The 144,179-nt window shown below is 43.0% G+C and overlaps 2 protein-coding genes and 2 long non-coding RNA genes across 6 annotated transcripts; 2 read left to right on the top strand and 2 right to left on the bottom strand.

The window, feature by feature from the left end:
- The first annotated feature begins 15,435 nt into the window (after positions 1-15,435).
- On the top strand, positions 15,436-27,005 carry LOC139083349 (uncharacterized). The gene is made up of 3 exons (XR_011539990.1): positions 15,436-15,765; positions 20,142-20,189; positions 26,671-27,005. It is a non-coding gene; the product is annotated as an uncharacterized lncRNA (long non-coding RNA).
- A 14,882-nt stretch (positions 27,006-41,887) lies between these two features.
- LOC103552744 (uncharacterized) lies at positions 41,888-72,564 on the bottom strand. The gene is made up of 6 exons (XR_545309.2): positions 70,667-72,564; positions 67,771-68,002; positions 67,135-67,232; positions 66,567-66,691; positions 63,153-63,751; positions 41,888-45,917 (listed from the first exon to the last, which is right to left on the bottom strand). It is a non-coding gene; the product is annotated as an uncharacterized lncRNA (long non-coding RNA).
- GSG1 (germ cell associated 1) lies at positions 69,940-86,729 on the top strand. Of its 2 annotated transcripts, none has more exons than XM_008522944.2 (6): positions 69,940-70,453; positions 80,701-81,019; positions 82,277-82,447; positions 83,122-83,274; positions 83,954-84,065; positions 86,240-86,729. In XM_008522944.2, the coding sequence occupies exons 1-6, from the start codon at positions 70,406-70,408 to the stop codon at positions 86,583-86,585; spliced, it is 1,149 nt and encodes a 382-aa protein (XP_008521166.1). In that variant the 5' UTR covers positions 69,940-70,405; the 3' UTR covers positions 86,586-86,729. The 2 variants fall into 2 exon arrangements, with proteins under 2 accessions (XP_008521166.1, XP_008521168.1); XM_008522946.2 differs by having other exon boundaries at positions 70,103-70,453; positions 82,277-82,324.
- A 666-nt stretch (positions 86,730-87,395) lies between these two features.
- On the bottom strand, positions 87,396-120,145 carry FAM234B (family with sequence similarity 234 member B). 2 transcript variants are annotated; one of them, XM_008522940.2, is made up of 13 exons: positions 119,776-120,145; positions 110,581-110,979; positions 107,863-107,961; positions 104,568-104,756; positions 103,390-103,520; positions 99,413-99,560; positions 98,918-99,059; positions 97,747-97,890; positions 97,489-97,570; positions 94,831-94,986; positions 92,281-92,395; positions 90,503-90,723; positions 87,396-89,925 (listed from the first exon to the last, which is right to left on the bottom strand). In XM_008522940.2, the coding sequence occupies exons 1-13, from the start codon at positions 119,810-119,812 to the stop codon at positions 89,920-89,922; spliced, it is 1,869 nt and encodes a 622-aa protein (XP_008521162.2). In that variant the 5' UTR covers positions 119,813-120,145; the 3' UTR covers positions 87,396-89,919. The 2 variants fall into 2 exon arrangements, with proteins under 2 accessions (XP_008521162.2, XP_070475240.1); XM_070619139.1 differs by lacking the exon at positions 119,776-120,145 and adding an exon at positions 119,271-119,599.
- Between the last annotated feature and the right edge of the window lie 24,034 nt (positions 120,146-144,179).

Below are 144,179 nucleotides of genomic sequence, written 5' to 3'. Positions count from 1 at the left end.
ACCAGGCAAGGCTTGAACCCATGTCCCTCTGGCTCTTCTGCCTATGTCACCTTCCCAGCAAACGCTGCCAGAACAAGGGACACCCCACACTCATGCTGCCTCCCCATCCCAGACGCAGTGATGGGGACCTGGGACATCCCTGGTAAATTTCTGGATGCTGATGTAGCTACCCCAAGGGTATAATTAGAGAACCTAATTGTTTTTCTTCAAAGTGTGTAACATATGAGACACAGATAAAACATTTATTGCAGCGCACAGAATTTCAGTATAATGATATCATTCCTCCTTTTGACTAGATAAAACTTTTCCAACTTTCAAAGGTTTAGATTTAGCCTCCCCTCTTACATGAATTCCCCTGGCTGCTCACTGATCCACCATCTAATAAAGTACTCATCCAGCCTGCACCGTGCAGTTTCAGAACTTGCATCTTTCACGTTTTTAATCAAATGTCATCTTCTCAGTAAGAACTTTTCTGGTCACCTCTTCTGAGATTGCTGCCTCTCCCCAACACTTCCTATCCCCCTTTGCTGCTTTATTTTTCTCCTAAGCACTTACACTATATATCATACTTATTTCTCCAAGTTATCACCTGCCTCCCCCATTCAAGCATATGCCCCCTGAGGGCAGGCATTTTTTTAAAATTTTCTCACGGCTGCATTCCCCACAGCAGTGCCTGGGAGGGGCTCAGTACTTACTCGTCGAATGCTGGACATGTTTGGTTTCCAGTTTACTTCAGCTGAGTTTGTTCTTCCTCTTTAAATAGCTCTAAAACTCTCCAAGATAGCACATAAACATCTTATGCAGCTTCTGTATGCCCACAGCACGCCTTAGGAGGTGCCAGTCACATAGAAGTTATTTTAAAACCCACTAGCCTGATTAATTCAGTAGCAAATTAAGCAAAAGTGAGGGCCTTAAGCCCTGTCTTGAGGGACGTGGATCTTTTCGTCGTTGTGAATTTACCTCTGGAGGATTTTAATCTGTGGCAGCAGGTGGAGGCGGGGTGCTTCACGGTAAAAATTGATTTCTCCTTACTCCTCAAGATTAACTGTTAGTGAGCCTTTGTACCTTCTCAAACTAGTTATCTCTTCTCCTAGCTTTAGAAGCCCATTGGGTCTCTTCTGTATCTGTCACTCTGACTGCTCCCTATTGCTAAGAGTGGAATCAGCATGTTGTACAAATTCTCATGCCTTCCAAGTTGGGGTGAGGACGCACACTCCCCAGACCATAGCAGGAGTGAGTGGCTCAGACGGCAGAGAGATTTTGTCCTGGCCTTACTGTCACAAGCCAGGACGGGCATGTGCTGCCTGCACTGCACACAGGCTGTGCCCAGGGGACATGGTGGATTTGCATGACTGTCTCACCCTCAGTGTGTCTGTGTGTGCACGTGAGCACACACATGTGTGCCCAAGCCTGTGGATGGCCAGCCAGCTCTGCCTGATTCGCTGCTCTCCCGAGATGAGCTGGCTTCTCAGGGAGCACCCGGGTGTTGAAATCCAGTCTTGACCCTAAAAGAATTCTGAAGATGCCAAGTCAGGGGATTAGCTCCAAATGCCACCACCCAAATCAGGCCACAAGTTACAGTGGTCAGACAATGAAATCATCTTTTCTTCTGGTTTTGGTGGCTACTATTTTTAACCGTGTTGAATGGCCAGGAAGAACCTGAGGGGAAGGTAGCCAAAGCAGCATAGACCAATTTCCTGGCTCAGGAGCCCACAGCCCTGGGATGGTTTCCTGTTTGTGAGAGGAGAGCTGTGGTTGTGTGTTGGGAGAAGGCTGTTATTGTCTGACAGTTTTAAGGGTTTGCAGCACTCTACAAAAGAGACAAGAAACCTTCAGCTCTGCCCAGGCTCAGCCCTCATGGCAATTATTTTTTTCTATTGGAGGGTAGGGGTTGATGAGCAGGAGGGAGCAAAAGAAGGAGAGAGAGCAGAATGGAAAAAAGTAAACCTCAGGAGAACAGGATGTACTTAAAATTCTCCCTGTCTCTTATCCATCCCAAAACTGGCCTATCCAGGGGTGGAGGAGGCCACTGTGACTTCATACATATTTATAGAATTTGGCAGATTTGCAGAACACACCTCTAACAATGTATTTTAAATGAAGCTAAATGAAATGCATTCCTAGTCCATGGGAAAAGTTCTTAATTTTTTTTTTTTGGCTATAATATGGTGTGGAGAGATGGTGCTGGCCGCAGCGTCACGGAGAATCACACAAGGTGGATAATATGGTGTGAAGCTGATGTGAGTCTGGGTGGGAGCCGGGTGACCCAAACCAGCATGTGGCACCTTGGGAAAGATCCAGTCACTCGAACTAGCCTGACTGTCCCCACATCTTGAAGCCCCCTCAAGCAGGGTGTAGCCCCAGGATCCCACAGTCCTCTGCCTGTCGTGTTTCCCAATGGCGTTGTGATGACCTGCTTCTCTCCAACCCTGTTAGTCCCAATTCAAAGTAACTCTCTGTCCACCAAAGGCCACCGAGGATCAGGGCTTATTAGAGGTCAAGATTTCTGGAATCAGAAATCATGAGCCCAAACCCAATATTCTGTTTCCTCTGATCTCCAAGTTAGATTGCAAACCCTAAAATATATTCATGTTATTTTCTAAATAAAAGAGGAACCTAATTGAATTTCACTGGCCCACATGTATGTCTATATGCACATCTTTCTTTACTGACCTGGCTTGGCCTTGCGCTCATTTGTAAAATAAGGATATTGCGCTAAGGGCTTTTCCAGCTCAAAAATTCCAAGATTCAACCAAAATACATTCAGTATCACTCCTCCAATCCCATGGTCTTTCTTTTTTTTGCTGAGTCCTGCTAATTGTTCCTCTGCCTTACTTCCTATTTTGAGGTCTTTCTCTCCATTCCAAAAGCATCGACATAGTTGATCTTTTAAGCTCCTCAGTGCTAGACTATTAGAGCTGTCTTCTTAGGGATTTCTTTGGTTTCAATTATGTTTTATGCTAAGTGATACCACATGTCGCTGCTCAGAATAACTAGTTTCAAAGACAATTTCACATCTGATTCAGGAGCTGTATATGGTCGGCCCTTTCCCACCCCACTGCCTCCTTCAACCGCATCCTCACCTGCTACAGCACAACATGACCTATGGCTCCAGTCACACTCATTTCTTATCCAGCCTTCCATTCACCTTGAAGATTCCCACCCGTTTGCCCTAACAGTAACATTTCTATGTGACTGCCCCTCCTCTCTGAACCAGTCTTTGTCCATCCTTCCTTTACACTTTTGCCTGGCTACACTGCCAGGAGACTGACATTCATTCCCTCTCGTGCTCCCTTCATACTCTCATCTTTTCTTTAGAGGCTTCATGCTTACTTATTGACTCCCTCTCTAAGGAAAAGTACAAGATTGTGCCTGCCCTTTCTTCCCTTAACTGTTGAAATGCCACAGCCTCTGCTTCCTCTTGTTGGTGTCCAATGCAGTGCGGGGCATATAGCTGCTCAATATTGTTGTTGGATGATCGGTAATAATTAAGGAAACTAACAGAGCTCAAGTCTGCAACTAGTTCAACAGCAACTGGACTTACTCCATCCCACTAACTCCATGTGCCCATTGCAGGGAGGGTACCTATCAAGGGCCAGGAGTGCAGACGAGGCTCAGCTGCTGAGCCCATGGCTTGGCTCAAGGTTGAAGAAGGTTGAGCTGTCAGCATGTTCTGCTGATGGCTTGTTCTTCAACTAGTGACCTCTCTTGATTTTTACTCTCATCTCTGCAAATTAGGGGTGGGATGACTAGACCAAGAAATCCTATGATGAAAGACTCTTCACAGAGGTATCATTTTATTTTTTTTTAATATGAGAGTCTCTGTAGAGTCAACCAGTAAGGTAGCTGATACATAATGATAAGGATTCCAAGATGTTTGCTCATATTTCTGGAGCAAACATCACATATAACCTAAGGAACAAGGGGCATTGGTCTCCCTCCCCTCATACCACCTCCATCATTGACAAAACTGTTCAGGAGGGAGAACCTGGGGAGGGGATGACCTTCTCTCCTTTATTTGAAGTTAACAAAGGATGAAAAGGCACTTTCCTGAAAGTTTGTTTTGAGGGCTCAGAATTAAATGCTTTTCTCTGCAGTCTTTTTGGATTCAAGTCTTCTTGATGCCGTAAGAAAAGTTCTGTGTGCATCCTCCAGAAATATCATTTCTCGTAATAAGACTACAGAGTTATACTGTGACTTTCAGCTTTAGGGCTTCTGTCAGAGGACTTCTTTGATCCCCTCAGGATTGTCTGTAGAGCTCCAAGAGCACAGCAAAGATATTGATTGTCCACTGGAAAAAATGGCAATGCTAGTGTCTCACATTACTGTTCGTGCTGTCTCAAGTGCTCGATGGAAGGAGGCAGAATGAGGGTATAAATCTATACTCGATCATGCTGCTACTCCATACTTCCTAGGCTTGTCCTCTGGTGGCTAAGAGAGGTTGTTCTCGAAGGTGTCAAGGCGTATGAGAGGAAATGGTTTATATTTCCTTTTAATAGAAACACTATCTTGTTACAAGTTCTAGAATGAATATCTGTCCCTTCAATTGTCTGATAAAAGGAGCATCAAGTCCTTGATCTGGTCTATCTCACTCTGATACCTCCAGCTCTTCATTCCATCACTCGGGGCCTACAGGCTAAAGATTCTGCATTTCCAAGAGCAGGGTCATGACCCAGGAAGGAATCTCTTCAATCAGGTTCAGCTACCCAGTTAAATCAATCCACCAAGTGACAAGGGTTGTGGCAGGTTCACACACCTATGACAAAGTCCTTCTGAGGGAAACACCTAATTGGTAACCCGCAATCTTCCTCTCAGTGCAGAGGGAGTGAGTTCCAATCTTTCCAGCTACAACACTCTTTTCTCCTGCCTCTCACTTCATTACATCGCCTATGAGACATAGAGGCATTATTATTTTTATTAATAAAATGGATTAAAATCGTTTGATTTGGACATCTGAGAAGTTCTTGAAATCATAGAGGGCCTCCTGGGATAACCTGACCCAGCACTGGAAGTCCTTGGAGAAGAGGCCCGTGGGTCAGATGGACCAGTTCTAATCTGATTCTGGCTGCAGGGCCTTGGGCACGGCATTCAGCCTCTCTGAGACTCAGTTTCCTCATCTGTAAAATGGGATAACACCATCTAGCTGATTAAGTTGTTAGTAACAATAAATGTGATGAATATCAGTAAATTGCTTGGCCCATAGGCATACAATAAATGGTAGATTTAATCTAAGATACTAATATTAAAGGAATAGATGCTATAGTATGCTAGATAAAAACTCATAGATGGAGAACAGCTCATTCTCGAGGCATTTTTTCTAGTTTAGGTCACCAAAGGATTAGATTTAACATGTGCAAGAGGGTAGAGCTGAGCAAAACAGACAGGCGAAAAGAAAGATAGAGAACTAGTCAGTGGAAGGAAACATTTCAGATGAAATTACACCCTTGGAATCCAGAGACAAGGGCTAGGTTTTTGAGTTTTAGTCACTGCTGAGGAGTAATGAGATGGCGAGTGAATGGTTGGGATCATCTCTCGGGCAGGAATTTCGTGCAGAATTTGTGACAGGAGAAAGGCCGTGTCCCTCCTCTCTGGATGGGTCTGCTTGTACCAGGGAAGCAAGTGAACCAAAATGCCCTCTCTCCTGGAACAGATGTGTGACTCTGGGCTGGGAGGTGTGGGAAAAGCCTAGAAATAAAAGGCAGAGGAGAACCTTTATAATCCTGATGCTTGAGCAAAATGCAGTGATTACAGTGCAGCATCTGGGGGCAAGGTAGGCTGAATGCAACACCAGGCTCTCTGGAATCTTCTAAAAACAACCATGAATACAAACAACTTACAAGAACAAAAGAGACCTTTGCACCACAAATGCCAAACAGAAACCTATGCAATTCGGAGGCATGAAATACGCTGTTTATAGTTAAAAGCAAGAATGAAGTGTATACATTTTCCAAACCACATACTGGACTAAACCTAACTTATTTATTTTCCTAAGCCTTAAACCAATTCTGAGTTTAAGTATAAAAATTTAAAGATGTAGGGGCCGGTCCAGTGGTGCAGCGGTTAAGTTCTCATGTTCTGCTTTGGTGGCCCAGGGTTCACCAATTTGGATCCCAGGTGCAGACATGGCACCACCTGGCAAGCCATGCCATGACAGGCGTCCCATATATAAAGTAGAGGAAGATGGGCATGGATGTTAGCTGAGAGCCAGTCTTCCTCAGCAAAAAGAGGAGGATTGGCAGCAGATGTTAGCTCAGGGCTAATCTTCCTCAACAACAACAACAACAAAAATTAAAGACATATATCCTAGTGAGCCAGGGCAGAATCAATTTTATAAAACTGAATTAGGTACTAATTGGAATATTAAAATATGCTTAGACTCAAACTTAAAACAAAGAGTAGCTTGAGAATTCAACTCCAATTAGATTGAAACAAAAGGAAATGAACTCACAATTAGCCAATAGTGATGATGATGATATGATGATACTGTACTCCCTGGTATTTGATTCTCAGAGTGATGGCACATATCTGTGTACCCAGGGTGCATTGATTGTGGGTTCCCCTCTGCAATGACCTCAGTATCTTCCAACTGGATACTCTTCCTTCTTGACTGGTGTGGCCTTTGAGAAATGTGTTGGGCTGCAGAACACAGGGGAAGGTTAGGTCCCTCATAGGAAAACAGAAGATGGCTAATTAACGTCTTCAGCTTAGTAGTTATTAATTGTACTATTAGCATCTTGGTCAGAGATTATGCCAGTGTGTGTGTGTGCTTGCATGTGATCAATATTTAGGCCTTTTCACATGTGCATATCTTAATAATATAAACAATTAGCCACTTAAATTTACTCGTTTTGTAGGAATGCGTTCTTTACATTCTGAGGACCCTTAGAGGGAAATAAAAATGTGGACTCCTACCAGCAAGACCAGCACAGAGTGAGTTATTCGTGTTGCTGAGGTCAGAAGGAATCAACGTCAGAATTCCAGAGCGACATGGAAACTGGGGCTCAGGGAGAGCCTGTCCATGGAAGAAGAGGAAGCTTTGGGAATGTGGGTGGTGGGAAGAGGTACACCTGAAGCAGTAATTTGGCAGATCTTCCTGGCGAAGGCGAAGATGCTGGCCGAGGGAAATAAAGGGGTTTGATTCCATGCAGCCAGGAGCTTGACAATGGCTCAAATTTTCAGAAATGTGGCAAACCATGATGACTTGGCCAGAAGGCCTCAGTTTTCTGTGGCTTCGGATTTACTCATCTGGGAACATGGGCCCTCCTAGCCATCATAAAGGAAGGAGCCAGGCCGTCCCCCCGAGAATGAGCTGCTGATCCAGAAGCTGAAGAAAGAAAGGACTGTGCCATTCTTGGCTCCTTCTCCTTCCGCATTCTGGCCTCAGTGCTCTTCTCCCCGGAGGAAGACGCAAAGCCTGCCCTGCCTGCTCTGCAACCTCGGAGGGGAAACTCATCCAAGGGGCTGAATCAGATCCGCTCAGGTCTAAGGAGAGTGAGCTCCTGCAGGCACAACACCTTTCGAGTTTTCTCCAGAGGACAGTTGGAGGCGCAGCCTCTATGCCTACGGCGTATCTAAATGTCAGCCCCCGTGGGAATGATTCCTTCGAGTTTGTCTGGCCCCACATCGAAGAGTTTAACTTGGATTCCTTTCTCTCATTTCATTTGTCTTCCCCTGTCCTACTTTCCCCTGTGGCTGAGAGTGGTTTTTCCATTTCATTTTGCAGACATGTGAGGCATCTCGCTCCCCGTGTTCCCCACCCCATGCTTCCACACATCTGGAAGAGCAATGTTCACATCTGGAGGCCATTCTCATCTGGAAGATGTCTTTCGACATTCTTTTCTTTGAAACTCAATCCATTCTCTTGTTGAAAAGGGCCTCCGAACTACTAGAATCATTTGCAGAGGCTCAGAAAAAAGTCCTCAGTTTCATCCCGACATGGTGGAATTTATGACTCAAACCAAACCGAACATTATGTTTCTGATTGCTTTTTTTTTGGTAATAAATTATTTTCTGAGCTTCATGTTGAAATGGACTGGAAGTTCTAGCCTAGGTCACATACAAAAGGAAGATGGAAAGTGAGATGGTCAATAATCACAAGGTAAGTCCAGTTCCTAGCTCCGTGACCTTGAACATGACAGTCATTTCCTCATCAATAAAATTGGGGTTCATTGTTTAAAATTAGATCAATAACCCTGCTTTGTTATCCCGTAGGATTGTTTAGGACACAGTGAGATAACCTATCTGAACATATCTGGTCTCACATTTAGATAAGATAAGGATTGATGAAAAAAGAGGGGGAGGTGGGCCACGCGCAGGTGGTCCAGTGTTTCGTTGGTTCGAATCCTGGGCGCGGACATGGCACTGCTCATCAAACCACGCTGAGGCAGCGTCCCACATGCCACAACTAGAAGGACCCACAACGAAGAATATACAACTATGTACCAGGGGGCTTTGGGGAGAAAAAGGAATAAAATTAAAAAATCTAAAAAAAAAAAAAAGAGGGAGAGGCTCCTGTCAGGTTGACAGTCTCTGCATTTGCACATCCCTCTCCATGAATCCATAGAAGACCCCAAGGCTATGGCTCTATGATACCCCACTGGGTAGGGGAAAGGCAGAAGTCTCCGGAACAGAGTCCCACTGTCAGCCACATGCTCTCATTCTAATCAGGTTGACAGTAGAGCATCTGATCAGTGGTTCCCAAATTTAATGTGCGCACACATTACCTGGCCATTCTGACAAAATGCAGATTCTTGTTCAGCAGGTCTGAGGTGAGATTGAGGTTTGCATTTCTAACAAGCTCCCAGGCGATACCTATGCTGCTAGTCCCAGGACCCTATTTTGAATAACATGGTACTGGGGAAGTAGATCCCCAACCCAAAAATGCAACCTCAGCTAACAAGCAAGTTCGTCATTTTTGCGGTGTCAAATCTAAATCTCAAGTGCAGTCCGTGGAAGGAGAGGCACGGAGAGAAATGGAATTCACCTTCTGGAAATGCATCAAGACCTGTTCAGCTCAACTTTGACCCTCTCCTGCACCTGTCCTCTTGGATGTGAAGGGAAAACTAACTTCCTTACTTCACCCCATGCCCTGCCTTCAAGTATTTCCCCTCCTGAGTCACGTTGGCGCCTAGAGGAGGGACTGCCCCAGCTATAGACTGCCACACCTTTGACCTTCAGCACGTTGCCCAACTCCCAGCCAGGCTGCTACAAGAGAGAGAAACATCAGTGCTATTTAGCTGGGCTGGGCACTTCCCTCAGCTTCTCTTGCCCCTGAGCCATGTTGCCTGGCAACCAGAGGGCAGGGGAAGGGGAGGGATGGAAGCAGGTGAGAAGGCAGGGAGGAAATAATGGAACAGGAGAGACAGGGCTGAAGCTCCTGGTCACACAGACACACACACTTAGTAGGAGAGAATGTTAATAAGCCTCAGAGGGAGGATGCCACTGGGTGTGAACCTAGAAAGCAGGGGGCCAGAAGTTTACCAGCATTCATTTTTTCCATTTGATTATTTTAAAGATGCTAATAATAAAAGGAAGAGGAAAAGAATTCTACTTCTTAGATGATTTGGCAAGGCAGGAGGAAAAAACTAAAAAACTCTTATAAAAACCGAGGGAATCATTAAACGGTGTGGACGGGGGTGAGGCGAAGTTGGTAAAAATCCTGTGCTAAAAACTAAAACGTGTCTTGAGAAGTGGCCAAAAAGTTTATGGTAAGGTCTGAAAAGCTGAAATGAGAAGCCGCCCAGGCATGGGCTCCTAGTGGCTGCTGAATGAGGAGAGGTGGGGCGATTCCACGTGGCCCACCCACAGCCCCCACCTGCTGCCCTTTCAGTGTGTCCCTGTGCAGGGGTCACCCAGGCAACAGGAGGATGCTGGACAGCAGACTGCAGTCCAGGGAGGCAGCTAAAGAAAGTGGCAGGAACATTTTGCATTCCAGTCACAGTTATGGAGCTTCAGTTTTCTCACAGGTCGAAAGCCTTCATTCCGGCCTGTAAGAGTCTCTTCAGATGCTTGTGACAGCCCCTGCTCTGGCCCTCCGGCTTCCTGCCATTCCCACACTCCAAGCCGTACTCCATATTGCCGTACGATGAGCCTTCTAAAACAGATGGAATCATGCTGCTCAAAACTTCGCCTAGTTCCCCAGTGCCAACAAAGGAAATTCCAAACTTCTTAGCATGGCATTCGATGCTTTCCACAGCCTTGCCCCAGTCTGCTTTTCCAGAGTCATCTCCAGCTTCTCCTACCAACCCCCAACCACCCTACAGTCCAGCCATCATAAACCATACCATTCTCCACCAAGCCATCAACTCCTACTCTTCTGTGCCTTTGCATATTGCTATAATTCCTCATTTGGCTTATCTTCCAAACAACCCCTATTTACTCTTTTTAAAACACACAGAAACAAAATTGAAAATTTTCCAAAGTAATATGTGCACACGATTTACATATTTAAATGGTGCAGAAGACTTAAAATCAAAGAAACAACCTATTGTCTTCCTCTTCCTCCTCCCTATCGCCTCTCCCTCAATTAAATCCCCCTTCGCTCTTTTTTAAATTTTCTCCCCTGGTGGTTACCTTCATTTCTCTAGGAACTATTTCTTGATTTCTATAAAATTATTTCTTAATTTGGCAATTTTACATAGGCTTTTTTTTTTTTGCATTCTGACTCTAATAAATGAGTGTTTAGCACACATGGAACATACTACAATTTTCATTTTCCCAGTGGAAACTTTAATCACTTTAAGTTCAAGAAGAAACAACATAAGACAAGTAAGAATTCAGACGCCGAAGTCAGTCTGGCTGGGTCCAGATTGCTAACTTACTACTTACCACATATGTGATCTTGGTCAGTCGACTTAATTTTCTGTCCTTATGCTATCTTCATAAATGGTGGAGGATACAACATAGTGTTTCCTTCATCTGTAAAATCTGTACAGATCTCTCTAGAACTATAGCAAAACTGCCATCTGCATTTCTCTTCACTATTTTCCAAGGTTGGAGATACTGTTTCCAGAATCCTGTGTCTCTCCCTGGCTTGCTTTACGCCCTCATTTTGCTGGAGTGTGTCCTCAAATGACTTCCCTTAAAAGGCGCATGGAATTAAGCCTTTGCAACACCTCATCTGTCTGAAAATCTCATTTCTTCCGCCTTCAAAATTCACAACTATTTTTGCTGGATATAGAATTCTAGTTGAAAATCATTTTCCTTCATAAGTTGAAGCATTTCTTTATTGTCTTCTAGCATCTAGTATTGCTCTTACAAGTCTTTGATGCCCATTTATTTACAAGTTGTCATTTTTCTTCATTTTTCTCTCTCTGGAACTATTTAAGGTCTCTCTTGTATTGTTAATGTTATGAATTTTTAAATGTTGCATTTGCTGTCTTTTATTCATTAGAGTGGATACCAGGTAAATAACTCTGTCTTAACTTTTGTATCTTTCAACTCTGAGAAATTCTCTTGTAATGTTTCTTTGTGATTTCTTCTCTCATATTTTTCTTTTTGGATCTCCTATCAGTTAGCTGTTGATTCTAACTGTCATTCTGGGTTATTTTAAATATTATTTTGTTGTTGCTCTTTTTATACTCTCTGTCTTTTTCTTTTACTTTTCCTCCATTTTATCCTCCAACTTTTTATTAGCATTTTCATAGCATCATCATCTTGTTTAATTGATGCAGTGTCTTCATAAATGTCTCTGAGGATACAAAGTAGTTTCTTTCAAGGTCCTTATTTACCCTAAATTATCTCTTGTTTCCAACGGTGTCATTTCTGTATTTCACAATGTTTCTTTTTCATGGATTACACTTCCCTCAAATACCAGTCATTGGCAGTTCTAGCAAAGGTGACTCTGAGCTTGCTGTGACCAGCAGGCCTTGTTGACTGCTGGGCTCCATTTCAGGGTGAGTGGAAACGGAGCCCAGGTGTGGCATTGGCTCCCACACTAAGAATAGTTTGTTCAGTTTCTTTAGAGAGGAACGGTCATTCCTCTCGACCTAAGGGTGGAGAAGTAGGGGTTCTCTCAGCTCATATCTCCCTCTTGCTGTCCATATTCTCTTCGTTGTTGGAAGTTTACACCCATTTTTACTCCTTTGCTGTCATGTCATGAGAGCTCAGAAGATAAAGCAAATAAAGTTGTGTTTCAGGAATCCAAAAACAAAATGACAATTCTAAAAGTTTCCAGAGAAAAGGTGTAGATACCCTGAAAAGGAACAGGAATCCTTAATATCAATATTGGATGCTAGGCAACAGAATAATTTTTTCAGTGTTGAAAGACAAGAATCTCCAATGTAGAATTTTAACTCCAATGAAACTATCTTTAAAATTGGGGGCAAATTAATGATATCTCAGGCATATGTAAAAGCTCTTTAAATATTCTCTTGGAAGAAGTACTCCTTTAAGAAGAGAAATAAATACAAGAGAACACTGTGAAGCTTATGTTACTTAAGAAAAAATAGACAACACATAAATTTTAATTTTTTTCAAAAAAAACCAAATGAATATTAAGATATGGAGTAGAGAAGCAGAATCAAAAAGACTTATGGAGCATTATATAACATAGATAAGGGGTAATCCATACCTAGACATTATAGTGAATTTATAAAGTGCCAAAATTGGTGAAGAGTAAATTAAAAGCTTGCATAAATAAATAACCATTATAGAAATTAAAATAGTAAATACATTATAAGGCTAATAAATATAACCTTGATTCCAAAACTAATTAAGAACAACATAAGAAAAGATTATGGTATCAACATACATAGATATTTATATGTCTAACATATACGAGAAACTTGCAAATCAACATGAAAAAGATCAGAAACTCAAAAGAAAAATTAGCAAAACGTGTAATACACAATTTAGAGAGTGGATGCCAAGTATGAGATGAGATATGTATTTCTAGGAAGGCCTAGAAATCAGAGAAATACAAATTTTAAAACAGTGGTACACTACTTTATACACATCCAATATACAAAGATTAGAAAGCTAGGTAATACCAAGTGCTGGAGAAGATTCAGGGAAATAGACTTATCCATGTATTTCTGGAGCAGCATTAAACCGGCACAGCCATTCTGGAAAACCACCAGGCAGTACTTAGTGAAATCAAGCATTCATATACCTATGCCCAGCAACCCCCCATGCTGGGTGTGTGTCCAGAGAAGTTTTCACAGAGGTCCCTAGGAGCCCATGCACAAGGGTACCCATCCTGTCATTAGAGACTGTCACGTTTGAGTCAGCGGTTGGCATTTGGGGGGAGTGGCAAATGAGGGAGGGGGGGCAGAAAGGGAATGAGAGTGAAGACTGGGGATGAAAGGGAAAAACAAATAACCAAAATAAAACCAGAATGCGACCTTGCACCGCCTGTTAATGAACTGCGGAATGTGTTTCACTGGGCTCTCTGCGCCTGAGATCGCGCAAAACAGAAAGCGCCACGCACGCGCATCTCCTCACCACCTGGTACCAGACCGTGGGTCGAGGCGCTAAGCACAGAAAAACAAAGGAGCACCTGCTGCCAGATGGCTTCCCTTGCTTTGAGCCAAGAGGTGAGTTTTCCTTGACCTTCGGACAGCATCTCTCCCCTCCCACCCCCCCCCCCCCCACATTCATCTGTCCTAGAGAGAAAAAAGGGCCGGCCTCACCCTCTAGAAACAAACCTCTCCCTGGCCTTCAGTAATCTCCAGGATTAGTGTTTCCTCCCCAAATCTCATTTCCTTCGACAGAACCCCCCGGATTGCTCAAGCCCTCACATTAGAGCAGCGGGGACATTCGTGCCCTGTACTCCCCAGCGCATGGCTGCGGCCCTCTCATGGCCTCAGACCTGGGGCGGAAGAAGGGCTAAGGAGCCAGAGGGAGGCAAGATCCTGTGTTTTCTGGAGAACATAAATTATTTCCGCCTCAGTTACTTCTGCGCCTTCCTAGGTAATCAAACTGTACACCTGGATAGAGAAGCCCCGCCTCCCGCAGATAAGAATCAGAATGGATTTATTGAAGTGACACAGTCATAGAGAGAATGCAGCACAAAGGTGAATTCCAAGAGCGGGTCAATTTACACAGATTTTTTAAATGAGAATGTTACTAGCCCCTTTTTTCTCCCACACAGGCCTGCACCAGACTTCTCTTCTAGGACTAAAGCCTCAGTTTTTGTATCCCCCTTCGGTTCCTCTTCCACAGATCTTGCCCTGCCTCGTTGCCCAGCTCAGACAAACACCCTGCCTCATCTTCCCCATCTCCTCCCCACTGGGAGTTGGGGGCCCTCAATCTTGGACTTCTCCAGACTTCACCAGACCGCAGAATGGCCTTAAATCCTTTCCAGTTTGCTTGTCCTCAGCCACCAGATAGTCAGTCAGCAGTACTCATTAAGCTTGTTCTGCGGGCAAAGCAGTGTACTGAGGCCTTATCAAGAAAAACTGCAGGAACAGAAGTGGTAGACGTGCCCTTTCAGGATGTGAATTAGTGTCTGTGGGTCCCCTGGTAAGTGTACACCGTTATCCTCATCATTGTACATCCATTCCTTTATTTATCTTCACAATGACCCCAGAAGTTAAAGCCCCATTTTCCCTGTTTTCCAGGTGAGTAACCCGAACCTCTCAGAGACTGAGGAAGCTGCCTCAAGTAACAGCTGGTAAGTGACAGTGCAGGACTTCTGACTCCAAGCCCAGGCATCTGTCACACACCATGGTTGCCATAAAGAGAGCCTGTCCTCCTTGGAAATACAGAGCACCGTGCCCTGAAATAGACTCGAAGTATTTTCAGAATAGCACGTCAAGAAGAGCACACGCACGATAAACCCTGAGCTTGTGTGTCCTGGTCTGTTTCGTGGAAAAGAATGGTTCAAGAAGGAAAGGTTCCTAAAGGGGGTAACCATTAAAACCTAGTTTGAAAGAACAGAGAGCTATAGATTGGCAGGCAAGAGAGAATAAATTTGGAATAAGCATCTTCTCTTGAGGTTACTTAGACATTCCTACTGTCGTGGAAAGAATTTTCCACCGTGTCTCCCAGAGTGAGAGGAATCCGGCTGAAACGTGGCAGGGTGGATTCAGGTTAAATAGCACAAAAAATATTTCTGGTGATGAGGTGGTTAAATACCAAACTATTTCCCTAAAGGAAGTGGTGAAATGTAGATTTTCTTTTCCCTCGGATGACTTTAGCTTACTCCTGTTGGAAACGGGAGATGGAATACATGAGCTCCGGAAACCTCGTCTGAAAATGGCAATTCTGTGGCTATAAGATAACTTTATTATGCTCACGTAAAAAGAGCTCAGGGCAACCCATATAACAACAGACTATTACTCAACCCCGGACCCTCCCAGAGAGCCACAGCGAAGGGTTTTCTCACCTTTCCTCCCTGTTCCCATATCCAACAAGCATGAACCAGAAAGGGCCTGAGTCACCAGGTCATGTGACTGAAAGTGCACACGGGGCCTCTCCACACTTGGCACGGCCAGATGAAACCCAAATCGCCGTGCCCTGCAAGCTAAGAGCACCAAGCAGTTGCAGGTTTGTCTCAGGAAACATCCCGGGGCTGCCGTCCAGCCATTCAAGCTTTTGAGAAACTTCTTACTTAGAAATGATTCATTCCGAGGCACAATGGCCTGGCCATAAGACGGGTTCAGTTGGCCACGTTGTTCACATTGGGGGTCTGCTGGACACTGCAGCTCCAGGATTGCTGAGGGGAGGCCTCAGCGCCACTCCCTGCTGTAGACGCCAATCACTGTTCTCCACAGAAGAGGATGTTTGCAATGGCTCCTCCCCTGCTCTCTGGCTGCTGTTCAGGTATGTGTTAGTCAGTCAGTCAGTCAGTCAGTCAGTTGATTAGTTGGATGTTAGTTGGTTAATTGATTAGTTTGGATAGTTAGTTTTGCAAATAGCACAAGGGCACAACCCACCTCCAAGAACATGATGTTGTTTCACGGGCTCGTTAAAGATTTCATAGCCCCTGTGGGAAATCAGAAAAGGCCCTGAACAGGAAGCCCACATGAAGAAACTTTTCTCCTCCTGCTCTAATGATTTCCATTTTCCTAAGAATCCTGGACTCAAAGACTATTCAAGTTAGTCAGACCTTAGGAATCATCATCTAGCGCGACTTCATCGTTTTCCAGGAAAGGAAGCCCAAGCCCAGAGAGATGGAGCGATTCGCCCAGGGTCACACATCTGGTCCGTGCCCTTCACCTAGGAGTGGACCAGCACACATCCAAGGTGAAGGAGGAGGAAATAGGCCGTTTCCCTCTTGTATTTCCAGTGATGGGGTTTGCCTAAGATTGACAAGTATAGATTCAGACGTTTCTCCCTCCTATCAATGTCCCAAGCACCTCCATCATCACCAAACTCACATGTAAATTGCCTGTTCTGCTGCTTCTAGGAACTCACTAAGCCTTTTATTTCCATGAGACGACTTTAAATTTATAGGCACCATCAGTTCCCTCTAGCAGAAATGAGAATGGCTTCCCGACCCACAGAAGGAAAGGGGTGCCCGCAGCAAGCTCAGGCTGGGTGGCAAACACCCACCCAGGTCTATCATCCACCTTTTCTTGTTCTTTCCGTTCTTGCCTCCCAATTCCCAGAACCCACCTCCTCACCTGGAAAGTAGATCAGTCAGGTGTAGACAATGTGGGTGTTTGAAAGAGCCAGGTTTTTCAAATCAAAAGGCCTAGCTGCATATTAGCTGCATGGCCTTACTCAAGACATTTAACGATTGGCATCTTTAAATTGAGTATGATAATGCCAAGGTCCCATGAGAATGCAATGAGATCATATTTTGGGAAAGCCCTTTTGAAACTATGGAGAGGAAATCTAAGGGATTTTCATTACTGCCTCCAAGGCGCCCTATGCCTGACCATGCGTTAGAGTTCACAGCCCAGAGGAAGGGTGTTGGCAGCTGGGCTGGGCCAGAGGCAGGGCTGGAGATGGGAAACGTGTTCTCCTCCACCTGTGTACACAGGAAAGCGCCCTTCCCACAGTCCTCAGAGGGAGCACGGCAGGGGCACGTGTGGTGCGGCTGGGGCCAGCTGTGAGCACCATCCCAGAATGCACTGTGGCTGCTACTCCCTGTCAGCCCTTGAAGCTGCTTTTTTTTTTTTTCTGTTTTTAGTTCTCATGGCTTCTGGGGCATTTTAAAGAGGCTGTGTCACTACTGGTCTGGCAAACAGGCAGCTTGCTCTAGGGCAAGAACACTTTTTTTCTCAGCCTGAGTTTGTGCAAGTGGAGAATATTGGGGATGTGGATGCCTAGTCCCAATTGCTCCACATCCTTCAAGCACTCAGCTTTCCCCTCCCACTCCAGTATCTTCAGCAGTCTTTTTTTTTTTTTTTGAGGAAGATTAGCCCTAAGCTAACAACTGCCACCAATCCTCCTCTTTTTCGCTGAGGAAGACTGACCCTGAGCTAACATCCGTGCCCATCTTCCTCTACTTTATATGTGGGACGCCTGCCACAGCATGGCTTGACAAGCAGTGCGTAGGTCCACACTTGGGATCCAAACCAGCGAATCCCAGGCCACTGAAGCAGAACATTCGAACTTAACCACTGTGCCACCTGGCAGGCCCCTCAGCGGTCTTTTTTTTTAATTAATTTTTTGTTGAGGTAACACTGGTTTATAACACTATAAATTTCAAGTATACATCGTTATATTTCAACTTCTGTGTAGACTACATCATGTTCACCACCAAAAGTCTAGTTGCCGTCTGTCGCTGTACACATGTGCCCCTTTGCTCCCTTCGACCTCCCCTCCTCCCTACTTCCCCTCTGGTAACCACCGATCTATTCTCTGTGTCTATGTGTTTGTTTGTTGTTGTTTTTGTTTTATCTTCCACAAATGAGTGAAATCATAGGGTATTTGGCTTACTCCGTCTGACTTGTTTCCCTTAGCATAATACCCTCAAGGTCCATCCATGTTGTCACAAATGGCAAGATTTCATCTTTTCAATGGCTAAGTAGTATTCCATCTATACATACACCACATCTTCTTTATCTGTTCATCTGCTGAGGGGCACTTAGGTTGCTTCCAGCTCTTGGCTATTGGGAATAATGCTACAATGAACATAGAGATGCATGTATCTTTTTGCACTAGTGTTTTTGTGTTTTTTGGATAAATGCTCAGAAGCTGGATCATATGGTATTTCTATTTTTAATATTTTGAGGAACATCCATATTGTTTTCCATAGTGGCTGCACCAGTTTATATTCCCACCAGCAGCGTATGAGTGTTTCCTTTTCTCCACATCCTCTCTAACACTCATTATTTCCTGTCTTTTCAATAATAGTCATTCTGATGGGCTTGAGGTGATATCTCATTGTGGTCTTGATTGGCATTGCCCTAATAATTAGTGATGTTGAACATCTTTTTATGTGCCCGTTGGCCATCTGTATATATTCTTTAGAAAAATGTCTGTTCATATCCTTTGAACATTTTTTAATTGGATTTTTTGTTGTTGTTGAATTGTACAAGCTCTTTACATATTTTGGATGTTAATCCCTTATTGAATATATGATTTGCAATTATCTTCTACTTGCACAAATTGGTAGATTGTCTTTTCATTTTATGAGGTTTCCTTTGCTGTGCAGAAGCTTTTTAGTTTGATGTAGTCCCATTTGTTTATTTTTCCTTTTGTTTCTCTTGCCTGAGGAGAGATGATATTCAAAAAGATATTGCTAAGACCGATGTCAAAGAGCTTACGGCCTGTGTTTTCTTCTAGGAGTTTAATGGTTTCACCTCTTACATTCAAGTCTTTAATCGATTTTGAGTTAATTTTTGTGAATGGTGTAAGATAATAGTCTACTTTCATTCTTTTGCATGTGGCTGTCCAGTTTCCCAACATCGTTTACTGAAGAGACTTTCCTTTCTCCATTGTACGTTCTTGGATCCTTTATCAAAATTAGCTGTCCATAGATATGTGGGTTTATTTCTGGGTGCTCAATTCTGTTCCCTTGATCTGCGTGTCTCTTTTTCTGCCAGTATCATGCTGTTTTGATTACTGTAGCTGTTTAGCATATTTTGAATAAGGGAATGTGAGACCTCCAGTTTTGTGCTTTTTTCTCAAGATTTCTTTGGTTATATAGGATCTTTTGTTGTTGTCTTCAGCAGTCTTGACAGGAAATGATAATCTCCTATCTGACCAAGATTGATGCCTTGTCCTCTTTCTCCACCTCAAAGACTTTGTTCCTTCCAGAAGGAGCATCCTCTTTTACTCAAGTTAGCTACACCACCTGCTTCATCACTTCTTCCTGAACTGTCTTCCCTCCATAAGCATGGCTGACCCCATCCCACAGCCCCTTCAGTTTCTCCTCTCCCCAGACTTTTTCTCCTCTGTCTGTGGGCACATTGAGATTTCTAGTAAGGTGAGGCATGTTCCTTGATGTTTCTTCCACTATTTACAATCCTATTTGCATTTTCTTTCCATTGCCACACTTTTTAAATCAGTGATCTGGACAAGTAGTCTCTTTCTGAAATCAGTATTTTTGCCTCACCTCATGCTCTGTAGAAGCTTTACTCCCAAAGGTCACCAAGGAATTGTCAAAAGGTCAATGACTAATTTTTGGTCCTCATTCTTCCTGTGTAATATTGATGTTCCACTCAATGGGATTCTGTCCTCCTGTGGCTCCTGTGGCAGCACACAACCCTCATGTTTCTGCTCTCTGCCTGCTCCCATGTCCCCTTTGTCAACGCCTCTTCCTTTTACTGCCTCCTTACCATGGACGTTTGTCAAGATTCAGTTCCCTGGGGCTCTGCTATTCTGTGTATTCTCTTTCCCTTGTTAATTTCACCCACTCTCTGGGATGGATGTTTGCTTCATTCTGAAAATGTGTCCAACATCTGTATCTACATATAAGACTATTTTTACCCAAAAATGCCTATTCAATGTTGTCTTCCTTGGGGCTTTCATAGTGATTTGATATCTAAAATTAAATTCATCATCTTTCTGGCTTCTGCATTTTTGTTAATATTATAACTTCTCTCTTAATTAATCACTTAGGGGCTAAACTTGAAAACCATTCCTAATTCCTCCACCTCTCTCATTCCTCTATTTAATCACCAAGTCAAGTCAGTTCTTCTTAAAAACTTTTGCAACCTCCTTTCCTTCTTGCCCATTGTATTCTTACTGACTTCATCCTTCCTAATTCAAGTAATTCATTCTTTTATTCATTCATTTAACAGATATGTCTGGAATGCCTATTCTGCACCAGGCTTTGTGCTAGGAACTAGGTAAGTAAAAATAGACACAGACTGCTCCCTAGTCCAGCAATGATATTTATAAGCTGGTGGAAGAAGCTAATGTTCCTCAAGAAAATATTAATGAATATATAGTACCTACAAATTGAAATGAATATTCTGAAAGACAAGGACACAATTAAGGCTTGAGACATGATGTGTGAGTAGAAGTTGACTAGAAAAGTGGACATGGCTTGTGGCGAGAAGGAAGAAAGTTACTTACTGATGGAATAATTTATTCAAAGACCATTTGGTCAGAAAGAACACAGTAACTTCAAGAAACTGAGAGAGGTCAGTGAGGCTGGAGCTGAGACAGCCAGGGACAAAAATGAGGCTAGAGAAAAGGGAGGGGAAAGACCATGTCAGGCGTGGTCAACCAGGGTAAGTTCTTTGGTTGGACTCCATCCTAAGATTGATGTAGAGTCTTTATTATTACTCACTTTAACTACAGCAATGGCGTCCTGCCTGAGATTCTGACTTTTCCTACTTCAATCTGTGCTGCATGTCATGATAAGAGTGTTCATTAGATAATCCTCCAACCTATCTAGATTTATTTCTCAAGACCAGCTTACACAACTAGTACATTACAACCAACTGGTCTACCCTTTGATCTCCAGGCTATTTAGTGCTTTCCTGACTCTGTGCCTTTGCTCACCTCCTCCACCCCTGCTTCAATTATCATCTACTGCTCCTCTCTACCTCATGCCTACGCACCATTGAGGGGATCATTTAAATCCATTATTTTCTGGAAACCATTAATATCCTGGCCACCTTAACTTAAAATGCTCTTGACAACCATGACATATGCCACTTACATATCACAAAAGCCTGGACTTTAGAGCTAGAAAGTCTTGGTTTGAATCCTGGTTTTGAGCTAATCACTTAATTCTAGAAGCCTCAGACATCTAATCTATAAAATGGATAAAAATTATTGTACTTATTAAATCAGAATACACTTCTAAAGTATCTAAAAGTGTACTTAGCACATAGACAATGCTGAATACTTGTTATTCATGTTCCCGCCTTCAGCTTCTCGTACTTTTCTAAGGAAATGTTAGGCTTTTTGAAGAAAGGGACTATCTGTTTTACAAAACTACCCCTATTGGCAGAGGATAGGATTATCTATAGAAAATCTACATAGAAAATTAATATCAATAAAATTAATAAAAGCATCAGCAGTTATTAGAAACAAAATCAATATATAGAAATCAATAGAATATGTATATACAATGAAGTACTATTCAACCTTAGAAGGTAATCAAGTACGGATACATGCCGCAACAGAGATAAACCTTAAAACATGTGCTAAGTGAAAGAAGACAGTCACAAAGACCACATATTATGTTATTCCACTCATATGAAAGTCCAGAATGGGGAAATCTATAGCGACAGAAAGCAGATTAGTGGTTGCTTGGGGCTGGAGGAGGGGGGGGGATGGGAGAGCAGGAGGTTAGCTGAAAGACAGCGAGTTTCTTCTTGAGATAATGAAAATATTCTAAAAGGGACTGTGGTGATGGTTGCGTATATCTTTGAATACATTAAAAAGCATTAAATTGTATACTTTAAATGGATAAATTGTGTGATATGTGAATTACATCTCAATAAAGCTGTTAAAAAGTCAACAGATGTCTCTAAATAAGTACTAATCAATTAGAAAACTTTATGGAAAAATCTCATTCACAAAATCAACAAAATCTGTAAGACACCTATAAAACTAATAAATATTGTATAAAATCTTTGTTAAGAAAAGTACTGTATTGAAGTACATAAAAAAAGACCTGAATGAACGGAGAAATAAAACATGTCCGTGAATGGAAGACTCAATATGGAAAAGACATCAATTCTCCCTAAACAAATCTATAAAAGAACTATGATTCCATTCAAATATTTATTTAATACTAAAATTCACATGTAAGGGAAAAGGGCTAAAATATCCAAGACATCCCTGAAGTAGATAAATAAAGTGAGAGGCAAGGCTTGCCCTCCCAGGGATCAAGACTCATTATAAAGAAGATTTGTTGAGAGAGGCCAGCCCAGTGGCACAGCGGTTAAGTGCGCACTTTCCACTTCAGCAGCCCAGGCTTCGCTGGTTTGGATCCTGGGTCAGGACATGGCACCACTTGGAAAGCTGTGCTGTGGTATGCATTCCATTTATAAAGTAGAGGAAGATGGGTGCAATGTAGCTCAGGACCAGTCTCCCTCAGCAAAAAGAGGAGGATTGGCAGCAGATGTTAGCTCAGGGCTAATCTTCCTCAAAAAAAAAAAAAAGAAGATTTATTGACAGAGTGTGTTAGCAAAGGATGGACAAATAAGCCAACAGAACAGAATAGAGAGTTCAGAAACAGACTCTCATACAAATTCAAACTTGGTATATGAGTGAAATGACCTTAAAAAGTCAATGGAGGGGTCAGCCCTGTGGCATAGTGGTTAAGTTCGGCACACTCCGCTTCGGCAGCCTGGGTTCGTGGGTTCAGATCCCAGGTGAGGACCTACACTACTTGTCAGCCATGCTGTGGTGGCAGCCCACAGATAAAGTGGAGGAAGATTGGCACAGATGTTAGCTCAGAGCTAATCTTTCTCAGCAAATAAAGAAATAAATACATAAATGGAGATTTTTTTTAAGAAAAGATGGGATATTTAATAAATGATCCTGATACAACTGATTCCCCACAAAATTGTATCTCCCCCTCCCACCAACCAGAAATAAATTCCAAATGGATTAAAGCATAAATCTGAAAAGAAAGCCTCATATCTTTTAGAGGAAAAACGGGAGAATATCTCCATGGTCTCACAGTAGAGATTCTCCTTTTTTTTTTTGAGGAAGATTGGCCCTGAGCTAACATCTGTTGCCAGACTTCCTCCTTTTTTTTCTCCCCAAAGCCCCAGTACATAGGTATATATCCTAGTTGTAAGTCATTCTAGTCCTTCTATGTGGGATGCCTCCACAGCATGGCTTGATGAGTGGTGTGTAGGTCCATGCCTAGGATCAGAACTGGTGAACCCCAGGCTGCCAAAGCAGAGTGCATGAACTTAATCACTCAGCCACAGGGCCGGCCCTGAGATTTTCTTAAACAAGACAAAAAAGTAGTAACTTTATATGAGAAAAATGAATTAATTTGATTAAATTGGATTTTCTAAAATTCTTTACTATAAAAGTGAAGCATAAAGACAGGTCACAGACTGAGAGATGAAATTTACATTGCATATAATCAAAAAAGGATTAATGTCCAGAGAACAGGAAATGCTTACACAATTCAACATGACAGAACAAACAACCCAACAGAAAAATGGTCAAAGGATACAAATAGGAAATATACAGAAAGAGAAATCCAAATGGCCAACATCTTTATGAAAAGATGTTCAACCTCACTAGAATCAAGAAAATGGAAGTTTGAAAAAAAATTAAAGCTTGTCAATACCAAATTGTTTCATGGATGCAGAGAAATAGGAATTCTTACAACTGCTGGTGAGAATGTAAATCGGTACAGCCCACTATGGATGAAAATATGGCACAATGTAGTAAAATTAAGGACATGCATCTCTAGGACCAGGGAATTCTCCTTAGAGGAACCTTCAAAAAACTATAGCACAAATGCATGCAGAGGCTTGTTTTATTTATTCGTTTATTTATTTTTTTGAGGAAGATCAGCCCTGAGCTAACATCTGGTACCAAGCATCCTCTTTTTTTTTTTTTTTTTTTTTTGCTGAGGAAGACTGGCCCTGAGCTAACATCCATGCCCATCTTCCTCTACTTTATACGTGGGACACCTGCCACAGCATGGCTTGCCAAGTGGTGCCATGTCCACACCCGGGATCTGAACCAGCGAACCCCAGGACCACGAACGAGAATGTGCGCACTTAACCACTGTGCCACCGGGCCAGCCCCAGGAGGCTTGTTTTAAATTTCTTTTGCATTATCTGTAATAGTAAAAAAAAAAAAGTCTAAACAGAAGAATGAATAGTTACGATTAAATATCTATAGAAGTTAGTGTATTAACATGGATAAATCCCAAAAAATTCATTTGAGCAAGAAAAAAAGAAACCACCTCTTGAATGACACATCACACCGTTTATACACATTTTTAGAACTTGAAAAACAAAACTCTGTATAATTTATGGACACAAAAATGTGTAGTAAATATAAGAACATGCACAGAAATGACAATGAGAAGCATAAAGAAAAGGCTCCTGGAACAGGTGGAGGGTGACAACTTGGGTGGAGTCCCACGGGGGATTCAATTGTTTCTGTAAGGCTTTGCCAAATATGGCAAAATTTAAGATTTTAAAACTAGTGGTGACCATAAAGAATTCTTATAAATATTCTCTGTTCATTGCTATATGTTTGAAATCTTCAATAATAATAAAAAGTAAAAACCTAGGTTTTTACAAATGTACTAGACAAAAGGTTAATATCTTTAATATATCAAACTTCTTGGAAATAGGTAAAGTACAAAAACATCCACCCTAGATAAATGAAAAAAATAACATGAACAGAGAACTTCCGAATAATAAAATATAAATAGTTAAGAAACATCTTAAACCCACTATCAAAGAAATTCAAATAAAAAGTAAATAGGTATCATTTTCACATATTAGATTAACAAAAATATTTTTCTTGGTATTACTCATTGTTGGCAAAGCTATGATTCCGTGAACACTCAAAAGTATAAATTACAACTAACATTTGGAAAAACTATTCCAGAGTTTGGATAAAAATGTCTATAATTTTCTACCTTGTGGTTACATTTCTAGGTATCTATCAGAAAAAAAAAAACAGGAATGTAATAAAAATTTAGGTTCAGAGAAGTTATTTTTTTCATTGTTTATAATAGCAAAATAATTAACCAACATAAACAATCCAAATTAAGGAAATGATTCAATAAATTACAGATTATGGTTTACCCGTAAGATGGACCATTATGTAGTCATTCACTTACGATGGTGTTTGTTAAGAACTCTTAAAGCTATTGGGAAACAACTGTGCTGTAGTGTCAAGTGGATATAGGGTATAGACCCGTATGACAGTGTTCCCCCAGCTATGTAAATATACACGGGGTCCTCATTATCCGCATATTCATTATCTGAGTCTCCGTAGTTGCAAGATTTAATGAAATGAGGATAAGGCGTTTAGAGAGCCCGCCCAAATCACATGCAAAGCCACTAACAAATAAGGATCTGGAAAGTTAGATCAATAAAAAATTGAAGAGAAAGTGAAGAAGAATGGTAACAAGACATTCCATGCAAAAGAGAGTAATTTGACTGTTAAAGTACTATGAGAGGCCATTGAGGAAATTGATGAACTCTTCAAACATTTTTGCAATATTGGCTTCTTTATGATTGTGTTACAAAATAATCAAATGTGAAGTGAAAAATGTAGCATTAAGCTAGCTTTCATTTTCTCTGGAAAAATTATCCCACGATCCCCTCCCCCACCATTTTATTTATTAATATTTTCTTCTAAGAATTGATGTATAATTCCAAGTATAACCTAAATTTTATTTTAAGGGTTTATAATAAAGCTATTTGTACAATTTTTACTACATTTTCAAGGTAAAAATCATAATTAATCTTTTTAAGTACTTTTTATAAAATTTTGATTTCTATTTTAATTGATTAACTTCAGATGATTCTAGGTTAACAAAGAATTCCTGATTATCTTGTGTAGAAAATAAAGAGTAGAACAGCACTGTCCAGTAGAAATATAATGTGACCCATTTGTGTAATTTAGGTGAAATTAATTTTAATAATATATTGTATTTAACACTATTGTTCAAAATATAATAATTTCAACATGTAATCAATATAAAAATAATTAACGTAATTTTTTTTACTAAATCTTCAAAATCCAGTGTGTATTTGACACAGCACATCTCAATTTGAGCTTGCCACATTTCAAGTATTCTATAGCTCAGGTCTAGAAGAAAATGTACCAAAATGTTTTTCAAAATGCACACAAAATGGTTGTGCATGAATGGAGGGATTAGACGTGAAATATCACTTCCATAATTTAAAACTTTTTAAACTTTCCATATTTTTAGCTTTCTTTTTTCATTTATGAAGAGTAACATTTTTCTCTCTCTCTCTCACTTATGGCTTAAGTATTTAAATAATACATTTTTTCCCTATTTCTCTTTGTGTCCTTTGCTAGTTGCATTTCATTTCCTGCTTTGGCTTTTCTGGTTTTCTCAGCAAATTGTTTCCATTTTTTTTCCATCCTTTTCACTGGTAGCCTGGCGAACTTCCACCTCTGAGATCATTTTCAAGCAACCCTTGGCCCTGCCAAGTTAATTGCTTTCTCCCCTTCCCTGCTTTCTCATGGATCAAGATTGTTTTTCCTTATGTTATTAAAACCGTATTGTTTTCTTATGAAACAAGCAGTTCTCTTGGACTTCTTTGTCTTTTAAAAACCCTTCCCAGGGGACACTTTCTGTTCTTGGAATCCAGTTAATTGATTTTCATTCCTCTTCTCCTACAGGTTTTCTCCCATCCGTCTTTCAGAATCATACGTTTTATAATGTAGAAATGTATGGTCACTTTCAATCAGGTTGCTAAATTTAAATTTTCGAATACGTATTCCCTGAAAGTGATTATCACATCAAGGGCTGTGTTTTTCAATCTGGTGATTTGATTTCTCCACCACCTGCCAGAAAGGGCCGTTTCTCCTAAGGGAGCTTCAGAACTTCCTCCGCATCGCTTCCACGCTGTCTCCTTCAAAGAAGATAAACACAGAAAATGTTGGGCTGCACTGCAGCATTCTGTATTGAAAAACTTCGGTTAAGTTGTTCAAAGAAAACTGTGGAGCTTGGTCAAGAGATCGTGTATCATTTTCTTGAGGCTAATTGCTAAATATCACTTTTCTGATGTCCTTGAAGTCCCTGAATCAGCTGAGAAAAGAATTGTCAGTATTCGTATGACCTAAATAATTTTGAAATCTGCCCTGGATATTAGGCCACTGGTACTTATTACTGTAAGAAACTACACACTCAGAAAGTGGAAGAGTTCATTTAAATAATGGAGTTGAAAATAAAGTGAAAAAAGTAATAGAGGTGGGGAGGGAGGTACTCAGGTAGCAGTTTAGTGAATACTAACGGCTGACCAAAGGGACTCACGCCCAAATTTACAGATGCTGAAATCTAACTCCTTGAACATCTGCTCAGGAACCCACACAGGCCACCCACAGAAAACAAGAGGATTTTTTTTTCTCTCTCCAGGGGTGGGAGTGGAGGACAAAGGATAATAGCTTCTTAATGCAGGAAGCAGAAAAATAAAATAGAACAAACACCCGGATTTGAGGTAGAATCAGTTAATGGCAAATTATATTTGATGTGCATTCTGAGTAAAAATGATGAACAGATCAAATGAGATTATTTTGGGAGGCTCCTTATTTGTTTGTATTCTGCCCTTCTCTGTGTAGGGCTTGAGGAGACTGCAAGACACTGAAAATGTTAACATCCTATATAAATGAATGTATGGGAGGCAAGAAAAAAAAGAAAGAAAGGGGGAGAATGGAAGGAGAGAGAGAAATTTCAGTTAAGTGTATTTCATTTGTACAATAGGTTTCCTGGAGGGGGAAAAAAACAAGACAAAATATTGCTTATCATTTGGTTAAATTCAAAAAACGTTTGAGTACGTGCTCTGTGCTAACTTGTGCTTGCTAGATGCTAAGGAGTGTCACAAGATGACCAGGGTGATCAGATCTCTGCGTAAGGCAAAACTGTGTGCTCCCTCCCGCCACCACACACCCAAGGAGGTCAGTGCAGTTTTTGCCCCATCCCAAGCAGGAATCCACACTAGGATGGAGCCCAAACCAGTGCCATGCCTCCTCTGAGCACGTCCAATCTGGAGGAGCCTCAGAAGATAGGAATGATTCCAGAATTTATCTGGGGTTTGCAGAGCTGACCTTAACCTTGAGTTATTGTCAACTCGTCTATACGTGGTCTCTGGCCACTCCCAGGATCGCTCAGTCTTCTCATTAACTTCTAAACTAGCTGGATGGGAGCTCCTGGGTAATGCCCCGACCCTGAACAGAGTGTGTAGGGAGAATGGCTTCCACAGCCTGTATAAAGCGTTATTTATGTGTAATGGGTTACTTCAGTAGGTCACTCTCTTCCCCCAAGAAAGAGCAGAGGTGCTGTAAGTTAAGAGATCCCCTCCTATCTGGGATGCGGTCAGCAGAAGGCCTGGAGAGCTGCGTTTGGGAGTCAGTTACTAGCTGTGCCCTACTAAACCAATTGCTCGATCTTTCATGTTTCCTTTCTCTCAGCCTTCGAATGAAAGTAATATTACCTATGTCACAGGGTCACACTGATGATTAAATGAAATAAGATACCTGAACATTCTGGAAATGTCTAACACAGATGTTAATATTTATAAAATTATGACAGAGTTTTCTGGATAGGTGAGAAAACAGATTTCTTTGACAGTCGAGGGAGTAAACATGAGAGACTAGACTCCTAAGAGAGCCGCTGAAGATACAGGACTGGACTCAGAACGTTGAAAGGAAACATCCAGGTCATGATAGTAACTACCCAAATCATCAGATTCTGCTCTGGTGAACGTGGGGTTAGATTTTATCATCGTATGGAGCCTAAAGTCCATGTGTTGTCTGTGATAGAATCATAACCCAAGAACAGCAGAAGGCAGCCTGAAATCCACCACCGTCAAGGGCTTTAGAGGCCAGGGAGCGCTGTGTTCCAGAAGCCGTAAACACGGGAGGAGGCAGGGAGGGAACGGGCCACTTACAGCCATCTGGCTACGGTCCTACCACACCCTCATCTCCATCCTGTCTGAACCCGCCCTCCTGGGGCCGGCCTGAAGCTGGACCAGATTCCAGATAAGCACCGTTCCCTGGCCAATCACCCGAGGACACTCAGTGTTTCTTCTTGGGTCCCAGTCCTAGGTTCTTTTCCCCTTCTCGTTGCAAATTTTGCAATTTTCTCTGTTGCATCTTTTCAGCCCACGTAATAAAGCTGTGAGGAGACAAATGCTGAGTTGACAAGCAGGGCAACAGAATTGAGCTAAAATGGTCCTTTGGCTCTCACTCCTGGTAATCCTAGAACTGCCAGCTTCTCCCTTTTATCTGTTTCCTCCTGGCAACTAAATGCCAACGAGGAACATAGTCTCAAAAACGTGCCTCTATTTTACAGACAGTTGTAGAATCCAAGACACTGTAAGAATTTTGAGCAATTAAAGCAGGAACCATGAATAAGTAAACTTTAATTAGCTTTGGACAACAAATCCAAGTCAATGATAAAATAATACCCAATATTTATACATTTGATGATGAGAGCTACACTGTGAGGCAGATATTTGTGGTAGGCAGCCTCCAAGATGATACCAAATAATTCTCACCTCTGGTATTCATGCCCCTCTGTGGCCACCCCCACACCAAATAGTGCTGACCTGGACAGCCAATAGAATATTACCAAAAAGATGGATGTGACCTCCAAGTCAGGTCATAAAGACATTGCAGCTTCGTCTTATTCCCTCTTGGGTCACTCTCTCTGGGAGAAGTCAGCTGCCATCACATGAGAGCACTCAGCAGCTGTGATGGTAAATTTTGTATTGTCAACTTGACTTGGCTAAGGAATGCCCAGATAACTGGTAAAACATTATTTCTGGGTGTGTCTGTAAGAGTGTCTCTGGAAGAGATTAGCACTCGAATAATTAGGCTGAGTAAAGAGATCACCCTCCCCAGTGCAGTTAGGCATCATCCAATCCATTGAGGGCCCCAATAGAACAAAGAAGATAGAGGAAAGGCGAATTTGCTCTCTCTGCTTGAGCTGAGCCATCCATCTTCTCCTATCCTTGGACACTGGCACTCCTGCTTTTCAGGCTTTCAGGCTCAGACTGAGATTTACACCCAAGGTGCCCCCGATTCTCAGGCCTTTGGACTCTGACTAAATTACACCACCAACTTTCCTGGGTCTCCAGCTTGCAGACAGCAGATCATGGGACTTCTCAACCGCCATAACTGCATAAGCCAATTCTTATAATAGATAGGTAGATCGATAGATATCCTATTGGTTCTGTTTCTCTGAAGAACATTGACTAATACAGCAGCCCAGTGGAGAAGTTCACATTTTGAGGAAGAAAGGCCTCCTGACAACAGCCAGGAGCAACTTGAAAGTGAATCCTCCAGTCCCCATGAAGAATTCAGATCATTATAGCTCCTCCCAAAATCTGTTTTTCAATTAACGGCTTTATTGAAATATAATTCATACACTCTACAGTTCTCCGGCTAAAAGTGTACATTTCAGTGGTTTTTCGCATGTTACATATATGTGTAGCCATCACCACAGTCAATTTTAAAACATTTTAATCATCTCAAGAAGAAATCCCACACCTTTTAGCTGTCAGCCTCCCTATACTCCCCAGCCTTAAGCAAATACTAATCTACTTTCCTTTTTCTATAGACTTGCCTCTTCTGGACATTTTATATAAATGGAACCATACAGTATGTGGTCTGTTGTGACTGGCTTGCTGTACTTAGCATGCTTTCAAGGTTCATCTATGTTGTAGCGTGGATCAGGACTGTATTCATTTTTATGGAAAAATAATATTCCATTGTATGGATACACCACATTTTGTTATCCATTCATCAGTTCATGGACATCGGGTTGTTTTCAACTTTTTTCTATTACAAATAATGCTGCTATAAATATTCAAACGCAACTTCTTTTGTGGACATATGTTTTCACTTCTTTTGGGTATTTACCTAACAGTGAAATTGTTGGGTCATGTGTTAACTCTTTATTTAACCATTTGAGGAGCTGCCAGACTATTTTCCAAAGTGGCCGTACCATTTTATATCCCCATCAACAGAATATGTGAGTTCTGATTTCTCCACATATCACCAAAACTTGTTATTTCTGACTTTTTGATTCTATATCCTAGCAGGTATGAAGTAGCATTTCATTGTGGATTTGATTTGCATTTCCCTGATGACTAATAATGTTGAGCATCTTTTCATGTGTTTAGTGCCCATTTGTATATCTTCTTTGGAAAAACATCTTTTAGATACTTTGCGATTTTTTTAGTTGGGTTATTTGTCTTTTTATTATTGAGTTGTAAGAGGTCTTTGTATATTGTAGATGCAAGTCTCTTAACAGATACATCATTTGCAAATATTTTCTGCTATTCTGCAGGTTGTCCTTACATTTTCTGGATAGTGTCCTTTGAAGCGCAAAATATTTTAATTTTGATGAAGTCTAGTTTACCTAATTTTTCTTTTATGGCTCATGCTTTTGGTGTCATATCTAAAAATTCATTGCCAAATTCAAGATCATGAAGATTTACCCCTATGCTTTCTTCTAAGAGTTTTACCTCTTACAATTAAATCTTGGATCTATTTTGAGATAATTTTTGCATATGGTGTGAGATAAGGGCCCAACTTCACTCTTTTGTGGGTGGATATCCAGTCATCCCAGCACCGTTTGTTGGAAAGACTATTTTTTCCCCCACTGAAGGGTCTTGGCACCCTTGTCAAAAATCAGTTGACTACAGACACATGGATTTATTTCTGGACTCTCAGTTCTATTGCACTGATCTATATGTCTATCATGTCACGGAGCTTAGAAGATAATGGGACTCCTTAAACCTGCCCTTTTCGCTCTCACACTCACACACGTGCATACACACGCATACGCAGCTATCTGGGTAGGAGAGAAACTACACATTTAGCTCTCATTTCAACCCATACAGTGGAAGGCTCAATTGACTAGAGCAGATCTTGGTCACGAAAAACAAACACTAGCTGAGAAAGCTGATACGATGCTTCCAAAAAATCTGCCTATCTTCTCAAGTGAACAAGGTGAGCAGACACACAGATGCCTCTAAGCAGCCATTCATGGGTCCTGGGGAGGATGCTCAGACTTCACACACACACCCCTCACTCTCCCCGCACCCCCGATCCGAAGGTAAGGAGAGTTGCATGGCTGGGGGAAGGAGCAGAGAGGAGAAACAACCCTCAGAAAAACTTGGCTTTAGAATCAGGAATGCTAGCTTGTTACTGCCACAATATGACCAGGAAATCTCAGAAGGTGGCAGAGTTTGGGTTCATTTTCAGAACAACATGTAGAAAGAATAGACTGGCCACCCAAAACCTTATCTAAACCTAAAATGTCTACAAAATTGGGCAACAAAGTTCAAAGAAATAGCCTTTTACTTGCAGGTTTTTAGTGCCAAGACTCCTTCTGGTCAAGTTGTAACTGAGTAAATATAGAAGCCAAGGAAATTAAATGGAATTTCTGGAACTCAACCCTGGGTGTGCTGCAAGCTGAGGACAGAAATATGTGGGTTGATGAAAGCGGGGTGTAGGCTTGTTTGCTTTAGGGTCCTTCCCATCCTCCAGAACTTGGCCGATCTTAGAGAGTCAGGCTGGCTTCCAGGCTCCTTGCAAAGACCAAAGTTCAAGGTGATCTGTCCAAAAACTTGTCCGTTTTCAATGTATTATAGGAGCGTATTAGCTGACAACCCCCTTTTAAAAGAGAATAGGTTCCAAAACTCCATATACCAGACAAACTGGTTAGGAAAACGGAATTTGACAGCATGTTAAAGAAACAGATGCACAAGTCCTGACAAGACAGTGATGTGGGCAGTCTCAAGGGCCCTGCAGAGGGCAAAGCAAAGGCCAGTGTGCAGGGGTCCAGGTCCTGCATCTCCCTTCAACGCGAGCAGCACAGCTTTCCCTCTTCAGAAACGGGGGCTCTGGGAAAGACTTAATTTGAGAGAAAAAGATTCAAATAGATGAGATAGAGAGAGAGAAAAGATATAAAACATGAAAAACCCTAGTGGTGTAGAAAGAACACTACATTGAGTATTAAGAGACCCTCTCTTCTAGTCTAGGCTGCCCCAGATCATAACTTTAAGCATTTTTTTTCAACTGATAATTGCCCAGTGTAGGCTAAAAGTTCTCTAAGCACCGTTAGCTCCAACATAAGTTGATTCTCTGATTGTAAGGAAATGCTGAAAGAAGCTTACAGCTGCCTTTAATGACTAGATCTTGAACCTCACCCTTGTCTCCTCTTGAGAAGATGAGTTTTACATGGAGATAAACCTGAGAACTAAGTCATCCCTGTGCTTAGAAGAGCACTGTCACTGAGCGCAGAATGCAATTTAGAGATAAAATCAGCACACTGCACTCTACAGTGGACCATGCTGTGCCCTGGGCCATAACAACAACCACAACAATGATACTAATAAACAAATACTGTTACCGAGAACTCACAGTGGGTCAGACAGAGGGTCCAGCATTTTATACATATTGACTCCTTTAATCCCAATAACAGTCCTACAAAATTGGAACTATTACCATTCCCATTTTACACAAGAGGTAACAGGCTCAAAGAGGTTAAGTGACTTCTCCAAGATCACATTGCTGCTAATAGAAGAAGCAGACTCCAACGCCCCGACAGTCTGATGTCAACGCTCTTCACCACTGTGCTGCTCAAAGTAGAGACCAAGACGGAGACCCTATTGACATTTGATGCTCATGAGGGAAGGGAGAAGTTGTAAAAGTGATGAAATACATTGTCAGCAAACAGGTAGCTACTCAATTAAAATTGGAATCTGGGGGGACGCCTCAGAGATACTTCCGAATAGGTTGGCCAGACATACTGAGCTATTAAGGAGCGGTGGCTCCAAGGGACAGAGGAGAGACAGACTGGAAAGTAGTTCTCCAAAGAAATGATGCAATCAGGTCACTGATCATTGGCAGAAGGAGGGAAAGATAAACAGGCAGGTCCCTACAGACAGGGTGAGGGAGGCATATTGGCAGAGGGAACTGCCAGAAATTTGTCGCAAGTGTCCACAAGCCTGTCTGCATTGCTTAAGGGTTCTAGGACTAGTGCACCTTGTACACTACTGAATCCCTGGTTTAGACCTAAAAAGGGTCAGTTCTGTGTCAAGAGAGCTAAGAGAGGGCTCTGCCTGCCCTGCTGAGGTGGCTTTTCCGCCATATTTGTGCTGATGGCTTGTAGAAGGAGTGAAAGAAAAGGGACAGGAGCTATCATTTTACTCCATTTCCCCTATAGCATTGAACTAAATCTCTCAGAGATGCCTCTTCCCTGTCACCTCACAGCCTTTACCTTCTAGTCCGGAATTTCCAGAATCTCGATCTTTCCTTCCACTCCTCTGTCCACACTTTAGATTACATATTCCACATGGCTTACTCCTTTTGAACAGCCTTCGCATGTCCCCTCTTTCCACCCTAGACAACAATGGTTGCCTGCCAAGAAACGAGGAAGTTTCGCTGTCCCTCAAAAAGGATCTGGAAAGGCTAGTCTGCAGGGCAGAGAGAAAGGGACAATGGTGAGGAAGAGCCACCCCAGGACTGAAACCAAGCAGAAGCAGGTGGCAGGCACAATGCCTGCCACGTGCAAAGGACTCCAGTAATATTTGCTGGAAGGAAAGGAAGGAGGGAGGGAGAGAGGGAGAAAGAAGGAAGGAAGGAAGGAAGGGAGGAAGGAAGGGAGGGAGGGAGGGAAGGAGGGAGGAAGGGAGGAAGGGAGGAAGGGAGGAAGGGAGGGAGGAAGGGAAGAAGAGTTACTCTGATTGATAGTTATAGCTGATCCGAGAATTTGGAGACGTCTAGCCCATACTCAGGGCCTGCCAACAGCCACTGAAATTTTTTTATAAAAAGACTCAGATGATATATTCTATTAAGGACCTTGATGGCTTCTCTGTATTGTTTTGTTTTGTCAGCCCTAAGTCTTGAAATTCTCCGCCAAGTGGTCCTAATAAGTACCCAACTTTGTCTCCCTCAGCCCCTAAGGGGGAGCCTCTCCCTCAGCAAAGTCCCCCAGTCCAGTCTTCTCCTTGTCTTATCTCACTGCCCTTTATTAGAATTCTGGGCATGCTAGTCTGTCTCCTGCACTCAAGAATACGCTTCTTAAGGCTAATGTGCTATTTGCCCCTCCAGGTCTGCTTTCCACCTTAGTCCTGCCCTGGTGAGGCTGAACTCTTAAGACTACTACCTAGGCTCCCTTGCATCTTTGGCTTCCAGGGGGTTTGGGCGACAGGAGGCACACATGAAAGCCTGGAGGGTGGGAAGAGAGAAAGGTCTGGGGTTTATTCTCTCCTGTCAGGCCACGTTTGGGCAGTGGCCATGTTCTACCAAATGCCACAACTCCTGTCAAACTCCGAAAGCCATGGCTCTCTCCAGGGCTGATAGCCGCTCTTTCCCCTGAGCCTTCGGGCTGAGATGTAGTATGGCTTTTCTACCACGTTCATCCTGCATGTTGCACCATCCCTTCCTGGTTCTCTCCACCTGACCCCACAGCTTTGTAAATTATCCATTCATTAAACCTTCATTCACACTTTTATTCATTATGAATCAGTCACTTAGTATGGAGTTGACATTGTGCTGGGCACACAGCAGTTTGGTGCTGAAAGTGAGCCCTATTTCACCTCTCCCTCCTTCTTGCTAGGGCCCTGGAACCCCAGCCCTAGCCCAACAGGCACACCTCCTACCTAGTTCTTTTCCCTTTGCCAGGAGTCTACTGCAGGTGATTAATATATCTTTGGGTTTAGGCTTAGAAATTGCTCTTACAATGTAAATATGGCTTTTGGGAGGAACGCGTTCTTATCTTGATCATTGTGGAATTGAATAAGCTTATCACACTTATTGAGGAGAGTGGATAAACAGAACATGTTTTGAGATCCCATGATTTATTAGCCATTGTTTAAGGGTTATCGCTTATGGGAATCCCTAAAGACACAGTATTGTAGAGGTTGCTTTTGACTGGGACAACCAGGAGGAAAGATTGGCCATGGTGGTGCTAAGGAGGACCCTGACATGGGTGACAGAGGGGTGTGAGGACACGGAGAACAAGTGAAGGGGATTGTGTTCAAAGATAGGAAAGGATCCTGAAAAGAAACTAGATTTATTCACCTATTTAGATAGGGCAGGCTGGCCCCACCCATTTCCTTCCTCCTTCTCTCCACCCACCATTAATTCCCTCCTTAAACTACTTCTTCCTCTTCCTCCTCTTCACCTCCTGTGCCCTTGGTCACCACTCTTATAGGTATTGTCCAGGGAACAGAGGAAATTCATGTTCATGATTGCTAAAAAGATGCCAGGTACCTCTTGTGGAGCATTCAAATCGCTGAGGGTCTGGGGAAAAGGTAGGGAATCTGAGAAAGTGGTTCCATGAGGGCCCTGGCACGTAAGACTGCCCGGAATGAGTGGACATTATGTGGAGGAAATGTCAACAGGCAGGATTTGTCTATGTTGTTGTTCTCAAGAAATCTGGGGGCTAGTGTGGTAGCAGATGGTGTCAGCCCTCGCTTCCTCAGCATTTCAATAAGACCAGTGCTGATCCTGTCACACAGATCAGACTTTATGAGTATGAAGTGTGGGGGTTAATGACCCTCTGGAGGGGCCCCTACCACTGTTATCTGAATCTCTGAGGCGCAGGCCTCTTTGTTACCAAGGATAGGCGAGAGTGCGTCAAATCTCTGATCACATGTACAGTGCTGGGCTCTTGCTCATGGGATTTGTGGCAGAGACTGCTAGCTGCCTACTACAGTATCTATTCTCATCTTATCAACTGGAGAAATGACACACTTCCCAGCCTCCACTAAGTTCTGGCCAATGTGTTATACGCAGAAGTGATGTGTGGCAGCTTCCAGGAAATCTCTTTATAGGACAGGTGTCAAGTGCCATACCCCACTCCCATCATTCCCCCTTCCTTCCTTCCGCTGCTTCCAGTGTGAATGTGATGGCTGGAGCTTGAGCAGCCACCTAGGACCATGAGGTGGAAGCCACATGCACAGGATAACAGAGTATTAAGACAGAAGTTTGAGTCGCTGGTGCTGTCCATGATCATAGACAGTACTTACCTCTAGGTTTCTTACATTTAGAAGAAAAATAAATTTCTATTTTGTTTACAACATTGTTATTTTGGTTTCTGTGTTATACGTGACCTGATCTGATTCTAATTGATAAAAATCCCTCCAGGCTTTCACTATAATACCTAAGTTATCTTGAGCAAATTCTAGTTTGGAAATTCCATACTCATTTCTTTAATTTCTTGAAAGGTATCTAACTATGGAACTCACTCTCCCTTTCTTTCCAGGGAAGTGAAGAAGGCAATACTTCCGTGGTTCCTGAAGATTTCCATCTCATGGTCTGAAAGACAAAGCAGAAAGCAGAATATCACCTAAGTTCCCATCCAGGCCAAACTCTGGTTCATGGGTTCCCTGAGAGCAGCTGTGCCACAGTCTAACTATTAAGTAAACACATGAAACCACCTAACGTTAGGACCATCACAGAGATCAGTAGTGATTCAACGTCTCCAGATGACTTGGTGATCCTGAGATAAAAAGAGGCTTAGGAAGTAGAAATGCACCCTTGTCTTCAGCCAAAAAACGATACTCTGTGAGTCAGAGCCAGCACACCAGGACAGAGGCAGAAAATAGCGCATTTGGTCATTTCCGGAAGTACTGAGCAGTGGAGGGAAGTGGCAAGCGAAGAAGAGGGAGGGCAGAGCATGGCGGGCTGCCAGGGGCTGGACACAGTGTTCCCACTCACTCTTTCCTCCAGCTGTGCTAGCCATGTGGTGTGTTCTGGTTCCTTCAGGGTCGTGCCCTGACGAGCTTCTCTTCTCTCACCACTCCCCACCTTCTCCACTACCATCATCCCTGCCCCAAACATAAACGCTAGAGCATTCCCTGAAGAAACCATGTTCTTCCATAGCTATGGGCTTCTGTTCACACTATTCCCTGTGTTTTGAAAGCTCTTAAGCCTCCATTAGTTCAAATGGCACCTCCTCAGTAAAGCCTTCCTAGATTTCCACAGGCAAAGTTAGAACACTTTCCTCTGTGCTTTCAGAGCACTTTTGTATTCACGCAAACTTCTATTTTCAGGATAACCAAAGGGATGCAGCACAGGTACACTTAACTTGCATGGGCTTAACCATACATGCTCAGCAAACTGAAAGAAGGAGAAAAGAAAGAGAAAGACATCTTTTTATTCCCCACCCCCTATAAAATACACCTTAGCCTCCTTTAGAAAAAAAAAGGGAAGCTTTAGCTGAAATGCAAAGAAAGATGAAGGAAGTTTCTTAGAGTTGATTTCAGGGATTTTTGAGGGAGTGGTTTTCTGGACTATTTGTCATTTCACTTTAGATGCTGACAGTGGACTGAATCTCTGAATACCATGTGACTTCTGCACAGCACCCTGTGGTGACTTCTCTGACTGTCCCCAGAAGGACTGTTCCTGGCTGTGAGCTTCTGAAGGGCAGCAACTTGTGTTATTTGTTTCGGGGTCTTCTCGGCCTGGGACAGGGTCTAGTAGAAACCGGTGCTCAGTCAACGTTTGTTAAAAGAAAAGTTGAACGATGCCAGTGTTTCCCACTGCCTACGCCACAGTCAGGGGCGGAGGGAAACTCTCAGCCCGCTCCCTTCTTCAACATCCTTTTCAAACTGCTATCCGATCCCTTCTTAGAAGACACCTAAACGTGAGCTATTATTCACTTTCCAACGCAGCACACATCACGGCTTCATTAGAAGATATCTGACAAAGTGCAATCGTTAGAAAATGAGAACTGTCGGGGCTGGCCCCGTGGCCGAGTGGTTAAGTTCGCGCGCTCCGCTGCAAGCGGTCCAGTGTTTCGTTGGTTCGAATCCTGGGCGCGGACATGACACTGCTCATCAAACCACGCTGAGGCAGCGTCCCACATACCACAACTAGAAGGACCCACAACGAAGAATATACAACTATGTACTGGAGGGGCTTCGGGGAGAAAAAGGAAAAAATAAAGTCTTTAAAAAATAAAAAAAAATTTAAAATAAATAAAAAATCCTTTAAAAAAAAAAAAAGAAAGAAAATGAGAACTGTCCACAGTGCTTATCATGACAACATGAGCAATAAGGAGCTTAATTAAATGAATTCTGCTGCTGGCACCACTGCCAATAAAATTTACTACAGGAATCAGAAGCTTTATGCTGTTGGATTAATAGGACTGGCTTCCTGTTATCAGGGCTTGAGAATTGAGGATCCATTCTATTCTTGACAAGGATCCTGAGAACTGCCTAGAACACTTCAGTTATCCAGAGATCAGCCTTCTGGAATCCTCAGAAAGGCTGAGAACCTGGAAATAACAGTGGAGTACAAGAGGAAAAACTTTTTAGTAGATAAATCAACTCTTGATCACCCATAATAATAGATCAAAGAGAGATGAGGACCTGAAGGTGACAGCTGATGACTGCTTGGCTGAGCCAAGAAGAAAAGGAGTTCCCATTGCTGGTGGCACAGAGGACACATGCGTATCTTTGGTAAGGAGACGAATAAGGTCATCTTAAAGGTTTTGTTTTTTCAATTTCTTTCTCCTCTTATCTCTTCCTTCCACTTCATTTTATGGGAGATGAAAAATCCTCAGTTTTTGTTCATCCATTAATTCAAGAAACGTTTTCTGAACATCTCTCTCTGTGTCATGCACTATGCTGATCATTTGGGTTCAATGAAGGAAAAGCTCACAGCCTCACAAGAAGATACATAAAGAAAGATTATACAATTCAGTGAGGGAGGTTGACTCCTGGAAAAAACTATGGTTCATTATATTGACTGTGAGAGTACAAATCAAAGACTCAATGCCAAAGAACCTGAATGAAACAAGAAAAATAGAGACAAGAAGGATCAATTGGGTAACTTTTCATACAGAGAAAACATTGATGCTTCTTGACGGCAACCCAGAAGAGGTCAAGAGGTCAGGGAAGCAATTTAGGAAATGGTAGAGGTGAGCTCAGGTGGAAACTCGATCGAAAGGGAGAGAAACATTCAGCAACAAGAAGCACAGCATGGAAAGTTACTCCTGGAGGTTAGGGTCTTTTTGGTGGCAAACGCAGGGAAGTCTTTAAGAAATGGAGCCCAGAGATGTAAGAGGCAGAAGACCTAAATAGTGCAGACCTCCGGAGGCAGGATCTGGACACCTAAATAGGAAGAAAGACAGCAACAACAACAAAACCCTGGCCCTGACCATTTTGTGACTACAAATGAGAAAGGAGCATCTGCCTCAGGAGACATCAGTGGAAGAAGCACTATTCGTGGTAGCAAGTGGAAGCTGGGGTGACCTGCCAAAAACCAGATTAACCAGAGCAGAGAACTAGAAGTGAGAGAGAGGCAAGAAGGTAAGTAGCAGTATAGAAGAAGATTGGGAAGGAGATAGGGCAAAAGGAGGGTGGGCATTTACTAAATGAAATTATAAGGTTGGCAATGGTGGCAAAGACATTGGTGAGTTTGCAAGGAAAGGCAATGTGACCAAGGGGTGGATCTTTACTCTTATAAAATCATTATCTGTGAAAAGAAACTATAACCATCCCTGTAACATTGGTGTTGGTGGTCTCACCAGTAGCAGACAGACGGGCCTTAGGATCCTGCCTGACATGGCCCTTCATAGGTTGTCTAGTCCAGTGGTACTCAAGATAGGGAACTTTCACCAGATGTAATCATGAACATCACCCTTCATCCAGAACAGAAGATGGCAAACTATAGTCCCTCCCCCACCCCCCAAGCCACATCTAACCAAGTAGGCATTTTGCCTGTGCCACTTTTGGGGGAAAAAAGTTGTGTTGGAACTCAGCCACACGCATTCATGTATGCATTGTCTGTGGCTGCTTTACACTGCTCAATGGCAGCGTTGAGTAGTTGTGACAGAAATGTCTTACAAAGTCTAAAATATTTACTATCTGGCCCTTTCTAGAAAAAGCTCACCAACCTCTGATCTAGAAGGTCTTATTCTAAAAAGTCAATAGAACCTAACAGTGTGCTTAGTGACACAGTGGGTTTACAATTGGGCGCGAGCTCCTTCACTGGTGGTGGACTGGTAACAATTTGTATAGTGGCTTCTGGGGTCACTGAGTAGTGCTATCCATAGAGCAGTGGGGAAGGACAGCTATTGCTTACCTGTGGGTTCAAAGGTTAGGCTTCAGGGAGACAGAGCCACCAATCTACCTCCATAAATTCAGATACCTGGAATGCACTGACATCCTGGACGCCATATTTAAAAGTTACAGGTCGGGGGCTGGCCCGGTGGCACAGCGGTTAAGTTCACATTTAGCTTCTTGGCAGCCCAGGGTTTGCCGGTTCGGATCCCAGGTGCAGACATGGCACCACTTGGCAAAAACCCATGCTGCGGTATGTGTCCCACATATAAAGTAGAGGAAGGTGGGCATGGATGTTAGCTCAGGGCCAGTTTTCCTCAGCAAAAAGAGGCAGATTGGCAGTAGTTAGCTCAGGGCTAATCTTCCTCAAAAAAAAAAAAGTTATGAGTGTTCAGAAGCCACAGAACAGAGGCCCAGCCTGGAGGTTATCTTGATGAGAGAAGCACTTGTGTGTATTTATGCTTGTTTGTCTTTATTATAATTAGACTGCTCGCTCCTCAGGTTAAAGCTTGTCTAACCAAACACTTCTGAGTGCACATTCCATCTCTAAGAGTAAATAAAGTAATAACAGGAAACCACCAAACTCTTTACTAGGAAAAAATAAATATTTATTTCTACTCTATGGAAACTTTTGTGAAGTAGTAGGCAATAATAATGTGTCGGGGTTATTTGCCCAATTTCTCCCAATTTTAGCATCTGATTAATTTCCTTGGATCTGACTCCCTGGATTTCCTAGGGGACTGTTTGGTTTCTTGGGGGTGTGTGTGTGTGTGTGTGTGTGTGTGTTTTAAATCAGCGATGGCAAGTAGTTTCAGGAATACAGTTTATTATATGGTAAGAGGCTGGCAGAGAAGTTCCCTAAGTCCATTCATTCATTCAACGTTACTGAACACTTACTTCATGCTAAGAGCTGTGCTAGGTACTAAGGGTACAATGACGAGAAAAACACCCAGAGAAGACTGCAGCTGAAGTAAGCTGAGTGAGGAGAGGTCTCATCCATGGATTGATGCTGGCTCTGGTTCTGATTCTGGCTCCAGACTCGCTGCTCAATTCAATCCTCTTTGGCTTGCTGGGCCCACAGTGTTCCTTGACACAGAGATGACCTTCACGGAATGTAGTCACATTCTGACCAGATCCCTCTGCTGGGTCAGACTCATCTCACTGCCCTGACACCGCTGGTAGACCTGACTCACTCCCCCAACCAGGCTGCAGGCGGGTGTAGATGCCCAGAGGAGTTCTCCCACAGCCACACCTCCTCCAGGCTTTCCAGAAAGTCCCCTCAAGGATTCCTGCATTCCAGCAACCAGCCCTTCCAGTTGGGCAGAAATTTCTTGCCTTGGCAATCAAGAGGCATTTTGTTTCGCTTTGTTTTAAAAGCACAGTACATCCCCAGGCAGCCCCACCCTCTGTTCTAATTCCATTAAGTCTCTTTCTTTTAGATCTTTATTTTCGTGCATTAGAAAGGGGGACTGGGAGAGAAGTAAAGAGCAAGGTTGATAAAATGAGAGTCCTCCATAAACAGATGAAAATTAAGGGTCCCTTTTATCCCTGGCTGTCCCTTTACTTTCTCCTTCCTCAAATCTGTCACCTCCGAACATCAAACACTCGAGCTTGGGCCCAGTCTCCTCACCCAAGGAGTGGGAGACCGCCTTCATTGAGCTGAAATAGACAATGTCACAGGAGTCAGCAATAATTACAGGATAACGCAGACACCTGTGTCTTCAGAAAATAACACATATGCACACTGTTCTTGATTTAAAACTAACAATGTCATGCTAATATAATTAATGCCTCATTCATTAGGTCTAGTGGGGAATGAGCTGTTTTACATAATTGATTCTCCAAGATTGCTTGAGCTTAAAATTTGGAGAATCAAATCACTTAAACATTTTTCGTTGTTATGAAAACCTTTCTAAATATCTTGTATTATTCTCTATTTTTATAAATAAAGCTCACCCACCATCATTTATTACCCTCAATAAGGACAGAACCACGTCTGTCATCACATATTCAGTAGCCGGTGGAGTACTCAGGCTCCCAATACATGTTTGTAGAACAAATAATAAATAATTATAACCTCCAATATTGAACTTTGATGTGGAAAAATAACGAACTCTTGGGCTTTGGAATTATGAAACGCTGTCTGCCCTTACTCAGATGATGTTTTTTGCATTCTTATTGTGCTTTTATATTCTGCTGTCTCTTCCCTCACCATGAAGCTGCCAGCTTCTTGCTTCTGTTTCTAGAAGTTTCTCCCTGCCCCATTAATGCACTGATGCTAATCTGCTGTAGAACAGAATTAAGTTTATTAGGTCATGCCTGAAATAAAAGTAAATAGTCTCTAAGAGAGGAGGAGCAGCTCTGTGAATTTTTGATGCCCATGATGGCCACCCCAAGGCCTTTTCTGCTTCCTTCTGGCTTCTCAGCTGTGTTTCAGATGGCTGCGCATGCTGTGTGAGCAACTCCCAGATAAGTCAAGCGTTACCATAAGAGCCACAACAGAAACTTGCAATAAATGAGTCTCACATTGGTTAGAACATCGTGCCGTATGTCATCCAGGAAAAGATTGCTTCTGATCATAGGATCTGACATCTAAATTAACTGGTTCTTCCACATTTGTGAGCCAAACCCAAGAAGGGTCACACTCCAGACAAGGGGGAACCTCTGATAGACTACAATATTCCTCAAAATTCAGGAGTAAACCTCTCCCAGGATATGCCCAATGTTCCACTTGCTGATACTTTGTGTCTAAGAGTCTTTCCCTCCATGGGTCCAGGAGACTCCAAATGCATTGCATAATCAACCCAACAGGATTGAGAGTTTCCCAGAGTTTCCATGGAGTTGAAAGAATCTCTGCTTTGTGCTAAATGGCTCTCTGAAAACAGATGAAAAGCAAAAGGGTGAAAATCCTGATTTTGAATGTACTGAGAAATCATTTCGACTTCAATAACATATTCTGTCACTCACAAAGAGTTCAATGAACATAGCAATGAACTGGTCCAAAACAGTGAGGGAGGAAGTGAGGAGATGAGATTAGCCTCGGACCCCTTGAATCGCACCCTTGGTGAGGTCTCTAATGCCATCTCATTCCAAAGCAGTGGTTAAGCCAAGAGATTTCTTCCCCCTACACAGTCTTGGGTAGGGCCAGAGAATTCTTTGTTGGTTGGAGTAAGGGAAGGGCCAGGAGGCAGAACTCAAGCCTCACCCCTGAGTCAGCACCTCGCCAGGTGACCTCGGACAGGCTGTCTTTCAGATTCCTTCTCGGTCTGAAACCTAAGTGATGACTGTACCCTCTGCTCCCAGCGCGGTGTGAGACTCTGTTAATTGGTGTTTGGAAAAGCTTGCATCTTCAAATGAAATCCTTTACAACTTTTGAGCTCTGTTCTTAGCTGAGTCCTAGTACAGTTGGATTTTCTTGACTACGGCCATGGGGCTTCTATAATTTCCCTTTGGAGAACTAATTCTATAACCCTAAGAGTGTTGTGGTGAAACAATGCCTTTATAAACCTCTTATGTTTCCCTCTGACTCATTTTCCATTTCAACATGGACTCCTTCAACTCTAAGAAAAATTCTTTTAAAAATTTGAATTCTAAAAATATGTGGTATAACTGGATTTTTCTAAATCAAATTGTGGATTGAATGCAGTGGTAAATCTTGCTTGCTTAAAAAATTTAACTTTGGATTTTTCGGAAAACATTATGTTTTTCAAAGTGAATAGCTATCTTTTGATATTATCTTTTTGAACAGCTATATTGAGGTATAATTGACATACAATAAAATACGCTGTTTAGACTGTACAATTTGAAAAGTTTTGACGTACATATGCATTCATAAAACCATTGCCACAATCAAGATAATGAACATGCCCAAACTTTCCTTATGCCCTTTTGTAATCTCTGTCTTTCTTTCCCCTAAAGCTTGCTAGAAATTTATATAAAGAGAATCAAAAAGCAAGTGCTCTCTTTTGTCCAAATTTTTTCAGTCAGTATAATCATTTTGAGATTTATTCCATGTTGTTGGGTGTATCATGCTTCACTTCTTTTTCATGGCTGAATAGTATTCCATTGTATGGATATAGCTCATTTGTTTACTTCTTCACTTGTTGATGGATGTTTGGGTTGTTTCCAGTTGGGGGCTATTACAAACAAAGCTGCTATGGACATTTGTGTACAAGTCTTTGCATGAATATATCCCTTCATTTCTCTTGGTGTGGAATGGCTAAGTCCTATGGTACAATACTATTTTCTGAGGCAATCTTGAATAACTGGATATTGTGTTTGGAGAAAAACATGATACATGTGAACTCCTACATATAATTCTCTTGACACCTGCAAGTGTTTATCATAGAGGCAAAAAAAAAACCATATACTTTCTTCTTCTTTCCTTATATCATGATAATAACAGAATTTGCCTTTATGATGCACAGTGCATTTTATAAAATGCTTTTGAATATATTATCTTAACATATCCTTACACGGAATTTCTTCTTTTCTCTGGTGCAGTCCAACTGATTGTCTTCTGACACAGCAGTAACATCTCCAAGACTAAGGAAGTATTGTAGATGTGTTCTCAAAAGAACTACTATCCACATTTCTTTTGCTCCCTCATTTCTCAAAGGGCAACGCTTACCATAGATCATACTCCCTTCCCAAAGGCTGCATTGTCTCTACCTCAAAGTAATCAGCAGAGTGTAGATCAGATCCTCCATTTGTCTGCTCTGGGCCGCTGTCTTTCTCTCTCTCATTTCACATGTCTACGGACTCACCAGTCAGTAACGCTGCAGTTTATATCTTACGAGCTTCATAGCTTGACTCCGACTTCTTCACAGATAAGTTCCACTGAAAAGACACAGAAACTTTGTTATATAATTCTCAAACTCTGAATCATCTCACCATGTTAAGTGAGAAAATAATACTATTTGGTAGACACTGTTGAAAACTAAACTTGCATTTTCACTCTTTTATGCCAGGAATAACTTTATTCAATGGTTGAAGACAAATTTTAAGGAGACCTCTAGAATCTTTACTCTAAAAATCTCATCCTGTCTCCGTCCCTGCTTCCCTGCCTTCTCCTCTCTTCACTCTTCCAATTTCTTCTCAGTTTTAGAGAGAGCTGCCAGTCAAAGACTGCAGGAGATAATTCTAAAAAGAGCATTTGGCTTTGGGACAATTGGTTTCCCATTGCAAAAATTAGGTTATATCCCACCCTATGCAAAAGTATAATTTAACATGGATTTTAAAAATTAAAATAGAACTACAAAAGCAATGAGAAAAAGATGGAATTTTAAAAAATAATATTAGGATGGGAAAAGTCTTCCTAAGTAAGATACAAAACCTAGAATGCATAAAGAAAATGGATTGATAAATTGATTATGCAAATTTTCCATTTCTAAATGTGAAAGATATTATAACAAAGTTAAAAAGTCAGAGGCAGATTTGGAGAAAATACTTGCCATATATATAAAATGGGAAAGATTACTACTCTCAATATATAAAAAGCTTTCTACATTGAATTTTACCCTCTAGATTTTTGTATTTTGCTGTATGTAAATTTTACCTAAAAAAATAAAAAGGACCGTAAACAAATATTAAATTCTGTTATAACCATCAGAAGGATTTAGTGTACTGATATCTGTAACTTACTTTGAAATGTACAAACGGTAGATTGATAAACAAATAAAGGGATAGATAGATGGAAACATATCTGATAAAGTAAATATAGCAAAACATTAATTATCAGTTCTAGAAGGTAGGTATATAGATGTTTACTATACAATTTCTTCAACTTTTCTGTATGCTTGAAAATTTTCATAATAAAATGTTGAGGAAAGGCCCCCTAAAATGAATAATACATATAACTCTTAAGAACAGTAAACAAAGCAAATTAACAGACAATTTGAAGTAAAGGAAAACAAACTGCCAAAAATAAAAGAGAATGTTCAATCTCACTTGGAATCAGCAAAAATTTGTAAAGCTTGACAACATCCAACAGAAATACACACACAGGGAAAAACATGTGTAAGGATATTTTCTGCTTTTTTCGTTTAACGTAGAAAAAGAAAGGAAAGGAAAAAAAGAAAAGAAACAACCCAAACATCCCTCTCTGGGGAAGTGGTTAGATATCAGCATACCCATGATACAGAACCCTATACAGATCAAAATAGAGTGAAGTCGTTCTGTATGTATGACATGAACGATTTCCAGGGTTTACTGGTTCATTGAGGAAATGAGCAGCACAGAATGAGTAGTATGAAATGACCATGGTGGGGGGTCAGAATTGGCCACCCCAAAATGTATCTCTTTGCCTGGATTATTTTCAAGAACGGAAGACTCTGACAGAAACTTTGACCTCCCCACAACTGCCTAAGAGAAATTTAAGATAACCACAGACAACTCTGGGTATTGGTAGACTTCAAGGGTCCTTGCTAAGCCCATTCTTATCAAAGTTCACTTTACCAAACATTTGCTTGTCCACGTCCATGTGAATTGCCCTCCTCCTCTTTAAAGTCCCAAACTATTACCCCCAAAACCCTGCCCTGTCTTTAGCTGAAGATGATATTTAAGCTGGCACCTCTGCCGTTCTGGTGAGTTACCCAGTTTTCCTGGGTTTCTGCCATGTATACATGTTATAAAGCTTTGTTGGATTTTCTCCTCTTATTCTGTTCCATGTCAATTTAATTCATAAGCCAGCCAGAAGGACCTAGAGTGGGTAGAGGAATTGTCTTCCTTCTCTACACCATTTACATAAAAAATAATAATGGAACTATGAGTGTACGCCAACACACAGACAAAAGGTCCCAAAGCATACATATTTGATCTGTGAATTCATTTTAGCAAACAGTAAAATTAGAGGGAGAGTAAAAGGGCATTTAAGATTCTAACCTGTAGACTTCAATATTATTTGAATTTTTTACAACAGGCATGTAATACTTCAGCAACGTTTTAAATTACCTAAATTGATCCAAGATGCGAATAATGCCTATTATCTAAATAGCCCTAAAACACCCTGTGAAAATTGCGAAATTCAGTCAAGAATCCACATGTTTTTCCTGCCTAACTTCAAAGGCCTGAAGTCTTGTAGACAAAACATCTGGGGATCTTTTACAGGATTTTTCCTGACTTTTCATCTGAATGTCTCAGCATTCACATCTATTAAGCCAAGTAGTCACAAGCCTGTAAATCATGTGAAAGTTCTTTCTTCTCCCAACTGCATCCCCCTAGGGCTTAACCCAACTCTGGATGTAGAGTCTGGTCCCAATAGAAGCCCTATTGAGGGAAAAGTGTCCTGAAACAGAATGGAATGTATTCGGAGCTAAATGCTAAAAATTAGATGGGTCAGGGAGGGAGGATTTTACAAAAACACTGCTAGCCAAAGGGAAGAGAGGCAAAGATAGGAAGAAAAAGCAGAAGGAAAGCTGAGGCACAGGGAGAAGAGTAAGGAAAGGGTTTTGATTTAAAGTTTGCAACACTCTGACCCATGAAAGAATGCAGAAGGAATTTCGCCACCTAGGCACGCACATATTCTTGCGAGTACAGCTCAGTTCAGGAAACCAGAAGAGGCAGACAGAAGAGTAAAATATGCCTTCAAAGTGAAGGTTCTAGATACGCAGACACGGAGAAAGGAACAGGAAGAGCTGAGTTGGGGTACAGTCTCTGAAAGATTGCCTGCCAGCAATGAACAGGTTCCCTGTCCATGGAGAGCCTAGGGACATTTTACAGATTTTTTTTTTTTTGGTTTAAGTATGCTTTCTTTTATTTGGTGAGGAAGATTGGCCCTGACTAACATCTGTTGCCAATCTTCGTCTTTTCTTTTTTTTCTCCCCAAAGCCCCAGCACATAGTTGTATATCCTAGTTGTAGGTCATTCTAGTTCTTCTATGTGGAATGTCGCCACAGCACGGTTCGATGAGCTGTGCATAGGTCCGCACCCAGGATCCAAAATCATTGAGCCCCAGGCCGCAGAAGGAGATTGTGCGAACTTAACCACTGGGCCACCAGCAAGCCCCTTACAGACATCCTTGTCATGAGTAGGGGAGCATTCAGCTTCTTGTGGCTTCTCTGGTGGGGATTGGATGGCTTGCATCCACAATCTGGCAAAAATACCTGTGTCGAGGTGAAGAGGTAATGTGGCCAAGACCAGAATGCCATTCGCAGGGCATGTTTCTCACTACCTCTGCTGAAGAAAAACTCACTCTGTGCTTAGGACGGAGTCATGGGAATCCTGTTCACATGTCCTCATTTTACACCTCAGTTCATTCAACACACATGCATTGGGTACCTAATTGGTACCAGACACTGTGCTTTTTTCTGGAAATGCAAAAACGAGTGGCATGACCCTCTTCCCAAGAATCTCACAGTCTGGTGGGTAAATATTTACAATACGATGGATGTTTGTGAAAGGTACAGCGACAGCACAAAGTCAACAGAGCTCAACTGCTGGGGAGAGGAAGAGACAGGCCCAGTGTCACAGAAGGTGAGCTCTGAGCTGTGCTTTAAAGATGAGTAGGAGCTCAAGAGAATGAGACGATAAGCCAAAGACTGGGAGAAAATATTTGCAAAAGACACATCTGATAAAGGATTGTCATCCAAAATATACAAAGAATGCTTAAAATTCAACAATAAGAAACAACCAGATTAAAAAGTGGCCAAAAGATCTGATCAGACACCTCACCAAAGAAAATACGCAGATGGAAACGAAGCATGTGAAAAGATGCTCAACATCATTTATCATTAAGGAATTGCACATTAAAATAACAATGAGATACAACTACACACCAATTAGAATGGCCAAATCCAGAACACTGACAACACCAAATGCTAGTGAGGACGTGAAATAACAGGAACTCTCATTCATTTACTGATGGGAATGCAAAATGGTACGGCCACTTTGAATGACATTTTGGCAGTTCATTACAAAACTAAATATACTGTTACCAAATGACCCAGCAATCATGTTCCTTGGTATTTACACAAAGCAGTTGGAAAGTGTGTCCACACAGAAACCTGCACACGGATGTTTATGGCTGCTTTATTTGTAACTGCCAGAACTTGGAAGCAACCAAGATGTCCTTCAGGAAGTGAGCAGACAAACAAACTGTGGTGCATCCAGACAATGGAATATTATTCAGTGCAGAAAGAAATGAGCTATCAGGCCGTGAAGAGACATGAAGGAAACTTAAGACATATTACGAAATGAAAGAAGCCAGTCTGAAAATGCTACATACTGTATGATTCAACTATATGACGTTCTGGCCAAAATTATGGTGACAGTCAAAAGATCAGTGGTTGCCAGGGGTTGACGGGTGGGAAGGATGAATAGGTGGAACACAGAGGATTTTTAGGGCAGTGAAACTGTACTGCATAATCCTACAATGGTGGATAAGTGTTATCATATCTTTGTCAAAACTCATAGAACGTGCAACACCAAGAATGAACCCTAAGGTGAACTATGGACTTTGGGTGGTGATGACATATCAATGTTGGTTCATCATCAATTGTAATAAATGGACCACTCGGGGGATACTGGGTGAGGCTGCGAGGGGGAGGTAGAAAGTATGAGGGAACTCTTTGGGCTTTCCATTCAATTTTGCTGTGAACCTAAAACTTCTCTATAAATTCAAGACTATTTAAAAGAGGGGGAAATAAAGAGTAGGAGGTGCAGCTCCAGCTACCATACACGTCAACACAGGCTCCCCCTGTAGGTAAGAGACAGGCAAAGTCACGCCCTCTGGACTACAAGTGAAGCACTCATGTGAATAAATACAGAGATATATTTTAAAATATCATAATCATATTTGATGAGTTCACCGGGGGACCGAGGTTGGGGAAAGTCAGATTATGAATGTGAACACTAAGCACCAAAAACGGTATGCTGTAAACTCCCAATACATGGAGGCTGTTATCCTTATTATCATCCTCCTCCACTTCATCATCACCATTATTAACAGCATTCCAGGAAGGGAGAGCAACATGTCTAAAGCACAGAGACAATAAAGCTGTTGAGAGTTCATAGAGCGTGTCGTGTCTCTGGAACACAGGAATTGAGGTAGGAGCAGTGAGGGGGCAGGCCAGGTCTTGCAGAACCATAATGACTCCCAAAGAACTTTGGTCTTTATCTGCAGGCAAACAGAGATAATCGTAAGCAAGAGAATACATGCAATCAGAATTGCATTTCTGAAAGATTGGGGATGGGAGCCAGCCTGGAAGCCGCTGCTGTTGTCCAAGAGAGGAATTACACTGTTCTGGACCAAGTAGCAGGGGCAATAGCGGTGAAATGGAGATGGAGCTGGTAGAATTGATAGACTTTAGTGACCGCTTAGATATTGGAGTTGAGGGAGAAGAAGAGAGAGAGGTCTAGGGTGGTATTTGGATTTGTGATTTTAGTAAACAAGAATGGTGGGCACATTAAGGGAAACCACAAGTTGGGCCAAGGCAGTGAGGTAAGGAGAGGAGAGCAAAGGGCGTGTGAGTTCTCTGTCTCTAAGCAGAGGATGGCCACAGGCGTCATGGCACCATCAATGATCAACATCGGCAGCATGATGAAGACTAAATACGGCCCTGCCACTCTGCTGAGCCTTCTGCCTACATTATCTCATTGAATCCTCCCAACAACCTTATGAAATAAATATTGTGCTATTCTTGTTTTACAGTCGAGGAAACTGAGGCTTACAAACTTGCCCAAGGTCACATAGTAAGTGGTGGCGCAGAGATCCAAACCTATTCTCTCTGACTGCAAAGCCCACGTTCTCTAAACCAACACACTCTATGGACTCATTGAATCGCCACCACCTCCAGCCCTTTCTCCTTTGTGTGACTTAGAAACATGTGACCTTATCCTCCTTGCAGAGGCAGTCCCCATCTGGATGCATAGCTTGGTGAGAGAGCCCACTCCTCTCAGCTGGGGACCCTGGGCAGGGTGCAGTCTGCACAACTGTACATGGTGTCCCCGGGTCCCACTATAAGGAGTCATGCTGCAGTTTGGCTAAATGACACTTCCCAGAGGAATGGTCCTTTTCTGCACGTGCTGCTCCCTCCTTTGCCTGGACAGTATGCCCTGGGAACTAAATGAGCCATCATGATGAGGTAGGGTTTTCATTAAAAAAAAAAAGTAGAACTAGGGGTGAAAACCGGACCAAGAGGAAATAAAAGATGGATGTACATTTGGTACATTTTTCATGAGAACCTTTGGGACTCTGAAATTTGCTTTCCTCAGCAATGTGGAGTAATAGCAATTGCTACAGTTAATTAATGGCTATGACTTTTAGCATAGCAGTTTCCAAATGCCAGTCCTTGGGCCAAGTAAGTCCCTGATGAAGTGTCGCTGCAAAGCGAAATGAGAAAAATAAGGGTAATGCAATACACTTGTGTCTGTGTAGGTATGATGCATATTACATAAATATGTACATATCAGTATAACTTTTCTAATTGCCGTTCTTGGGAAGAACTTTCCTTTATTCTGAGGCTATCTTCTCATCTTTAGAGTATTTTTTACATTCCAAGCAGCAACTCCAAAATTCTGGAACAACTATTGCATTTAGTAGATCTTATTTAATCATTTAACCAAATTCATTAAGCATCTACTCTTTGCCAGGCTCTAGGGGTGCCCCAGAGAATAAGATCAGCCAACTGCTGCTCTTACAGAGGTTACCTAGCAGGAAAGATGGGTACTGATGATGTCATAAGGAGCTCAAGGAACACTGTAGAGAGAAGCACAGGGTGATACAGGAGCATATGGCAGACAACCTCACCTTGCTGGGAGGATCTGGGAAGATTTCATTGAGAAAATGGCACTTAAGTCAAAACCTACAGGATGAGTAGGAATTTGCTGGATGAAGTGGCCCTAAGTGGCAGCAAAGAGTGAGGGAGGCTTGGGGAATAGAAGAAAGGTGGTAGCTACGTCACGGGAGCGCTTTACTGGTTTACATCTAGTCTCTGGCTAAATAGGAAAGTTCCCCCAGCACAGAGTAAGCGAGAATTAGACTCCTAGTCTGTGTCTCCAGAGGGTGCTCCTGACTCCTTGCAGCAAAGTCACCAGCTAACACGTGTCTGACTGTACACTACCAAGCACTTTTTGATAAATAGTAAGTGTCCAATGAGTAAGATTCTGTCACTAGCTGGCAAGGTTGGGCAAACAGATGACTTTGCTGACTGCTCTGTGCTTCGTTTTTCTCACGTCTAGAATAAGGGGCTTAGATTAAATAAGCTCCAAGGCCTCTTCTGGGGCAAACATCCCATAATGATAAATGTATAACAGCTACCATTTATTGAGCATTTAAAATTTGAAGCCACTGCGCTAGATTTTGTATCTGTATCATCAACAATGTCCATCACAGCCCCACAAGGGAGGTACTATTGCCACCATTTCTAGATGAGAAACCCTGAGACACAGAGCAGAAGTTCCAAGGTCACACACTAGTACGTAGCAGATCCAGGATTCAAACCCAGTTCTGTCTGATTCCAAAATCCACGTTCTCTCCATCAGTCTGTGCACACCACCATGAAGTCGCATGATGTTCTATGATTCAGTCATGGTGTTCCACTGGTATTCTTCAGCCTGCCACTCAGAGTGTCTTCTGTGCCAGTCTTCTCCTTGGCTCTAATCAGACTGGCCTCCTGGCTGGTCCACTATACTCATCCCCGTGCAGTACTCTGCTTATGCTGTTCATCCTTGATCTCCCCATCACCGCCTCCTTCTCCCACTAGAACGAAATCAAATAAGCAACTAGACAATGACCCAGAAACAAAACACACTGAGCATGGTCAGACAAGCACACGGGAGTATATATTTGAAGTTCCACTGGGCCTATGGAGCAGCCTTGGAATAGTAGAGGGAGGGACAAGATAAAGGTCTTGGTGGGCAGGTCAGCATCAAGGAGCTTCTGCAAGTGTGGCAACTGGAGCAAGTACAGTGGCACACCTGCAGTAGAAGACACAAAGATCCAGGCATGATGCTGGCCAAAAGTGGCCCAGGATATGGCAGTGGAATTCCTAGGACTGTGAAACTGGGTTGACAACTAAGCACTTCAGCCCTGACTAACAAGGCAAGAAACACCCCAAGAATAGAGCCCAAGATTGGAGCTTGGCCCCAAGGGACAAAGAAGGAGCCCAATTTATTGATGAAGGATGCCTTATATGAGCCAGCCTAACCAGAAAACATCCCAAATAGGAAGAGTTGTCCCAGGTGTTGGGACAATTTAAGTCTGATGTCTGGGACGGGGAACAAGTGAGATCATTACATTTATCTTGGCTACTTTGGTTCTAATCCTAGCCCTGATGCTTACTAGCTGGGTAACCTTGAACAAGTTGTTGGGAGGCAATTCTCCAGGGGTCTCTCACAAGTTTTCATGTCTTGTGAGAGAGGCACAGACTACCCTTTGTTCCAGATTTATCTTTTCAAGGACACTTGGATAATAAACAGCCTTGAAGATAGTTTCCCTTTGGAACAAAAATCAAGAAGGCTTACTGCCCATTATAAAAGACTTGGGTTCACTAAGCTCAGGATTCCTCTTCTGTAATGAAATCCACCTCATGTGCAGGTGTCATCTTGTCCACTTTGGATATTTACTCAACAAATTCTATTCTTTCCTTCCACCATCTCATCTCAGAGACATGGTATGGGGATCATAAAAAGGGCTTACTATAAATGCTAATGTGCTCCATTATAAATAATTATTATTAGCAATACAAACTCTACACCTTCTTCAAGACCCAGCTCATTTCTTTATCTCCATGATGACCTTTTCAAATACTCCACGACAGAGGTTAGTCACATACTTTACACATATCATCAAAAATTTTGATGCTTACTTCTTGAGTGTTATTTTTAGCTCCTGACTTGATGATTAGTGGTCGAGGGAAGGGATCAGATCTGCCTCCTCTGCTGGATCAGGCATCTACACTTAGCTTTATGGCAAAGATGCCCAGTCAACACTGGTAAATTGACTAAGTCTCATATGTCACCATTCTACATACCTATTACCAAGAGAAGCTCAAGAAAAGTCAATAGGAAAGAATGTTAATTGTTTCTAATCAGTTTTACTGTCTCCGTGATACAGGCTTTATAGTCTGGAGAAAGGGCAGCTTGGTAAAAGCTGTTTGTGGGATGGCAAGCCCATTGAACTTATCTGAAAGGCTGATTTAGCAGTTAATGTGTTCATAGGATATTTGCATCAAGTGTATTATTAAGCACAAACCTAAGTATTTATATATGCAAAGTAAACTGCAATAATTCATATAAGTTCTTTCCAGCAACTCAGCGTGTGGAACAGACCATCTGGCCACCTACAGGAAACAGTCAGGGTCAAACCTCAGAAGCCACATCTTTGCTCTGTTCCTGGGATCTCTGAACCACAAAACATGTCTTCTAGTCCTAAAAGATATTATAGTATTAAGTTCTGAGCTATTATGGTCAGCAAGCAATAACTTTTATGAGCCAAAGCAAAACTAAAGCAATAAGAGCCAAAATTAAGCTGATACTACAAACAGTTATTATATTAGTGCCATCATCATACACATTTGGAGTATCCAGGCAGTTTATTCCCTCCAAGGCACTTGTCCTGCAAGGTGGGTAGTGGTGCCTTGCTCATGGCCTCACGGTCTAACAGCTATGCACCATAGACACATGGTTAACTAAGAGCTGGGAACGCTCTCTCAGTGAGTTATACCAAAGATACTAAACTGTTTCTACAGAGCCCCAGCACAAATCCAAAACGCTACTGTCATTCAGTAACATAGTCCACAAAGTAATAAGAATCTGTCATTTCACAAACCTGCAAATGAGCATTTGCATTCTCAGAAAGTGCCTAAATGTGGAAATCTCTCTGTGTTAGAATCTGGCCACATTTCAGCACTTCATCTCCTGTGAGTAGAGAGAATAGAGGAGGGTACTGTGGGGGATCAGAATTTGCCACCCCAAAATGTGTCTCCTTGGCTTGATTATTTTTAAAAAAACAAAAGACTCTGAAAGAAACTTTGACCTTCTTCCTAACTGCCTAAAGGAATTTAAGACAGAAGGCCTGTTCCAGCAAGGTACTATAGTATAATATAAACTAGGTGTGATAGACAGGGAGGAACCTAACAAGGGCGATTTAATCAAAGTCCTCTCCATCTCTCATTATCTTTGCAATGCATGGTCAACATTTGTTTATCAAACATTTGCTTTTCTTTTTTTATGTAAATTTCCTTCTGCCCCTTTGAAGTCCCAAACCACTACACCCAACACCCTCCTTTGTCTTTAGCAAGAGATGGTATTTAAGGCAATGGCTTCAGCCATTTTGGCAAGTTATTCAGATTTCCTGGGTTTCTCCTATCTATACATGTTTTAAGCTTTGTTTTATTTTCTCCTGTTACTCCATCTAATGTCAACTTAATTCTGAGACCTGCCAGGAGGACCTAAAGGGTAAAGGAATAATTCTTCCTCCCTTACACACTACAGAGAGAATTTTCCGGTCCCCTTATCTCCTATGCTCTGTACTTATCATTCCCCATGTTCCTTACCTTGGATTTTCAAAAAAAAACAGGGCTCTAGGGTAACATTCAACCTGTGAAATTAAGTGAAATCATGAACATAATGTGTCTGGTGCATTATAAGTATTCACTGAATGTTAATTCACTTCTCTCTTTCCTTCTGCCTAAAGAAACTAGAAATTAAGGATAAGAAAGTGCCACCAAACCCAAGAGGGCAGTGACAGTGAGAGACTATAGTCCACTTCATCATATGCTGCCTCCATCCCAGCCAGCCACGTGTGGGACAGAGGCCAAGGGGGAAACCTAGGCATCTGTTACCACTAGAGATGGGAAAACGTATTCTTTAAAAACCTGAGTTGTGAAAAGATCCACTCAGATTGATAGATCCTAATCTTCCTGATAGGTTCAGGTTATCTCTAGGGAGATGACACATCCTATTGAGAGTGTTCACTCGGGCCGTCAAGAACTGGAATGTCGCCATCTCTTTCTTTCACCAAGGTATAAGGGATCTGCAATGCGATTGAATGCTAGTGAGCTAGACTGACAGCCAGCCTTGACCATTCATAGTTGTACACTTGTCACCCAGAGACATTCCTAAAACACTCTCCACGTCCAATACTTTGTTTCTAAGCTGCGTTTGCTTAGAGGAGCCAAGGCAGAACGATGCCAGATGGCCACACAGCAGAATCGGTCCAAGCCAGAAAAGTCCAGGATGGCGATCGGGTGCCAGGCGCAAAAGGAAAAATGCAAAAGGTGCTGTGCGCACGAAGGGAAGATCTGAGCATGCGCCAAATGCCGCTGCCCCAAGCAATGTCGTGGAGACCCTGTCCCTTCACGTCTCATAAGAACTGTGCTCACTTTCCCTTTGGGGAAAAATTATTTTAGAGCACAAGCTCTGCCTCCTCCATTCATTAATCAATGAATAAACTTTCTACTCTGCTATTCCAAACCCAAACCCAGTCTCGTTCTATTGGCGCCAGCGGCTCCGGGCAAAAGGACCCACTTGCAGGTCGCCGGCCCCTTAGGGCTCAGTAACACATTGACAACCTCCAAATCACCCTCTATGCGGTCACTCCCATGCAGGCAGCCAGGCCAACCATGCCACCGCCGCCCGGCTGGGACCAGAGCAGACCTCTGACACACCCTTGATTGATGAACACTTCAGAGTTAATTAAAAATCAGAAACAATGGGACTGATCTTCTCACAAACCAATATATTGTTGTTGTTTTTTATGCCTAAAAGGTGAAATTCTAAACTTGGGCAAGTCAAAATGCTCTCTCTATAAATTAAGTACAATTTTGCCTGACAGCAGATAGCAGATAATGTCAAGTATAAATAGCTTTGAGAGCTTAAGATGAAAAGCCCAGTTCTCTTCGCTGTTTGTGATGTTATTTTGCAGAAATCCTCGGTTCCTGCCTTCCTCTTTTTTCCTGTGTCTTCCTCTTCCTCCATCAGAGGAAAGAGAGCTGGAGCGAGTGCTCAGGGCCGGCGTCTCTGGTTTGCCAGGGGGGAAGGAAAGACGAAAACGAGACTCTGAGTTCAGCTCTGAATTTAAGTCACCGAAGTTTAAAGATGACTTGGAAGAAATTAACCTCTTAAAACCAAAACTTCAGATAAGGAGCAATTTTGTGACTGGAAGTATGAGAGCGACTTGTGGTACCTGCCACACAAATGTTGATGTTTTAATGAGTGTTTTTGCTTCTTTTATTCAAGGGCCCTGGAATGCTTTAGGATGAAAGGCCCCAGGAGCCTGAAAGGGATTAATGACAGGCTTTGGGTGTGATTATCCTCCCACTGAGCCACCTGCAATCTAGAGGGCAGAGGTGAGTTTTCAGCCTGAGGCACTCAGGTGACCTGCAGTTTTTGCTGCTTCAGAAAACCTCCCCAGGAATGACCAACAGCACCAAGAAAAGAGGAGGGCAGGGAGACCAATAACACTCAGAACAAGCGTAGCATGGGGGAGACTGACCACGTTGCCAGATGGTGTTCTCAGTACCTTTCACTTCATCCTGACAACAGTATGATTTTCCATGTTCCAGACGAGGACACGGAGGCACACGGAGGTTAAGTAACTTGCTCAAATTTAAACATCTTAGAAGTGGTACAAGACAGGATTTCAATCCAAGCAGGCTGATTTTGGAAAAGAAGCACATGACAGAAAGAGAGACAAAGCTATTTAATCCTGTCCATTTCATAAGACTTGACCAACTCTTGACCAAGGCGGGAATAGAGCCCCCAGACTCCCGAGCTCGTTCCTCCATCAGTACCCCTGGTCTTGTCATTGATGAATGCCAGTCCTCTCCACTGTGCCCAAGAAAGCATGCGAAAGGAAGCTCAGGAAAATCAGGGGATCTGCTGGGCATCTGTTCCTCGAGTCTGTCTAAGAAGCTGCTGTGTCAGGTCAGATTGAAAGATCTAACAGCTAGAGGCTGAAGGAGGACTGCATTTAGCTCGGGGTGTAAACTTGCAAATACAGACAAAGTGGAGCTCATTTACAGGAGCAACAGGATGGTGAAAGATCAGGAGACTCCAGCAAATAGGGAATTGTGAAGGGACTAGAGATAGACTGGAAAAGAAAAGACTCAGAAGACACAAGAGCTAAATTCAAAGATCTGATCTGTTTTCATGGGAAGAAGGATGAGGCCCTGCCTGGTGACCCCAGGGGCAAGAATTTTCACAAAGGCAAAGAAGCTAATTTCAGCTAATGCTCAGAGTGGTCCAAAGACTCCTGGACTGCCTAGGCTGAGTAAAGGTATCTAAGCACCAACTAGAAGACCAACAGCATCCTTGTTAGTAAGACATCCTTTCACTTCTAAAAGAATCCTGGTTTGGATCTAAATTACTGGTCACTAGATAGAGGGAACACAGCCCCTCAGCTCCTTGGATAACTTGTGTAGGTTTCAAAGCATCTCCAAGCATGTAATTTTCAAATTTGCATATAAAAGACTTTTTGAGATAATAATCCTGTTAATGCCTTGTCAGTAAAAGGATTATACTTTTTATCTACTTTTACATCATTTCAAATGTGGTAATTGAACATATTCCTTCCCAAGCTTGCTCCATGTTGCTCTATCTGTGAGCTCCAACCAGCAGAGGAAAGAAGCCAAGGAATGTTGTTCTCAATGGAAAAGGCAGGAGAGCTCTGTTTGACTTGGAATTCCAGGGCCTGTGACAGGCAGGGTGGAGAGGGACTGAGCTCTGTGAGCAGGGTGTTCTTCGGGGCCTAGGGAACTTGGTGAAAGAATCGAGTTCAAAACAAATGAGAGGGAAGGCAGAAGGAGCAAGTGAGGACCAGGCCTGGAGCCTCTGTGTGCTGGCGGAAAACAGGCTCAGGGATGCTGCTGTCCTTTCCTTTTCCAGCTTCTTGTTGTTGTTGTTACTTTGTTTTGCTTTGTGCTTTTTTTTTTTTTTTTTTTTTTGTAAGAAAATGTATCACAAGCCTAGGGTTAAATAGTAATTTTTAATTACAGTTTATAGGGAGGGAGGAATTAAGAGAAAAAGCAAACCAAAAAAACCGAGAGAGAGCCTCTTAGGAGACCACAGTCAAAGAAAGTCATACAGGAAGATGAAATAACTAGATCCTCATGCAGTCTCTGGTGCCAGACAATGCCGCCTCAATCAGAGGGCCAGGCTCTCTAAAGTTTCCTCCTAGTTTATGAAGCTGCGATTCTAGCAAAGAGGAACTTGGGTCCATGCAGTGTGACAGAACAGGGGCCGCTCGGCTGGGAGTCGCCTTGTCCCCTGCTTGGATTTGGGACCGTAACTTAATCACCTCCCCTCTTGGAGCCTCAGGGTCCACATGAAACCTTTAGGACAGATGTTCCCAAGGTCCTTTCTAACTGTGAAGTTCAGTGATTGGGGGATTAAAGTCTAAAGGAGCTTGAAATTGCCCTGGAAATGCCTTCCTCCAGGTGAAGTAATGAAATGGGGAGAATGGCAGGAAGGGAATTTGCCCATGAACGTCTTGAAGTGTTTGTGAAAAGGAACAGAGCTGATGAGAAATGTAAGCAAGGAAGCCCCCAGACTTTTCCAGGGGATCAGTTACCTCTGTCCCACTCCATATCTTGTGATTACCAATGAGGGGGGCAAAAGCAGCCTCAGACGGCCCCTGTGTTCTGGAAATTGCCTCAAAAAATGACATGATGGGGCGCCGGCCTGGTGGCATAGCCGTTAGGTTCATGCACTCTGCTTCAGTGGCCCAGGGTTTGCAAGTTCTGATCCTGGGTGCAGACCTACACACTACTTATCAAGCCATGCTGTGGCAGGCTTCCCATATATAAAGTAGAGGAAGATGGGCATGGATGTTAGCTCAGGGCCAATCTTCCTCAGCAAAAAGATTAGAATTGATGGTGGATGTTAGCTGAGGGCCAATCTTCCTCAAAAAAAAAAAAAATGATGCAATGGGGGCCGGCGCCATGGCATAGTGGTTAAGTTCAGTGCACTCTTCTTCATCAGCCCAGGTTCTCGGGTTCAGATGCCCAGTGCAGACCTATACCACTTGTCAACCATGCTGTGGTGGTGACCCACATATAAAGTGGAAGAAGATTGGTGCAGATCTTAGCTCAGGGCTAATCTTCCTCAAGCAAAAAAAATAGGAAAGATTGGCAACAGATGTTAGCTCAGGATGAATCTTCCTCACCAAAAAAAAAAAAAATGATGGGTGGTAATGGTGACAACTGGTAGTGTCCCTTCTCCTGAAGGACCGAAGGAGGCACAGATAGGAGACCTACATGTCATCAGCTGATTTTGTCATTAGCCGGGTCAGGCTTCAAGCTCCATGGACCAGGTGTACAAGAGGGTTACCCAACACCACGAGTTCTGTAGACGGGGAAATCTGGCAAAACATGGAATGGACAGGGGAGGTGTCCAGGTAGAAATATTCATAGAAGACCCTGAAAGCACCAGGAAGCCAAAATAGTTGGGGACTGGTTATCTTCCCCCAGGGAAATTCTGTTCTGGGGTCCCCAACAGCACCACAAACACTGCCAGTTGCCACCTAAATGCCTGCCAGGAGCCATAGGGGATCTGGCAAAACAGTGACTGGTCAGTGCAAACACAGAAGTGTAGAGTGAGAGGGCCACATTCATGCACATCTCCTCTTGCTTCCGAAGAGCAGGTTTGAGTCTGTGTTGCTTTGGAACGATTGACAGCACAGTCTGTGAGCTGCAGCCCTAGGGCCACGGAGGGGGCATGTCCCCGAAAGTGCTCTGTACAGCAATCCTTCCTGGAAGCCAGCAAAGTACATGATGCTCTGAAGGTAACTGATTCCTATCTCTGGGCAAGAAACCTTCAATAAAGACCCACGCCCTTAGGAGAGTGACATTGTGACGGGACTTGTGTGTACTGAAGCCTGTGTATCCGGCTCTCCAACGGCCTCGCTTTTATGTACGCTGTCTCAGCGGATGCTTATGACAAGCCCGGGAAGTAAACAGAAATGATACTATCACGTCCATTTTAAAAATAAGAAAACTGAGACTCAAAGTGACCTAAGGACAGATTCCAGCTCCCAGGGCTGGCGAGTGTCAGAGCATAGACTTTGGTGTCTAACCGAATGAAAGCCAGTACTTCAAAGAAGAAAGAAAGGAGGTCTAACCAATCCTCTTTGATTTGCTTCAGAATCTGTTTTCACTCCTCCCACTGCAGATAGAATGCCCAGGGAGAGAAGAGCATGCTCTCCTTCGTGAGAGGCTCCAAATCCCCAGCAAATCCCTCACCTCTCCCCTGCTCCCACCCCACGCTCGCGCAACCCCACTCCCCGGGCTCACACTGGTGGAAAAGTTAATAACAACTCCCGCTGCACCCAGGCACCAATTAGTCCTGCAAGTATTGCACACCCACGCAGTCCTCGCAAGCCCTGCAGGGCTTTATGGCCACAGAGAAAATGCTGTCTTTATTCTCAGGGAATTTACAGTCTTCAGAGGAATTAGGAGAAGATGCGTATCAGGTTACACATGGCATCACATGCTCCACAAGATGCCAGGATTAATAGGAGTCCATGAAATCTAAATATAGGTGGACAACGTCTCGGCCAGGGGAAAATCGTTAGGGTTTGGTCATACCTCTATTTCTAAAGCTAATTGCTTGAACAAGTATATTTGTCTTGCTCGCTGCCATTAGGAAATAAAAAAACGCATTTGCATATTTTCAAAGGCAGGCTTAGATTTTGTGAGCCTTGCATTTACTATGACTACAAGTAATATACTGCACAATTCCTTTTAACCTTTTTAATTCCTTCTCTGTCAATTATGACTATTAATAATAATAAGTTCTATTAATGAGATGTTTACTCTGTGCCCGGCACTATAAAATACTCTATATTTATTATCTCATTTAATTCCCTCAAGGACCCTGTGAAGTAGCTGTCATTATCTCCGCTGTTCAGATAAGGAAACTGAGAACTAGAGAGATTTTGAATAAACTGGCTCAAAGTCATGTAGCTTATAAGTAGAAAAAGTAGATTTGACCCAAGGCCTGTCTAAATCTAAAACTCTTAAGAAGCTGACATTTCCTCATTTTAGCTTTATGACATCCTTATGAAGGAAGTAGGAAAGGGTTTATGAAACCTTTTAAAGATGAGGAAACAGATTATTCACTGTTTCAATGACTTACCTGAGAGTTTCGGCACCAACCCTGCCACTCCATTCTCCTTACAATCCATCCCCTCATCTTCCTACAGTAGCAGCAACTCCTTACATCAAGAGGGAAGGCCAGAATATTACAACCAGTCTTGAGGCTGAAGTGTAAGCAGAAGTGCCATCCACGCATTTTTGAACCATTCTTTGCTACACGGTTAGTATCACATCCAAATGTTAGAAATAGTACGCTTTACCCAGCAGAGCAGGCAGATGGCTTGGAATCTTCAAAGTCAAGCTGGAAATGACCCACGTTTGAGAAAACTCCTGCCCTGGAACTCTCTCAAGCCACATGATGCCAGAGATGGATGGAACCTTGAGCAGACTCCCATGAGCACTGATCCACTTAACACTGGCAGTTATGTTGGAATCAATGATGACTCAGCAGGCTCCAAACCCCACTGGAATTCCTCTCCACCAGCCCTGTCCACTCTCAGTTTGCCTCCATGGAGATTCACCGTCTCTGAACTTCTGCCATATTTGTTAATCATCCTAGCAAGGTCAGCGAAACGTGTGTCCAGGCCACGGTACTCCTGCTTGCACAGAACTCCCCAGAGAACTGCGGTCCTGCTGTAACTTATCAGAAAGTCACATGTCACAAGCTATATAGTCACATCCTCAGGTTCCTCGTGGGTAAAACAGTATTAATAAATCCACCTAACTGCATTATAGGGATTAAATGAGGCAATGAACAAAAAGCCCATAGCACAGTACCTTGTAAGTAGGTCAATGAATATTAGCTAGCCAATATTATGTTATACATTACATTATATTATAAATAATAATATAATACTATTTATTATTATTATTACTACTGATGAGGAACTTAAGTACGTTGAATTTAATTAAGGAGAGTATGACTAATCAGTATGCAATTGGATTTTTTTTAACTCTGAATTGGATCATTTCTCAGCCAAGCAGTGACTTAAGAAAGAAAAAGACGAGAGGTGGAATTATTCATACAGTCAGTTTGCATCATGTTGCGCCTGTGATGTCTGAATGGATGGGGGAAAGAAGGCAAGGTTGGGAGCCACCTACCTTTGTGTGTTAGAGAAAGGAAGGCTTGCATGAAGAGGTTGTATTTTTCAGACCTTTGCTCCTTTACTCACAGAATCCCTACATAGCCAGTTCTTCCATGTCAAAAATTAAAAGCAATAAGGCTCAGAGAGAACATGCCTTCCTGAAAGTGTGTGTATGAGCTGAGGGTGAGGATGTGAGTTGAAGCAATTTCCATTTCTATCACTGTATTAGTTTCCTAAGGCTGCTGTAACAAATTAACACAAACTTGATGGCTTAAAATAGCAGAAATTTACACTCTCGGATTTCTAGAGGCTCAAGTCTGCAAGCTGTTTCATTGGCCCAAATCAAGGTGTTAGCAGGGCTGCACTCCCTCTGGAGGCTCAGGAGCGAATACTTCCTTGCCTCTTCCAACTTCTGGTGGCTGCCAGCATTCCTTGGCTTGTGGCCACATCACTCCAGTCTGTGCCTCCATGGCCACATTGTCTTCTCCTCTTCTCTGTGTGTCAAATCTCGCTCTGCCTCCCTCCGATAAGGATGCACGTGGCTGCATTTAGGGCCCACCCTGATGATCCAGGATAATCTCCACAACCCAAAGCCCTTAATTTCATCATATCTGCAAAGTCGTTTTTTGGCATATAAGGTGACATTCACAGGTTCCTGAGATTAGGACGTGGATATCTTTGGGGGTTGGGGGTGCATTTTGAGCCTACCACAACCATTTTTTCTGCTAAACTCTGCACCCAGTTCTGTTTATTATACAACTTCCACCAGACCCAGAAGGGGAGATCTTGGAGATGCTGCTGAGACGGCTACTCTCCTTGACTTTCAAGAGGTTTTTCTCCAGAGCACCACCCAAAAGCTTCAGACACCAGAACAATCTGCGCTCATTCGATCCATTTCGAGTCAGTAAATGAGAACTGAGCAAGCACCTGTGTTTCAGACACCGCAGGAATTTCAGAGATGAGGAAAGTAGACCTTTTGCCCCCGGGAATGAACCAGGTGCAACCAGTGGACACAGTGGTCCCACTTTGTGAACAATAACAGAACAAACGAGAGATCAATTGTAATGAAGACCAGAAGCCACAATGGGACAAAAGCCCTGGTCCCAAAAAGATCTAACGCCAGCTCCAGACATATCCACATCTACTCTCAAAACATAGTCAGGGACTGTTTAGGGGTCTCTAGACACTTTTAAAATTTTGGGGGAGGGATGTCAGAAATAATTTAAAATTCATGGAAAAATTGCAAGAATAAGAATAATACAAAGAATAGCCATCTACCCTTTTCCCAAATTTACCTATTGTTACAATTTTACCTCATTTGCTTTATCATTTGCACTCTCTCATTCTCTCTCTCATAGATAAACTTTTCTAAAGCTTCTGATAATAAATTCCTTAAATACTTTATTGTGTATTTTTTAAGATTAAGGATATTTTCTTACGTAACCATAATGCAGTTATCAACTTTACTAAATTTAGCATTGATGCAATACTTTTACCTAATCAAGCGTCAGGTTTCCAATTCTGTCAATTGACTCAGTAAAGTCCTTTCTTTTTATTTTCATTCCTTCTCCAGCACAGAATCCAGACTAGGATCTGATATTGCATGTAGTTGTCTTGTCTCGTTAATTTCCTTAATCTGGAATATTTCCCTAGCTTCTCCTTGCCTTTTGTGACATTGACATTTTCGAAGAATACAGTCCAACTTTTTTTTAATATAAAGTGACCATTTTGGATTTGCTCAGTGTTTTCTTGTGTTTAGATTCAGGTTACACAGTCTCCACCTGAACACCACACAAGCGACGCTATGCCCTGCTCAGGGTTTCACATCTAGTGACACACAATGTCCATCTGCCCTTCATTGGTCATGCCAATTTTAACCGCCTGGTCAAAGCGTCATCTGATTTCTTTACTGTACAGTTACTTTTCCCCTTGTAATTAATAGGCAATCTATGGGAAGACACTTTAAGACCATCAGAATAGTCTGCGTCTCATCAAAAGTTTTCCCTATATGCAGTGTCATTCATGATTGCAATGATTGTGTAAACCTGTCTTTACTATAATAGTTGCAAAATGATGATTTCCCAACTCCAGCGTGCCTTCCCCATTTCCTAGTCCACTCCTTGCTTTGTGCAGTAAACAAGAGCCTTCCTTTCTCCCTTGTTTGTTTGTTTACTCTATCTGCCTATGTGTTTATCAATATGAGCTCATTAATTCCTGTTTTCTCCAATGGTTTATCATTCAATGCTGTACTAACCAGCAGAAATCCCTTCCATGTGGTTCATGTATCCTTGTAAAATGCCCCTCATCATATTTTTTTCAAGCATTTCTTTACTTTCTGGCATAATGTTCCAAGTTCATCTTGTACCTACCTTGTCCCAGTTCTGGAATTGGCCATTTCTTTGAGGAGCTCTTAGTATTACAGGACAAGATTTGAGCGCTAGGTGCTCATTGCTACTGGGGAGTCTTTGCTTCTAGGCCCTTTCAGTAGACAAAGCTAGAAAAAATATACATGTATTTATACATATACAGATAAATTTAATACACACCTACATAGTATACATATACATACACACAAATATATATACATGGGCACAAATGTATATATATGTATACATATTGTGCATATATATATATATATATATATATATACACACACACATACACACATATATGAAGTCATGAGTTCACACTGATGCCTCTAATTCCAATCCACCCCCATAGAGTCCCTTCTTGCCTTCCCCCATTCCACATTCTGATGTCCCTTTCCCATATGGGAATTCTAGCTCCCAACAGCATTAACACATTTGCATTTGCCCAGTGTCACAATGCATCTAAAATAGTTCCAATACTGCATGGCACATCACCACAAGATGAATAAGGTCTATATACTAAAAAGAGCTCAGGAGTTGGGTGCAATTCTCCCTCACTCAACCTCACCCAAGACAGAAGGTAAATGGTCAAACGCTATGTTCATGAGTTCCTTGAATTTGCTCTTTCTTTTGCTTTTTCCCCTTCAGTGTAGTTGTAGTATTTATCTGAAAAACAATTAGGTTCATTTGTTTCAATTTGTTTTCAGTTTAAGGTTTTTCTTTCCCTTCCCATCTTGTTTTAATTTTACTTTCAAATACGTACAACCTTAATGTGCTTCCAAAAGTCAAAACTATACAAAAAATATTATTCTCAGACAAGCGTCACTCCCTCCTGAATCACTGCCATCCTCTTCCTCTAGTAAGGAATCAGCCTCATTGTATTCTGGTTTGTCTTTCCTGTGTTTCTTTCGGTAACAATAAGCAGATATATGTATGTTTTATTTCCCCTTCTTTCTTACACCAAAAATAGCATACTATATACCCTCTTTAGCACTTTCCATTTTTTTCAGTTAATATTTCCTGAAAATCATTTCACGTCAGTTCATAGAAATCTCCCTCGTTTTGTCTTTTCGGGGTTTTTTTACACAGTTGCACAGTACTCCATTGTGTGTATGTACCATATTTTATTCACCTACTTTCCTGTGCTTGGAGATTCAGGTAGTTTGCAATATTTTACAATTACAAATAGTGCCGCAATGAATACCTTTGTGCATACGTATCCTGATATTGACAGAGGCGCATCTTCAGGGTAAATTCCTAGAATTAGGATTTCTGCGGTCAAGGGATAAAAGCGTACGTAGCTTTGTTAAATCCTGCCAAATTCTCCTCCGTAGGGCTGGGACATGTTGAAGTCCCACCAGCAATGAATGGAAGTGGCTGTTTCCCCGTAGCCTCATCAACAGAGGATAATCGTCAAGCTTTTGAATTTTGCCAATCTGACGGATAAGAAATGATACCTCATTGTAGGTTTAATTTGCATTACTTTTACTATAAGTGAAGTTGAACAGCTTTTCACATATTTAGGGCCACTTACATGTCTGTTTTTGTAACTTACCTTTTCCTGAATTTTGCCCTTTTTTCTATAGCAATTTTGGTCGTTTTTCGCTGTTAATTTTTAACAATTTCTTTGTACATTAGGGACATTGGCCTTTTATGTGTTATATGCATTACAAATACTTTCTCCCAGTTTGTGACTTGTTTTCTATTCTGTTTATGGTGATTTTTGCCATGAAGAAGTCTTGTTTTTTTTTAATGTAGTCAAATTTATCAGCCTCTTCTTATCTAGTATCTAGATCTTTAGTCATAGTTAAAAACTTTTACTTACGCCCAGGTTGTAGAGGAATTCACCCTTGCTTTCTTCCTGTACTTGTATAATTTCATTTTTTACCTTTAGATATCTAGTCCATTTGAAGCTTATTCTGGTATATGGTATTAAAAAATGCATATAATTTATATTTTTCTAAATGGCTATCCAGTTTGTCCCAATGCCATTTGTTAAAAAGATCATCTTTGCCCCATTGACTATAGATCTCACTTTTGTCATGTCCTGGATGTCTATATGTAGCTGTGTTTATTTCTGGATCATCTCTTCTATTTCATTGGTCTGTTTGTCTAGTCACGCACCAATATCACACAGTTTTAATTACACAGGCTTTGCAGCATGTTTCAATATCTGTTAGGGCTAGCCCCCCCACCCCAGAACTCTTTTTATCCAGTGTTTTCCTAGTTAGTCTTGCACATTTGTTTTCCCATATAAACTTTAATATCAACTTGTCTTGCTCTTTCAAAATACTCATTGGTATTTGTATTAGGATTATACTAAATTTATAAATTAACTTAAGGAGAACTGACACCTTGATCAAGTTGAGACGATCTGAGAACAAGGCACATTCTTCCTTTTAACTTATTGATACTTTTAGATCTGATGCTCTTTCTTAGACATTTACTTGGTATTTTAGCTTATTAAATAAAATAATACATATTTATTAAGCAGCTATGATGCCCTCAGCACTATATTAAGCACAATAAAAGTAAAGAAATAGGTTCTGTCCTCAAGCAGCTTAGAATTCATGAGAGAAACAGGCTCATACCTTAAAGCAAAGCCAGCAGTTCAGGATCCCATGTAAAGAAGCTCCCCATTGTAAGCCAGACCATACACGCTACCCAAGTTCAGAGGAAAGGGAGAGAAATGAGGGCTAGAATAACAAGGGAAGACTTTGGGTTGAATTGAGACTGAAATCATGTGCCCTGAAGCTTGTGTGGGAATTAGATGGGGTGGCAAGGAAGAGGAAGGAGTCCCAGTGAGGGGCACCCAGGTAAAAGCTCAGAGATGGACAGAGCGTGACATCTCTCCCTGGGCAGAAAGCCCCCAGCCAGGCTCTTAGCTGGAATACTGGGGAAGACGCCATCCTTCTCTTCAAGTCTAAGTTATGTCTCACTGTCAATAGCACCCAAATCCTCATTATGTACATGATAAAACTACGGGAGTAAACATCTACTAGGTTTCCAGTTAGTAGTCCTTTAGAATAGTAATTTCCACACATCATTACCTTTTCTGGGAATGGTCTAGAGCTGTGTTATCCAATACTGTAGCTACCAAACATGGATGGCTACTGAGCCCTTATAATGTGGCTAGCGCAACCAAGGAAGTAAATTTCTAATTTTATTTCATTCTAAATTTTTAAAATAGAAGCCATGTAAAATATTTTTCCATTGAACCCAACTTTATTCATTTGGGGGAAGATTACATTATTTTTACTGCATAACATATCGTGGTATGTTGCAGTGTGTGTGTCTATTTCACTTTTTTTAATGTGGCTACCAGAAAATTTTAGATTACAAATGTGGCTCATTTAGTATTTCTCTTTCACAGCGCTGGTCTAGAGTCTTACAACCCAGCGTGGTCTGATTAGCATCATGTGGGAGCCACCCCAGGCCTTCAGAACCTGATAGCTTACTAAGATGCCCAGGTGATTCTTATGTGCAGTAACAGAAGCACTGATGTGGATGACTCAGAAGACAGCCGGGCCTCTGGCAGATACCCCAGAGTGGCCCCTGTCCTTCTGGGGGCGGGGGCAAGAGGCAGGGGAGCAGCAGGAGATCCTGGCCTGCCACTGTGATGTCACAGAGAAAACTTCATATGTCAGCCAGCCCCACCCAGACTGGTGTCCTGGCTGCAGGACATCCTTTCCATCCTCTCCAGCGCACCTCACACCACCTGACCCCTCTGCTGGCAAGAGGGGACCTGATTCATCTTCAGGCTAGATACTCATTCCACACAACCGATTAAGAGAGCAGAAGAGCAACTGAAACATCTTTGCCTTGGACTTCAAAAGTGAATGAGCAATCCCTCCAAACTGACTCAAAATGTTTGTCTCACCCAGAAGGTAGGTGCCTGGATTTTTGAAGTCTCATGAATATCTCACATGTAGTACCCTTAATGTTGGATTTGTAACGCAGGTTATACAAATTCATCAATTTAATTTATTTTACTTGCTCATGGTAAGGAGCTTGGGAATACACTGTAGGATTATACAAAATGGAATAAAAAGTGGTTACTCAAGCCCAGTTTTTATTGATAAACCTGGCAATGTCCATACCTTGGCCTCTTGCAGTTTCCATATTCTTCCATTAAAACTTCCATTTCTTCCTCCTTTGCCTCTTCATCTCACTTTTCCTCTCTGCTCCCAGGACTGCTAGGAGCCCTCTAGCACGTCTTTTTCCCTCCATCTGTCTGATTCCTGTTGCCAAAATCTGGTCCCTGGTAAAAGGCCCAGTGGTGGTAGCAACGACAGAGATGTATATCATTCTAGTGAACTGAAAGAGCAGATGGTAAGTTCTCTGCCAGAGAGTGGTGAGGCATCCCCATGGTCCTGTTGAAAGCCAGCTCTGATCTGGAACTAAGGAGGAGAACACAACCTTCGGCTCTTTCTGGTCTCAGAGAATCTGGGAGAATCTGCAGGGATCCTTCCAGACCCAAGAAGACCTTCACAGCCAGCAAGATGTCTTGGCTTGTTTAGGGTAAAATGCACATCTGGAAGTGACTTGCCTCCCATTTGAGAAAGTTGGGATCTTCCAACTTTCAGCTCAAAGGGTTACTAAAAAAGCAAAAGTTCTTTCTCATATCATGCCTCTCTCACGAGAGGAAAAAAATGAAGCTTAGAATTAGCCAGAGAAACAAAAGACACACACGCACGCACATAGAGTAATGTGGTGTGCTGTTCATGGATCGGAAGTTAAGATCTCAGAAGAACAGGATAGGACCTAAGAAAGGGACACTTCTGGGACTGCAGAGAAGAGCTAGTGGTTCTGAAGAGCCCTCAGTATGGACTCAGCCGGCTTCTCTAGTTCAGAAGCACCTGGAAGTGAATAGATCATAAATAGGAGAATCCTCAGAAGTTGATAGGAACATGACAGAAAAAGCCAGCCATAGTAAATTTTTTTAAATTGGTCTGTGAGGAGAATCACAGAGGCAATATGGGAGGCAATGAGTCTGGGCATCAGTATGTATCTGTGAAGTATAAACTACACTTAATCCATTGTCTCCTTCTGTGTGAGTTTCCATCTTCTGGCGTTTTGAGGCGACTGTGCCTCCCCTTTACTGAGCGGCAGCCTGGCCATGAGTCAGGAGGTGTCGAATAATGACTCCACCCTTTCCTAGCGTGGTGGCCTTGAGCAAATCAAATGCTCCGAGTCTGATTCCCCAGGTCTGGAAGGGAGTGGCCACCTCTGCTTCAGGCTGGTTGTGAGGATTAAATGAGATGTTTGTGAAGAGTCTAGTGAGGTGTGTGGTACCCGGCTCGGGTTCCCTTCCCCCTCCTTTCCATGTTCACTCTACCTCTTTAGATCTTCACAGCAGAAATGTGAAGGACAACTCTTTCTCCTAATTTCTCTCTGAAGAAACAGTCGCTCAGAGAGGCTATGTAACTCGGCCAAAATCATTAGTCCAGGCGCACGTGGAACAGCAACTAGAACTCACATCTGCTCAGGGTTCAAGGCACCGAAGTCTCATCTCTCAGATCCACGAAGTGAGGCAAAGACAGAGCCTGACTTTATAACTAGGGCCAGGGACCGGTACCTTTACCGGAAGGGCAGGGGGCTGGGAAATGCCAGACTTAGAGTCCCACAGCAACAGGCACCTCCTGCCCCTGGGCCTACAGGCCTTGGGGTGAGGAATTTATCCGACGACCCGGTCTCTGCACCCGCTTCTGCCACGCCTCGCGAGGGAAGCAGAGCAGCCGGCCGCCGCCCCATTGGGCCCAGCTCGGGGCCACGTGGCTGCCGCGCTCCTTGGGGTCCCCGACCCCGCGGCTCGCCCTCCCTGCGTCCTGCTCTCCCGGCTCCTCTTCTCTAGGGGGGGCACCCGGGACGCGGTTCTCATCAGTGGGAGGAAGATGGAGAGGAACAAAAGGTCCGGCCTCAGCCCCACCCGCTCGGGAAGTGGGAGACGCGCGGCCGCTAGGGCGGGGCCGCGCCAAACAATTCAAAACACGCTCCCGGCGTGTCGCCATGGCAACGCACGCCCGCTGCTAGGCAACCCGGGGCGCCGTAGTAAACCAGGAGGGGGGTGGTTACTCATCGACCAAGGGGGGCCGAGGGCAGCCGGGGGCACTAGGCTGGGCACGGGTACCGCCACTGCAGGGGGAGGGGGAGAAAGAGAGAGAGCAGGAAAAGAAGGAACGAGGGGCGCACGCGGAATGTAAAGGGGGCGGCCCAGCTCTGCTCCCCGGTGGCCGCGCCCTAAGCACCCCTGAGGGGCCACTCCCGCTAGGCCTCCATCCCGCCCCGCCCGGGGTCCCCAAGAGCCCCAGCGGGCCCGAGGGCCCCGTCACCCGCGCGTGAGCGATTGCCCCACAGGATGTGCAGATGTGGCTGCCCCTCTGATTCACTCCAGCTGCTTGGGGCATGGAAGAAAGGCCGCTTCCTCTCCTGGAAATGACTGCATTCGCCAAAGCCCTCTAACAATCCCTTTAACAAGCGGAAAGGGAAAGGCGACAGAGAGGAGAGGCCCCAAAATACTTTTCTTTGGTCTTTTCCATTGAACCTAAGTAGAAGTGTTCCCAGAACTCAGGACCCATGTTAGGAAGACAGGAGTCCTTTATATTCTGTGAGCGTTTGGAGCCATGTGGACATTAAACACAGTTACAATTGAGATTAACCTGAAGCTGGGAAATGCTAAAGCTGTGTGTCTTATAGAGATGTTCATATTTTGGACGCTCAGCCTGGGCATTTTGGTGTCTTTACTCTTCCTTTCTGGGCTGGGAGGCCAATGTCAAAATATTCTGTGTGAAGACTTTAATTTTCTTCATCAGTGAATGAGTCAAATGTGAGCCATTGAAGTAAAAAATGTAATTAGAGCTGCAAAATCCTCTATGGTTCAAGATCCATCATCCAAAAGGGCCCTAAATTAGTAGGGAATCACGTAGCTTGGGAAAGGACATAACATTTCCAATCTGTCACTGGGTTTTGAGCAATCTGTTTGTACCCTGGTCTCTGTGAACTAAAGATAATGCTCGTTTATGAGATCATTGCTGTTTTCTGGCCTTAGCTCATCAGAAAGCAGGAATGTTTCCACAGGTGGGAGGAAATGGATTGGCAGAGGATCTGTTTGATGAAACTATGGGTACATCTGTGTAGAGAGGCGTAGGGTGTTCTGTGGACTTGTGGACCCTCTTTTTAGCTTCTCGCTGCTCTCATGTATGAGAATCAGAAGGATTCCTGTCTCCTTTACTAATAGAAGGCTGTTTGGACACTTTATTCACATCTTCACTCATAGGCTTCCTAATTATATTCATGAGCCTCATTTCCATTACAAACTTCATTCATTCATTCATGGATGTTAGACAGTGCTAGGCTCTGAGACTCAACAATGAATAAAACATAGCTCCTTCTGTATCTAGCAACTTAAAGTCAAGTGAGCATAAACGACAAGGAACCCGTGTGATGAGTTGCATGAGAGAGGCACACATAGAACATGCAGGAACAGGGGCATGTAGATCAGAGCCAGAGACGTGGAAACATTAACACTCCATTCCAGCCTTCTGTCTACTGAGTCACAGAAAGGAGTTAGTTAATGGGACATGGGTCAGAAATCTGACTCCTGGGAGAAGGAGAGATACTTCTGCCAGGGAGGGCAAACAGACCTTTCTTGGGAGAAGATGCCAGTAGGCATACGTGGAAAAAACCCCACTGATGCCTTACCCCCAGGCTTTGACATTAGGGAAGTGGTGTTCTATACCGTCTTCTCTGGCTCAGCGTTCTGACCATTGTTTGACTCACCTCTCATCTACAGTGTACTCCCCAAACAATAAATTAAATTGCTGTTTTCAAAGTATGTGTGGATGTCCCAAGACCAGTTTCTCTTTATTCATACCTAGTAAATGTAGTTTTGTAGTATAGGAAACAGTGAGTGAGGACCTTAGTAAATATGGAGTAGTCCCACCCATTGGCTTTGTGATGTCATAAATGTTGAGTTGCAGGTTTATCCCTGTGGGGTCATCCTGAAATGGTAACAGTCCAACACACCAAAGTGAAAAACTGTTTTGACATGTGCAATCTTCAGTCTGTGCTAACTCATGAGCTTCTGAGCCTAACCTAGTTATATTTATATTGCGTTGACTAGCCATCACTTTTCCTGTTGTAAGAAGGGAAAGAGAAGGAAAAAAATATTAACATGCCCAAATTACAATGAAAGGAAGTGAGTGGGATGCTGGGCTCTGATATTTGTGACCAGTCAGAGAAACTCATGTTTTGTCAAAAAGAGGAAATTAGACCTTGTGGCTCAGGGTCCTTGGGGAGCGAGGTGGGTCTCAAGATTGGTCACAGCTTGTACCCCAGCCGAGCACCCACACAGAAAGCATAGCCACCTAAGGGGTAGATTCAGGCGTTGGGGAGGCCTAAAATAATATAATTTTGGAGGCCCTCTTTAAGAAAAGTAATACAAAATGACAAGTACAAATTAGGTGACAGGGTCTTGGAAGGGGCCCGAGTACCAGGGGGACCACAAAGCTGAAGTTTCATGAGCTTCACTTCTAAATCTACCTCCAAGCCTCCTCATGTAACCCACTCAAGACTCTGCCGCTCCCATCCCCTTTTCCCTGGAAAAGGCAAATTTCAGGCTATTAAGGCATCGGGGGTGTGGTTTATGAGCAGAGGCAATAAAAACCCAAGACACAAGCTATGCCAAACAGTGACTCAAGCGGGATATGAGAAGTGTCTGCAAGTATTTGAAGGGTGTAAGCAGAGAGAAGGGAAAAGAATTGTTCACTGTTCTCGGGTGGAAAGGGAACGAGGATACGATTAAGTAAAGAAAAATGTACGCAAAACTCATCAGGAAATATTGGCTGACTGTATTTTCTGATACTGTGGACTCGTATTTCCCATGGGAAGTATTTGAGGATCTATTGAGTCACTGAAAACTGGAATGGGCCACAAAAAATGTGCTACAGGAAACAATCCTACAAGACGTCCTCGAGGGAGTGGCCGGTGTCCCCGAGTTCACTCGGAGTCCTGAATTCCATTAGGCTGACACATGGTGTTCTATAGATTAGTATGTGGGGAGGAGGCCAAATGAAGAAAAAAGAGAACAATCCTACGGGAGGAGCCCTACCTCCGCCCACGCTTGCTGACTGGTGGGGGAAGCCTGGGACTGAAGAGAAAAAGATGAGGAGATGGTGCCACCCAGCGTTTGCGCTGAAAATGATGTAGCCAGGAAACCAACAGCCCATTCAACAGGAAAAGCGACCAGAAATTTCTGCTCTCCTTTTCCCAAAGGCGGGGGAGTTCTATCCCAATGCATAAAGGGTCTTTGGGTGATATGGAAATCAAGCTTGGACAGACACACGTTTGTATCAAATTTGCTGTTAACATCAGGCTAAGAAGGGTAGAAATACTGGGTGACAGAAGCAAGATCCAAAGAGACTCATTTGGCTAAAATGTGGATTAATTCAAACAATCTGAAGTTAGGGGAGCCTGCCTTTGATTCTCTAAACTAACTGCACAAATAGAGAATGGGGAAAACATGATTTGGTGGCAAATCTGGGAGAGGTGGGGGAAGGGCAGGGTAGGGTACAGAAGGTTTCGTTAAATGTAAGCCCCAGATGAGTCAAACAGATGTCATTTTATGGTCTATTCATTCTCTGGCTATATATTTTACCTGTCAGGACAGAGTGGCGACTTCCAAGCTCGTTATATGCAGAACCGGAAACCAGAAGTCCATGCCTGGGTATATACAAAGAGCTTTCTAGAATTACAGATTCCTGGGCCTCACCCCAGAACTACTATGGAATCTCAGGGTGGGGACCCACGAATCTGCACATTTTCCAAATTTCCAAAAATTGTTCTGACACTCAGTCAGAACTGAGAACTGCTCTCCAATCAAGGAGAGGACTTTGAGGACTTTAAAATCAAGACAAATAATTCTAATGGAATACAGAACGTGTTATGAGAGGGGTACAGTCTGACAAGCACAGAGAGGAGGGAACTGTTTTGTCTTGGGGAGAAAAACATTTTCAAAGGATGCGTGACTTTTCCCACTGATCTTGATGAGAGGCGGATCACTAGGCAATAAGAGATTGTCCAGGCAGAAGGAAGAGCGTCCGTGAAGGCCTGGGGGATGATCCATGAGGTGTTTAGGGAACCACAGCAGCTGCAGAATGGCTCCCCGCCTTGTCACCCCAATTAATTGGTACGATTTTTGAGGACAGAAAGAACAACTTGTCCTTCTAAGTGACTGGCGGCAAGAAGATATGCAATCAACCCCTCATTGATCTGTCAGATTACTTTAAGTTTTAGAAAACCTTTTTTAAAAAAAATTTTCATTCCTTTGCCGGAAGATTGGGAGAGAAATGGGATAGAGCCATAGCATTGCTGACCCTGGAATCTATTCCTCTCCCATTCTTCTCCATCTGTATCCTTACCCGCATCCCCACTCCACACTGTCTCACTGTGTTGCAGTGTTCCATGTGGAGGGGGGTACTTAATAATCCTTACTAATGATGCTAACTGGAAGGTGGAGACCACCAGGGCACAAAGAAGCTATACCCGTGGCTCGGAGGCCTTGACACTGCAGAGAGAAGAGCTTATAAAAGGGATGGAAACCCTACTCAAGGGAATGGGAACTTTTGTAGTAGTGGTGACCCTCTCATATTTTCTGTGTCTGCCGTAAAATCAAGCCCAATCCATTCACACCAGTTACCTAGGGAAGGGCAGTTAGATGGAAACGAAATCATCATTTACTTTTTAAAGAAACTTCTCTCTGCAAAGGCAAGTCCTTACTTCTCTGTGCTTAATCCCCTATCCCTATTGGCAAACTCTCCTGTTTAATCTCCCAGAACAGCTGGGCCAGGATTGCATTGTCAATTATTAAATGCCCAAGTTCCCCGCAGAGCGGCATTTAATCACGAGGCCCTCCAAAACAGAAGACAGAAGGGGAGGGTTGGGAGGGGAAAGAGGAGGGCAGGAAGGCAGTTTGCATTCTTTCAACACTAAACCAAAGGGATTTGGTGCGCAGATGGCATCCTGCGGTCCTCCGGGACAAACTGCAAGACGCTGACCATGGCCAAGGTAACCAGCTTCCCCCTTTATTGCTCAGAACATACATCCCATAGCTGTGTTGCACCTGATTCTTTTAAGAGATGTGCCTGTCTCATCAACTTGTTGTCCTTACTTGCCTATGTTAATTCCAAGTTTTTCTGTTAGCCTTTGTTGATAGAAGAATTACTGACATTTTGGCACCTATGCACTTCCTAATGATGTGAGCCGAGTGTCAGGGAAGCCTCACTTTGTCCCTTCTCTATAAAGAGCCACTTAGGCGAGCAGCTTGTCAGCATACGCAAAGATAGAACTTCTCTTATGGCTGCTACTTCTTCATGATCACCTTAAGGAAACCATTGCAAATTTAGATTTTTTCTTCCAATTCCAGAAGTATCTGGATCCTGAGAGAAAAGGCATATTTTTGGGCGGGGCAGTGGATAATGAAAGGCATGGCACTATATGTGTTGAAGGTAATTCTTGAGAAGGCTCTTGAATGGATTCTCATTCAATTATCAAGATAATTCTTGAATGAGGCTCCTTGAGTCTCTCCTTGGTACACACTCCTCCAGGAAACAGCCTCATTGTGCTTCATTTCAAGCTCTTTTTCACCCTTTGTTTCTCAGATCACCTCTCCTTAAGTTGGTTGTCACCTTGATGCCACCACAAAGTGGTTGTACATGGTTTTGGGTTCATTATTCTTATTTCTGAAGAGTAACTTATGAACATGTGTAATTGGAAATGGATTGAGAGTAAAGTGAAAATCCGATGTGATGTGATGTGATGATGTGATGTGATGTGATGTGATGTGATGTGATGTGATGTGATGATGTGATGTGATGATGTGATGTGATGATGTGATGTGATGTGATGATGTGATGATGTGATGTGATGTGATGTGATGTGATGTGATGTGATGATGTGATGTGATGTGATGATGTGATGTGATGATGTGATGTGATGTGATGTGATGTGATGTGATGTGATGATGTGATGTGATGTGATGTGATGTGATGATGTGATGTGATGTGATGATGTGATGATGTGATGTGATGTGATGTGATGTGATGTGATGTGATGTGATGATGTGATGTGATGTGATGTGATGTGATGATGTGATGTGATGTGATGATGTGATGTGATGTGATGATGTGATGTGATGTGATGTGATGTGATGTGATGATGTGATGTGATGTGATGTGATGTGATGATGTGATGTGATGTGATGTGATGTGATGATGTGATGTGATGTGATGTGATAGCAGACAAATTTCCAAGCCATGTAAGATTGAAAATAAAATTATTGAACGTGTAGAATTACCTAAAGCCTTAGTTTAATCTTTATAATGATTAGTGAAGGTGTTTTACCTGAAGTCCATTCCCTATTCAGGCAATCGATGTAAAAATAATTAGAAAGGATAACTCAGAGTAACAGAACTATGAGGTAATAACTAAAACCAGTAGGATTTTCAAGGTGAAAACATTCTTTTTTGGGGACAGGGGCAACAGAAGACTCCCATATCTGGCAATATAAGATCTTTCCTCCTTCCAGATGCTGTGGTTTTTCAGTCCTTAGCAAGGTCACCCAGAGTCTTGCACGGACTGACAATTCTTGGTGGAGTTAATTTCTTGAGTGCTTTAAAAAAAAGTCGTATTAGCAGATTGCTTTCCAGAAGCTGTTTTAGCATATGTTTTGTATATTGGTTTTTATATACATATGAACCTTGTATATTTCTTATTGCCATAAATAATCTGTGCTTTGTCTGTGGTATGCATGCTTTTCATCTCTGGAAATTCTGAAGAACAAACTGTTATATTTCTAAGATAAAGTTCTCTGTTAAATGTAGAAATGTTAAGCCGGAGATGATGAGAGAGGCAGATTTATGGGCCTGTCCCATTTAGCTGTGGCTTTATTTACATCTCTTAAGCTAAGCAGATTTAGGTCTGATTAATTCTGATATAAGAGATCCCCCGGAAAGCTCAAGATGGTTTACTTTAAGAAGCGTCTGTCAGCAACTAAGTATGGGCCTCTTTTCCGTTCAGCACGTATTAATATAACAGTATAAACTTCTCTATAACACACAGTGCAAGACCTGTCAGATTTCTTTATTTTTCTAAATCGAATTAAATCTGGCTCCAAGCCATCACTCATCAAAGTTGAAACATCTAATAGGAGTTATTTTTCAGCTCACGCTCCTTGTCTCTTAGGCTAAAAATGACAAGAAGGTCAGGGGCTCAAACCAGAGCCACATGGGCCACAAAGCTTTCTGTTGCCATACACTGTCCCCCCACTATGACAAGCACCACTGCGGTATCAAGCTGTGGAGATGTCCCTCCACATTCCTCTCCACCAGCCAAGAGCACCCTCCCCATGGCTCCATGGCCTCGACACTTGGTGTCCAGCCTCTGTGGGCACCATGCAGCCGCCTCCCATTTGAGATTCTAACATCTCAGTGGCAGTGGATGGAAGCTGGACCTGATCACCACCTCTCTCAGAACTCAGCCCATCTCCTCCCCAGGGATTTCAATAGCCCCACATCCCAGTTAGTCCACTGCCCTCTTTTATCTTCAGGGCCCCAAAGCCTTTATCTGCACCACCCTCCCTGGGTGATCTAGTTTAACATTCGTTGATAGGACCTATCCCCCTTTACTGAAGGTGACATCAAAAACTCACATTGTTACACTAACAAATACCTCAGTCAGTCAGTGCTACTACCTTCCAATATAGACAAAACCATAAATAATCACCAGCAGGAGCATTTGGACTACTCCTAATTCTTTTTCTCAGCCTGACGTATCTTAGCCTCGGTGGCTTCATCACATTCTGACTGAAGTTATTATCTGATGCTTACTCAGATCATCCTCAGTAAGCATTTTAGTATAATAGGGTCCAGCTTAAATAAACATCATTGCTCTCATGCCTACTCCAGGCCACTCCTGAAGCCAAGCTTCCTCAGGCCTCCTGGGAGAAAACACCCAGCGGCTGGTCGTGCCCGTCATATTGGAGGAAAGTGGCTTGAGCTTAGGGAGCCTCAGGGAAGGGTGTCCAGACGTCCCAGAAGACACTGAAATCAGGCTGTCCCCCTGTGTTTGTCTGTTACAGATGGAGCTCCCGAAGGGCTTCTCTGGCCAACGGACATTCCTATCTGCCATCCTCAACATGCTATCACTCAGCCTCTCCACAACATCCCTGCTCAGCAACTACTGGTTTGTGGGCACACAGAAGGTGCCCAAGCCCCTGTGCGGGAAAGGTCTGGCAGCCAGGTGCCTTGACCTGCCACTGCCCTTGGATGGAGGCAACACCAACGCATCATCCCAGGAGGTGGTGCAATACAGCTGGGAGGCTGGGGATGACCGCTTCTCCTTCCGTACCTTCCACAGTGGCATGTGGCTATCCTGTGAGGAAATCGTGGAAGAACCAGGTAGCCGCCTCACTCCTGATTTATTTTTCCCCAAGGGATCTGATGCAGGCAAAGAACCAGAGGGGAGTACAGCCCTCCTGCACAGCCCACGGGGCCTCTCCCGAGGCTCAGCACCTCCTGCCTCTGCATCGTGTCCTTTCCCATAGGATTCCTCCTGCCTCTGCACTGCGTTCTTTTCCATAGGATTCCCTTTTAACAAGTCGAAAGTCTCCATGGCTTTTCACCTCCTGACTGTGTAGTAGACTCACTGGTTTAAAATAGCATTATCCTTAAAGGGGTTCATTTAGACTTTTCACCTTAGGAGAATTTGCATTCTAGTGAGCTAGCATTACTGTTTAGAGACAAAACAAGGAGAGATGAATATGAGAGAAAAAGCCCTGTTTCCGCCCAGCTGTGACCTTGAACTTCATTTCTACAGGCCTTGGGTTCTCATCTGTGAGATGAAAGGATCAGAGCAGATCACCCTTCTTCCCCCTCCCCCTCCCATAAAAAGGGTTTTCTCATTCAAAGTATTATTGTTACACTTTCAAAGGGAGGGGAACTGAAGCCCAGAGAGGGCGACTAGATCGGTGAGGACGTCTTCCAGGAGCTTAAGACAGACCCTCCCAGCTCTCCTGCACTGGGTCAGTGTGCCTTAGTTACCGTGCAGTCCTCAGGTTAGGAGCAACTGGACTGAGGACAACCCCTCCCTGCTCAAAGCCTTCAAAGGTCACCTGGTAGTAAGGGTTTTCTGCAGCCCAGAATCATGTACCATTTGTGATCTGCTACTTCTGCCCATTTGGGCTTAGGGGAAAAGGAGGAAAAGGAATATAAATGCGTGTGTATTTAGATTCAGATTTAAGTTATTACTGTGCCACTTAGCATGGCTCCAACCCCAGTCCCGGAAACCATTTCCGAGCCATTCAGAGCAGTGGTGCGGGCAGCAGAAGGTATTGGTGATCACTAAGACCGTTACCGCCTCCCGACACAGGAACTGGAAGGTTTCCCTGTGTAGGCACACTCAGGACAACGGGATCTCCTTCGTTATCAGGAATTGAGGAGAGAGAAATTAATCTTGGATGACTCTTGCTGATGCCACTCATTCATCCACGCATTCTTTCCTGCTTTCAAAGACCCATTTATTGTCTGCCTGCTATATGCTGGGCAGGCACTGTGTCACAACAAACGGAGCCGCGCCAGGTATGGGATCGGGGAAAGTCTTCATCCCCGTTGTCCCAGGAAGCGCCTTCATGAAGTGGTACCTTGTCTGTGTTTCAGGGGAGAGGTGCCGAAGTTTCAATGAACTCACACCACCAACCGAGAGAGGTGAGAAGGGACTACTGGAATTTGCCACGTTGCAAGGCCTACGTCACGCCGCTCTCCGATTTGGAGGGAAGCGGTTGATGGAGAAGGCTTTCCTCCCCCACCCTCCCTTGGGGCTTGTGGCAAGTATGTGGGCTTGATAACAAATTTCATTACTGTTGACTTGGGCCTCTCTGGATCTAAACTGTACTGTGATCTCCTGCTTTTCTCTTCTGAGCCCCACAGGGTGACACAAACTCCCTCCAGAGCTGACTTTCATTCATACGCAGGGATGCAAAAAAGGAACAGCAGGGACAAATACAGTTCACAAACAGAAAACCACCGACAGCTCTAACCTCCTCTTGTTGCCAAGGAACCATGTTGAAAGCTTAGTTTTTCCTTTTTTTTCTCCAATAATTTTTTTTTTTTCTGTAAAATAGAAGGGAGGGAGGGAGGGAGGGAGAAAGGAAACAACACTGATTGTTCCAAAGTTAAATAAGGAAAAAGAGAAACAAAAATGATAAATAGCAAAGTTACATCCCTGCCAGATTTTATGACAATTGGATGATTTCTTCTCAAGTCTCCCTAAGAGTATTTATAGTCCACCGAGGTTACTTGATGATATATTGGATACTGAGCAGAGTGGGAGCTGTGGGGTGAGAAGAAAGAAGCCCAAATTAAGGAACGCCCCCAGCCGCTTTCAGCTCTGTCTCATTCTCCCCTTCTCTGGCTCAGAAGGCTTTTCACTTCTCACAGCCATCATTTGTTCCCCGTTTGTTAACTGTCAGGGTGCGGGTTCTTCTTCCTCTGGTTTCTGACAGAGATCCTATGGTTATCACTGGGAGCCCAGTTCACCTACATTGGACTTGAATTCATCAGCTTCCTCCTCCTACTAACGGACTTGCTGTTCACAAGGAACCCTGGCTGCGGCCTCAAGCTGAGCGCCTTTGCGGCCATCTCCTCTGTCCTGTCAGGTGAGCACCTTCGAGCTGTAGAGAGTGGCTTTCCTCGGCTGCCTTTGAAGCCCAAGCGGGATGGCTTGAGCCTCTGTCCCCAGGGGAGGAAGGAGAAGCCGAGAGGCAGTAAAATGAATGGAGGTAGAAGTACATTATAGCATCTTTAATTTTAAATTGAAGTAACATGGAAAACTTTATATTAGATCATATATATATATATATTTTGCAAAGTATACTATGTACTTTGCAAAAAAATTATCTCTAGGTTCCTTTTATTTGCAAGTTTTCGCCCTAGGTAAAATACAGTTTTACTTGTCAGTTGTGACACACCCACAGCTTTTCAACACACTGTTGGATAAAGTATGATACATATGAAAGATCAAGAATAAGGCTCACACCGTGGGTACGGGTGGGAAGAAGTCAGAGGGAGCAGCAGCCCTGGGTGCAGCATTGACTCAGGAACTTGCTCCATCGCTCTAAACCTGGAGTCTGGGGGACCCTATTGCAAAGCTCTGGAGTCAAGGAGAAGCCCCCACTGCAGATTTGTCTCCCTGGGAATGGTGGCATATGGGTCATGAGACGCCTCAACGCAGCCTGTACCTGAGGCAAAATGAGGAGGTTGCTCCAAAATCATCCTCCCTGTCAATGGCAATGCCAGCCTCTCTCTAAGGGCACTGCCTTCCTGTTCCCTCCTTAGGTCTTCTGGGAATGGTGGCCCATATGATGTATTCACAAGTATTCCAGGCAACTGCCAACTTGGGTCCAGAAGACTGGAGGCCACACTCTTGGAATTATGGCTGGGCCTTCTAGTAAGTGCTTGCCATCTCCTGAACCTTTTCGCCCCTTCCCCAGCCAACCTTCATTAGATCTGGTACTCTCTAGATGCTGGCTCTGTGTTCTTCTGCCTTCTCTTCACCCCTCATCTCAGGAGTCTGTCAGTCAGTCAGCGGGCTGGGCCATCAGGCCACCACCACTCTTTCCCCACCTTCTGAGGAGGTGCAGAGAGGATGCCTCTGGCTTGTTTTGTGAGGAGGTTGTCTCCAGTTTTTCTGCTGATACAGCTGTAGCAACTGCTTCTTCACCTGCTATGTAGTTGCTGTCAGGAAACAAGACTGATTTTGTTTGGCTTAAAATGATGCTCTCTATTTTATAGATTTTATGGTTCAAGGTATTGGAGGACAGAGAAATGGAGAATTAGCCTTGAAATTTGGACTGACTTCTATTGCCTGTGAATGTCTTACTCTTCCCCTGTAACAAAGAGTAACTTCCACCTACTTCCATTCTCATTCCACTGAAATAAGAAATAAACTTAGAAATAAAACCTCCCCTACCAGTCATTCTCTAACCCTTCAAGAACTAAGGGACCAGTTATTTTATATTTTCTCTTAAAAAGACAGAAGCGACAACCATGACAAAACAAACACATTCAAGATAGACACGCCCTTTAAGAGTTCCTCACTTGCTCCCTTGAGGGCCCCACTCCCTCCACCGCATAGGTGCCAACTTGGACTTATATTAACTGCCTGGGATAAGTGCTAAGTACTTTGACGTGCAGAAAAGACAGTGCTGGCCTGGAGTCTCCATGCTAACAGAGGCAATACACGGCAGTTTTGAGACCCCATCCCCTTTTCTCATGGTATAATATGTGCTGTTTGATTCAGGGGCCTTTGATCTCCTCCACCAGCCACTGTATCAGTTGAGCTCATTTTCCAGACTCATCATTTCTCACCTTTTATCTATCTTCAGGCCCTTCTTGGCATTGCAACTGCAACGCTCAGACCATAAAACTCTCCTCAGAAGTCTCCTCAGCCTGCGCCTACGTAGTCTGTCAGAGGCAGCAGATAGGAACACGCAGTACCAGCCTGTGGCCTGGCTTTAACCATCACTCGGCCTCATGAAATCCCTCACTAACCTCACACCACTTCCTGTTTCCTGGGCTTCCCAGAATCATGGGGAGATTTAGGGCTTTGACTTTCCAAGTGTTTAGGAATGTGTTTGTTTTCTTGATTGAATCCATCCAGTGTCTCTTTAATCTCCGGCTTCTCTTCCATCCATTATAAACTCCCTGAAGCCAAGAACCACATTGTTTTTCGTTTTTGTTTTTGTTTTTTTTGAGGAAGATTAGCCCTGAGCTAACTGCTGCCAATCCTCCTCTTTTCGCTGAGGACGACTAGCCCTGAGCTAACATCCGTGCCCATCTTCCTCTACTTTATATGTGGGACGCCTACCACAGCATGGCGTGCCAAGTGGTACCATGTCCGCACCCAGGATCCGAACTGGCGAACCCAGGCCGCCAAAGCGGAATGTGCACACTTAACCACTGCGCCACCGGGCTGGCCGCCCACATTGTTTTCATAATAGGCAAATTCTACTTGGACAAACTATACCTTCATATTTGTAGTAAATGTTTCCTGAACGACTCTCGGGCTCAGCTTTGTGGACCCTAAGACTGCTAACCCTAAAACAAAGATGGAAGAGGGATTTTCACTCCTTGCACCTGAGCAAAGGAGAATAACCTTGAAGAGGGAGGAGGGAGATGATAGTACACTGGGCTGTGTCCACTGTTCACGGCTGAGCTACAGGTCTTGGAATCTTGGGGATTACACTGGGCAACTGCAGCTTGGGAAACAGTGGTCCAAAGAATTGTGTGCACGCACACCAGGGATCAAAGAGCACACAGCACTGATAATTAATCAATTCAGTGAAAACAAATCCGTTAAACTCCTAGTCTGACTAACACTACACGAGTCACTCTCTTTTACTCTGGAACGTTCCAAATGGAACCTGAGACAGACCAAACTAAGTCCTCTTGTCCACAGTTCTTTACCTGCAACATGGTAGACAAGAGCACACTCAAGTCCTAAATCCGTAAGAGAATCAGCCTAGTTTACTAGTCAGAAGGGATCGTGGTATTCTTCTTTCAAACCTGTGAGAAAGTCAGATTCTTACTGCGCGTTTTGTGTGTGTGTGCATTTGTCCTTAGCATGGCCTGGCTTTCCTTCACCTGCTGCATGGCATCGGCTGTCACCACCTTCAACACATACACCAGGCTGGTGCTGGAGTTCAAGTGCAAGCACAGTAAGAGCCTCAAAGGAAACCTGAGCGCCCTCCCACATCACCACCAGTGTTGCCTTCAGCAACTGTCAAGTGCAGCCCACCCGGGGGGGCCTTTGACCGGCTACCACCAGTATCACAATCAGCCCATCCGCTCTGTCTCTGAAGGCGTTGACTTCTACTCAGAGCTACACAACAAGGGATTTCGACAAGGGACCAGCCAGGAACTAAAAGAAGAGGTGCCTGGGTCATCTGTAGAGGAAGAACAGTGTTAGGAGTAAGTGTGTTTGGAGAGCAGGCTGAGCCCAACCTTACGTGTGTGTTATCAACATGTGCTTAAGCCGAAGTCTGTTTCTTGAGCATGGTGTTTAGAGGCTAAGAACAAGGGTATCTTACGGTAAAGGGGTGTGTGCCTGGCACCATTGTTGCCCCACGGCTGTGTCATTTCGCCATCCCCCATATCTCACACGTTCAAAATCCTCTCCCTCCTTTATGGATTGCTTGTTGTGAGCCGGGTTCTGGGATAAGCAATGGAGATAAAAAGAGGAGTAAAATACAGTCTCTGCCCTTCAGGGGCTTCTCAGTCTGGTCACCTGTCTGGGATCGGGAGGAATGGAGGTGGGCAAATCAATGGTAGTTGACTGTGGTTCAGCTTTCCATGGTGTACCTGAATTTTCCTGGAAGTCACAGAATGAAAGATGAAGGCACTACCAGTAGGAGCTTTGACACGGAGGACAGATGTCCTCCACACTGCCTGTTAGTGTCCTGCATCCACACAGTAGGTACCTGATGCAAGTTTAATTAAATATGATCCTAGAAGCCACTAGGAGGCTACTGTACATGAGATGGCCCCTAGAGCACGCAGGGACAGGTCCACGTCCAGAAATGGCCCACCGAGGCTACTCAGACGGGACTGGGGTTCCCCGGTGGAGAACCATACCAGAGACTCCCCAGGGAACAAGGCTGCGTCACGCACTCCTTTCTGGGTCCCCACCTTCTCATCCATCCACTCGCCCTTTCTCTGCTCCATAAGGGAAAACAAGCCATCCCAGATGACTAAGAAGAATGAGAATGGCACAAGCATGTTCCTGTGTGTAGTATTTATTTGTTCTGTAACAATTCACATTTTAAATAGTGCTTCCTGACAATATACCAGCAGGCTCTTCTTTAATATGGGCAGTAAGGACAGCAATTCACATTCAAGGGGGTTGGTATCCCCATACCACACTAGAAGGGTGAGGAGAGACCATCTGGGGGAGGGGGCAGATGCTGTCTAGGGCAGAGGAGTTTCTAAGGGGAGGAGAGAGGAGAGAGGGGAGGAGGATGACCCTTGCATTTGCAGAAGCCATGACTATTTCTAAGTAGTGGTCATATTGGCTTTGCTGGCAACCCATGTTGGGAGTGGGAAGAAAGGAGCACTTCCTACCTCAGACATCTGGTTGAGCGGTTGCCTGAGAAGGGAAGGAAGTTTAGGGACACTTTTGACAAGAGACCGCAGCACCCACACCAGTCAGACGAAGCTTCCGCAGTCCCCAGCCACCACTTACACCCTCTGTACTGCCTGCAAGAGGGAGAAGAAACCTAGAGCGTGTACCGTGTCTAGGAAGGAGCGACTCAAATTTACCATAGTCAAAACAATCTATGTTGTTTAGTTTGCAAACGCACCATGAAGAATTCAGGGACACTATATTTTTCTAGCAGCTTCTTAGGTATTCTGGGACTCAGCATAAACACAGTCTTCTGCCCAAAACAATCCCCCGAAACCAGGCATTGTTTTACTGTGCATTTTATTCCTGCCGAAAGTAACTGGCTTCCCAGAAAGCCTCAACGTGGCAGAGAACCAGCTTTAAGCCTAGATGGCTCAGCCCAGGCCGCAGCACCAGCAGCCACATTTCAGGTATTCACTCAACTACAAATTAGTCCTTAGAATTCTCTACTAGAGCAAACTAGATCCTAGGCTCTTCTGCCCAGGGAGCTTCAAATCTAGAAGTGAAACTGGAACCATGCCCACACTCGGGCATCCTCTAATTTTCCCCCCAAGTTTACAATGAGCTGGACCCACACATGCCTTCCAAGGTGTTGAAACCAAATTTGTTTTCAGGGACTTAAGGCGGGGGTGCCCAGAAACCTGGAAGGCCCACCTGCAGGCCAGGCAACAGGCTTGCGAGGAGCTATTGCTGCCAACCTTTCACTATGTGGTGAAGCCTTCCAGTGGGCAATTCAACTATAGCCCTTTCAATTTGGGATCCCTAATTTTCTGTAATCTTGAAATTTCCTGGATTCCTTTACTTAACACAAGCTAAAAAGATACAGGCTCAAGTAAAGAGAGAACCTGAGTTGCACTCAGAGATGACATATCAAAATTATTCAAGAAGAAAAGCAGTTCTCCACCAGCTAACGTGGGATTTTCTGCTACAATGACTTGGAAGTTTAGGAGAGAACTTAATAGAAGTAACATATTTATACAGAAGAAGTAAGCATTGGAGATCATTCTAAAGAACTCAACCAATTGTAAAAGTTATAGTAGTTACAGAGGAATTTTCTCAAAATACAATGCTTCAAAGGCTCTACCAGGGCAAAATGGCTGCATACTGGACTTAAGGAGCAAGAGTAAAATCCAGAAACAGCTCTGCTCTCATGCAAGCAAAGCAAAAATATCCCTGAATAAGAGAGCAAAATGAGAGGCTTAGGTAAGGAGGATGCCCCATAGGATAAGACGCTAAGAAAGCAGAGCAGAGACGAAGCAGGATACGGACAGCTGCCTCAACGGTCCTGACTCCCAGTTCTCCAAGTTGAGGAGGGCACACACATAAGCACTTCTGAAGTTACTGCAGTAAAAAGGCAGAACAATCAAAACACATGATAACATACAACCTTGTCACAGGTGGGTCATATAAATTATATTTCTCTTGCTCGTCCCCTTCTCATAGGAATATCTATGGTCACTAAATACATAGAGATGGAAGGTGTGAAAAGACAGGATGCATAAGACAAGAAAGATGAAGACGCTGGGAGGGCGAACTTGGCCCCCACTATCAGTCTCTCTCACTGCTGCTCTGGTTGGCAAGAAGCCAAGGGACAGGTGGGCAGAGGATAAGGAGAGAAATGACGGCTGGCCCTCAAAATCCAAGGAAGGCCATCTGGAAGAATCAAGATGACCAAACAAAGCAGATATATTTCAGAAGGACAAGAAACTGGGTCCCTGGAGCTTAGGACATATCTAGAAAATATTTCTCATCAAGACACTAAAAAATACACACACATGGCATATTGCAAAACAAAATGTTCCAGTGAACTCCACTGGAATTTCCCAGCAAGAGTTTATAAATTAGACACAAAAAAATAAAACCCTTATAAGATTCACATTTCCAAACTATCCATACAGAGTGCTTAGGGGGTGTTAATGCAGGGATTGAAAAGGCAGGTAAGACATCCCCGCCAAGGGGATCGTGCCGTCATCAAGTCCAGCATGCCTTCCAAAGTGCTGTGCAACCATCACGCAGAGGTGGCGAGGTGAGGTTGAAGAAGTCTTCTCTCCAAAGAACAGATTTTACACAGGAGAGAGACAGTACCATTCTGTTCACTTCTGAGACTGAGGATCCCATCAGGCTAGAGCTAGGGGGAAAAGGAGCAAGTATCAGTGACTTCAGTGTTCTTCATGGTAGACACATGGAGGAAACCTAAAGGTCAGAATATTCCTTTATTTTCTTGTCCTTTATCTAGCCCCACCAGTTTGTAAGTGTCCCTCCAGAAAGATCCAGAGACTTATCTTTTTCCATGATAATCTCTTGAACTAGACCCTAGTGTTTAGGGGGCAGGGAGGGTTAGCATTCTGAGCAAGATAATTCTTTGTAAGATGTAACTGCCACAAGCCCTGCATGACGTTAGCATCACTAGCCCCTACCCAGAAAATCCAGTGCATCCACCCTCCTCAGTCACTGGGACAATAAAAACCATGACCCCACATTTCCAAATGTCCGCTAGGAAGTAGGTACCAAGGGAAATGCTACCATTTCTTAATGGTCATGAAGCACCCTTAGAAAACAGCGCTGGTCTCAAACAACTGGTTCTTGATACCCAGCTACTCGAGAAGGCTCCACTCTCCCTAATTTCTATAGAGCAAAGCTGGAGTTGGTAGTACTTGTCCTAAACCCTCAACAGTGACCCAATATTTCTTTCAGAAGCTATTCACCTGGTAGGGGGAATCAACAAACTTTATCCTAGAGAAGAATCTTCGCAGCTCCCCACGGCCAATTTTGGGGGTGGACTCCTTTAGCTGGACCACTTGGCCCTCCATCATTGCCCACCGTAGACTAAGCTTGCTGACCACCAGCGGTGCTGGGTGGCCTTCGGAACTTGGTCCTGTTGTCCTGGTAACATAAAAGGCATCTTTCCAGAGGTCGTTAATTCCAACTGAGGAAGGACAAAAAAAAAGAGCAATTAAGGACAGAAAACTTCCAGTAACAGGAGAGGGATCTGGTTCAGCAATTAAATTCATTCATTAACTCATTCACTAATTCATTAAGAAGTTTAGTGAGCACCTAATGAATGCAAGGCACTGAGCTAGACAGTGGTGCATAGTGGTGAACGAATGGATGCTGACGAAGCAGCACGTCCTTCTCGGTCTTTCTAACTTTCCTTCTTGAAGCCACTTCTAAGAAAGCCCTAAATCAAGAAATGAGAGGATATGCCAACTATGGTAACAATTCAGTAGAAAAGTGAGCACGAAAAACTAGAAATTCTAAGAATTCCTAAACTGTCACTACATGGTCACATAAGCTATTGACCTAGTCAATGTTTATTTTGCTTCATCTTTAAAATAAATGTTGCAATAAAAATGGTCTCAATTCTTAATTACCATTATTTAACGTTCACCAAGTAATATGTTATGCTAATATTGAAAAATAGCTCATCTAGATCCAATCACAGGATTCTGCAAGGTGATACCTCCCCCACCCCGGCCCCCACCACACACAAAGCCAGTGGACAGGTGTGCTTGCAAATTCCAGATGAGCAATTCTTCCCAACGTATCCCAATAAATTAGAGTCATGAGCACTAGCTTCAATTTCAGGGCAAATGAGTTTGTAAGGAAAGAGCAAGTCTTTGAATGGCAAGAGGATATGGAAAGAAGAAAAGAAAAGTGGCCAGTCTCGTCTTCCCTCTCCCCCTCTTCCCCCAGCAGGAAGAGCCGATTCCCTTAGGCCAGCCTGAGGCAAGGGGTCCCTGAGGAGGAGACCCCCCCAGACACCTTCGGACAAGCAGGTGGCAGTGGCTGAGTTTCCAGGACTCTGGTTTCCTGAATCAAGGATTCCTAATATCCTAATTTTATTATATGATCTTATTTAGATACATACACAAAGTAGAAGAATACTTCCAAAATGTTAACACTGGTGAGGAGTGGTCAGACTATGGGCGATTTCTCTTTTTTCAATTTTTCTTCTGGCTCCAATTCCTATGCATGTTTACTTTTTCTAGTCCAGAGAGTCTCCATTGACCCTAACCAATGCCTTGAGAAAACATCCCACCTCCATCATACACCTTGCAGTAAATTCCAAGTCCTAAGCTCCCATAGCGTGAAGAAACTAGTCTTTTTGTATTCCCAGCCCCGGCGCAGTGCCTGGCATACAACTGATGCTCAATAAATGTCTGCTGAATGAGAGGCTGCCCGAATCATTGCCACCTTAGAATGCTTAAGGAACGAGATGGCACTGTCCCCTCAGCTTTTTGCATATTCAGAGGTATGGGTCCTCACCTGTGAGCCTGGCGCTCCTCCCAGAGGGAGCACCACGGCAATGGCCCCAGGGACCAGGGACACCAGGGAAAATGCTGGAGAGTGGCTCACACACACGTCCCACTGTCGTTTGAAAGCAAACATCCTTCCCTTGGTAGGACAACGGTATCCTCACACACAGCCGGCCATCCTCTCCCCTCATTTGTGTGCACAGACCCCCACCGTCACTGGGACGTACCCTCTGAAGCTGTCACTGTGCCCGTGGCATTGGCCAGATCCAGAAGAATCGAGGGGAATGCTGGATGCAGGAGATAAAGGTGGTGAAGGCTGGGTGGCTCAGTTCCTTGGACATCCTGACAATGAGAAGCAAAAAGGAAGGGCAGAGGTAACTCTACACGCCCACATAGATGGTCCTCTGATGAAAAGGGCAGAGGGGACAGTGGCGATCACCCACTCCTCTCAGACGCTACGACCCATGTGTTTGAGGGAAACTCCCATATACAAGAGACATATTTCAAAGAGCTCAAAATGCTGACTAATCACTAACTTCTTCAAACCACTGTAGCTAGAAAACGCTTTCTCTCTTATAAGAAAAACAAAAAAGGGAAGAGAAAAAATGTGCATGTCCTAGGAGAGAAATTTGATGTAGAGAGCTCCCAGTCTTCCGCCTAGGGCGTACTAGAACACTGGTTCATCCTCTGCAGTAGAGGGGGCTTTGTCAGGAAAAAGTCTATGGAGGAAAACACAGCCAAAGACACCTCCTCTCACTGGATATTAAAGCCAGTTGCAAGTCTCAAGCGAAAAATTACGAAAACCTTATCAGTTCTTAAAATAAACAGAACATTAACTAGACAGAAACAAGTCATTAATTATAAAACAAAAAATTCCAAGGCCTGAGTGTCAGTCTCCAATGTCCCTACAGAAGACGAAATGCACACTGGAACTTTATCAGCATGACTTCTGTGCAAGGGTGATACCTGGCACACGTGTGCGGCTGTACAGTTCAAGCACAGAAATAGCATATACGGGTTAGTAAACGACAGCTCTACTGAGCTCCCGAACACCTCCCCTTCCCTGGGACCACCCTGGGCCTCCCCTACTGAAGGGAATGGAATCCCAAGAGATGAATATCACCCCTGCTTCCTTCTATGTCCTTAGCATGGGAAGAAGTTCACTAAGGGAGGCGAGACATGGGCAGGAAGCTTGTAGCCGCACCCCTACCACATGCCCACAAAGCAGAAGACGGCTTTGTCCACACGCCCTGAGGACCCCAGGCATGACGGGACAGATCTCTGGCTCAGCTAACATGACAAGAAAATAGCCACATTCCTTCCTCGATGCCTGCAGGATGAAGCCCAAATCCCTTTGCATGGAAACCAAGGTCTTACACCATTTAGCCCAAATCTGCCCTTTCCAGCCTTCTCCAGCCTAAAATTATTTACTTGCCCATCCCATGCTTCAAAAATGTCTGATTATTACCTAACACATGCTTCTCTTTGCTGTCTCTAACCTCTGCCAATCTTATTTCCCCCTTACACTGTCTAACCATCCTCTCTAGCCCATTTCCACACATTAAAACACTTCTCGTCCCTGGGTCCCCAACTTGAATGCCACCTCTTTCATGAAAAGCTCCCTAATTGCCCTAGACAAAATTAATCTCCCCCTCCTTTTGTGCCTCCATCTAAACTTCCTATCTGTAGCCCTGTCAGAGCACCCGTAACAGGCCTTTGTTCAGTGGCTATTTATAGACGCTTACTTTTAAGAGTCATCTGGTCCCATCCCCTCATTTTATTAAATGAGGAGACCAGAAAGCTAAAATGTTAGGTCAACTGCCCATGGTCACATGTGAGGGCATGGCAGAGTGAGGACTACAATCTAGATTTTGAGTGAATCTGATCCTCAAAGGGAGGGAATATATTAGCGTTTTCATTAATGGATAAAGAGCACAAGGCTCAGGAAAGGGAAGCGACCTGTCCCAGAGCGCACAGTTGATGAATTCAGGGTTCTTCTCCTTCGGGCTGCCCCATCACGTGGGGGCCATCTGTCTTCTCCTCCAGAGGGCCAGCACTGTTTCCAGTTCATCCGTAGGGCCCTACAGAGGACACGGAGCCTGGCACACAGCAGGTGCTGCTCAACATGTATCTAACTGAACTAAATCAGGGTGGGTCTAACTGAAAACTCCCAGGTATCTATTATGGCTGGCACCCTGCCTCACCAACCCCGTTACAATACTGCAGGACAGCATGTAAGACCTTCTAAAATCTGCCTTCTGTGTGTTTGACCCTCTCTCCCCGAATTTCCCTGGGTGAACTTTGAACTTTGAACTTCAGTGTAGTCAGTGTCCTTCTCCAACTGCTCTGCCATTCCTGCCCCCACACCCATTTCTGCAGTCTCAGCTGATTCACCTCAAAGCCCAGAGTCTCGCTCCATGAAGCTTTCCCTGCCCACTCCAGGCCAGTCCTAATTATTTCTCTTCAACAACCGCAGCACGTGTGAACTATCTGTAAATGTGGACCTAGGGTCTTGAGAGGGCTTTTTATCCTCTATCCAGCCCCCAGCATCAGCAACCGGGAGCCAGATGCTGTTGCCAGCTTGCGGTCGCCTAGCTGAAAGGCAAAGGCAGGAAGCACAGCTCAGGATGACACAGGTTCCTGTTTGGCCCGCTGTTTTGTTCTACCCATGACAACTCAGGAGCGTGGCTGGTCCAACAATACCTCCAGACCGAGCCAGCCCTGCGGAGCAGCTGCCATCTGCAAAGCGACAAAAGGACCCTCCCAGGCTCACTCACTGAATTGGGAGGTGCGGCTGACAGCGCTTCAGCCCAGAAGAGGAAGACAGACTTCTGGTCTGAGGTAACTGCTGAGGTGGTTGGTGTTTCTCTCATGTGACACGGAGCACTGTAACTCCATGTGATGGAGCCGGAGTCCCCATCCACCACCACCATCTGCAAGAGAGAAGACAGTGAGTAGAGCCCATCCTCAGAAAGGCAGCAGGCCGAGACAACACAGCACAGAACAAAACCCCACAGACATGCAAATGATACGTACGTTGACAGGTTGAGCTTCCTAGAGGTGAACAAATTGGGTGTCCAAGAGCACTAAATACCAACGAGGGCCCAGGACCCAATTCTCTGCGGCCCTTGCTCCCAATCCGTAGAGTTTACAGGACTGTAGAATTCTCAAGTGGGAATAAATCATCTAGTCGACCGCTCATTTTACGGATGAGAAAATGGAGGCTCAGGGACAGGAAGTGACTTAGACTGCTCTGTGTCTATGACAGTCCTCGGACAGAGAGAGCCGCCCCTCAGAAGCTGTGGTGCTGAAGCCAGTTGCCAACAGCGCCTCATTCCTGCTCCTTCACGCTGACAACTGCAGCAACCACTCAGGGAACGGTGACTAAGCGAATACTCTGTCCTATGCCCCGTGCTAAAAGCTTTATGTGTTTGACTCTACTGATGTCATGACAGATACAGCTCAGCCCGCGGGTAGTCTCAAATTTAAAAGCATAGTTGAAACAGGCAAAAAAATAAATTAGGAGAAAATTCACTCCTTGGGTGCATCTCTCAAAGGATAATTAAGGGGACTGAATTCATAACCCCTTGCAGCACTTATATCTCCTTCTTATCCCAAATACCTCGCAGTTCTAGAGCCTCTCATTTGCCAAAATCAAGGACCTCCCCTGTCTACCTCCAGCTGCAGTGTCTTTACAGCTTCTCTCCTCAGTGTCTCTGTTCTGCGCTAAGTGGCAGGACTGCACCTCTTCAGACCATCACGTCCCTATTCTTCCACTCTCTCGGGTCCCACCCTTCTCTGTCCACACTCAGACTCTGCCTCACAAAAGGCCTTGGAACCAGCTGGAGAGAAAAACTCCTCTGACCAAGCAGGGGGGAAAACAGGCTGGCAGTTCAGGATTCCCTTTGGTAGGTAGTCTTGGGAAGAAAAGAAGTCTAGAGACACTGCACTAAATAGTTTTATCCAGTCACACATTATTTCATTTAACTGCCACAATAACCCTATGATGGTAGGCAGTATTATTATTCCCGTTTTATAGATACAGAAACTGCAGCTAGGAGAGATTATGAAACTTGACCAAGGTCACCAAGAAGTAGTGGAGCCAGGATTAAAACCCAGGTCTGAACCCTCAGCACCTCAGCTCTTAACCAACCTGTATACTCTACCCTTCTCCCTTAATCCTGCTAGGAATGCCAATGAAAATTTCCAACTCTAGCTGAATTTTCTTTGAAATGCAATCAGACATTGCTTTTGTCCTGGATGGCACTGCTGGAAGACTCTCCCTGCAGTGAGCTTGTGTCACCGGCTCTGTCCTCTGCTCGTGAACAATAACCCTGCTGCCTCCAGTCCCTCATCCAAATCCTGCAGCCTTTCGGGGCCCTCCACCAGCTGAGCTCATTCAGATCTCTCCGGCGGGAATGCCCGTCAGCCCATCCTTGTCTATCCATCCAGCAAACCTCTTCTCTGCTCTCACGATTCTGCACAACTAACCCCAACCAACACGAAGCACCTCTTGACTCCCGTCACTCTCTCGGCTCCCTGCATCCCTGCGGCACTGTGTGAACCTCCATTACAGCACTTACCACGATGCGGTAGAGCTGCGTGTGTACAGGAACCCCAACGGCTACGAGCTACACAAGACAGTGGTCTTGTCTTCGTTAGCGTTGTGTCCCCAAAGACATCATCTGTGCATCGAGCACACAGCTTGGCACACATCAGAGGTGATGATTAAGTGTTTGTTGGATTCGCTCTCAGGGAACAGTGTGCAATATATAAACACATATTTTACAGTGAAGACTAACCAAAAAGCTTGGTCAATCATAAAAAAGAAATTTTAAAAACTCTAATTCTGCCTGTAACGTTAAAGGAATGAAAATTGTCTATCTGATCATCATAGCCTCACAATTTGCAACCTCACGTAAGATCAGAAAGACCTATTCAGGGTCCTTGGAACACTCTGCGTCTGGGCCCCTGATCTTGGTGTTCCTGACCTGGGAGGCCTTCCCACCCACCCCTCCTCACAGAAATACAACTCGTCTTTCCCTGCTTCCCTAAGTCCTCCATAACAACCCAGCCGCCCCAGAATCCCACCTTCCCTGAATCTAGGAATATATGTATTGAAGCATTAAACTGATTTACACCTGCCTTTCCCCACCAAGAGACTTCAGAAGGCTCCTACTGCCTAATTGTAAGTTAAGCATCCAGAAGAAGGAACTCTTGCACAGGAAGGAGGTTAGGTAGAAAAGCTTCCAATGCTATAGATTTTAAATCTGAATTGTGAGTTTTCATTTTCTCCACTAAGCCAGACTTTGAGTTCTTTGAAGGAAGGGACCATAGTTTAGGTTCTTTTCATTTCTCACAATGCCTAGTGCAGGGCTGGATACAAAGTATATACTCTATATATGTTTTGATTGATTTGAGTCCCAAAGTTTTACCTTTCTCATCCCAACTCCATCCTCGATCTGCAGAAGGAAGTCTAACGTCTCATCGTCAGTGAAATACCCAGGAGTAGGCTGGCTACAGATCAGAACAAAGAAGGCAGTGAACAGTGAAGAAGAAAAATAGGAAAACAAGGACCTCCTTCCCCCGCTCCTCCAGCATTGGCCGCAGATATCAAACAAGGACTCTGGGCAACTTTTAAACGTGAGAAAGTGGATCAAAACAGCAAACGTGAGGAGGAGCACACCGCGAACCTGCGCAGGCCTTGAAGGCTCACTGTCCAGTACGGTGTAAGATTCTGCCCCCGAAGCAGGACGAGGCCTTGTCCGGTGGTAATCAGGAGGTTGCTGCAGTTGGCGTCCGGTGCCTTCACCATCTGGAGTAGCTCAACACCGTCACTGAATTAAACAAGACCCCAACAGTTAGTCTCCGGCTTGGACAGGATTCTTGACTCACTTATTTTGGCTTTTTCTTTCAATGTACATGTTTGTATAATTCACCTCCCACCACTATCTTATCCAGTGGGGCACTCTGTCATTCCAGATGAATCTCATTTTCTTGACCTTTAGAAACCAAGATCCCTAGAACATTCAAGCAGGTTCTAAAGCGGCTCACAGGAGAAGTGCCGCAGAGCCACATCTCTCACGCTGGATCCTCTGGGGAAGATACCAGAGCCAAGCAGAGCGGCAGGGAATGCAGATGGAGATCTGCACAGGAGCTTGAAACTCTCATTAAGCTTGGACAGCAACTCTTGGTAGACACCTCCTCAAATTATTTCTTTCTCTGTACACCTGGGACCACTCTATTTAACATCTATCAGATTCACTGAAATAACATGAGATTGCCTAAGAAAATGCTAGAAAATAATTGGAAACTTCTGGTAGAAAAGAATGAAGACAATTATTACCCAGGCCTGGAGTTAAATGCATAAAATCCACCACATATGACAAACTGCATGCTTTTAGTTAAGAAATAAACAAGAATAAAAAATAAGATTTCATGGATGCCATCCTTGCTTCTGCCAAAATGATTCTTCAACTAAGAGAAAAATACAGCAGAAGAGTAGGGCAGACACTTCCGTACAGTTTTATAAACAGTTGTTTTTTAAAAATCTCTCTCTCTCTACCTGAAAGTTCCCCAGCTTCACCCTACCCCACCCTGACTCGGAACCCTAGACAAATACCCTTCCTTGTGCAAAGTGATCACACATCATGGTCACCAACACATAGATCTCAACACATTATGTTACCAAGAGAAGAAAATTCCTCACTCACGTTAACCAGATAGGAAGATGGCATATTAAGGCGAACACTGTTTTCCCCAAACCTCTGCCAACACATTCAGCAGCCCAACCAAACTCAGAGATGCCACAGCACCTGACATCTCAGGAGCTCTCACTGTGACGAGGTCAGACGTGTACCCTACCTGTAAATGTCAATGAGCTCAGACAGGTTGATGGCTCTTCGCTTCTCCCACTCTGGCTCTTCTATCTGCAGAGAAGGCGGTGAGCTGTCTCGATTTTGGGCCTGAACAAAAATGTCCCTCAGGGCGACAGCCTGGATATTTCCTAGCACCACAGGAAGAACCAACACCAAGAAGTGGAATTTAATAGAACTCTCCCAGGGTGAGGATCTGAGTGAGAGACACAGAGCCTGATCAGATGCCTCTAATACAGCCCGCCCAGACCGGTCCAACATGGAGCGAACAGGGAAGTGATTAAGCAGATGCTGGACAAAGAGTCTTCTCTTTGGAGAAGGCAGCTGGTAAAGCAATAGGTGGGGGAGAATGAGAGGCCCCTGCAATAGGAGGTGATGAGAGACCTGATGTCAGCAATTCCTGAGCCTTCACACTGTCTCACAAAGGAGGCCTAATTACCTACATCAACAGGGAATACTAGCAAAAACAAGCCTTGCTTCTTACCAAAGCCAAACAGGATGTAGACAGCCCCATTTGCAGTGATGTAAACCTGAGGACCAATCAGATTCCCCACTCCCACGATGTTGTACTTCACAGGTCGGCCCACTGGATGCCCCGTCCGGCCAGACACCAGCAGAAAGCACAGATCTGGCTGAAGAAGTGAAAGAAGCGGGTCAGGTCAAGAGAAGCCCTATCTTTTCCTAATCAAATAGTTTTTCCAGACAGTCATTGCTTCCTCACTAACTAAAGGTTCAGAAACACGTCCCCAAGTTGGAAAGCACAAAGCCAAACCTGCTTCACTTATTTCCCTAGAAGTAACAAAGTGAGGCGAAGTTCCCATTCTCCTGTTAGATACGTGCAAAGGGCATCTCGATGGTGGCGCAGGCAATTTCTCTGAAACATAGTTGTTGCTGATGAACAGTCCCCTGAGGCACAGAATTCTAGCCAAGAGCTAAATATAGACAGCTGACCCCCGGCTCTCTACTCTCATACCCCGAAATCCCCAGGCATATTTGGTCCCAACAAGAACCAATGCAGGCAGCGCTCTCCCATGGTAACATACCTGTCTGGCCTGGCTACTGTCAACCTTACTCTCAAGCGGAGACCAGCAAACTTTCCGTGAAGGGCCAGACAGTAATATTTTAGGTTTTGTGAGCCAGATGGCTTCTGCAGCAACTACTCTACTCTGCCGCTATAGCATGAAGGCAGCCATAGATAATACACAAATGAATAGGCATAACTGTGTCCCAATAAAACTTTAATTACAAAAATAAGCAGTGGGCCAAATTTGGCCTACAGGCCACAGATGCCAACCTGTGCTCTACAAGATTTTCTTTTGGGAATAGAGTCACCAGTTGGGAAATATAAGGCCTGTACTGATATCTTGACTTCAGTAAAGAGTTTGACAAAATTCATGGATAAGATAAAGAGACGTGGTTTTCAGCGAACCCAGAGAAAGGGTCAATGCCAACCCAGAAGGAAGTTTTCAGTGGAATGTCACAGCATTCTGCTATTGCTCCACGCCTATAACCATTCTTATCAAAGACTCGAATGAATGGAATTCAGGCTCATCACAAAGCTGAAAGATAACTAATATGCTGTAGGACAAACTCAAAATTCAAAAAAGTCTTAGGCTGAAAGATGGGTCAAACTCTGGAAGAAGTTGGGCCATTAATTAATTGATTAATTAAAAGATGTGGGTGTTTGATTATAAACAAAACTGAATCTTAGAAAGGCTATCACAATCTTTGGCTGCATTTATAGAAATACAGAGTCTATATATCAAAAGAAGTAACAATTTCCTTATGTTGATGTAACTGGTTATATTACAAACGGAATACAGTTTTCAGATAGGGGTACTACATTTTAAAAGAGACATGGGACAAACAGGAGTACAAAGGGAAAGAAATCAAGAAAGACAGGGGTCTGGCGTTCATGTTGCAGGAGAAACGGGAGGAGAAATTGGGGATATTTAGCCTTGAGAGCAGCAGGCTTGGAGGGTCCAGGCTAATGGCTAAAGGGCTTTCATGTAGAAAAAGGATTAGATTCATTCAGAGTAGCACTATGGGGCTGAGGCCGGCACAATGAATGGAAGCTATGAGAAAGCAGATTTCTCACCAATATGACAGAAGTTTCTAGAGCTGACCAAAAATGAAATGAACTGTCTCACACATTATTCCCATCAGCCTGAGTACTGAAGGAGAGTGTGGGTGCCAATGTGTCTGGAATACTGAAACAGAGATTACTGCTTGGTGGGAAAGCGTCAGCCACATGGCTTTTCCCCTCCCACTAATGTTCTAGACCAGATCAGTTCTCTAACCCCAAACCAGGTCCCATTCTCCCAAGCCCACCTCACTCTAAACCCAGATCTAAGAATGCAATCACTCTAACTCAGAGACCTAAGACGTTTCATTCCTTGTGAGGAGAGAGCCTTCCATACCTGTGGCTCAGAGGAAACAGGTTCCTCAGGTTGTCTGTTGCTGGTATAGAGGTCAAAAGATGTATAAATGTGAAGCTACTGCTCTAAACCCATTGCTTCTCTAGGTGTTTCTACTACTGTCTATCACTTTTCAGGCAGAACAGAGACTATTCCATGTCTGTACACTGTTATGCAAATGAGCACATTCTGTGAGGCAAGTTGGCAATAAACGGTTTTTTGGTTTTTGGTAGAGACAAAAAAAAAGACAGAGTAGGAGCAGGCAAGAAGCCAACTCCTCTAATAGAGACTTCCCACCATAGAGAGTCCCTGAAGGCCTGGCCCTCCCTCCCATCAACCACCGCTGGCTAAGCCGCAGCCAGCAGGGGTATGAAGACCAAGATTTTTAAACGTGTTCGGGATATAGAAACTTGTTCAATGTCTTGCTATGCCTCTGCTAACCATACCTCCATTAAAAAGCAAGTCCCTTACTTTCCACTTTGGATCACTCCCTGATGGATATAATCATTGACATTTTCCCTGGACCCCGTCTGTTTATTCACAGTGACTGGGATAAAAAAGATATGTGAGTGAAACCATACAGTATTTGTCTTTCTCTGTCTGACTTATTTCACTTAGCATAATACCCTCAAGGTCCATCCATGTTGTCACAAATCTACACAGAAGTTGAAATACAGCGATGTACACCTGAAATTTATATAATGTTAAAAACCAAGGTTACCTCATTAAAAAAAAAAAAAGATTATGTGAATAGTTCCTGAATTTTTGGTTCAGTCTACTTCGAGACCAACTGGCTGGCTGAAGAAAAACTAACAGAAACAACCCTGAAAACTGAGTAGCCTTCAGAAATTTACCTCAGCGTCTACCTTCTTTCCTCTCATCTCATGAACAGAAAGTACGGCCTGGTGCACTAGAGCAGAGCTTCTCAAAACTCGGGATGGGTGGAGCACTCTGAATTGGTTTATGATGCTCTTGGGCAGAAAACCATAAAATACTGATAGATTTAATTCTATCCTAAGGAATTTTACTGGTAGATTTTATAACTCCCCTCTATATATGCACTACAAAAATCACCATAGCAAACACATGGTCCATAAAAATGAAAATAAGCTATCAAATGAGGCAAGATAACCTTATTCACATTTTTCCACAAACATTCTTTGCCAACTCTTCAATTCTTTTGTCTACAAGGATTTCCTGGCAGACTCACGCTGCGAAGTCTGAGAAAAAGTTTTAGAGAACCTTTGACATAAGCTCCGAGAAACGCTTCAGGAATAAAAACAAAATTGAGATAGTTCTGTTCATTAATGTATTCTTTCCTGTGATTCAAGGAAAAACCTACTACTATTTTATCTGTGCAGAGGATAACTAGTTCCAGTATACTGTAGTTCAAGCAAAGCAAAATTGAGAAGCGTAATTCAAGGACCACTGTATTAGAGTCAAAGTCTGTATTGTCACAGCCTAAACTGCAACTCTCCTTTCTTTGGTCATTGTTGTTATTTCTTGTCCAACTTATAACTTTTTCTATATGTATTTTATGAACTTTCTATCAGTCTGTCTTTCTGGTTTACTGTTGAAATAAAAGTTAAATACATGTAATATAATAAAACCAATAATACATACACATGGTGAAAACTAGGCCCTACTCAAGGCCCTTTAAATACGTTGGTCTAACTTTCATAACAATCGTGCAAGGAGATATAACATTCCCACGTCACATATGAAGACACCAGGGCCCGGGCAGGTTGTGCGGCTGGCCCAAGGCCACGGAGCTACAGGCAGCAGAGCAGGAATTCAAACACAGGCCTATCAGGCTCCAAAGCCCAACTATACCACAGTCAACAGAAACATAATGAGACCCCCTGGAAAATGGGTTCAGAATGGTAATTTACTCACTTACTCTCACAAGGAGAATTTATTTAAACCTAAGCCCTCATAAAAAGAAAGTTTCAAGCAGCATTTATAATAACAATCCTAGGAAGTGGGACAACTAAAGTTGAAGCATTCCTTATAAGAAACGAGGACCATTTAACATGGAGCGTACCTGCGAATCTCCAATGGCCAGAACCACAAGATCTCTAACGCCATCTCCGTCCAAGTCCGGCAGCACCACGCCTGGGGCGGCCAGGGTACCGTTGGATAAGTAGTCTGGTTTTAAAGTCCAAATGGCTTTCCCTAGGGAAGGACAAACAGGATGGTCACAGTTATGGCCTCCGGAGAAGGCAGACACAATGCTCCAAGGCCAGAAAAGAGAAACTCAGTGAGCTGAAAGACAGATGGCAGCTCTCATTTACTTCTTTCCTTTAGTTTTTATCTCAATGGGGAGGAAGGAAGCAGGGAGTATGAGCTGAAATCCTCAAGTATCTGGCTAACAAATCCATGTAATAATTTCACACCTAGAGTTTTTAGATAAAATGGAGGTGCTGAAGTCTCTTCAAGAAAGAGGAGCTTATTTGTCTGGGGCAGAGGAACTGATCTGTTAGAGATTATTCCAATTATTAAGGAACCATCCACAGGCGACCAACCCTCTCTCCTTCTACCATATGTTCACAAGAGCAAAGAAATCATAGGTTTCCAAAATGACTTCAGTTCTAGAGTTAACTTGTATTCCAATTTTTTTCACTCAGAAGTACCCCACCACCAAACTCCAACCTCTCAAACTGGGAAGGACGCTATTTATTCAACTGCACTCGAGTCCAAGGTGTTAACAAGCATACTGACAGTATATTTATGGTTCTGTAGGAACATTGCATTCAACTCTTTTTCCCTCCTTTTGCCATGTGTGTCTGAATGCAATAAGAAGTTAAAAGGCTAAATCAACACGCCTCAACAAACCTTGGTTTCTTCACTGACATGCTTTTACGTATTAATGCCCAAGTTTACACATGGCCCCCATGCATATCCAATATGAAGAGAGAGAGCTCAGCTGTCTTTGGTACAAAGAACAGGGTCGGGAAACTCTTTGGAAACCAAAGGCCTCAGGGCAGTTTCTGTTTGGGTAAGTCAGGTCAGCCCCATCCTATCACCAAACAGGTTGAGCCGTGGATCTATTACTCAATCTCCTCAAACCATTTCTCTTGCTTCCCTTAATATCCACCTTCCAGAGAAGGAACTCAGACTTTCCACCACAGGAGACTGGAAAGGTCCCTTCCCCACCAGATTGTTCTGGTCTGAGATTATGGCTCCTTAGAGCAGAGATCTTCTGCGGCAAATGATCTTTACCTGATGTCGCATTGAATACACTGAGCATCTTGTGTGTCCCTGTTACGAGGCAGATGGTTTCAGCCACGCTTCCTGGCATCAGATCCATACATGTAACATCTCGGGCCTCCTCAGGGAGGGGAGTAGACCAGAGCGTGCTGCCATTCATCCCCGAAAGGCACACAAGAACAGCAGCTGGCCTTGAGACACCTAAAAGCACACAAGAGAGATGAGAGAGGAAAGGAGGCAGAAGAGATAGGAGGGAGAGATGAGCAGGCAGCCAGGAAACCAAAAGTAAATGGTGGAAGGCAGCAACCCACACCTGTGTATTCAGCTCCGTCCCATATTTCTGGCAACAAGGTCTGAAAGCAGAGCACTTGTCACAGCTGCTCAACACATCGTCATGTAAGACGAGAGGTTGTGGGCCTCTGCCAGGCTGCCTTGTATGCATCTCCACTCTTGCACCTTGCCAACACACTTGTCCACATTCTGTCCCCTCAGCCGCCACTAGAGTGATATCCTTAAGGATAAAGACTGTCACATTAATTTCTGTATCCTTGGTGCCTTGCAAAGTGCCTAGCACATACAGCAACCAACTGTCTGCTGAATAAAGACAGGAGCAAAATCAAGAATATGGGAAAGCAGTTGTTGAGAACAAAAGAATCAGGAGGGAAAGGTATGTTCAGCAAAGTGACACTGATCTAGAATATGTGCCGAACACATAAAATACCTAGATTCTAATCACCACTAGCAAATGCTGCCTGAGAGCAGAAAAAAATATTTTTTAAAAATAAATCCGAAGATTACACTTAGCAATGATCAGCAGGTCTTCCTAGTCTAGAGTTCCATGGAATCAGCTGATTTGGTCTCAGTCAGGAAAGAATACTTGGGAAAACTTCATACCCAGGTCCAAGGACAGCTGGTAAAGGATTAGAGCAGCTCAGCTCTCTAATAAATAATCCTTTATGTCACTTAATTAACACATCAGAGTAATGACTTTCTCTCTTGCCAGTTTTACATTCACTTTCTGAAGAGGGATAATGACCCATCTCACACAATTTCTACTTCCAGCAACAACTAATACAGATAAGAAAATGTGAGCCTTAGAGCGTCACTGTACTTACTCCTCAGTACTCTCATCTAAATATACAACCTAAAAACAAGTGACAAACTGTGGCTCACCGTTTCAGAGCTTGTTGCGAGACGCAGTGACACATATGACAAATCAGTCATAGATGTTAACTTCCAGACTTCCCAGGAATGCTGTGATTAATATACTGTGCTGTTCTTCCTACTTAATGACACTGCTTACTCCCTTTCAATTCTCAGACTCATCTTTCTCCAGGTGGTGATAGCTTATCCCCTCCCCACTAGACCATGACTCCTTGAGGCAGAAACCATGCTCATCTTGTTCAACTCAATATAAACACCACAGTTCTATATAAGGTGCACAGCAGACATTCAACACACAGTTGTTGAATGAAGAGATGAACAAATGAACAAATTAAAAAACTAAATCCTTCTTATGCTCAGTGGCACAGGTCTTTGAACCCACTGGCTGGGGTTATGGGCACAGCAGTTTGGCATAAGGGTCAAAGACAGGAATTCCAGAACCAGCCTCCCAGGATTTTGATCCCAGCTCTACTAATTACCAGCTGTGGGATGTTGGGCAAGTTGCTTCACCTCACCATGTCTCAGTTTCCCCATCTGCAAATGGGATAAAATATAAACTACCTCATTGGATTGTGTTGAGGGATAAATTCATTCATCACATATGTCATGCACTCACAATGGTAAATAGCACATAGAAAGTACCATATGTTAGCTATGTTATTATTTTTACAATCTGTGGCCAAATCAGGCCAGTCTATATTGAGTAAAAACCCATGACCTTGTCATTATGAGTCCTGATGTGTAGCAAACCATGCAAAATACCAAATGACTAAAACAAAAATCTCTAATTCTGAAAGTGGATGGGGGAAATTTTTACTTCAAAGACTAATGAGTCATAGGCAGGAAAAAAATCTAATTAAGATTCAACATCCTATAAAAGTCAGTTTCTTGGCTGGAGGTTCTCTCTGTAATAGATGTATGCCCAAACTGCTTCCACCTACTGCAGAAGCCCCAGAAAGGTATTTCTGATAACATCAGAGAGGCACGCAGCCTACAATTCTCTAAAACATACTTAGATGTTTATTCCAGGGCCTGAATGATTAAAAAGTAGTTACGAGGGCAGCCTCGTCTCAAACTAGAGTTCCTGTATCAGTTTACAGACTGCAGTTCGAATCCCCTTTAACGGAGGTTGCAGGACAAACCAAAAGCCCCTATGTACCTAAGCTCAAAATGCACAAAATGCAACTTTTTTCTGCAGTTGACATGTACATTAGTTGGGGCTCCAGAAAACAGCAGGCTCAGTTAGGGTAAGTTGTGGAAGGTTCAATAATAAGCCTTTACAAAGATGTGGTCAGGGTGTAGAGGAACCACAAGGGAGTCCAGTCCCTCAAAACTGTTACCACTCACAGGCCCAAAGAGACAGTGGAGGAAGCAATTCCTGGAATCCAGAAAAAGAAAGTCCTGTAAGAGGACCACCTTGAGAGAGGCTGTGATCTATGATGAAGGATGCAGCCAGCCTGAGGTGACCCCAGCAAGGAGGAAGCCAGGGGAATACATACTGTCTCCTCACTCTCCTCCTTGCCTCCAGTTTCTTGCCTATGCTCCCCTTGGCCAAACCAAACTGGAAGTCTGCAGGCAGGGGATCCTGCTGATGTGATGTATACAGGCCAGCCTCCCATCCTGCAGAGAGCAGGAAAGAGAGAAGAGATAGAGGAGTAAACAGAAGGAGTAAAAGGAAAACACCCCATCAAGACGTATGTGTGTAAAGGTATGCTAGAACATGAACAAAAGCTTCCTGCCAGGGATGGGAAGGTAGGATAGAGTCAACATTTATTACAATCTAAGAGGCAACAGAAAACTGACTTGGAGAAAACTCAAGACCCTAAGTACTAATGCTCTTCACGGCAGGTGTGTGGACAAGCCACTTCTCTGGATCTCCAGTTCTTCACTGGATTGGGTGACCACTAAAAGCTCCCTCCAGCTAGAGCTCTCCACAATTTCTTGAAAGGAGCTTTACTTACACGCAGGAGTTTTCTGATGAGATTTATCGTGTATGGCAGATCTGTGATGACAATTCACTGCAGACCCTTTTCCACATGCCCCTCAGGAGACAAACCTGATGCCTTTTCTTAGCTCACAGCCCCCCCCCACCCCCCAACAATGAGCTTCTCCCACTGCAGCCTATGGAAGACACATCTCTTACCGACTGCACTCCCATTCCTTGAAGCTACAAAGGAGAGAAGTACATCCCGCAGGCCATCTCCATTCACATCAGCCAACTCCAATGGAGACAGGTCCCCACCTGAGAAACACATTGAAAAAACCCTTAGCAAGTTACCACAAACCAGTTCTCTGCTCTAGGTTAAAAAGGCAATGGATGCAGAGCGCTGCCAGCACCTCCATAAAAACCAGGCAGACTTCTGTTTCCCAGGTAGGATAGAGTAGACACAATTCTGCCTATTCCTCTCACTAAGTACAGCTAAAATCCCTGGACATTATATATAAAACAAACATGAGAAGACTCGGTGGAGAGAAGGCAGACTAGCTAGGGACTGCAAGACCCAAGGAATGACAAGGTGATGATTCCCTGGGTCTTCTTTTGGCCTCATATATCCCAGCCAGGATGCTGCAGAAGCCAACAGGTACAGACAAAAGCCCCAAGAAAAGCTGGCTCCCTTGGCCAAAGGACCAGGAGGGGCACAGCACAGCAAGACAGAAAAATGTTAGATGAAAACTGCTCTACTCCAACTGAACACCACAGATAAGAGGCAGCCCCACCCCTACCCCACAGCAACGGCCAAGTGGGAGCCTAGACTTCCACCCTTGCCTGTAACAAGGCACCCTCCCCACCACCCCAGAGAAGGCCAGGTGGGGAGCCAGGACTTTCATCCCCACCTGGCAGTGACAAGGTAGGTAGTGCCACCCCGACCCCCAACAGTGGCGAGTCAGAGGATGCCTGCCAAATGTGGAGAGAACTCACCAGTGGCAGTGTAAACTGGTACAAACGCTATAGAAAGTAATTAAACATAAACCACTAGGACTGCTTCACTCCTAGGTTTATGCCCTAGAGAAATTCTTATACGTTGTATCAGGAAACATGCATAAGAATCTTCTCAGCAGCATTATCTATTTTTTAAAAAATAAAAGCCATCTAAATGCTCATCTACAGTAAAATGGATCGATATATCATGGGATGGTCACACCATGGAAAATTAGACAGTGGTGAAAATGAATAAACCGGTTACAATACATCAATACGGATGAGCCTCAAAGAATAAAGAACCAGCAAGTCAAAGAAGACTATATGATTATATTTATGTAAAGTTCAAAAACAGGCAAAATCAAAGAATATATAGTTTAGGGAGATATATCTATGTGGTAAAATTTTAAAGAAAAGTAAAGAAATATTGACAAAAAACTCAAGAGAGTGGAATCCTTTGGTGGACAGAGGAGGATATGGTAAGGAGGAAAACGGGATTTCAGAGGCCTTTATAACGTCCTATTTCTTAAACTGGGTGGAGGATATGCCAACAATTTGTTACTAGTCTTTACACTCTATATATATATTACAAGAGCTCAGTTAGAAAAATCAAAAAAGAAAGGAAGAGAAGGAGAGACATTCTGCGTGGTAGGAACATATCATAAGCCACATCCACCCAGTTTTGCCTTAAGAGAAAGCAAAAACGAGAACAGAGAACTCATCAGAAGACAATCCAACTAAGATCAGAGAAGTGTCAGAGATAAAATAGTTCTAGGCCGAGATGATACAGGGGTCTGGGAATATCGTAGAGGAAGGAAAATCTTTCCTCTACCCTCTTAGGGTTTCTAGTTGGGACTGATGTAAAACAGATTAACAAGAGAAAAGCACTCAAATTTCGTTTGATACGTACATACACATGGGAGTCCCCACAGGAAAATGAAGACCCAAGGAAGCGTCTAGACCTAAGCGCTTATATCCTAGGTTGAACAGAATGGCACCGTGGAAAAATAACTACAATACATGAGGAGATGACAGGAAGATAAGGGGTCTGTCTGCACAGACTTCCCTTGGCCTCAACGCCCCGTCTCTGGTGAGAAGAATGTTTCTTTCCTCCTGGTACAGGAAGGACATCTTTCACATGACAGTTTCATTTCCTGCTTTCAGGACAAATTGAAGGTCAGAGTGCCCTTCTTGCATCTGCTTTTTTCAACTGCCTTTAACTCAAAATAATCAACGTGCCAAAGTGACATGTTTCGGGGTGATGTGTTCTGAACCCCTTCAGCCTGATGCAGTTCACAAGAGACAGGACTGCTGAGCGCTGACAGGTTAGACCTAGTCCCCGTGACCGACCCAGAGCAAGCTGTTTTAAAGAAACCTGCTCCAAAATGAGACAAAATGGCTAGAATTACTTGAGTAGCACCACGCTAACCATTAGCAGCAAGACAGAAAAGTTGCTGCAAGAAAGCAACTCTCTTGTATGTACTTGAAATTATGTTAAAATTCAAATGAGGTCAGGCCTCTATAATTAACAAATGCCTGAGGGTCCTACAAGAGCACTGGCCTCTGGTCTGGCCAGGCCTGGAGCCTCACCCTTCTCTGCCAACAGCCCTTCCGACAGCTCTGCTCTCCCCTAGTGCCAGCTACGTAGCAGGACCCACCAAACCAATGCTCTGCCCTCTCTGCATCTCACTAAGACCAAGGCTAACACACACAACAAAGCAGTGATCTTCCCAAGTTTTGAAAGCTGGATCAATCCATCTTTTTGTTTTATTTCAAAGCTTAACCTTCTAGCTACCTCCCCACACAGGGGGAAAAAATGCTGTATGACACACATTAATCTTTAAAGACTCAGAGGAAATTTTCAGTGTAATCAGAAATCTTACAGGATTACGCGTAATCATGAAGTTTTACGGAATTGGGCCAGAAAATCCTGCAACTCACCTCCCTGGGGGCCCAAGTGGCGGCTCCAAGTGCTATGCAGATCCCTGGGAGGACAGGGGATCAGGAAAGCACACACAAGCACCAGGATCATTGAGATCACCAGAGTCAGCAGAAAGACCGATGTGCGCACATAAGATACAATGGAAGAGGTTGCCTTCTGCTCCAGGCCCCCAAGTGGGTCCGAGGGGTAGCCCTCTGCGGTGACCTCCAAATGACGTGGCTTTGCAGCCCCGGCAACCTCAGCATCCGAGTCGGGCTCTGGTGCTTCTCCCAGAGGACTCTTCCCATTTTTGACCCCTCCATTTTTCTGCTGCAGGTTAAGCACAAGATCATCCTCACTCTCGTCGCTGTCAGCCTGTGTGAGCGGATCATACTCCCCCAGGTCCGGGCTCTTCTTCCCTGAAAAGACAGATAGAGTCAAGGAGAATGAGGAAGGAGAAACCCTCTCCAAACACACGGCAACTGCAAACACCTAGGAGAACAGAGAAAACAACGAATCTAGGTTTTCAAGTCTGGACCTGCATGGCTACCTATAAAACAGATGCCGGCAAAGGGGATGAAGAATGGGGGAAAAAAGAAAATCACAGTGTTCTCGAATTACTGCTTTCAAATGAGTAAAAAAATTGGAAAAGAAACAAAGAAAGTAGCAAATTTCAAATACCTTTTTAGTTAAAAAAAAAAACCTCTCAATTTGTTTGCATCTCACTAACAAAAAAGACCACAGCTCTTGTATCAAACCTCCATGTGCCTAATGTGCATATTGTGCATATTTCTTGCCATGTTCTTGGATCTGTGATGTTCCAATCTTTCCTGGGATTTCCTAAACTTTGAGAACAATTGCTCTCTGTACACTGCTGCTCACAGCGCAATATTTGCGTGGCTTCCCCATTGTCTCTATGGAAACACTTAGACCGTCAAACATTAAATGTCACCTGGAGATGCTTTAATGAAACTCCCTTCTGAGAACCCTCCTGTGATTCTAGTGCCCTTTTAGTACATGTCCCGGTCACCGGTGTTTACCTTCTGCCCACGTGTTCTGGGAGGGGCGGGATGGAGCAGGGATGCAGAAGCAGAGGACTTGTATTGAAGCTGGTTTACACAACAGGCACCCTGTTTTTACTTAGACCTGTGCTTATTTAGGGTGGCGAAGAGGTGGAAATTACCCGAGGGCTTAAGCATGCCTCCGCCCTAGCCACCCCTTGGCCCTCACTGCCAACGACTGGATGATTTTACGCCTTTATTTCATGCTACAACCAAGTAAAAACCAAGAAAAAGTTTCTGTTTTTTGAAATTATCTGGTCACCTGTTACTAACGTAAACTCTATTGTTAAATCTTTTGTTAAGAAGAAATATAAAAAAGAATATACAACCCAGCTAATAAAAAAGGGAAAAAGAAGGGGCCGGCCTGGTGGTGCAGCAGTTAAGTTCGCACGTTCTGCTTCTCGGCGGCCCAGGGTTCACCGGTTCGGATCCCAGGTATGGACATGGCACCGCTTGTCAGGCCATGCTGTGGTAGGCGTCCCACATATAAAGTAGAGGAAGATGGGCACGGATGTGAGCTCAGGGCCAGGCTTCCTCGGCAAAAAGAGGAGGATTGGCAGCAGATGTTAGCTCAGGGCTAATCTTCCTCAAAAAAAAAAAAACTTTAAAGAAAAGGGAAAAAGAATTCTTGATGCTCAGTCTCTTCCTCTGCTCACTGTGATCTGGAATGATGGCACTCCATACATACGTCTCAGTTTGCTCTAAGACACAAAATGAAGCAATAAAACACTATACTGAGATCAATATGGGAATTAAAATCTTTAGTGTGAAGTTTAGCGTTTGGTACAAAGAAAGTCAATAAATGTTTGATTAAAAAATGAACACTCCAGAGAATTATTTTAAACATTAAGTACTATGCAAAAAACACACAGAAGATACTGAGTAATCTAGCATTCTATTAACTAGAAATTTCTATGTACTTTCAATTTCAAAGCTATTCATTTTGTCCAATAAATACTGGATTTGATTTTTTTTTTTTTTTGAGGAAGATTAGCCCTGAGCTAACTACTGCCAATCCTCCTCTTTTTGCTGAGGAAGACTGGCCCTGAGCTAACATCCATGCCCATCTTACTCTACTTTACACATGGGATGCCTACCACAGCATGGCTTTTGCCAAGTGGTGCCATGTCTGCACCCAGGATCTGAACCGGCGAACCCGGGGCTGCCAAGAAGCAGAATGTGCGACCTTAACTGCTGCACCACCGGGCCGGCCCCAAGGACCTGATTTTTAAAGGCATAAATTGTAAGAAATAAACCAATTATTAGCAATTTAATTCAAAATAGTACTTCAAGGACATGCCACAGAGTCAGTACAGATTCAAGATAACCTCTAATTTATACACCTACTTCATGAACCAAATTATTTTATTAATTAGGGCATATCATTTCCTACCCATCCCAGGTAACTTTATTTATAATAATTTGCAAACAGAACCACAGGTGGTTGTAATAAAATTAACTCTAATACTTTTCAAATTGTTTTTTTTGAACTAAAAGAATACATCTGACAGGATAAAAACAAATGTGCTATATACATACAATGGAATATCATTCAGCCTTAAAGAGTAAGGAAATTCTGACACCCGCTACAACACAGATGAATCCTGAGTACATTATGCTAAGTGAAATAAGCCAGTCACAAAAGACAGACACTGTATGACTCCGCTTATCTGTAGTCAAATTCATAGAAACAGAAAGTAGAATGGTGGTTTCCAGGCCCTGGGGTAGAGGTCAATGGGGAGTTGTTATTTAAGGTATATAAAGTTTCAGCTTTGCAAGATGAATGAATTCTGGAGATGAGTTGCACAACAGTGTGAATATAATTAACAATACCGAACCGTACACTCAAAAATGTTTAAGATAGTAAATTTTGTTATCCGTACTTTATCACAATTTTAAAAATTTTAAAAATAAATACACCTGACAAAGAGGAACACACATACCCAGCAGCCCCAAACCTCAGGGTCGGAAGAGATTTTGAGGATCACATAATCCGCCCCCACCCCTATTTCAAACTCGCAACTCCTTACAAACACCCACCAAGCAGTCACTCAGCTCAAAGGAAATGCATTTTTATTGTACCAAAGACTATCACAGGCAGGAAGAAAACTGGCTGCATATGCTACAGAAAATAATAAAATCTTTAATAAACCTATAAAAATAATTTGAGAGCATTCTTTAAAAAACAAAGCTGCTGTTAAATTGGTCCTTTAAAAAGATTAGATGCTTCTACATCATGATGGCAAAGGAAGGTATTTCTGTCAGTCCCCTCCCTAAAACCAAGAGGAGGGGATTAAAATAGAAAAAAATAGAAAACAGCCACATTCCCAAACTACAACTTATGAAAAACTGTTGCCAAGTGCAGTGAAACTGGTATCCAATTGACAAAGCACAGGAAGAATAGACACATATATCTCAGGTCTCCAGCAACAGCAGAGTTCACAGAAGTAACAATGACGACGACAACGATGATGACAATGATGATAACTGGAAATTCACTGAGCGCCTACCATTCCAGGCACTGGTTCAAGTACTTACATGTATTAATTCATTTAATCCTCACAACCCTAGGAGGTAGGTATTATTATTATCCCCCTTTTATCAACAAGAAAATTTTTCGAAAATATAGAGAGGTAAGTGCCCTAAGATCACAGAACTAGAAATAAGAGCCAGGATCCAAACTCAGGCAATTGAATTACAGAGTCCACCGTTCTAACCACTAAGTTATACTACCACGTTTGTTCCACAGATATATAGCTAAACCAGTAACCTCTTGCTTGGAAAGTCAAAATGTGGGGTCCCAGAAGCACCAATGAGCCCCATTCAACACCAGAGAGTCAAAGTGAGGTTAAGACTGAGTGAGAAAAAGCATGAGCCTCTCTCTTTACAAGAAGTGAGCTAGGCGGTCAGCAGAGTGGGCTAGAAAAGCAACTGGAAGCACAATCAGTTCTGAAGAGATGGATTTTTTTTTTTTTTTTTGACAGCCTGGGTCCAATCAGGAGACAGAAACTAGATAGCATCGAGGACAGGTTTAATATAAACAAACATTAAACAATGATAGGAGAGTAAATAGATGGCAAGGGAACTCTACCAGGTAGCTAGGATAGATAGACTGCATCCAAGGAAGGAGAAACTTGGTATTTAAAGGGCCCAGGTCCACTTTCAGAGCTCAGGCAACAAAGGGGAAGGTGGAGCTCAGGGGTGATAAACTGAAAACCGGCACAAGAAACAAGGAGAAGTAAATGTTGTATCAGCACTCTCAGGCCCTGTGACACACCAGCAGCCCCACTAGCCGGGATAGAGACATCCACGAGGGAGAGCACTGGTGGGAAAGGGACCTGAGTTAACAGGTGGAGATGAAATTCCAGCTTCCGGCTGCCCTGGTGCACTCCCCGGGCCCCAGGCTCAGCCCATATCTGAGCCAACAGCTAGCTGTGAAACAACTGCCCATTTAAATATGATTAATAATCAAAAAGGAGCCATCACTAGAACTCATTCTGTAAGATACTAAACAGTTCTACATTCAAGAAAGAATTTACAGCAAAACATAGCAAACAAAATCAGCTCAAGAACAAGTGCTGGACAAACCATACCATGAAATGGAAGAAATAATGAACAGATACTTCCCGGTGAGATCCAAGAAATTAAAGAAAATAGGCTTCTCTGAAATAAGGGCTCAAAGAAAAAGCATAACCTTTCTAAGAAGGAATGACAATTCAATAGAGATGAAAAGTAAACAGACAGGGCTGATCCTCATCGGGACCAGCAAAAATAACAGACACGGCTGAAAACAGAGTCAGAGCCATAAACGGTGGACTGGAGAAAATCAAGCAAAATGAAACGGAAATAACAATGGCTGGCAGTTCTGAGCATTTACTATGTACTCTTCCAAGCCCTGGTAATGCCTCATCTTTGTACATCTTCATAACAGCTCTTTGAGGTAGACACATCGTTACCTCCATTTTAAAGATGAGGAGGGGACCGGCCCCATGCTGCGTGGATAAGTTCCCATGCTCTGCTTTGGTGGCCCAGGGTTTCGCTGGTTTGGATCCTGGGTGCGGACATGGCACAGCTCGTCAGGCCATGCTGAGGTGGCGTCCCACATAGCACAACCAAAGGCACTCACAACTAGAATATACAATTATGTACTGGGGGGCTTTGGAGAGAAGAAGAAGAAGGAAAAAAAAAGGAAAAAGAGTGGCAACAGATGTTAGCTCAGGTGCCAATCTTTAGGAAAAAAAATAAATAATAAATAAATAAATAAAGATGAGGAAACTTAAGTTTGGAAGTTTAAGTAACTGGCCCATAGTTAAACAGCAAGTAAGTAACACTGCAAGGATTCAAACCTAGGCAGCCTGGCTTCGAGGTCTGAACTGACTAGCTATGTGCCTCCTCTGGAAAAGATCAAGGCTTTATTTAAAAAGAATGAAAAGAAAGGGACAGATAGCACAAAGGTGACCCAATATACGCATAACCGAAGAAGAGAACAGAAAAGAAAATGGAACCAAAAACAATATTTAAAAGATACATCCAAAAAGTTCCTGCAATAAAGCAAGACCTAAAACTGTAGAATAAAGGGTACACTGAGTCCCAAGAAAAACTGATGCATCGTAATCACTATTGAAACATGTCCTAGTAAAGGCACCGAACTTCAAAAACAGAGAAAGAATCCTATGAGCAGCCCAGCTAAGGGAAAAAGAATTGAGACACTAATGATAGGAACAAATATCAGGCTGACTTCTCCACAGTTACATACATTACAAAATATAGTGCAGCAATGTGTAAAACGTCCTCTGAGAAAGAACACAGGGTACAAAGTTTAAGACCTCTGACCCAGACAGGACATCTTTGAAGTATAAAGGCAAGCATGCGAGAACTCAGAGACTACCAGGCTCTCGAGTCTTTCCTTAAAAGATCATAGAAGAGTAGGGCCAGTTCTTGACCTAACTCTTGAGAAGGATATTTACTGTTACCTGATTAATATATAGTTTTTCAGATAGTGCAAAGACAAACTTCAGCTTAATTATTACGGACTGCAAGTTTTGATGAGAGAACTCCTAAGTCAACAATTTTTCAATCTATTTACAGAAGACAGCAAGAGAGAGTGACGTATAGAGTACAGTGACTGGCCTGAAGTTATACTTGAGCTGAGGAGCTGGAAACATTCACACTTCACAGCTCACTTCTCTGCTGATTTCAACCACCACTCAGATTTTTTAGTCAATGAAAGGCTCTCAAGAATAAAAGTGAGGACAGCGATTTCATAATACATCTATATAAATGAGCTTTCCATGGCTATCACTTTTCCGCTTGGGAAGACCAAAGATGCTGGTTAAATAGTATTCCCAAAATGATATAGAAGAAAACATAAATAGGCAGGAGATGCAAGTGTGCCACCCTCGAATGGCTCCAGGGAAATATACTATGATATACTATTCTATAACAGTATTATACTATACACAGACTATACCATACACTTTACCACAACTAAAGGTAAAGATTTCACATCATGGATTAGTTGATCCAAGTTACACATAATAAAACAAACCATTATAATAATACTGTGCTCTGATATTCCCTTCAGTGTTTGACCTTCAAACTTTAAAAGAGACTAAAAAAATATATACTTAAGAGATAAGCTGTCCCACAGGCTGCTTTATGAATGTTACATTGTCCTTCTGTTACTAATTAACCTCATTCTATGCATGTGAGCCAAACATCTTTCTATCCTGGGCTTCTGGAAGGCTCTAAGGCTGAAATACATTCCCAGCACCTGTTCTTTCTTCATGAGGCTGACAACATCTGTCATCAGCCCGGTTACCTCAGGCCTCCCTTCAGGTATCACATTCACAAATGATCGCGGTGCTAATGATGATAATAACAACAGCTAACACTTACTGAATAATTACCGAGTCAAAGGTTAACAAACCTCTCACGCACATCCATCTCTCCCACTATGCCAAATAACCCTATGAGGTAAATACATAGAAGAGTGTGTGGCACAGAGTGAATGTTCCATAAAAACATTATTATTACACATGAAGAAACTAAAGCTGAATGAGATGAAGTAACTCATCTGGTAAAGAATGCATTTGAACCCAAGCCTGTCTCAGGCTCTTAGTCACCATTCTAGTCTGCTTCCTTACACATAAAAATAGTGAGGATGTCACTGTGGTGATCATTTCTCAATATACACAAATGTCAAATCATTATGTTGTACCCCTGAAACTAATATACTGTAATATTATATGTCAATTATACCTTAATTTGAAAAAAAACCAGTGAGGATTAACTAAGGTAACAACACAGTAGCCAAACAGGACAGCAGCCTCACAGTCCCAATGACAAGATATCTAAAAAGAGCTATGAGAAAGCAACAACTTCTCCCTAATAGAAAAGCTAAAAATTTTATTTGGGGTGGAGGAGAGAAAGGGCAAGAGGGAGACAAGGAAAAAAAACGACCACATTACATAAAAGAACATATGGTTGTCTGTCCTATCTGGGCCAAAAACAGTATCACACACACCTGACTGCTCAGGGCCAAGCTGCTGTCCTCACACAGGCCCCAGGCCCAGACTGTGCTTTCCCTACCCTGTCTGTCAGCCCACGTCACTGCAACTGAATACTCCAGAGAGTAAGAACACACAGCCTCAGGATCTGACAATGCAAACGAGCTCAAGAGTTTCAAAAGCAAGATTTTCCTGCATTCTCATCCTCAGAGAATACCAATTCCGTATGCTGAAAAAAAAACTGGGAATCTAAAAGAAATAAAGAAATAAAGCTAAACATGATCATCCTACTTAGAATACACTGGACTACACTCTTCAAAGTTAATTAATCCTCAGGTAAAGGGACATGTCCCACATTTCATTGCAAGTTACATACACATTCCAAGATAGATATTATCAATGTTCCTTCCAATGTTCTCATGAGTGCATGTGAAAAAAAAAATGTCTGAGGTCATGAAGTCTGGGGACAGAAATGCAAATTCATATCAAATTCATATCCAACCCAGTGTCATCCATGGCACAATACAGCACCCTGGACGCTCCTTGAGAACAAGGACGCTGCGATCTCGGCAGCCTTATACTGGACCTCCACCAGACACCCAATGAGCCCTTTCTAACATGTCAGTGAAAGGAACTGCTTTTCCCACTGACATCTTAAGTTATCAGCAAACAAGTGTTTATAGTTTAATGTTTAAAATTTATTTAGGTAGAACCATAACATTTTTTAAAGCCATAACGTTTAAAATTTATTTGGGCAGAATACATATACTTTTATTAAAATAGCAAGTTTCTAGCAGCACAGTCCCATTCCGGAGGTTTAAGAGAAAGGGAAAAAAAAAAAAAAACTTGGAGCTGCTGCCCAAAGTCCTGAATTAGCTCTGGAAGCTGTCATCACCACCAGTGCCTCCTTAAAGAATATTCCGTCCAGTATCTGCAACATGCGGTGCCAAATCATTTCTCTCATAAGTGCTTAGCCTCGACAGCCAGAGGCTGACCAAGTGGAATCAAAAGCCCAGGATGTAGAGTCAAAAGACCCTCTGTGTTCAAGTCCAGGCTTTTCCAATTGGACAAGTCAATTAGCCAAATAACTCTCATTTTCCTCTTCTGTAAACTAGAAGGAGAAGTCCCTGTCCCACCTACCTCATGGCTGCGTCAATGTAGTTATTAAGTGCAGAGGCTACTCCCGAGGGTCTCTTGTCGCCCTGCCGCTCCCTGCCCCCGCCCAGGTCCAGCCCAAGACAGCGGGAGCTGGAGACCCTGCGGTACATCCTTCGCGGCGCTCGGGAAAGGATGCTCCCTTCACCAGCCCACCCCTTGGGACGGCGGCGACTCGCGCTCTGACAGTCGCCGGCGCCAGCGCGCCCACCCGCTCCCGGTCACCTGCCCCGCGCGCCTCCAGCGGCCCCTCGCCCCGAGTCTCCCAGGCTCGCCCCACGCCCGCGACCCGCCACTCGCCGGGCGCCCGTCTCGCCCCCTGGTGGCGCATGGACCCTAGCCCGCGGGGGCTGCATCGCGTCGCCTCCGCGCCTCTGCAGCTCCGCCCAGGTTGGAGCCAGGCCCCAACCGGCTTCGCCCCCAGAGCCTGGCCTCCCTGTCTCCCCAGGCCCAGCGCGGGCCGGGTGGTCGCGAGGCTGCGCCTCCTTACCCGGGAGCTTAAGCGCTCTGGACAGCACGGTCGCCATGGCTGAGGTCCCAGTGCGCGTGCGCGCGCCCGCGTCCTGCCGGGAAGTGTAGTTCGGCGCGGGTCGTGCGCGCGTCTGGGACCTGGAAAGGTGGGAGCCGCGCAGCCGAGGAGGGCCGGGAGGAGGCGCCGGGCTGCGGCATCCGCAGCCACGTGCCAGCGTCTGCAGCCTTTTCTCCCGCCCACTCCGAGCCGGACCCCTTGCTTGGCTGGTAGCTTTGCCACTCTGAGTCTCGCTTTCCTCCTCAGTGAAATGGGGAAATAAAAACTACCCCCTAGGCTTGCAGGGAGAAAGGAATGAGACGGATATTAACGGAGGCTCGGGTTGTGAAATGCGCTTGGGCTTTGGAGTCAAACAGACGGGATTTGAATCTTGCCTGCATCTTTTACTCATTGGGCCATCTTAGACAAGTCACTTGGTATGACTAAGCTTCAGCTTCATTTTTAAAATGGAGACTGTACTACCTATTTCGCAAGCTTACTGTGAGAATTTATGTTTCTTAGGCAAAGATGGAGGTTTCCTGGAGCACTAACACTCATCTCTTGTTACCAGTTCTTTCCAGGTGTCTGCTCAGCACCCTACCCCTCAGCTTCTTGCGTGAAGGGTCTAGGAAGCAAGAACTCACCTGCCTCTTCCCCACAGGCACCAAGGGATCAGCATTTTAGTTATGCTGAAGATGTTATTTATCTTAGAACTAGAACGGACCTTAGATGCCATCTAGTCCACCCTCGTTTTATTGAAAAGAAAACTGAGATCTAGAAAGGTGATGTGACAACTTAGTGTCAAACAAAAACTCTAAGATACCTCTCGCTAGGATGCCGCCTCATTCCCATGAGAACCCATCAATAGGACTATCTCGTGGGTGTAATCAGAGAGTCTATAACAGCCATCCCCACCACCCTTTTCCCCACGAAAAAATGTGACCAATTCTGACAGAGCACAAATTCTGGAGCCAGGCCACATGAGGTCAAATCCCAGCTCCACCATTTCCTAGCCTCCAGATCTAGGACTAGTTACTTAATCTCTGTCTACCTCAGTTCCCTCATTTGCAAAATGGGGATGAAATAGGTCCAATTCCACTGAGTTGTCCTGAGAATTAAGTCCATACATTCAAAGTACTTAGAACAGCGCATGGCACCTGGTGTTTTATAAGTGTTAGCTCTTCTTTATATTAATAATTTATTAATTTTTGACAATTTAATCACTTAATAACAGATAAATTTTATAATATTTTGATGAGTTCGTAATTTATTTATTTATTCTTTCAGCATTCAACAATACCCAAAATTTCTACTGTTTGCCACTTCTCTGGAGGTATGGTTAAAAACCATACTGTACATCTATGTAGGTCATCTAGGAGGAAAAGCACTACAAGTCACAATAAGCCAGTAGTGGCGTGCCTGATATCAGATTAGCTAACTGGACACATTCCTGAGATATGAAAACCGAGAAAAATAAGCTTTAAGGCGAGCAGGATGTAGGACATGTCTGTTTTTGCTGCAGAAGAACTGGAACTTGCATTTCTAGGAGAGGGTGCAGGTGGACCGGAAGAGTCAGGTTACACAGGATAGGGAAAAAGGAGAAAATATGTCCACTTTTCTTAGTAAAAGGGTATATTCTAGGAGAGTCCCTTCTTATGTGATTGTAAAATCACAGAAGAAGTAAAATAAAATTGTACAGTTTAAAGTTTGATTAAAACTTTGCTCCAGACTGTGTAGTCATCCAGAATACCTGTGTGTGTACACACGGTTATGTGTATGCATATAAACGTCTGTGAGTGCATACACATCCCATAGATGTGGCATCTGCAGCTCTCAGCTCTCCGTGCCTAATCTTTACGGCGTTCCCACTCTCCCCATAGTCCCCCCAGTTTCGCCCAGACGATTTTCAGGAGGAAGCAGCTGCTGAGGAATCCCCCCCTCCCACCTCCCTGGGTTTCTTCCTCTTTGTCTTCCTTGCCACCTCTGGAAATCTCTCCCATCCTTCTACATTTTTTTCCCATTTTACCACAGGAACCACAGCTTAGAACAGTGTCTCTCAAATTTAACATCTTTTCTTCCAATTAAAGGAGAAATTTCAAAGCAGCCACCAAATGAATAGGGAACTTTGCCCTTTAGATGAAGAAAATCTGCAGATTCCTCTCTAGTTACCTGGTGGAATGCAAGTGGCTTCACTGCCCGAACACCTACTGAGATCACTGTGGGAAAAGCAAATGCCCGGGGCTTCCTGGCTTCCCAGCTTGGCTTGCCTCCCTGAGAAGTGAGACAAGGGTGGCTGGGGAGGGACGCCTGTGGACAGTCTAACCTGCCTGACTGCTATAAAGAGAAGAAATTCTGTTTACGAAAATCACAGCTGAAACCAGAAGAGCCCCTTCTATTCTTCCTACATTGATCTGCAGTGGGAGTATTCTTCCCCACCCTTCCCTCGTTCCAGAACCTTATAGAGGGATCCCATATTCGCTGGTTCTTACCACCATTGTGATATCTCAAGTATTGCTTAAAATCTCTAAGCGTCCCACATGGGCTCATGATCAAGTCTGGTCATTTAATACTTACAATTCCCTGGACACCGTGGCCACTTCTGCTGTTCCTGACCCTGCTACTAGCTTTCACCGCTTCCTCTTGGAACAAGTACCACTGTGTCCACCAGCAGCTGCCACCTCCCCCTCTTGGTACCACTGAGACTGCCAGGCCTCGTGGCCATTTCTGCCTCCTTTCAAAACTTGTGACTTCTTCCTATATCTCCCACTAGTCAATGCCACTTCATATTTTAGTGCTGTTAAAATGTCAAAGCTGTTCAGAGAATGGCGACTAGAGAAGACTGCCTCTCCCTTCTCTTTATGTTACTCTTTATTAGAAAAATACCAACACAATGCTGCCTATTCTTCAAGGTCAGATGCAGTATTTTCATTAAACAGAGCTTTCCATTTTTACTTAGTAAGTCAATCAGAGCAAAGTTATTGCTATAATAATTTCACAATTTCAGTGGTTTTAGAGAATAAGAGTTCATATCTGCTTGTGTCACAGTCAAGGTGAGGACAGAGACAAGCAGCACTGGGGCTCTATTCCTCCCAGTCATTCAAGACCCAGGCTCCTGTCGTCCAGGCTTCTTCATCCTTAGGGCCTTGGAGTCCTCCACTGGGTCATTTGCATCTCCTGATCATGCAGGAAGTTTTACGGGCCAAGCCTGGAGGTGGTATCTGTGACTTCTGCCCACATAGATTTGGCCAGAACTCAGACACAGAGTGTGTATGCCAGGTAGGTATGTGCCAGGAAGAAAAGGAAACAGTTTGGGAGCATCTAGCCAGTCTCTGCTATACTAGTCACCCTACATTTATGGGACATAGAGCTGAGTTCTTGGTGGTGGGAGGGGGTTCCAGCACTGGTCTTAGAATTGCCTTTCTCCTCTAGAGACTAAAGCTTTGTTCCTGAATTAAGCTTGATGTCCTGAGTTAGGACCTGTCACTATGTGTAAGGTAAAGCTCTCCTTGGAGGGTCCTCAGCCCTTCCACAGATTTCTGGAGCCATTCCTACATCTGTCAGTGGGGCATAGGACAAGCTGCACTCACTGGCAGACCCGTCTCAGGCTCAGAGTGGTACCCTCTGCTACCCTGGTGCCAAAGAGATAGAATCAGGAAGCAATAATAAGTGTGAGATCAAAAGAGCAAAAAGAAAGTACTGTAGCAAATAGCAACAAGAGCAGGGAGATTGAGAAAAGCAGAAGAAGTGCTCAGCAAAGATTATTTTGGAGTTAGACGCAAATGTCAAGGATCCCATGAAATCGGCCTTGCATTTGAATCAGGAAGATGGAAAAGGGCTTTTACAAGTGGCATACTCACTTCTCCTTACAGAAAACTTGACTCTCTGGCCAGGAGTTGCATAGCTTATGAGGAAGACAAACAGGTTTGTGTTCCCAGAGCGTCCTTTAATAAAGCATAAGGACTCATCCAGTTTAGATTATGGAACTTTCCTGAGTCTAGACTATAAAATGCTTTCTGGGCCCTGAGATTTAAACAAAGGCTTCTTCTTAACAAGTCTCTGGCTGGAACATGTGTTTAAGAATGAGAGTGTAATTAAGGACAGACCCACCCAGGACAACGCAGCTCTCCTTCCTCCAGGCTCTCATCATAGCTTGTTTGTGTGTCTACGAAAGCAGTTGTGGTTGTAATGGGGGTGGCCATAGCTACCACCTTCACTCACAAGAGAAGACACTGTTTTGGACCCTAGCCAACCATAATCCAAAATTCAACCCTTCACCAACTTCCAAAAACAATCCAGTGAACCAAGCATATTGTGACTTGTGTAGTTTTCCTGAAGATTCAAGGGGTTGGGGGGAGGGGTCACAGGGCATACAGCATTTCACCAAAAAAACCTGTTGGACACATCTCTTCTCCCAGCTCTCTGCTCTTGGGCTCCATCACTGCATCTTACTCCACCAGGACCCTCTTGGGTCTCCCTCACTTTTAAGCTTTCTCCTCTTCCTTTTCTTTCCTCCTTCTGTTGTTAGCCTCACTGTGAGGCTGGAATCTCACCTCCATCCTACAGTGGGCAGAATCTTTTCATTGAAGCTGTCACTTCATACAATGGAATTCTCACAGAATGTTCTCCATACTGTCCTTCCAATACTGTCCTGTTTAATTCTCACAATAGTCCTGTGAAATAGGTATTACTACCCCAATCTTACAACGAGGGTATATAAACTAGATAGATAAAGCCACTTGCCTCAAGTCACACAGTTCCTACATGCTTGAAGGAGGAATGCAGGTTTGTCTGTTTTTTTCATCACAAGCAAGGACATCAAATATATGGTACGTGTGCTACAATTTGTCCTTTCTTCATCATGGCAACGGTCAGTCACCACACTCTTTCACGGTGAGCCTGCACTCAGCTTTAGAGTCCTCACCTCAGCTATCCAAGGTACCGCCACCTATCAGTTTGATTTGGCCTAAAAATTGAAGACTATTTGAAACCCCTGCCTCACTTATAGCATGGTAACCAGACTAAAAACCCCTTTAGGGCAGTACCTGATTCATGGAAGGTGCTCAGTGTTGAATGTAGCTGATATTTGGCCAACATTTGTTCTAATTGGCCAGGAGTCCTAGCGGATTAGTCAGAGTGCTCTGATTGGGCAGGACCTATGCAGAACTGATTTTTTAATATTTAGTCTACACCCTTTATTGAGTCATTTTAGTTCTGCAGTTCTAGCTCACTGGTTAAGTCGTAAGTAATGTTCTAAAAGTCAATAAATTAGGGTACCACTGGTCATCTAACTGACATACTGGAACACTTCATTCTTCTGCCCTTCTTAGAGTATTTATCACAGATGGCTGTGTATTGTAATGATTTGAATATATGTCTAAATCTAAATGTTGAGTTCTTAAAGAGTAGAAGTGAGATTTCTGTATCTTTTTCAGCTCTATACAATGCAGAGCACATTGCCGCAGATGTTTATTGGATAAATGAGAATTCATGAATGAATGACTAGCACATTATGGGAGAAGATGAAATCAATTTAGAAAAATAGTTTTTTAAAAAAGGAGGGGGGACTTTTTATAATTAATAAAACTTTTCTTCTAAGTTCACATTCCTTGAGTCGTGTCATCCAAATGATCTCAAGTTCTTTCACTGCTGCTCTTCACACCCACACCATGGTCCAAGCACCCAGCCTGCACGACGTCAGGAAACCCAGGCCCTCTGCATGTTTATCCCTTAACGGTGCTTACACATTCCACACATGCCTCATGGCTGGCACTTCTCCCCTCCCCCTCCAGTTAGGTGGACTCAACTTTTCTGATAATTACCTCTGGTCATCTCATCTCTGTATCTCCATAAGGAATCATAACACAGAATAAGAAACGTTGACCCTTGACATCAAGTGCCCTGCTCCTGGAGTCCACTGGCTATGTCCTTCTCAAGGGCCACTCCTAGGCAATTCTTTCTGCAGAGCTGGATATAAAATAGTGGACAAAGCCAGCAAGATCCTTGCCTTCGAAGGCCTTGCAATCTAGTCGGGGAGTCGGACATTAAGCAAGTAGTAAATAATATATCATTATAAATTGTAATAAGCACTGTTCACTAATCTGTGTGATAAGAACATAGATTAGCTAGTGGGCGAGGAAGTGGCCCTGTGAGAAACCGATGCTCAAGCTGAGACCCGAAGAATGGGTAGAAGTTGGCTGTGTAGAGAGTGAAGAACAGAGTGTGTGAAGGCCCAAGTCAGAAAAGACTTTGGTTCTATGGAGGAAACCACTGTGCCTGGAGGATAGTTGCAAAGAGCTGGTGCTGAGAAGTAAGAGGTAGGCAGAAGCCAGATCATGCGGACACATGGAAGGCCATGATATTGAAGGACTTTAATCAAAAAGTGATGTGATCTAATTGGCTGCTATGTGGAGAATAAATTGGAGAAAAACAAGAGTGGAGACAGGGAGACCAGTTACAACAAAGAGGTCATGATGCGTTAGGTTGCTCATGCCTTGACTCTCAGACACAATAAATGCACAAATTCTGACTTTTCACCTGATTTCCTGTTCTGGCAAGAAAAAAAATACAGGTGCTGTTTATTTTCCTCTTATTATATGAACGACTAAACCTTACAGAACTTATATTTCTTCTCCTGTGAGCCTGACCATAGGTGGAACAGTTACCTATGCCCGGCCTGACGCATACCTGCCCCTCCAGCAGCCAGTCTCCCTGCAGCCAGAGCTCAGCATCTCATCAGAAGACTGGACCAAATCTTACACAGACACTGAGGCTCCCTGGCTCTCTCCATCTTGAGCGATGCCACTGGGCTATGTGGAAACTGCACCTTAAATGACAGCCCAACACACAATGTATGGAAATGAACTCTTTCCCTCTATATTGGTCTGTGATGAGGGGAAGGTAAATGGCCATCTTATGAGATATACTGAATAAAAGTAAGTTCTCCCTAACACACAATTATAGTAGATACTATCCATTATTCTCATTCCTATACAGTTAATACTTTCAGCTTTCCTTATTTGAAGTACACTGTTATAATGTAATTTTATGAATTACATTAAACCAAAAAATTATTTCTTAAAGATTTTTCATTATAATCTTGCCTCTAAAGTAATCTAATAAAACCTGATCACCCTTTACTTCTGGCTGGATTTCTGGGTTTGGCAACGAGCTGGGTTCATCAGCCTGGGGTTAAACATGACACAGTACTTGATGTGATTCTTAATTCATGTCTAGGGTGTTATTTGAGGTTTTGAGAGGAGCAATCACAATGGCAGAGCTGAAAGGATGTAATAGCCACAAACCATGCAAAGGTTGTCAGACAAATAAATCTACTCTCCCTTTGCCACTAAATATCTTCATTCATTATTTTTTCTTTTATTTTGTTTTCCTTCCGAGAGCTTGTCCTTAAAGAACTAAAGTCTCTAGGACATTTTTCCAGAAATTAGGTATAAAGTTGCTTTTTACTTATACAGTTCAGAAAATCCCACTCATTTCTTCTTTTTTCTTTCTTACCATGAATATTCTCCTTTTATATATTAGTCTTCAAGACTTGGAAATTTTATTCTTTCATCTGAGTAGTTACTTTTTATTCTCTGCCCCAGTCTTTTCTTTAAAATTATTTTATTGAGGACATATTGGCTTATAACATTGTGTAAATTTCGGGTGTACATTATTATTTTTCAGTTTCTATATAGACTGTATCGTGCTCACCACCAATAGTCTAGTTTTTTGCATTGCCATACATATGTGCCCCTTTACCTCTTTGCCCTCCCCTGACCTCCTCCTCCTCTGGTAACCACTAATCTGTTCTCCTTATGCACGTGTTTATCTTCCTCATATGAAGGAAATCATACAGTGTTTGTCTTTCTCTGCCAAGCTTATTTCACTTAGCATAATGCCCTCAAGGTCCATCTAGGCTGTCACAAATGGCACTATTGTATATTTTTTTATGGCTGAATAGTATTCTATTGTATATATATATATACCACATCTTCTTTATCCATTCATCTGTTGATGGGCACTTGGGTTACTTCCACATCTTGGCTATTGTGAATAGTGCTGCAGTGAGCATAGGGGTGCATAAATCTCTCTGAATTGTTGATTTCATGTTCTTCAGATAAATACCTAGTAGTGGGAGAGCTGGGTCATATGGTATTTCTAGTTTTAATTTTTTGAAGAAATCTCCATACTGTTTTCTATAATGACTGCACCAGTCTGCATTCCCATCAGCAGCGTGTGGGTTCCCTTTTCTCCACATCCTCTCCAACATTTGTTATTTTTTGTCTTGTTAATTATAGCCATTCAGATGGGTGTGAGATGAAATCTCATTGTAGTTTTGATTTGCATTCTCTAATAATTAGTGACGTTAAATGTCTTTTCATGTGCCTGTTGGCCATCTGTATGTCTTCATTGGAAAAATGTTCATATCCTCTGTCCATTTTTTGATTGGGTTTTTTTTTGTTGTTAAGTTGTAAAGTTCTTTGTATATTTTGGAAACTAACCCATGGTCAGATATATGATTTGAAATATTTTCTTCCACTTATGAGTTGTCTTTTCATTTTGTTGATAGTTTCCTTTGCCTTGCAGAAGCTTTTTAGTCTGATGTAGTCCCATTTGTTTATTTTTTCTTTTGTTTCCCTTGCCTGAATAGGCATGGTATTTGAAAAGATACTGCTAAGAATGATGTCATAGAGTGTACTCCCTACATTTCCTTCTAGAATTTTTATGGTTTCAGGTCTTACCTTCAAGTCTTTAATCAAGTTTGAATTAATTTTTATGTATGGTATAAGAGAATGGTCTACTTTCATTCTTTTGCAGGCAGCTGTCCAGTTTTCCCAACACCGTTTATTGAAGAGACTTTCCTTTCTCTACTGAAGGTTCTTGGCTCCTTTGTCAAAGATCAGCTGTCGCTAGATGTATGGTTTTATTTCTGGGCTTTAAATTCTGTTCCATTGATCTGTGTCCTTTTTTCTGCCAGTGCCATGCTGTTTTGATTATTATAGCTTTGTAGTATATTTTGAAGTCAGGGATCATGATATCTCCAGGTTTGTTCTTTTTTCTCAGGATTGCTTTGGTTATTAAGGGTCTTTTGTTGTTCCACATAAATTTTAGTGTTCTTTGTTCTATATCTGTGAAGAATGTCGTTGGAATTCTGATTGGGATTGCATTGAATCTGTAGATTGCTTTGGGTAATATGGACATTTTAACTACGTTTATTCTTCCAATCCATGAACATGGAATATCTTTCCATTTCTTTTTGTCTTCTTCAATTTCTTTCAATAATGTCTTATAGTTTTCAGTATGTTGGTCTTTCACCTCCTTGGTTAAATTTTCTGCTAGATATTTTGTTCTTTTTGTTGCAATTGTAAATTGGATTGTATTTTTGACTTCTCTTTCTGTTATTATTACTGTATAGAAGTACAACTGATTTCTGTAAGTTGATTTTGTACCCTGCAACTTTGCTGCAGTTGATTATTTCTAATAGTTTTCTGGTGGATTCTTTAGAATTTTCTATATATATAATCATGTCATCCACAAACAACAAGAGTTTTACTTCTTCCTTTCCAATTTGGATGGCTATTATTTCTTTTTCTTGCCTAATTGCTTTGGCCACTACCTCCAGTCCTATGTTGAATAGGAGGGGTGACAGTGGGCGCCCTTGCCTTGTTCCTATTCTCAGAGGGATGGCTTTCAGTTTTTTACCATTAAGTATGATGCTGGCTGTGGGTTTGTCATATATGGCCTTTATTATATTGAGGTACTTTCCTTCCATACCCATTTTATTGAGAGTTTTTATCATAAATGGATGTTGGATCTTGTTAAATGCTTTCTCTGCATCTATTGAGATGATTGTGTGATTTTTATTCCTCATTTTGTTAATGTGATGTGTCACATTGATTGATTTGCATGTGTTGAGCCATCCTATGTCCCTGGAATAAATCTCACTTGATCATGGTGTATGATCCTTTCAGTGTATTGTTGTATTCAATTTGCTAATATTTTGTTGAGGATTTTTGCATCTATGTTCATCAGTGATAACGACCTGTAATTTTCCTTTTTTGTGTAGTCTTTGTCTGGTTTTGGTATCAGGGTAATGTTGACCTTGTAGAATGAGGTAGGCAGCATTCCATCTTATTCAATATTTCAGAATAGTTTGAGAAGGATAGGTATTAAATCTTCTTTGAATGTTCAGTGGAATTCACCAGAGAAGCCATCTGGTCCTGGAATTTTGTTTTTTGGGAGGTTTTTGATTATTGTTTCAATCTCTTTACTTGTGATTGGTCTATTCAGATTTTCTATTTCTTCTTGATTCAGTTTTGGGAGGTTGTACGAGTCTAAGAATTTGTCCGTTTATTCTAGGTTATCCAACTTGTTGGCATATAGCTTCTCATAGTATTCTCTTATAATCCTTTGTATTTTTGTGGTATCCATGGTAATTTCTCCTCTTTCATTTCTAATTTTATTTATTTGTCTTCTCTCTTTTTTCCTAATGAGTCTTGCTAAGAGTTTGCCAATTTTGTTTATCTTCTCAAAGAATCACCTCTTAATTTCATTTATCCTTTCTATTGTTTTTTTAGTCTCTATTTCATTTATTTCTGCTCTCATTTTTATTATTTCCTTCCTCCTACTGACTTTCTTGCCCTAGTCTTAAAGACCAAAGGTGGGTTAGAAATGAGATTTTGCATAAAGGTGTTGCCTCCTTTCTATCACAAATGTCTCATTTTCTTTCTTTTGCTGACTTAATAAAGAAAATCTGAGTTTTGTTCTTCACCTTTTTTGTAGGAAGAAATTTTGTATGAAGCTAATCTGTCCTCCACTTCCCCAGTCTTGAAGAGCAGCACTGGTCTTATTTGAGGAGACGTTTTGTAATGGGTTTTTAACTTCCCTCCATCACTTTTTGGGGGAACACTTATTTCCCAGTCCACAGATTTCTATATGGAGGGATTCCCACTACAGCATCATGGAAGCAGTGAGTTTTCTGACTGATGTATTCAGAAGAAGGAAGGAGGACATGCTTAGCAAAGCTTCTTTCCGTTTGGGACTCATTTATTCATTCCTCCTTTTTAAAATTATTCGTTCAACAAACATTTGAGTGACTGCTACCTTCCGGGACCTATTCTAGATGCTGTGGATGTAAGATCAAACAAAACAGACAAAAACCCTTCCCTTGTGGTGTATATGTTTGTGGGAGCAGTGGAGCCAGGCAGAGGAGAAGGTAGATAAGTAAATAAAATATATGCTGTGTCGGGCTGGCCCCGTGGCCGAGTGGTTAAGTTCGCGCGCTCCGCTGCAGGCGGCCCAGTGTTTCGTTGGTTCGAATCCTGGGCGCGGACATGACACTGCTCATCAGACCACGCTGAGGCAGCGTCCCACATGCTACAACTAGAAGGACCCACAACGAAGAATATACAACTATGTACCGGGGGGCTTTGGGGAGAAAAAGGAAATAATAAAATCTTTAAAAAATTATATATATATATATGCTGTGTCACAAGGTGATAAACATTATGGAGGAAAATACAATAGGGAGGGGAAATGAAGTGTGGAAGTTGCTGGTGATGTGTGTGTGGGGGCGGGGGTCCAATTTTAAATAGAGTGCTTAGAGAAGCCCTCAGTAAAAGGATGACATTTGAACAAAGATTCATCGAGGCAGCCTGAATAGCAAGTGAATACCTCTGAGGTAGAAGCACGCCTGGTCTGTTTGAGGACTAGCAAGAATGTGGCTGGAAAAGATGGTTCTAGGGAGAGACTAGCAAGAGATGAAGTCAGATATGGCCAGAGCAGAAATAGGTTATGTAGACTTTGTAGGCATAAGTAAAGACTTTGGCTTTTAGTCTATGTTAAATAGGAAACCTTTGAAAGTTTTTGGGCACAGAGTTGTACATTTGACTTGGATTTTAAAAGGATCCTTTTGGATAACTTTGCTGTTTTGAGACTACACCATGGGGTAGTAGAGGTGGTGAACAGCTTCGGCTACTCCAGGTGAGAACTGATGGTGGCTTAGATGAGGGTTGTGGCAGTGGAGTTGGGGAGAAGTGGTAAGATTCTTAATTTATTTTGAAGGTAGAGGCACAGGATTTGCTGATGAATTGGCTGTGAAGTGTGAGAGAAAGAGGAATCAAGGAGACTTTGAGGCTTTTGACCCGAGCAACTAGAAAACTAGAGAAGGGGAGACAGAGAGGAGCAGGCTAGCAAGGCAAGATCAAGGTTTGTCTGGGATGTGCTAAACTGGACATCCAATTGGGCATGTAAGTGGAAATGGTGATTAGGTGGTTGGATGTAAGAATCGGGAGGTCAGGGAGAAGTCCTAGGTGGAGATATAAATTTGGGAGTCATGAGGATGTAGCCCATATCTGAATGAGATCACTAAAAGAGTGAGTGTGATAGGGGAGAGGAGGAGAGGGGACGGGAGATTGAGCGCTGCAGCATTTCAACACCCACAGTTCATGGAGGAGAGGAAGAACCAGCAGAGGAAACCAGTAGGAGTAGCTAGTGAGATCAAAGGCTAACCAAGAGAATTTGGTACCCTGGAAGCCAAAAGAAAAAAGTGTTTGAGGGTGACAGTGTTATCAATTGTTTTAAATGCTGCAGAGAGATCAAGGAATAAAAGACCAGGACTGGTCTGCCTACCTTCAGAGCATGCATTTTGGTCTACTCTCTGCTGTCGCTTAGGGGCTTTTAGTTGTCCTGCTATGGCAGACTGAGTAACTCTCTAATTCAAAGAAAGAATTTGCAAGCCCTTTTGGCCACAGATCTAAGCCATGTCATTCAGTCTAGCTTTCTTTCCATAACGAAGCTGATATTTTTATCTCCATCCGCCCATCTCTTCAGTTTATTCTCGGTTCAGTCAGAGGTATGCAGGGAAGATGGGTATTGATTGATTCGCCCCCTAAACCTTCAACCTATCATAGATATTCTTTTTGTGTGTCTCTGCTTGATAGGTGTGAAGTTCTGTTCTCTTATACACCAGGTTTTCCCAATGATATTATTTTGTCTTATTTTTGCCTTGTCTTAAAGAGATTCTCCCCCAAGCTACTTTCTTCTTCTCTACTCCAACTGTTAACACCTATCCTAGTTGTTGCATGTATCTCAACATGGATAGAATCAGAGACCCTAATCCAGCCATGTAGCGATTCTTTCTTCTCATGGGAAGCAGATGGGATTAACAGACCATTCCTAATTATTGTTCTTAAACAAGGTACTGAAGATGCATAAACCTCTTCCCAGAAGCCAGGCTGTACATCTGACGCACGGGAGCAGAAGGTGGATTTTTAATAGCTTTACTATTAAAAGTCTCTCGTTATGGAGAAACCATGCTTGTATGTTTTCATGTTTCTAAGCGACAGGAATAAACTTGACCCTTGGTGACCCAAATGAAGTAGAGGTTATGATGGAATATCTCCATGAGCCCACAGTATCTGCTCTGAGCAAAGTCATATATGGAGTCAAAAACAATCCTACTCCTTAGAAAAGTCACCAGGTCATGCCAGCAGACACTCAATTGCCCTCTCTCATCCATATCCTGATGGACAAAGACATACCAAGTCTGGACAGAGACACACTGAGTCTGGGCGGAGGGCCATTGGGAGCTTTAAGGAAGATATCCAGACATCAGCATCATGGCAGAGTGAGTTGTTCCTCTTTGTCTCTCCCCTCTAAGTTACAACTAAATGGACATTCATTAACCAACAGAGGATTCCCTAAACAGCACAACAGGATGCCTGAGAGATCCACGCAGCCATACATCGGAAGGGGACCGGACCCCCAGGAAGCAGTGGAACTGAGTGAGCAGACCCCTACCTCTCCCCAGAGGCAGGGATCCAGGTCACAGGTCCTCACACAGAAGCCAGGAAACTGTAAGAGGAGGTGGGGGCAGCCAAGCCTGCACATCACGAACACTTTTGGAGTGACGGCCCAGCCCATGGGAGCACCCACTGTGCGGCAGTAGCCCCACCTGTAGGAACACTCCATGCTGAGCGGCAGCAGCAGCCCCCACAAGGAAGCCACACTCACCAAGCACAGTGGCTGGGGCAAGCCACCCACAAGCACAGAGCCAGCCACAAAAAAGGAAGCACCCTTCCCCTCTAGCACAGCAGCTCACCAGTCGCCTGCTGAGTGTAGCAGTTCTGCTTGCACAAAATCACCCTGTCAGTGGAGCACAGAGGCCTCGCCTGCGTATGTGTGCATGACGCACCAAGCAGCTGAGGCCAGCCCATGCAAATGCAGAGCAGCCCTACTGGCACAACTTCCAGCAGATGGGGCAGAATCAGAAAATAGCTCCTGCCCCCCTCCGGTGGTGGCAAGTGGAATCTGCAATCTGATACTACCACAAATGTGCCAGCAAAGGATCAATTCATCAAACACCATGAAGAACTACAGTAACACTTCAGAGCAGAAGGAAAATGAGAAGTCTCCAGAAACCAATCCTTAAGTCACAGAAATTTACAATCTAAATGACAGAGAATTCAAAATGGTTGTCATGAAGAAACTCAAGTTACAAGAAAACTCAGAAAGACAGTTCGATGAGCTCAGGATTAAAATTAATGTGCAGATGGAACACTTCACCAAACAGATTGAAGCTCTAAAAAACAAACCAAACAGAAATTCTGGATATGAAGAACACAATTAATGAGATAAAAAATAATCTAGAAACCATAAAAATGGAGCTGATATTATGAAGGAAGGAATTAGTGATTTAGGGGATAGAAATATAGACAAGCTCAGGTAGAGGAGGACAAAGAACTAAGTTTTTTTAAAAAGAAGAAATTCTCTGAGAAATATCCAACTCAATTAGGAAAAACAACATAAGCATTATAGGTATTCAAGAGGGAGAAGGGAAGGAGGAAGGAGCAGAGAGCTTGTTCAAAGAAATAATAGCTGAGAACTTCCCAAACCTGGGGAAAGAACTGGACTTACATGAGCCAATAGAACTCCTAATTACATCAATGAAAAAGACCTTCTCCAAGTCATATAATATTAAAATTGGCAAAAGCCAATGACAAAGAAAAAATATTAAGGGCAGCAAGGTAGAAGAAAATAACCTACAGAGGAATCTCTATCAGGCTTTCAGCAGATTTCTCAGCAGAAAACTTACAGGCTAGGAGAGACTGGAATGATATATTTAAAATACTGAAAGACCAAAACTATCAGTCAAGAATACTCTATTCCAGTAAAACTATCCTTCAGATATGATGGAGAAGTAAAGGCTTTCCCAGATAAGCAAAAGGGAGTTCATCACCACTAGACCTGCCTTACAAGAAACATTTAAAGGAGCCCTCCCATCTGAAACTAAAAAGCAATGGCTTGCAAACCCTTGAGCAAGGAGATAAACAGACAGATAGAATCAGAAAGTTGCAGCTCTATATTAGAATAGGTTAGTAAATACTTAATTATGAAATAAAAGATAAAGGGAAGGAAAGGATCAAAAGCAATTATAAATGCTTCAATTTAGTCACAAATTCACAACACAAGAAAGAAGAATTTGTGACAATTCTCAGATGGGGGATGATAACTCAGAAGGAGAAGAGGAAAGGGATGGAACCTGCTTAGGCTAATGGAGATAAGAGGTTATCAGAAAATAGACTACCTCATCTATGAGATCTTTTATACAAACATCATGGTAACCACTAAACAAAAAATCATAGCAGAGCCACAAGTCATAAATAAAGAGAAAACTGAGAAAACCATCACAGCAAACCACCAAACTGAAATGGCAGTCAGAAATACAAGGGAAAAGAAACAATGGAATATAGAACAACTGGAAAACAAGAGATAAAATGGCAATGTTAAGCCTTCATATACCAATAATCACTCTAAAGTAAATGGATTGAATTCTCCAATCAAAAGACACAGAATGGCTGGATGGATTAAAAAACAAGACCTGACAATATGCTGCCTCCAGGAAGCACATCTCAGCTCCATAAACATAGGTTCGTAGTGAATGGATGGAAGATGATACAAGCAAAAGAAAGCGGGTGTTGCCATGATTATATGAGACAAAATAGACTTCAAGATAAAAAAGACATTGAGAGACAAAGAAGGGCAGTATATAATGATAAAAGGGACCTTCCACCAAGAAGACATAACAAAGCTGGAGGTATCACAGTCCCTGAACTCAAGACATACTGCAAAGCTATAGGAATCAAAACAGCATGGAACTACACAAAAACAGACACATGGATCAATGGAACAGAACTGAAAACCCAGAAATAAAACCACACATCTAGGGACAGGTAATCTTTGACAAAGGAGTCAAGAACATACAATGGAGAAAAGGAAAGTCTCTTCAATAAATAGTGTTGTGAAAATTGTTACAGCCACATACAAAAGAATGAAAGTAGACCATTATCTTACACCATACACAAAAATTAACTCAAAATAGATTAAAGACTTGAAGGTAAGACATGAAACCATAAAAATTCTAGAAGAAAATACAGGCAGTAGGCTCTTTGACATCATTCTTAGTAGCATCTTCTCAAATACCATGCCTATTCAGGCAAGAGAAACAAAAGAAAAAATAAACAAATGGGACTACATCAGACTAAAAAGCTTCTGCAAGGCAAAGGAAACCATGAACAAAACAAAAAGACCACCCAACAACTGACAGAAAATATTTCCAACTCATATATCTGACGAGGGGTTAACTTCCAAAGTATATAAAGAACTCATACAACTCAACAAAAAAACAATCAACCCAATCAAAAAATGGGCAGAGGATATGAACATTTTTCCAAAGAACATACACAGATGGCCAACAAGCCAATGAAAAGATGTTAAACTTCACAATTATTAGGGAATGCAAATCAAATCTACAATGGGATATCGCCTTATACTTGTCAGAATGGCTATAGTTAACAAGACAAAAAATAACAAATGTTGGAGAAGATATGGAGAAAAGGGAACCCTCATACACTGCTGGTGGAAATGCAAACTCGTGCAGCCACTATGGAAAACAGTATGGAGATTTCTCAAAAAATTAAAAATAGAAATACCATATGACCCAGCTATTCTACTACTGGGTATTTACCTAAAGAACTTGAAATCAATAATTCAAAGAGATTTATGCACCCCTATGTTCATTGCAGCATTATTCACAATAACCAAGACATGGAAGCAACCCAAGTGCCCATCAGTTGAAGAATGGATAAAGAAGATGTGGTATATATATACAATGGAATACTACTCAGCCATAAAAAGGAAAAAAATTGTGCCATTTGTGACATGGATGGACCTTGAGGGTACTATGTTAAGGAAATAAGCCAGACAGAGAAAGACAAACACTGTATGATTTCTGTAATATGTAGAAGATAAAAAACACATGGATAAAGAGAATAGATTAGTGGCTACCAGAGGGGAAGGGGGTCGGGATTGGGCAAATGATGGATAAAAGTTAGACTACTGGTGGTGAGCACAACGCAGTCTATATAGAAACTGATATATAATAACACACATCTGAAATTACCCAATGTTATAAACCAATATGACCTCAACAAAATAATTTTTTTTTAAAAAAAGAAAGAAATCCTCAGGCAGAGGACAGGAGCTACAAAGGTCATAAAGATGATAGGAAATCTTCTACTGGCCTCTAGCTCTTGCTGTCTGAAATTTCTCTCTCAGGGTCAAAAGCATCGAGGTTCAGTCAGAGCTGATAAAGGGCATTTGCCCAAACTTTGGAAGAGCCTAAAAACAAAACCGAGGAAGATTTCTTAGAGAAATGACATTGCAAGCGGCTACTCTTCCATAAAATTAGACGTATTTATTCTTCCTTCTCTCTTACCTTGGAGTTGAAGACCTGAAATTTTTTGTTGTCATTTGCCTTGTCAATAGCGTTAAAGACTATTAGGTAGGATTCTTAGAGCTATTTTCTTATTACCATCACAAACACTTTATTTTCATTCTACTGCCCTCCAGGGGTAACATTTTATGTTTTTATTCAGGAGATTGTCCATAAAGCCACTTTCCCATGCCTGTGAAAGACATTTATTTTTATGTTTCCTTTTAATACCTTGGCCTTAAAGTCGTGAAATCCTTTGTCTTATTCCAGAGATTTTTATTAACATAAAACTACTTTCTCCTTCACTAATAGTCTTTAAGACAAATAAATTTCTGGTAGAGGACATTCACATAACATTAACTTGTTCTTTAATAATACAAACGTCTTTTTTTCTCAGCCTTTTTTACGATCGAGTTCTCTTATTGAGAAAATCTGTGTACATCTCTCTTTCACCTTGAAACTAGAGCTAGAAATATTAGATACTGAAGAATATTATATAATTCTTTCCAAGTGGAATAACAATTTAACTTTCAATCTCTCTTCCATTACACCATTATCCAGGTTTTAAAATATTAATTTCATTGATAATATATCATCTCTTTACATTCCTGGTACATGGTAAACCACATGTTCTTAAGTTTTAATTTAAATGAAGAGGAAAATTTGGCAAAAATTTAAAATGGAATAATAAACAAAAAATCTTCTTTAACCTTGATCACACTCAATGTATTTGCCTCAGATATCATTCATCTACCAACTTTAATTTCGTGCTTTCTAAGTAAATCCAGAATGACCATTTCAGACTCAAGGGCAGCACAGCCTTCACACGAGGGCAAAAGGAGCTCCTGTTCTGGGCCTTATGCCTCAGGGCACACCAGGCTTTAAAGTGTCTTCCTTGCAATGTTCTGAGTCCCCTCCTGCACCTAGGACCAAGTAGGGTGAGGTGCCATTCAGGCAAAACATACCCCTGCCAGCTCCTGTTTCTCTCCTGAGGGGAGCTCTGCAACCCCGCTCCCCCCAACACCCGTGAATTTTGCAATACATTTTCAATCAAACTGTTTATATTGGTGAGGCCCTGATAGAAATATTCCCCCAGGCCCTCCACGCCCGCCAACAGTCTCCCCACCACACAGAGCCGCCCCACCTCACTCCCACCCACATGTCACGTGTCAGCCTTGCTGAAGGGAATTTGAGTGTGTAGTTGTTTCTTGTAATGACATTGGATCTTACTGTTGGAAGGTCTCTCAGAGGTCTGCAAATCTAATCCCCACCGAGTGGGAATTGCTTCTGTAATCCTCGGTCGTTTCTTCTCTGCTTGGGCTTGATCGGCTCCTGAGAGCTCATGGCATGCAGCAGATAATCCACTGTTGGGTAACTTTGTGACGGTGACCCGTGACCACCACCCAGCAATTCTAACTCTCCCTTCTGAAGCCTGGGGAACAAGGCCTAATCCCCATTCCCCACGGCGATCCTTAAAATGCAGGAAATACTCAGGCAGGCTTCTTAAGACATCTTGTTTGAAGTTATTTCCTCTTTTCTATCAAAAATATGTTTTCTTTTCTCCCCCCTTCCCTTTGCCTTAAGTACATGAAGTTTTGTCTCCCAATGCAACGCGTTTCCTTTAACATTAATTTCTCCAGCAATCAAGCCTCACATTCCTTAGAGAGAAGAGATTTTTTCCCCCCTAAATTATCTGGGGTTTATAAGTATGTTTACAGCTGTCCTTAGTCACGGACAGAGCTCACCAATCTGCTCTTCTCAGCCTGCTGGGAACAGATGTTTCACCAACAATGTTTTTTAATTGAGGTTACAATAGTTTACAACATTGTGAAATTTCAGTTGTACATTATTATTTGTCAGTCATCTTATAGGTGGGCCCCTTCACCCTTTGTGCCCACCCCCTGCCCCCTCCCCCTTTTCCCCTGGTAACCACTAATCTGTTCTCTTTGTCCATGTGTTTATCTTCCACATATGAGTGGAATCATACAGTGTTTGTCTTTCCCTATCTGGCTTATTTCACTTAATGTAATACCCTCAAGGCCCATCCATGCTGTGAATGGGACGATTTTGTCATTTTTTATGGCTGAGTAGTATTCCATTATATATATATACCATGTCTTCTTTATCCAGTCATCAGTCAGTGGGCACTTAGGTTGCTTCCACATCTTGGCTACTGTGAATAATGCTGCAATGAACACAGGAGTGCATGGGACTTTTGGAATTGCTGATTTCAAGTTCTTTCGATAGATACCCAGTAGTGGGATGGCTGGGTAATATGGTATCTCTATTTTTAATTTTTTGAGAAATCTACATACTGTTTTCCATAGTGGCTGGATCAGTTTGCATTCCCACCAGCAGTGTATGAGGGTTCCTTTTTCTCCACAACCTCTCCAACATTTGTTATTTTTTGTCTTGGTTATTATAGCCATTCTAACAGGCATAAGGTGATATCTCAGTGGAGTTTTGATTTGCATTTCCCTGATGATCAGTGATGATGAGCATCTTTTCATGTGCCTATTGGTCATCTGCATATCTTCTTTGGAAAAATGTCTGTTCATATCCTCTGCCCACTTTTTGATCGGGTTGTTTGATTTTTTGTTGTTGAGTTTGTGAGCTCTTTATATATTATGGAGATTAACACTTTGTTGGATATATGATTTGCAAATATTTTTTCCCTGTTGGTGGGTGTCTTTTCATTTCAATCCTACTTTCCCTTGCCTTGTAGAAGCTCTTCAGGCTGATGAAGTACCATTTGTTTATTCTTTCTATTGTTTCCCTTGTCTGAGAAGACATGGTATCTGAAAAGATGCTTTTAAGACTGATGTCAAAGGGTGTACTGCCTATATTTTCCTCTAGAATTCATGATTTCTGGTCTTACCTCTGTCTTTGATCCATTTTGAGTTTATTTTTGTGAATGGTGTAAGAGAATGGGCTACTTTCATTCTTTTACATGTGGCTGTCCAGTTTTCCCAACACCATTTGTTGAAGAGAATTTCCTTTCTCCATTGTATGTTCTCAGCTCCTTTGTCGAAAATTAGCTATCTGTAGATGTGTGGTTTTATTTCTGTTCCATTGATCTGTGTGCCTGTTTTTGTATCGGTACCATACTGTTTTGATTACTGTAGCTTTGTAGTATGTTTTGAAGTCAGGGATTGTGATGCTTCCAGCTGTGTTCTTTTTTCTCAGGATTGCTTTAGCAATTTGGAGTCTTTTGTTGCCCCAGATGAATTTTAGGATTCTTTGTTCTATTTCTGTGGAGAATGTCAGTGGGATTCTGATTGGGATTGCATTGAATCTGTAGAATGCTTTGGGTAGTATGGACATTTGAACTATGTTTACTCTTCCAATCCATGTGCATGGAATGTCTTTCCATTTCTTTCTGTTGTCAGCAATTTCTTTTAGGAAAGTCTTGTAGTTTTCATTGTATAGGTCTTTCACTTCCTTGGTTAAATTTATTCCAAGATATTTTATTCTTTTTGTTGCAACTGTGAATGGGATTGTTTTCTTGAGTTCTCTTTCTGTTAGTTCATTATTAGAGTATAGAAATGCAATTGATTTTTATGTAAGTTGATTTTATACCCTGCAACTTTGCTGTAATTGTTGATTATTTCTAGTAGCTTTCTGATTGATTTTTTAGGGTTTTGTATATATAAAATCATGTTGTCTGCAAACAGTGAGAGTTTCACTTCTTCATTGCCTATTTGGATTTCTTTTATTTCTTTTTCCTGCCTAATTGCTCTGGCCAAAACCTCCAGTACTACGTTGAATAAGAGTGGTGAGAGTGCACAACCTTGTCTTGTTCCTGTTCTCAGAGGGATGGTTTTCAGTTTTTCTCCACTGAGTATGTTGCTGTCTATGTGTTTGTCATATATGGCCTTTATTATGTTGAGGTACTTTCCTTCTGCACCCATTTTATTGAGCATTTTTATCATAAATGGATGTTGGATCTTGTCAAATGCTTTCTCTGTGTCTATTGAGATGATCATGTGGTTTTTCTTCCTCATTTTGTTAATATGGTATATCACATGGATTGATTTGCAGATGTTGAACCATCCTTATAATGTTTTCATTTTAAAAGAATAAAATAAGGTATGATTCTTTCAACTTTATCTTTTTGTGTCATTTCAATGAAATAAAAATGTAATTTATTAGTATATGTAAAAAAGGAATTTCAGTTACTTAAAATAATGACATAGACTTAAATGTACTAATAAGGGAACATGCCTATCAAAAGTTTCAGAGAGAGATGTGTGTGTGTATAATCTTGTGGGTGTATGTCCGTATATCTGTGTACATGTAAAAAATGTTTAATGTATATAAAAAGGTGCAATGGACTGAATGTTTGTGTGCTCCCAAAATTCACATGTTGAAACCTAATCCCCAATGTGATGATATTTGGAGGTGATTAGGTCATGAGGGCCTAATGGGATTAGTGCCCTAATAAAAGAGACCTCACAGAGCTCCCTTACCCCTCTGCCATGTGAGGACACAGCAAGTAGACAGACATTTATGAACCAGGAAGAAGGTTCTCACCAGACACCAAATCTGCTGGCACCTTGATCTTGGACTTCCCAGGCTCCAGAACTGTGATAAATAAATTTCTGTTGTTTATAAGCCACCCAGTGCTAAGACAGGAAAGATAAATACAAAACCGTCAAGAGCGGTTATCTCTGGGAGGTGTGCTGTGTTGTCTCCATGGAAGGAGAGTGCTGTTATAGGAGAACGTTCACTTTCAACTCCATATTCACTTGTATTAGTGGATAATGTGTGCATTTCTCATAGAAAAATTTAAAGTTGCCACCAGAACAGAAATAGAAAGGAAAAAAGAAAACATATTAAGGACATAGTCCATCAAGAGAAATTATATAAAATGTAGATATGAATTTCCATTGAAATACTTTTATAATATCTATTTAAATTTTATTAACCTCAAATTATGTCATCTGGTTTAATTTTACAATCTCCCCCTTCTGTTTATTTTAATGGTGATTATATCTAACACTGATTATAACTTTCCTATGTAATTGTTCGTGATGAACTCTGCTAGCTTCCTCCTTGCTTACTACAGACTGGGGAAATACCCCTTAAGGAGACATTACACAGGCTGACCCACAGTCAAATTTCAGAGTGTTTATATTATAACATTCCCTCACAAAGATTACTTTTTTTCCTAGCAGCAGTCAATTTTTTATTTTCTCACCCAGGATGCAGTTCCAGGCTTTATGGAATCCCTGTTTCCCTCAGCTTGACTCCAATCAGGTTCAGTCTCTTTGGGATGTCTTCGCAGGATATTTGAAAGAGATGATAAACCAGAGTTTCCTCATCTTTCGTCTCTTAAAAAAATAAATATTCCTTTCCCTTGTTTAATTTTTTATTTAAAGATTTTATTTTTTCCTTTTTCTCCCCAAAGCTCCCCCGGTACATAGTTGTATATTCTTCATTGTGGGTCCTTCTAGTTGTGGCATGTGGGACGCTGCCTCAGCGTGGTTTGATGAGCAGTGCCACGTCCGCGCCCAGGATTCAAACCAAGGAAACACTTAACCACTCGGCCACGGGGCCAGCCCCTCCCTTGTTTAATTTTAAAAATCGAATCGAATTTCAAGTTCCTGCAAAGAGGGAAACCTGGCACAGATGCTGGCACCCTTCCCCAGAATCAGCCAAGGAAAAGCTTAAAGGGAGCATGATTCCAGGAACTAACGACAGCGACAGTAGAAACCTCCGGGGAGCTGGAAAGAGCGCACCTGAAGGCGGTGGGGTTGGCTACAGCTGGGGCGGAAGACTGGCAAGGAGAAATAGGTTAGTGAAAACAAGTTGCCGTTTCCTCTTGCCTCTTCCCTACTCTGCTTTGAGGCAATGATGGCCTTCCTGTTCACCAGGAAAATCAGTGAAATAGAGGTCCAGGGGGTAAAATCAGGCAATCAAAATCTCAGCTAGAGTTAAGAGTTAATGAAAACAGAGGAGAACGGACCAGCCTGGAACAACTACTCCTCCACTCCTTCACCACACTCCCTGGCTATTCGCTTCCAAGGTATACATATGTCCAGACAGTACCTCCCTCTTGAACTCCAGACTCATATAGACAAAACTATCTACTCATAGCTCTTCTTGGATGTCCAACAGGCACATCAAACAAAATGTGTCCTCACCCAAACTCCTGACGTTCCCCCCAAAACATGTTCCTTTTGCAGTTTTCCCCACTGCAATAAGTGATAATTCTATCCTTCTAGTTACTGACTCCAAATCTATTGGTGCCACCTTCAATCTACATCTGGGCAAATTCACACAATAGAGAACTATGCAGCTGTGGAAAGGAATAACATTTCTGTGTACCACCATGGAGTGAATTCTATGATGTACAGTTAAGTGAAAAAAGTAGGGCCCAGGATAAAGTGTATAGTATTCTACCTTTTACCTAAAAATGGAGGAAATATTTTTAAAATGCGTATATTTTCAAAAATGGAAGTATAAATTAAAATGCAATGGAAAAATGGTTATTTTTAGGAGGAAAGAAGAAGCAGGTTAGAGGGAACAGGGTGAGAAGCTGAACTTCTCGAACCTACTTTGCTTTATACTTCTAACTTAGAAACCATGTAAACGGTTTACATAATTGTAA

The sequence above is a fragment of the Equus przewalskii genome, chromosome 5, assembly GCF_037783145.1.
Source record: "Equus przewalskii isolate Varuska chromosome 5, EquPr2, whole genome shotgun sequence".
Lineage (NCBI taxonomy): Eukaryota > Metazoa > Chordata > Mammalia > Perissodactyla > Equidae > Equus > Equus przewalskii.
This window is presented reverse-complemented; position numbering and strand designations above follow the sequence as displayed.

What these genes read in the sequence shown, in the direction of transcription:
- GSG1 (XM_008522944.2), top strand. Translation starts at nt 70,406, where the DNA reads ATGAGCAATCCCTCCAAACTGACTCAAAATGTTTGTCTCACCCAGAAG. An exon ending in ATGTTTGTCTCACCCAGAAG is followed by an intron (nt 70,454 to 80,700) that starts GTAGGTGCCTGG and finishes TGTCTGTTACAG; the next exon opens with ATGGAGCTCCCGAAGGGCTT. An exon ending in AATTATGGCTGGGCCTTCTA is followed by an intron (nt 84,066 to 86,239) that starts GTAAGTGCTTGC and finishes ATTTGTCCTTAG; the next exon opens with CATGGCCTGGCTTTCCTTCA.
- FAM234B (XM_008522940.2), bottom strand. Translation starts at nt 119,812, where the DNA reads ATGGCGACCGTGCTGTCCAGAGCGCTTAAGCTCCCGG. An exon ending in CAGAGCGCTTAAGCTCCCGG is followed by an intron (nt 110,980 to 119,775) that starts GTAAGGAGGCGC and finishes CTGTCTTTTCAG; the next exon opens with GGAAGAAGAGCCCGGACCTG. An exon ending in AGCCTTCAAGGCCTGCGCAG is followed by an intron (nt 97,571 to 97,746) that starts GTTCGCGGTGTG and finishes TCTGATCTGTAG; the next exon opens with CCAGCCTACTCCTGGGTATT.